The sequence below is a fragment of the Cryptomeria japonica genome, chromosome 2 (assembly GCF_030272615.1).
Source record: "Cryptomeria japonica chromosome 2, Sugi_1.0, whole genome shotgun sequence".
Classification (NCBI taxonomy): Eukaryota; Viridiplantae; Streptophyta; class Pinopsida; order Cupressales; family Cupressaceae; genus Cryptomeria; species Cryptomeria japonica.
In genome coordinates, this window is record NC_081406.1 from 162940694 (window position 1) to 163084872 (window position 144179).

A 144179-nucleotide genomic window follows, 5' to 3' on the forward strand; every position below is an offset into this window, starting at 1 on the left:
TTGAGAATCATAACTCTAACTGTACAACAATCCATTTATAATTATAATTCATATTCCAAAAATTACAAGTCCATAACACCATCATTGTAGTGGCATAGATCATAATGTCAAAATGCAATACAAGAATATTGCCACACAATCACCTTATTTATCACCTCAATATATCTAACCATCTATTTAGGGAAAGTATATATGAAATTAGGGTTATGTTAATCATATTCAAGGTGGAGCGTTCTAGAGAAATCTTGAATTCATGACCTAACCTAATCATTTCATTCTTATGTTAGTACATTTTATTTGTAGTAGTTGATGTTTCTACTACTATATTATTTATATTTGGAATCAAGACTCAACATTTATATACTAAACTCATCAAGAAAGTTTCATTATTTTCATATATTTTCCCATTGTTAGAGCATTGAACCCTAATGATTTTGGAAAGGTTGATATTTACTATATTCTTAGGGTTTAATTATTATTATTTTTTACTTTATAAAGGATTATGATGCTATTATTTTTGGAGAAATGCTCCCAAGATAGGATCATGAATGAAAATACTTTGATAGAAAGAGAGGGAGGACAGATTCACCAGTAAATGATGTATTGAGTTTAGATATATACAAATGTATAATGATTTTGTTAAATAGGGAAGATAATAGAGAATTGAGAACATAGGAAATGCCATGTATCCTAACAAGATGCAAGTCTATATAGAGTAGGTAATGTACAACTACCTAATGCAAGTATCTATCAATCTAGGAAATATGCAATACAAAAAATTAAAATAAAGTTGCCTCACTTTAATTATTAAAATAAAGATGCCTAAGTTGAACCCATAGCACAACTAAGGGAGAAAAAAGTAAAATGCAACATGATAGGATCATGCAATATGGATCTTGACAACTAGGACATGTTAAGTACCCATGCTTAATGCAAATGCAACTAATATCTTACAAATTAAGAAAATGAGAAAACCTCATGGGAAGAAACTCCTCTCCAAAAAAGATATATTCAAATAATGTAGCAATGAATGGAAGTCTCCACAATACCTCCCAAGAACAACACCCATCACAAAAATACAATACAATTTCACCCTTCCAATGAAGGGAAATATAAATACAACATTTCCCCCCCATAATGAAGTATCCTCAAAGCCACATAAGCATGTCAAAAACCAAAAGAATTGTCCATGCCAACAAAAATATGTCTTCCCTTAGGAAAAATAAAATCAAATGGTGCATGTAGAAGAAAATCCATATCCATGATGGCATGAAAAGGAAGAAGTCTCACCAATGAAATTTCTAAAGAAGAGTCAAGTGCCTCCAAGAGTGTCTCACCATGAATAAGAAGATCCTTAATCAAGGAAGAACCAATCGATGAAGGAGACTCGAGAACATCCTCCAAAGTGAAATCCATAAAAAGAAATGATACATCCTCAAGCATGTCCTCTAAATCTAAAGTAGAAGAATGAGTAGCCAAATCAGAAAGATATAAAATAAAACCATCCTAGAACCCCAAATTTGAAAGAACAATGAAATATTGTTGTGTCAAAGTACTGGAATTCATGTCAAAGATGACCTTTGACGTAGTAGGGAGATGGGGAAATCATGGGGAGATTTAAAAGCCCATTACTCCTCTCATTAGATGAGGGAGTCAACACAATATATGGATCATCATAATCAATGAAGTAGTCAAAGGTAAACAAACTGATGATGAATCCTACAAACTATAGGAATATCCCTACAGGATGATGATTGTGCACTGAATCTAGAGAAAAATTAACTATTTTTCCTTGCTATGTGATCTTGTATACTAATAATAGATTATGAGTAATGTCAAAAATCGGGAATCAAATGAACATTAAAAGAATAACTTGTTCCCAAAACACTATCACCAACACTAACATTATGAACAAACTGATTACTGGAAATCAGGAATCTCTCCTAAAGTGGTGCTTAAGGAGATCATCAAAGAGTCCATGCTCTCAAGAGAGGATTGCCAATGCAAACACTTCCACTGAAAAAGATTAAAGGATAGATTCAATAATAAATGATGTATTCGGATGATATATCTACAAATGTATAATGCCTTTACTTAAATAGGCAAGTGACTAAAGAATAGAGAGTATATGAAATTTCCATGTGTCTCAACAAGATCCAAGGTTAGCAAGAGTATGTAAAGTATAACTATAGGATAACTCATTCATCTATGAACCTAGAAAATAGGCAATATAAAATATTAAAATAATCATTGTAAATAGGTAAAACTGATTTACTCGAACAATTCTTACCTTGGATAACTAGAAATAAGGGTATCATGCTCTTTCCCTTCACCCTTGGTTTCCCTCTTTAAACCTTCTAGTTAAAAGTGTTAAGGTTTCTCCTATTAAGTTAAGGATTCCTTATTCAACCTAATGTTTTGGTACAAATTGAGCTATGAAGACCTTAGTAATACATTGGTTTGATTTCTTGAGATGGACCTTATTACCAATTATTTCTTACATACTTCATATGCTCCAATTTTAGTGTACATGGACCTTTGAAATATACTTCTTACTAAGATCTCCCTAAAGGTGGGTTCCATATCATGATGATAGATTTTGGACTATGCACTAATAAATTTGGACTAGATTTTCGACTGAGGTTTCTGACGGAGAAGGTATATTGTGGCCAAATTTGATTTTTTTTTTTTTAAATGCCCGTGTTCGTTGTAATTCTGATGGAAATTTCCCATTTGGTTTCGACGAAGAAGGCATTAGAAATGAGAATTTTCTTTTTTTCCAAAAAGTGCTTGAGTTTGTTGTAATGCCGATGACAAGGGCCATTACTTAAAAAAAGAAGAAGAGGGAAACTCATTTGTGCATTGCAATCCTGCATAGGCATCTGTGGCGAGTTCAACCCCCAAGAATATCAAACCCGCATCGAAGGCATTTGTGGCATTGCTTGCAATCCCACGCATGAGGTAGATTCGAATTGCCCTAGTTTTTAATTTCATGTTGCAAAAAAAATACATCTTTTTGTGGCATTGTATCAAACAATTCATGAGCCTTGTCCATGTTTCCACATTTTGCATTCATGTCAAGCAGGGCATTTGCAAGTACAACACCTAATGAAATTCCTCTATCCGTTATGCTTTGATGGATGTCCATACCCTGTTCCAAAGCTCCCATTTTTGTACAGGTAGGGAGGATGCTTGCAAAGGTTGTGGAATTTGGCTTTATGCCTTCCAATTTCATTTGCTTGAAAGTGTCTGAAGCCTTTTCGACAAATCCATTTTGTGCATATCTAGCAATCGTTGTAGTCCTCAAGACAACATTTCTTTCAGGCATTCTATCAAACAGTTCATGTGCCTTGTCTATGCTTCCACATTTTGCATACATGTCTACCAGGGTAGTTGCAACTACAACATCTGACAAAATTCCTCTATCCTTTATGCTTAGATGAAAGTCCATACCCTATTCCAAATCTCCCATTTTGGCACAGGTAGGGAGGATAGTAGCAATGGTCATGGAATTTGGCTTTACACCTGCCGATTGCATTTACTTGAAAGTTTCTGAAGCCTTCTCAACAAATCCATTTTGTGAATATCTGGTAATCATTGCAATCCAGAAAACCACATTTCTCTGAGGCAATCCATCAAAAAGTTCTCGTGCCTTGTCTATGCTTCCACATTTTGCATATATGCTAACAGAGCAGTTGCAACTACATCTGACAAAATTCCTCTATTTTTTATGCTTTGATGGATGTCCAAACCTTGTTCCAAAGCTCCCATTTTGGCACAGGCTGGGAGTATGTTGGCAAACACAACTAAAGAAATGCAATGATTAGCTCCAAAGACATCAAACCACTACTAACAAACTGAGAGTCTAAAATATGATAGGGAATAGTGTGAACTATCCTGAAATAAAATATTTTATTTTCAATTTCAACTAAAACATAATTACTCAGCCATTTAATGTTATTAATAAGTGTTTAATTTATGAAAGAGATAAATGGTTGGCCACAAGTACATGAGTTACTAAATGCACACAAATAAGTGAATTTTATATTCAAAACTATCTACAATGAATTCAATTCTTGTCCATTAGTCATTTATGTTTGCAATAAGCATCTTTCTTTGTTTTTCTTAATCTTTATTCATAGTTATGTGCATATTTCACATTCTATAATTAGGATATCAATTGCTATGGCTGAACACTAGCATGATGTTTGTGTTGTGGTATAGATTTGTGGAAACATCATTATGGGATTGTTATATTATAGAGATCATGAATCTAGATATCACATATTAGTTCTAGCTCTTCTTGGATTGAGTCTAAAGTTGGCATATAGTCATAAAGCCATTATTAGCAGATCTATCCATTTCTAGTAAAGACAATTGAGAAAGTCATTTTGATATTGAGAGTTTCTTATCTATTTACCTATTGATCATTATTAAGCCATAATATTTAGGTCTATTTATCTCTCTTGCAAAACCTCTGTAAGTGTCCTAGATTGTCCCTAATACTCACTCTTTAATGAAATAGTAGAGTTCTAAAGATTTGTTGCACAAGATGGTGTTGAACGTATCAACAAGGCTAGCATGGAAGGCATGTTCAAGCTTCCACTTGTACAACTTACAACAAATGATTTGTTGGTAGAAGAAATTCTTGAAATAGGGATACAATCGAAAGACAAGTAAGTACATACAAACCTCCTCATTTGAAAGTAAAATCTGTGTATAAAAAGAGTACATTGAATCCCAATCCATAAACACAATAGAGATATCGATGGAGACTTAATTGGATGTAGCATGTCGCACCAAAGTTGTTAGAGTATGCTAAGCTAGTACATAATGTTTCCTAAAGCCACATTAGTATTTTACCCAGATCATTATCTACCAAAACTAACTATAGTAATCCTTTTGAGGATTCATTTCATGGTGCTAGATCTTCATTTAGTTCCACTTCTTGTTGGAGAAAATAATAGTTATTTCTTGAGGTAGATGAATATCCCATCAACAAAGGACAAGACCCTTTCTAGAATATAACAAATTCTACTCCAACAAAAGATCATGGGGGTTTCACTAGAGATATTGAATAAGAGATAGACTTCTACTGCTGCATTAAAAGCATTGGCATGTTCTTCATTTATTGATGTAAACTCTCTGTGACGCCACCACAACCAACAAAGGTGTAAGAAGTTGTTTGTAATGCATGGATTTTTAGGATTGTCCTTTGAGAAAACAAAATTAAAGTATGGAAGTAGGATCTGCCAGCTCCTGAGGGAATCTTGATGAAAAATATTTGTAAAATATTTGGGCGAGCTTATATGCAAAAAATCATGCTTCTTGATGGGTTTATGTACAGAAATAAGCACGAATTAAGTGGTAAAGGGGCTTCTAGAAACAAGAGGGATAGAGAGGCAGTGGAAGTGAAAACTTCTGGTGTTGTGTCTGCTCCATCTCAGAATGGGAATGGCAAAGGTGCTATAAGAGGAGCTGAGAAGGGTGTTGGAAGAAGTGGGGGTGTTTACATTCCCCCATTTAAGCTGGCTCAAATGATGAAAGATGTGGAAGACAAGAGCAGTGTGGAATACCAGCGCATGATATGGGATGCCCTTCAGAAGAGTATCAATGGGTTAGTAAACAAGGTAAATGAATCTAACATCAAGAACATCATTCCAGAGTTGTTTGTAGAGAATCTCATTCGTGGGAGGGGTCTATTTTGTAGGTCTTGTATGAAATCCCAAATGGCATCCCCTGGATTTACATATGTTTTTGCTGCGTTGGTTGCTGTGGTAAATATAAAATTTCCTGAAGTTGGCAATCTGCTTTTGCGAATAATTATTTTGCAACTTAAGAGGGCATATAAATGCAATGACAAGCACATGTTGATAGCAGCAACCAAATTCATAGCTCATTTAGTGAATCAACAAGTTGCACATGAGATCATTGCCTTGGAACTTCTCACCCTTTTACTAGAGAACCCCACAGATGATAGTGTAGAGGTTGTTGTTGGGTTCGTGAAAGAATGCAGTTCTTTGTTGCAAGACCTTTCACCCAAAGGTCTCTATGGGATTTTTGAAAGATTTAGAGGTATTCTCCATGAGGGGGAAATTGACAAACGAGTACAGTTTTTAATTGAAGGCCTTTTGCAATTCGCAAGCTAAGTTCGAGGGTCATCCAACTATGCATCCAAATCAGTTAACACATGAAGTTTTCCTAGAAGATGAACTTGATCAAGAAGCTGGTTTGGATGTTTTCAAGCCAAATCCTGATTTCTTAGAGTGTGAGGCAACCTATGAAAAACTGAAGAAAGATATCCTTGGAGATACTTCTTCAGATGAAGAAGAAGGGGAGAATGATTCAGGTGATGATTCAGATGATGATGATGATGATGATGATGATGATGATGATGATGATGATGATGATGATGATGATGAAGAGGAAGGTGAGGAAGCACTGAGAATACAGGATGAGATAGAGACAAACTTGGTCAATTTAAGACGTACAATTTATTTGACAATCATGTCAATTGTTGATTTTGAGGAAACTAGTCATAAGCTACTAAAGATCAAGCTTGAACCTGGTCAAGAGAGAACATACCTTCGTTATTATGGTCATCTTGGGAAAAGATTTTGTATGATCAATAAAATTTATGAGGAATTTTTTGATAAGTGTTTTGTACAACAGTATTCTATGATACACAGACTAGAAACAAATAAACCGCATAATGTTACAAAGTTTTTTGCCCACTTACTTGGCACAGATGCTCTTCCATGGCATTGTCTTGCTTATATATGTGAGACAGAGGAAGATACTACTTCCTCTTCCCATATTTTTATAAAGATTCTCTTGCAGGAGCTGGTAGAGCAGCTTGGTATATTGTTTCTTAATAAAAGGTTGAACGATCCAACAATGCAGGAGTCTTTTGATTCAATTTCTCGGAAGGACAATCCCAAAAATTCATAGTTTGCTATCAATTTCTTTACTTCTATTGGTCTTGGTGGTATCATTGAGAGTTTATGTGAGTATTTGAAGAATATGCCAAGGCTTGTAATGCAACAGAAAAAGTCTATTCCTGAGTTAGATGAATCTACCTCTAATGACGATTCTTCTAGTTCATCAAGTTCGTCAGATTCTAATACATTAGACTCAAATTCTGAGAGTGAAACTGACAGTGAGAGCAGTAAGGAGTCACCAAGAAAGAAAAATAATTCAAAGCATGACAATGAGTATGAAAAAATAAGAAGAAAGAAAAGGGCGAGGGCATCTGACTTGGAGGATGGAAGTGATAGTGAAAAAATTAGAAGGAAAAAGAAAAGGAATTAAAAATCTTTCTAGTCAGTTATTCAAGGCTCTAGTAGACATCATTTTCCTGGACTGTGACAAACAAAAGAATCACTCCCAAGTGCTTTGGTTTTATAACAGATGATTATAAGATTCTACAATGTTGTCTTATGTATTTTAATAGCCACAGGTTTTAGAGTTCTGTACTTGACAGGTAATGGATAAACAGGGTTAGGAGGAGAAAATATTGAAGGCCAAGTGCAGATTGTGATAATACTAGATCAATGAATCCTATTATTTATTGAGTATTTCTTGTTTTCCATGTTGTGTGATGTACCATAAGAAAACTAGAAATCTAAATTCAATAAGATTCTTTGTTCAATGATGATAATTTCTATTTTCTTGCCTGTGAAGAAAGACCATGTCAGACAATATCAACGAACAACAAAATAAGGAGACAATTGCTAGATTGTGGTCTAACTTGAAAAGAAAAGGTGATGGAAAATGTTATTGTCCATGCAAAATTTGTAAAGGGTTAAAGAATAGAAGACTTCTAATCAAAACAACAAAGAAACATTGTAGGCTGCATGGTCACATTGAAGGTGGACATGATTATCATCCATTGGTAAGTTTTTCATTATATCGTTTTGACAATTTATATACATAATAAATCACATGATGATGAGATCATGATCATGGCTTAATTATGTTTATCAATTTTATATAGGTTGAGCACCCCGGAGCAAATGGTATGGATCAACACAACCCTGAGAATATGGTTTTCGAAGTGGACGAACATGGAGGTGTGAATATCGAAGCTGAAGATAATGATCCCATGGAAGATGACGATCATGAGCTAGAAGACACAATTGAAGATGATGGTACAAATACATTGATCCGTGACTCATTTAGTACTCACACAGCTAATCATGATGATGAAGATGACCTTGATGTTGTTCATGATGTCCCTCTACTTGAGAAGGCATCTGAGGCCCTTTATGAAGGCTCGCAGGTAACTCTTCTCTCCGCTATATTGTTGTTGGTGAACTTGAAGGTTATGATGGTTTATCCAACATAACAATGTCACGTATGTTAAGGTATGTCATATATGTCATAATAAACTGTGAATCATGTTGTACCATTAATATTCTTTATTATAACAAATTATATTTTTTTCTTGTAGATTGATAGGTGAGTTTTTGTTACCATCATCAAATATTCTACCTCGCTCATATCGAGAATTATCTACCGTTATGAAAGATATTGGAATGGAGTATCAAGCAATAGATGCTTATCCCAATGATCATATTATATATCACAAACAACATGAATTTCGAACTGAATGCCCTGAATGTCATATCAGTAGATATCGAACATATCAAATAACAAAAAGGGTTCCTCGCAAGGTTCTTCGCTATATTCCCATTATTCCACGTATGCAACGATTACTCAAGTGCACTAGCTTGGCACAATTTATGGATTACCATGCACGCAATAGAAGTTGAGATGACATTATTCGAATGTTTGTGGATAGTTCAGCATTTATGGACATAGAGGAAAAGTGGCCACACTTTAAAGAAGAACCTCGTAATCTCAGGCTTTCATTGGCAGTGGATGGTGTCAATCCATTTAGAGAGATGAGATCTATTTACTCAGTGTGGCCTGTTTTTGTTATCAACAATAACATTCCTCCATGGATGTCAATAAAGAGGGAGCACATAATGTTGGCAGTGATTGTTCTAGGCATTTTATCATTTAAATATAATCGTCTAAATTTAATTATAAATATTGCAGTAAAATGGTCAAAATAATTATGTAATGTTTTTGTTCATTCGATTAGGTAAGTACCAAGTTAAAGATATGAATGTATATATCGAGCCTCTTATCAACGAGTTGCTAGAGTTATGGAATGGTGTCACTATGTATGACATCTCTAGACCAATAGGACAAAGACAATTTCAATTTGATGCGATGCGCTAACACATTTTTGTGGTATGTTATAGTGTTTAAGTTGTGCATGAACATTATAATTCAAAAAATTATCATATTTAATCCAATTATACATTATCTTGTAGGTCTTCAAACAAAGGGAAAATTTGCATGTCCTGTTTATGGTCCAAAGATGAAATCTCGTTATTCAAAAAGTTTAGGAAAGTAGGTGTTTGGTGAGTATAGACACTTTCTCCACAAAAAGCATAAGTATCGAAATACTGAAAAACATCTTTTCAATGGGAAAGAAGAGAATACATCAAAGCCACGAAGAATGACACCTCACCTATGGAAGTTGGAATATAATAGAATTAATCATCAAGGTAATGCCATTCCATCTATTGGTTTGTCATAAAACATCTTTTCTATTTTGTTTTGTTTACTGATGATGTGATTGATGATCATGAAGGTCGTGAAGGCATAAATGACCACCTTCCTAAGGGACTAAAAAGTTATCCCCGACAATTTAGTAGGTTGCCCTACTATGAGAAGTTACAAATTGTTCATTTGTTTGATAGTATGCATATTGGAAAGAATATAACAGAGACAGTATGGAAAATATTGGATGGAAGGCATGACAAAGAAAAAATTGTCAAAATATGTAGTGACATTCAAGATTCCAATCATGCAATGATAAATGTCATTCAATCAAATAGCCATGGAGACCAGATTAATATAAGTGAGCTTCCTTGGTTATTAACAGACCAACAAAGCAATGCTATAAAAGAATTCATACGAAAAATTCGATTTCCCACAGGATTTGTTGCGATCATAAACAATCTCATATCAAAGAAAAGTGAATTTGGGCAGGGATGAAAACATATGATTGGCATACCTTCATTAAGATAATTCATGTTCTTGTGTTTTTAGTATGTATTTAAGTACTGCGCGTACGTGTACTTTTCATTATGTTACAAGAAAATGAAAAGATAATTTTATAATTGTTGCAGTACGTTCTACCTCTATCTCTCCTAGACGACTTCGACAATAATGTCAAGCATGTTATATATGATCTTGGAAAATACATGAGGTAAGTAGTGATATTTGTTTAGTTCATAGAATATATATTATATTTGCGATTTGTTTTACTTCTTATGTAATATATTTTTTTGCATCTTGAATACCTTGTAGGTGGTTGTCATGTAAAGAAATCCATAAAGATGATATAAAATATTGGAAGAGAAAAATTCCTCATTTAATGTGTGAAATGAAAAAGTGTCTACCTCCAGATTTTTTCAATGCACAAGAACACTACCTCATACACCAAGTTGAGGAGATTGAATTGTTGTGACCTATACACACTAGGTCACTGTGGAAGGTTGAGAGGCACTTGAAATTTTTGAAGGCTTTCGTTCGACAAAGAGCACATCCTAAGGGTTCTATGGTGGAGGGATATATGGTATACCAGACTATGGTGTACATTTCTGAATATCTTCCTAAGTTTGCAGCAAAGATCCACATGGATCGCATTTGGGATCCCAACACCATTAACAAATTCAAAGGGGAGTACTTGACGGGGAAAGGTAGATTGAGGAAAGTGAGAGGTAATTATAAGATGTTATTGTAGTTAATTAATTCTTAATCTTCAAAATAAATCGATTGTAAGATGTCTATTTATTTTTTGTACAGTTGGTTGAGAGTGGGATGCACTACATTTGTATATTGTAAACAATCTTGATTGGATGATGGTATGGATTGAACGTTGTCAACATTTTGGACGCACGTTAACATGGGAAGGTGTGGCTTCATTGGTTAAAGAAGCACATCGTAATGGAGATTCCAATGTTATGCAAAGGGAAGTTGATTTAGCATATGGTTTAAGAGATAAACAGGTACATATAAATTTATTAATCACTCATATGTTTATCAACTCACAATGCAATAAATTTTACATGTTTGACATATTGCAGGTCAAACACCACAATGCTATGTGCTGCAATGGTCATAAATTTTGCATAAAAAAGTTGGATGACATGAAGAAAACTTGTGATTCTGGCATCACTGTAGTCTTTGAGGTGACAAATATTTCATCGAGAAATGACATTCATCCTCAACAATCTCAAAATTGATACTAAGGCATTTTGGATGATATACTTGAGTGTGATGTTAATTCCTTCAAATTAGTTTTGTTCATTGTCAAATGGTACATGCTACAATTGAATAAAAATGATCCTAATAGAACTATTATTGAACATGATAATGGTTTTATAATGCTAAATATAAGGTCATTTGAACCAGTTGGGGATGAGCCCTATGTTCTTCCAAGCCAATGTGAGCAAGTATTTTACTTAGAGGTTCCACATAAACCGGGTTGGTCATTTGTTGTTAGACATGATCCAAGAGGAAGGCTGATAAAGTATAATGTGATGGAAGAAGAAGATACCAAAGAAGTAGAAGATGAAGTGGATGATGATCATGATCGATAGTTTCTCAATGACAATGAAGAAGAACAAGAAGAAGAAGAAGATGATGATGATGGTGATGGTTATGGTGACGATGATGGTGATGGTGATGGTGATGGTGATGGTGATGGTGATGGTGGTGATGGTGATGATGGTGATGATGGTGATGATGATGATGAAGACGTTGATGATGATGATGATGATGATGATGACGATGATGATGATGACGATGATGATGATGATGATGATGATGATGATGATGATGATGATGATGATGATGATGATGTTGGTGATGATGACCTTGATGTTCATGATGATGAAGAATGAAATGTATGAGGTATGCGATTAGTATATTATCTATTAAATATTGACTTCTTGATAGAATTTTTTTTACATAATTAATTCATTATGTTTTGAATTCTGATGCCATTACATAATTAATTCATGATGCACCTTTTAATATGGAGATGGAGATAGGGTGAGTGACTATTTATGTGACAATTTTTAAACTATGTTTATTTATGGAAATTGGATTGTTTATTAGCTATGTGATGGATGTTGATTTAAAATACATATGTGATGGATCACATGTTTATGATGATGCATGTGACATTTTTTGAACTTTGTGTTTACTAGCTATGTGATGGATGTTTCTTGTATGCATACTTGGTCAAGGACTGCATTATGATGCTATAGGGCTACAAACTAAGATTATTTATTGTATCGAGCTGCACATTTGACATGAGTTGCCCTATGACTGCTATTCCTCTTGAGGTTATAAGGTGTTGTTCTTGTCAAGTTTTGACAATGCTACAAGAATAACATGTTATTTATTGTTAAGGTTTGAAAAGACCTTTTATAAACTTATACCCTGCTCTTTTTCACTCAGTAGACTTGATTACTATCATTTTATTTGGTACTAGGTATGACTACCTACTGGCTTTACTATAGACTGCAATCTCTCTAGACTGTATTTTCTGAGTGTTGTTGTTCTATGCTTGACCATCTATTAGGAAAACATAGCTTGAAATGTCCAAAACAATTAATGAATGACTACACTATCACCAATCTATCTTGAAGATTTGACTACTCTTTAGATTATGATTATGACTATCATGATATTTCATGAGACTGCTCTATCCCCATATGAAACCCTTTGTTCCCACAAATCAATGCTTTGAAATTGACTACAAATTTATAGTGATCACTGTCTTTGTACAATAAGCTTGCTACTTTCTCAACTTTTGATATATTGGAGGCTCCTAGGATGGTTTCTATCGTATAGTCACAATACCTTGCTATAATTTGCAGCTATTCTATGTTTATTTGTTTTCCACTCTTAACTCATAGGTCAACCAAATATGGTTCATCTTGGAATAAATGCACATCGGTTCTAATCAGATTATAACCAGTCTCCATGGTTGCAAGACCTGAAGAAGGATTCTTATCATCAATTAAATGCATACTTTTGGGAATATACAAAGACAAAAAAATATATTAGAACCATATTTTTTGTTGAGTCATAATATGATGTGTTAATTTAGCTAAATAAGGGAACTAATGTTGTATTAGTTTTAATTCCATGATGATAGTTGAAGCTTGTTAGAGATAGGGGATTTGTAGCAGTTGGCTTGTTAGGTTATGTCACATTCCCATGAAGGTCCTTGTAAACTGTTAATGTCAGTAGACATGAGACTGTTATGTAATGAATTGGATAAGCTAAACCTTGAAGTTCTATAACCAATGAATCAACTAGCTCAAGTGTATGTTAATTATCTTATGATGGTCATTTATGACCGTTATTCTTAGTAGATATTAAGCAGTTCGCTAGATAGTTGGTTAGTAAACTAATGAGTTAGTTGGCTCAAGTGTATGCTATTTATCATATGATGGTCGTTAATAACCATTATTGTTAGTACATATTAATCAAATGGCTTGTTTAGATGGTTGGTAACTAGTGAGTTTGTTGAGTTCAAGAATTGGATGTACAAGTCGAGCAAGGGAGGTGAACACTAACAACGCATTGGTGCTTGCATTCTTAAAACCTTGGCCAAGACGGTGATGCTTTATCTAAGTGATTGTTAGATGACATGAACTACATACACCTACTAGTCAGATGGTCATAGTAGTTAGGGGTTACCTATAGTGTGTGACTGACTAGTTGCGTGTAGGTTTTGAACACCAAGATCAGATGGCCAGATGTAAAAGAGACCCAATCCTTAGAATGCACCCTCATGAAGGGTTGGGTCTCTTCCAATTGGAAGGAGCGTGGGAGATTGGTAAGTCTATGATTGAATGGAGAAGCCCTTGATGATGCTCTCCCAATTCCAAACTATGTCGAGTCTTGATACAAAAAGTTTCAGTTGGAAAGTTAAATGAATTGTAACCTCTGAACCTTTATCTCTTCCCTCAAAAATGAAACTTGCCATTTGAATTCCTTTCTCATATTGATTAGCTTAATAATATTTGTTTAATGTTTTTTATCGTTAAAAGATTACCTTCCTTTTAGATAAATTAGTTAGATTCTTATTATGTTGAAGAACATTTAGTTAGTTTTCTCCTTCAACTGAAGTAGTTATGTTTTATTTTGAAATGCTCAATTTTTTATCTTAATATAGATCACAATTTATTTTCTTTAAGTATAGAATTAATGGAATATTATATATGGTATTAGAGCAACCAAGTTTGACATTGAACCTTAGGCTTTCCACCTATAAACCAAACTATATACATATGCAGGCACACCATGGTTGAGATAATATGCAGGCACACTATATACAAAACTATATTCGCAAGTAAATCTTTTATTCAAATCCATAACATGAAACACAAAGTTTTAATGGAAGAACACAAGTAACCTTATCTCCTTTATATAATATCACAAGCAACTACCTACAGAAATATGCAGTAATCCATAACATATACACAAAGGAAAGACGACTAATTATATTATGTATGTTCGTAAAGTGGTACAATAGTAAGCCTGAGGCTATATTCTACTTCTTCTCTAATGATCCTTATTGTTAAAAAAGTTCCCTAATTTATATGAGGGTATACATTGTCACCAAGCATTGTGGCTTTTCAGCACATAACTATTAATTAGCACTTTTGTTAACAAACTAGAAGATAAACGAGTTCAACATTCCTATGTGTTCAATGTACTTATCATCTTTATACATTAGAACATCATTGCTTAGTGTCCTCATGTCACTTTCTGTCTAGAAATGATTGGATAGAATATAGTTAACATAAAGTGACAATTCTTTGTCCCGATCCAACTCTGCTATTGTTTGATTCTTCTCATCACTGAACTCTTGTTTCCACTATTCCAACGATACTAACTCACCATTACTGTAAAAAGAGGGCACCCTAGGGGTATTACCATCGTCCAACCTTTGAATCTCTTTCCTTAATTGATTTGCCAATTCATCATGGGACTTCAAGTAAGCCTTGGCTTCAATTTTCTCACTTGGATTCATCATACTGTTGTCATTCATCATGCCTTCCAACTGAGACCTAAGCCTTTCACGCTCTTTCAAAGCTTTGACTATTCCAGTGTATGTCTTCCAATAGATTTCTGCAACTTGCACCATACTTTTGAATCTATGCTCAACGACCTCGAGAACTAACTTATCCATCTTTTGTTGTTCCTTTTTTACTTACCGAGATGTCTTTTCGGCCCTGTTCCTCCAACACATAGCGTCTGTCAAGGCATCCATGGCATCTCTGTCAACACTGTATGTCATCCCTATTTGACTGGTACCTGTATCAATCTGAAGCAATCTTGCTTGCAGCCTCTGTTTTTCTTCATCGATTTTCTCATATAGGCTTTTGTATGTAGAATTTTCTCAGACTAGAAACTCTATCTGATCTTGGTTTAGTTTAGCGACATCCAAATTTAGTTTGGCAGTTGTTCTAGGGCCAGTCTTTCCAACCTGCTACACCATCAAATGTCCAAAAGCTTCTTTTGTATCAACCAATATAGGTCTTTTATCTTTGGGATAGATAGCCCACTATAGAAGAGCCTTCTGATCTGGATCATATCTTGATCCTCTAAAGAGTTTATCAATCTCTTTTGGCATCATTTTCTTACTTGGGTTCTGTTTCTTGAGGAATCCATCAAACAACAAGGTAGAGTTCATATCCCATCCAGAGTATAATAGCACACTAGCTTCCTTAAGCAACTGTCTTCCCTTCTCAGGTGTCATTTCTCTCATCACAAGATCCATCTCCTCTTGTAACTTTTGAAGCTGCTTCTCTTCTTCACTATTTCTCATGTTATTCCTAATTTGAGATCCTTTATGTTGATAGAGGAATGCGATGAACTCCTTGGAAGCAATGAAGTCACTATCAGAAATGAAATCCTCATGCTCTAGGAATCTGATGTCAGCCACTTCTTGGACATTTAGTTGTCCTGTTGCCAAGTCTATCGGTGTATCCTCTGTATAACTAGGGGGGTAATCCTCTCAAGGAGTGAATGGAACGATGTCAGATGTGGAAGTAGGAGACATATGAGCCAAAGGTTCTGTATTCCTAATAGTATCAATGTAATCCCTAAAAACATGAGGCGGGACTCCCTCAAGTATTTCCAATTCATGCTCCATAAGTTTGTTGGCCAACTCCAAGGTGTCTTCAATCTGTTGTAGCACGTTCTCATCCATTTTCCTTCTAAAAATCTTCCATTTATAAGCCTGGATTTCTTTCTCAAACTTTATTTGCTTCACTCTGGCCTCTTCTCTGCCAATGTTCTTAATGAGGTCATCCAGTAGGTAAGATTTATGCTCTCTAGCCTTCAGCTTTTGTGATGACCGGGCTATCCTTATGTATCCTTCAGGATCAAAATTGGGCCTTGGATCCCCCATAGCCATGCCATAATAATCCAATTTTGTCTACAGCAGGCCATAACTCTTTGAACTTTTCACAATAAAATCTGAAAATACTAACAACCCAAGTACAATTGATTGTTTCCCATGGCTTGTCAGATGTTCTGTACTCACTATTGACAGTTGCCTCACAATTTCCAAACAAGCCACTCTGTTAGGGACTGTAAGTGGTAGTAAGTATGGTCTCCCTTCAAACCTGTATACCCTAACTTGTGTGCAGTCTGAAAAACAATACCAATCTCCCCAATTGTGTTCAATTGAGGGATCTTTAGCGAAATCTTTTGGTCTTAGGAATCTTTGAACCTCTAGTGCAAGGGCATCATCGCATGGGCATCCCAACAGTCTATATAATGGCTTGACAAAGAAATCCTCAAAATGCCAATATTGATTATTCACATACCTTTGGTCCCATGAAGAAACCCATAGTTGCACTAGTTTTCTCATCCTAGCATTGTCATATGTCCTGACACATAACTCTTCTGGCCATAACCCTTCATCTTGGCCCACATACAATAGCATATGCATAAGTAAGGAATAATGCTTGAAATAAACATTGATGACATCCCCCTTTAACTTTTCTAACCCATGATTCAAAACCTCAACCAAATAAGCAGAAAAATCAAAGAAGCAGGGGTCCTTAGATTACAAATCGGCACAAATGACCATGGCTGCAATATCCATCAAAGGATGGGCTTTTATCCCTAGCACTTGGGAAACACAGTAATAGGTATACTTGAAATATGGATGGAAAGATTTGACATCATAGGGAGCTTTGTCATCCTAACCTAGTGGCACTAAGGACCCTGCATTCCTAGGTCTATGTATAGGGAGTCTCCACGTTTTGTAAATGTGCTCTAGGTTAAAATATTCACTTGTTAACTTCTTGAGGTCAATCAATTCTTCAAATCCCCAATCCAACTCAAACACGGTGTCAATAACCTCCTTTATGATTGCAAGAATTGGCTCAACCATGTTGTTATATATGGTCCTGGTTTTAGGGTCATAATTGTTTGCCAATGCCTTCATGAGCTCCACATTCATGAATACATTAGCCACAACTAACCTTCCTAAGTTCAATCGCCATAAATTGTTGATAGGTTGAGGGGAAACTCTTCTATTGTACCCATATATGAAAAATTCATACCCTCTCAATTATGTCCATATGTCTCCAAGATCCTCAAACCAGTCCTCCAGGCCTTCCTCATTAGCTCTAATCTTCTTGGACCTCAAACTGGATGATGGCCACTATTCAATCAGGTCATGGGCCAAAGAACACCCTTCCCTTTTCTGTCTTTTAGGTTTTTCTTCTACAGCGATAGGTTCTTTTCCCTTTCTGGTCTTATTAGTTTTAGATGATGATTCCATTTGAATTTTAAAAAAGAGGTCTATGTGAAAACAACTTACTTGGAATTACTGAGCTTTATCTATGAATTCACCCAATTCCTACTTTCAGTTCATTGCCTGTGAATTCCTTAATGCTATGTCCTTTGATGTTGATCCACTGCTTATGGCATATTTAATTAGTTAGTAATGGCAGTTTGGACAACAGTCAATCGAGCACATGTTTGAATTTAATGGCGATGTGACCTTCCCTGGGATTTGTTTCTGATTTTCACAGCAATCAATAATAATTTCGATGAGGATATGTCTTTCGATCATTTGTTTCTTTAGTCCATCGATCTCTTTGTTTCTATTGACAATACTTTTGTTTCGAATAATACTTCGATCAATTATTTTTTCCCTTCATCGAAATACTGTATTTGGTCAGTATGGTTGTCTCCTCATCAAAACATATCTGATATCCATCGGGTCTTATGTCGAAGAAACCTTGGGCTTCGGTGTCCTCCTTTTTTTTTTCCATCGAAATACTTCTTTCATCGATATCACTATGCCCCATCGATGAATGAGTATATTATCTCACCGAAGCTTTTCTTTATTTTCCCTTATCATTCTTTACCGATAAAGTTACATTGGCAAAACCACGCATATCAAGAACATGCCTTTTAACCTCCTCAAAACCTATATCCTCATTGATATCTTTTATCGATGTAGCTTCCTTTTCTCTGATCGATATTATTCTTTCGATGAAAATGCTCCTTTCAGTGGGTCCTTTTTATGTTGCACCGATAGTATTATTTCCTCGAGAACTTTTCCCATCAATGAAGACCCTCTCTGCTTTCTTTGATATCTTTTGTCAATGAAGTTATTATCTTCGGTGAGTCCTTTCTCGAATTCATCGATGTTTCCTTCCTTTGATGGTTCTTATGTCAAAGAAACCTTGGGCTTCGGTGTCCTCCTTTATTTTTCCATCGAAATACTTCTTTCATCGATATCGCTATGCCCCATCGATGAATGAGTCTACTATCTCACCGAAGCTTTTATTTATTTTCCCTTATTTTTCTTAATCGATAAAGTTACATCAGCAAAACCACGCATATCAAGAACATGCCTTTTAACCTCCTCAAAACCTATATCCTCATCGATATATTTTATCGATGTAGTTTCCTTTTATCTAATTGATATTATTCTTTCGATGAAAACACTCCTTTCGGTGGGTCCTTTTTATGTTGCACCGATAGTATTATTTCCTCGAGAACTTTTCTCGTCGATGAAGACCCTCTCTACTTTCTTCGATATCTTTTGTCGATGAAGTTATTATCTTCGGTGAGTCCTTTCTGGAATTCATCGATGTTTCCTTTCTTCGATGGCTCTTATGTCGAAGAAACCTTGGGCTTCGGTGTCCTCCTTTATTTTTCCATCAAAATACTTCTTTCATCGATATCACTATGCCTCGTCGATGAATGAGTCTATTATCTCACCGAAGCTTTTCTTTATTTTCTCTTATCGTTCTTCACCGATAAAGTTACATCGCAAAAACCACGCATATCAAGAACATGCCTTTTAACCTCCTTGAAACCTATATCCTCATCGATATCTTTTATCGATGTAGCTTCCTTTTGTCTGATCGATATTATTCTTTCAATGAAAATGCTCCTTTCGAAGGGTCCTTTTTATGTTGCACCGATAGTATTATTTCGTCGAGAACTTTTCCCATTGATGAAGACTCTCTCTGCTTTCTTCGATATCTTTTGTCGATGAAGTTATTATCTTCGGTGAGTCCTTTATGGAATTCATTGGTGTTTCCTTCCTTCGATGGCTCTTTTATATCGATGATAATAATTATCTTTAGTGATAATAATTATTTTTTTTTGATAAAAATTATCATCGGCGGAATTACGACGAATACCAAGCTTTCGACCGACGACTTCTTTGACCGTCAGCAGAGTCCATTGGATTGTTGAATATCTGATGGGCATAGCATCGTCGACCAAACCAACACTGAGTTTTCGACGGTGGATTTTGTCGGCACTCCAACAAAAATTCATCGCAAATCCGACAAACGACCATCGGAAATTAGCTTTGAATGTACTAGTGATGAATGGAGCCCTTTTCAATACATGTGTAATTTTATATGTTTCATTAAATAGCTTCTTATTATCCTAGTGGTTCTTGTCATCACTTGGTGCAGGAGCACTTAGGCCTCATTTTCATCACAGGTTTGATAGCAGTTTTGGTTTTTATTAGTTTTAAGTTGAAAAGTTGTCTAAGATGTTCTTCAAGTTGTTCTAGGTTGTTTGGATGAGTTTTGAACTCATTGTGTGGTCTTGGTTTCCTATTTTCATCTTTTTGCTCAAAGTTGCCAGTTTGGAGTTGGCTGGCAAAATGTTGTCAAAAGTGAGTTTTCAGTGTGTTTTTGTTGTGAAAAGTTCTTGGACATGTTTGGTGTTTGGTTTTTAGGTATGAATAGTGTTTTTAGTTGATTTGTAGTTTTTGAGATCAACCTTGCATCTTCTAGGCATCAAAACTTGTCATTTAGGCATCAAAATGTCAAATTTAAGTGCTCTTGGACATGTACCTATCTGTACAGGAGGCTAACCAACATGGAGAGGTATTTATTCTCCCATTTGAACTATTTTAAGGGTTGATCATTCGAAGTTATTAAGCATTTTGAGAATTTGCACTAAAAGTTCCTTGTTTTTCACTATGTTTTGACTCCAAGTGAGCAGCAGTCCATACACCTGTTGTGCTTGTCCATACTATTTTGGCATTTTCATGTTCTCTTATTCTTCCTAAAGCTTTTCACTTTGGTGGCATTGATTTTCATTGAGTTTTGAGTTTTGTGCAAAATTATTTAGTTTTGATAGTTTCATTACCTTGTCTAGGAAATTGGCAAGGATGCTTGACCAACTTGGCTTCTTGAGGCCCTAACTGCTCATGGCTTCCCAAGAACCAGTTGGTCAACTTGTAAGATATGTAAATACTTGTTTTTATTTAAAAAGTGCAGGTGTAAGGAGGTTTGTGGCCATGGAGCCCTAGGCAAGTGTGCCATTTGGCTAGGGTCTTTGAAAAAGTTTGATGCTTTCCTCTTCTATAGCAAATGCATTCTTCAGATAATCAAACCTGTTTTGATCCTTAAGGTTTATTGTAGAGATAAAGAGGCTTTTTAAGCAATAAAGAGGATGTTTGCATTTTTAGTTTGTGAAAATGATGTAAAAAACAGTGAGTCACTGTTTTGGGGTTGATTTCCATTCATTACTCACTCTCCACCATATGTTGGTGCTTGTAAAACCTTGTATCTCATGCTATTTGCTTGTAAACAAGAACAAGGTGTGGTTTTTGGTATTTTCCATGGGTTTGAGGTTGCCAAGATCAATTAATGATCCTTGAGGCACAATTGTAATGCCCAACTGGCTGTCACAGTCAACTAGGACTGATTTTTGCATTTTCATTGAAGTTATATATGTAATATTCCTCTTCAAAATGGTAGGTATGAAGGTCAACAAACAACTAAAGACAAAGAATTGTTAAAGAGCACCAATCAGACCTTTTGAAAAGAGTTTTGATAGTGAAAAGTGCAGGTCTAAAGTGGAAAAAAATAGTGAAAAGAGAAAAGTGCAGTGACAGTTAGTTGACACTAAATATTCCATTGCTTTGTAATTTGCCTAATGCCTTTTGTGTAGGGATAACATGATTCCTTTCTTGTCATAAATGATAGTCATGTTTACATGCTTTGAATTGTAATTGGTTCTCATGCAAAAGTTGTGTTTGTAGGAAGCAAGAATGAGAAGTTGTCAATGTTGCTCACTCCCTATGAGCATTTTTGTAAATTCTTGTTCTCTAACCCTTTGAAGGTGCAAAAATACTTCATTTTGGCCTAAATAGTACGAGACATGGTAGGACTGAAGTTTCATAGTTCCCTTTGAATATTTCTAGCATGCAAGTTGATTCTTGCCTCCAAAACCCTTCCAAACCCTCCTTTTTGCACCCATTTTTGGGACAGTCATAGAGAAGGCTTAAGGAACCCTAAAAGTTAGAAAATATTCAAGAACTCCCAAAACGGTATCCATATATGAGATTCTTTTAGTTTGGAAGTCCATCGTTGGAGCAGGGTGAGCACAAAACCCCAAAAGGAGGGTTAATTCCTTGTAGCCCATTTTAGGCCTCAAAATTGGTTTATTGTCAAATCGGGTACACAAATGGAGGATGTAAAGTCTAAAACCCATCAAGTCCAGTTGAAATAAGTCAATCTTGCATTTCTTTAACACTTTGGGTGAGGTAGACTCCAAAACTTAGGTTGTAGCACTTGTGAAGGACTTCTACACCCCAAACGTAGAAGACTAAAGTCACCCATTGGGAGAAAAACTTGACTTCAATTTGTAAACCAACAAAAGGAGACCTTGTGCAGTCAGAGAATAGGTCAGGGATAGAGAAAATGAATCCCAAATGAGAGATTAAGGTGTCAGACCACAAAGCCTAAAGCTATCATGTTGAAGCCCTTGAGCAACCAAGGAGAGTTAGACTTGGGGAGGTGGATCAAGGAGAGTTGCTAGGTTGTTTATAAACCTCTTGCACTCTGATTTTGATGACTACACCTTGAAACCAGAAAGGACCTATCACTTAGCAAGCATACAAACCTATTGGGCAACACCCTTGCATTACCTCTAGATTGCAAAAGGGAGTTCCTACCAAGTTACAGATGAGAAGAATAGGGCCTTGGAGGATTTTGGCTAAGTATGGTCCTAATGCTTATAAGGTTGATTTACCTACTGATATTTCCTTATCTCCTATCTTTAATGTTGTCAATTTGGTACTATTCAAGGGGTAGCCTCCAGAAGAGACTCAGAGAGCTTCAGACATTTCACATTCCCTTTTCGATCTATCTCTTCCCTCTTCTTCTTTTCCCATTCCTAAATAGGTACTTGATTCCAGAATCATCAAGAAGACTAGAAAGCATGACTGCTTTGAACATTTGATCAAGTGGAAAGATCAACCAGCTTCTGAAGCCACTTGGATACCTGAAAGTGACTTCCACAAGGCTGGTATTCCTCTCTCTTTTCTACCCAAAGGAGTCACATGACTTCTTTGTCACTGGGGGAGTATGGTGCAGGAGCACCTAGGCCTCGTTTTCATCATAGGTTTGATAGTAGTTTTTTTTTTTATTAGTTTTAAGTTGGAAAGTTGTCTAAGATGTTCTTCAAGTTGTTCTAGGTTGTTTGGATGAGTTTTGAACTCATTGTGTGGTCTTGGTTTCTTGTTTTCATCTTTTTGCTCAAAGTTGCCAGTTTGGAGTTGCCTGGCAAAATGTTGTCAAAAGTGAGTTTTCAGTGTGTTTTTGTTGTGAAAAGTTCTTAGACATGTTTGGTGTTTGGTTTTTAGGTGTGAATAGTGTTTTTAGTTGATTTGTAGTTTTTGAGATCAACATTGCATCTTCTAGGCATCAAAAGTTGTCATTTGGGCATCAAAATGTCAAATTTAAGTGCTCTTGGACATGTACCTATCTGTACAAGAGCCTAATCAACTTGGAGAGGAATTTATTCTCCTGTTTGAACTATTGTAAGGGTTGATCATTCAAAGTTACTAAGCATTTTGAGAATTTGCACTAAACGTTCCTTGTTTTTCACTATGTTTTGACTCCAAGTGAGCAGCAATCCATACACCTGTTGTGCTTGTCCATACTATTTTGACATTTTCATGTTCTCTTATGCTTCCTGAAGCTTTTCACTTTGGTGGCATTGATTTTCATTGAGTTTTGAGTTTTGTGCAAAATTATTGAGTTTTGACAGTTTCACTGCCTTGTCTAGGAAATTGGCAAGGATGCTTGACCAACTTGGCTTCTTGAGGCCCTAAATGCTCATGGCTTCCCAAGAACCGGTTGGTCAACTTGTAAGATATGTACATACTTGTTTTGATTTCAAAAGTGCAGGTGTAAGGAGGTTTGTGGCCATGGAGTCCTAGGCAAGTGTGCCATTTGGCTAGGGTCTTTGAAAAAGTTTGATGCTTTTCTCTTCTATAGCAAATGCATTCTTCAGATAATCAAACCTGTTTTGATCCTTAAGGTTGATTGTAGAGAAAAAGAGGCTTTTTAAGAAATAAAGAGGATGGTTGCATTTTCAGTTTGTGAAAATGATGTAAAAAACAATGAGTCACTGTTTTGGGGTTGATTTCCATTCATTGCTCACTCTCCACCATATGTTGGTGTTTGTAAAACCTTGTATCTCATGCTATTTTCTTGTAAACAAGAACAAGGTGTGGTTTTTTGTATTTTCCATGGGTTTGAGGTTGCCAAGATCAATTAATGATCCTTGAGGCACAATTGTAATGCCCAACTGGCTGTCACAGTCAACTAGGACTGATTTTTGCATTTTCATTGAAGTTATATATGTAATCTTCCTCTTCAAAATGGCAAGTATGAAGGTCAAAAAACAACTAAAGAAAAATCATTGTTAAAGAGCACCAATCCGACCTTTTGAAAAGAGTTTTGACAGTGAAAAGTGCAGGTCTAAAGTGGAAAAAAATAGTGAAAAGAGAAAAGTGCAGTGACAATTAGTTGACAGTGAATATTCCATTGCTTTGTAATTTGCCTAATGCCTTTTATGTAGGGCTAACATGATTCCTTTCTTGTCATTAATTATAGTCATGTTTACATGGTTTGAATTGTAATTGGTTCTCATGCAAAAGTTGTGTTTGTAGGAAGCAAGAATGAGAAGTTGTCAATGTTGCTCACTCCCTATGAGCATTTTTGTAAATTCTTGTTCTCTAACCCTTTGAAGGTGCAAAAATACTTCATTTTGGCCTAAATAGTATGAGACATGGTAGGAATAAATTTTCATGGTTCCCTTTCAATATTTCTAGCTTGCAAGTTGATTCTTGCCTCCAAAACCCTTCCAAACCCTCCTTTTTGCACCCATTTTTGGGATAGTCATACAGAAGGCTTAAGGGACCCTAAAACTTAGAAAATATTGAAGAAATCCGAAAAGGGTATCCATATATGAGATTCTTTTAGTTTGGAAGTCCATCGTTGGAGCAGGGTGAGCGCAGAACCCCAAAAGGATGGCTAATTCCTTGTAGCCCATTTTAGGCCTCAAAATTGGTTTATTGTCAAATCGGGTACACAAATGGAGGATGTAAAGTCTAAAACCCATCATGTCCAGTTGAAATAAGTCAATCTTGCATTCCTTTAACACTTTGGGTGAGATAGACTCCAAAACTTAGGTTGTAGCACTTGTGAAGGACTTCGACACCCCAAATGTAGAAGACTAAAGTCACGCATTGGGAGCAAAACTTGACTTCAATTTGTAAACCAACAAAATGAGACCTTGTACAGTCAGAGAATAGGTCAGGGATAGAGAAAATGAATCCCAAATGAGAGATTAAGGTGCCAGAGCACAAAGCCTAAAGCTATGGTGTTGAAGCCCTTGGGTAACCAAGGAGAGTTGCTAGGTTGTTTATAAACCTCTTGCACTTTGATTTTGATGACTACTCCTTGAAACCAGCAAGGACCTATCACTTAGCAAGCATACAAACCTATTGGGCAACACCCTTTCATTACCTCCCTATCATCACTCTTCTCCCACCTAATGAAAAGATGTTGACCACTGTCATCTCACTATTTTTCCTATTTATTTGGATGCTAGGTCAGTGTCCTTAAAAAATTTGACACCTCCTTCTCCTACTAGGTTGGCTATGTTGGTGGCTCAAGCCTCTATTCTTGCTGATATGGATTCTCATGTGGGTCATTATGTGAGCCTCTCAAGTTTTGGCCCGATCACGTCCTTAGTTCCTAACTCTCTGTCCATAGACTGTAGAGTTCCCTCTCCAAATTTAGTGGCATATCTAGATAATTCATCCACCACTTCTGGCAGTTCCTCTGACCCTTCTTTGTTGTCTTCTCCTAGGAAGGGTGTTTTTTGTTTTACTATAACTTGTTGCAAATAAAAGAGCTATTCTCTTATTGTTTAGAATATGCAGATTATCTCATTGGCCCTATTGGTGGGTCTCAACTTATATTTTGTAATAACCCACTCTACATAACCCAAGAATTTTTGACTATTTTATTTATTTATTTATTTACTTATTTAGTCATTTGTGTTTGATTCAATCACATACTTTGGGCATCTATCCAATTGGATTAGGCATTCATCCATCTAGGATGAGCATCTAACCATAGGGTTAGGCATATGTCCATACGGGACAGGAGGTTTCATCTATCCAATACGAGATAGGCATCTACCCAAATGGGCTAGGCATCTATCCAACCTGGGATAGGAGGTTCTCTGGCTAGAGACTTGGACTCATTGCGACCATCCGGGTCCTGAGACACTCACTAGGAACTACACTCGTATAATAGGAGTGCACCGAGGTCACCGTCCTTAGGAGAAAATAAAAAAAAACATAATGCAAGCTTGAATTCCACCTCAGAATTTGGCCTAAAGCCTCAAGAAGTCAAGCGAATCCATATGGGATTCCTTCTGAGTATACGTTGAATTAATTTTTTCTTAATTTCCCTTATCTTTGAATTAGGAGACTTCACAATCCATCTACTTTACCAAACCCTAAACCTCATCCCCGAACCCCTGAGTACTAGGGACAACTCCGTCCCTAGATTGCCTACATACCCATTTCAGCACAGGATCAAGGTGTAAAGTATGTAGTTCTTCTAATCTATGGTTTAATGTAAATAGTTTTGGTGGGTACACAACCCTTTCTAGGGTCAATATCCCAGACAGTTTCTCTGCGTTTGCTACCCACGATGGTAGCCTTATGCAAAGGCTCAAGGTGGCCTATTGTTTGTGACCTAAAACATCTAGGTCCTAACACACATCATAAGCGTCACCCTTGATCCAATTGTCAACTGTCAACAATTATTTGAGATTAAGCTAAGTTTGTTAAAGCATTTCACTCAATCAACCCTAAAGGGGTTTACTAAGGTTTAACTAGCAGATGTAAATTCATTCAAAGATTATCTTATTAGATTATTAATCCAAGGGGGATTACCCACCCCTTGTATTTTAACTTCCATGTGTCCCTTATTACTCCGCAATGATTTATAGGGGCGATGCCACAAACTTCGTTGATGCAACTTTATTAGGAATTAAGTGCAGTAGTTCAACGTGGTGGCTTTACTCGTAAGCATGACCCAGAGGCACCATAGATACCAAACGCTGCTAAGGTTTTGGTTTCAACTCCACTTATTTAGTTATCCAACTAGGAATGAACCATAAGTTCACGAAAGCTTGAATAAACATTTACTTAAGAATTATGAAACTATAACATGAAAAATAAATTATTGCTTGACATTGAAAATAAGATATAATCGAAAGGAACATTTGAAAAAAACAAAAAATAAAGAAATCAACTACCTTGGAGTAACATTCTCGTGAAAATAACTATGATAAAATTCTAATTCTTGAACTAAATACATGAAAATTCCAATTTCTTGAAAGCTAGGATACTTGTAGGAAATAGCTTACAAAATTATTTGAATTACTAACTGTTACACTTTTAATAAGCACTCAATACATGAAATATATTGAATTGCTTTCAAGAAGGTTACCAACCAATTTAGTGCCTACTTGCTTGAAGGGAAAAGATCTTGATAACCACATTACCCATGTTTGAAATACGAGGTTAGGAGAGAGACAGATTTCTTGCTAATTAACCAGTAAGAATAAGGCTCCTAATTAATACCAATTGATCTACCTTTAATCAATCGTTATGAATATCAATTATTTTTAACTAACCAATATGAACACGATTCTCAAATACTCCCAATCAATTCACTTTTAATTAACCAATGAAAATAATTCCAATCAATCGCTTTTAATTAACCAATATACAAAAAGTTCCTAAATAATTCCAATTAATCAATATACAAAAAGTTCCTAAATAATTCCAATTAACCAATATACAAAAAGTTCCTAAACAATTTTAGTTAACCAAAATACAAATAGTTCCTACATAATAATAATCTTTGTCTAGTTGCTCTTGAGCCAATGCCAAAACCTTCGCAAGATTATAAGGAGATAACTAACTAACCCTCCCACTTGAAGAAGTTTAACCCTTGGTTATTTAATAAATTTATCAATCCCAAATTCTTAGATGGGAGCTGAGGTTCGCTCCTAGATCTTCCTCAATTAAAATTGTTGTTTAATCTTCTAAGTGAGCATGGAAAGGGATTCTCAAAACCCATATTAAGGAAATAATCCAACAATAACAAATTATAACTCATTCATCCTTGAAGCTAAGTTTCATTAGACATTTACAACGAAAGACAAAAACCTGATTTTAGGTTCGTAAGCTAAGACAAGTCTCATGGTAGAATGATTTTAGATTTGATAATATAAATGTTATAACAACATAGATTATACCATGTAGATTGTATGAAGCTTTATTATGAGGTTCACCCCTACATTAAATGTAATTTCCCCCTTTGACTAATCTTATATTTTCTTAAGGTTAGAAAATAAATTTGACCATTATTAGGTTTGACTATACTAAATACTTTGTTTATTTTGCATCTTGGAATCTAGTAAAGAACAATCCAATATTCAACCTACTACTACTAAGAGATTTATATTGAAAATGAGAAGGACTATGGTAACTTCAATTATGCAACTTGCATGATAATCATAAATATGTATTTGGTATGATTACAATAAATATGTAACTTGCATGGAAACAATAATTAAGTGACTTCCATGATAGCAGTAAATATGTAACTTGCTCGATAATAATAATAATGTAACTTGCATGAAAGATTAACAATGTTCATTTAAATAATTTCCTTCAAATAAAGAATTGACTAAGGTGGTTGTGATTACTAAAAGAGGAGGTCCCTTTAGACAATCTAAATCAATATAAATTAATAATGGAATAAAAATACCAACCAAATAACCCAATTAAATCTAAAACTAATTAGATGAGTCTAAACTATAAATTTAGCTACAACTCAATTTACAAATTTAGTTCCCTTGTTTTTGCAAGATTGAAGGGTTCATTAATATTAATTCTTCCAATAATTGCCCCAATCATTTGATACGAAATTAATCCCCAAATTTATTCCCTTTTATAATCTAATTTTAATGGTGAAAGAAATACAACTTTTATATTAATAAAATTTTATCCATAAACTTTTCAATAATAAACTACCCCTCCTAGATCATATTTTATAATATAAATTTAAATTAATTCAATTAAAATTTCATATTAATAATCTTAATTTCCACTAATTAATACAAGTAAAGTTTACAAAAAAAGGTTGATTGCAATTTAACTAGTACAAATCAAAATTTAATAATTTTTTAAATAAAAACAAACTAAAATAATTTTTATATTATAAAGTTAATATAGATAAGTTTAACTTTAATAAATTGAAATTTTAATAACCGAATAGGGAAAGGGGAGTGGAGAAAGGAAACCTGCGGGCCCCCCACACCTATTTTTAATATAACTGATTTTTATTATCATTTTTATCTATATAAAGAGAAATATCCAGTGATCAAATCAATCTTTTTAATTGAATCTACCAGAGAAGGTTTTTTACATAGAATACAAATTTACAGAGGAGCTTTTTAATTGAATCTACTAGAGAGGGTTTTTTTAATAGAGAAAAAGAATTTACAAAGGAGAAATTTACATAGTATGCTATTTTTTTTTAAAGTAAAAAGGATAGAGTATCACAGGGATATAAGCACAATTTTCTCAGAGGTTATATATATATATATGTGTGAATTTGATTGAAACACAGGGTGATTTCATAGAGGAATAATTTATACAGGGTATGCTGAAAATAAATTTTCACAGGGATAAGTTATTTCTCAGATATAGAGTCTATTGAGATAAGGAGATAAGATATCATAGAGAAAAAATCTTCAGATAAGCACAATTTTCTCAGAGCTTATATACATATATATTTATTTTTATCTGAATTTGATTGCAACATAGGATGATTTCCTAGAGGAAGGTTTCACTGAGGAATAATTAATGCAGGGTATGCTAAAAATAATTTTTCATAGGGATAAGTTATTTCTCAAATAGAGAGTCTATTGAGATAAGGAGATAAGATATCACAGAGAGAAAATTCTTCAGGAGAGCGATCTGTACACTGCTTTTTTTTTTTGGATTTAATATAAAAAATAAATAAGAAATTTCTCAAGAGAATGCTAGATATGAATTAGTCATACTGAAATATTGTTTCACATGGAAAAAGATTCTAGAGAGAAACAAATTGAATTAATATGATTGGAATAAGGTTTCCACAGAGGAAGGATTTCTTACAACAATTGATAGTTTATACACTCATTGAAAATAAATAGTCAAATAGATATAAGACATAGAAATCACAGAGAAGGACCTCTCAAAAAAAAAGTTTGTACAATTTGTTTTTATGCAATTTTTTGAGGAAAAGAAGAAAAACTACTCATAGAGATAATCAAATACAAAGGTTTGAAATCAAGGGAGTAATAATTTTGAAAGAAAATATTTTTCTCGCAAATCTTTTTCTAAATTTTAAATTCAAGAAAAGCAAAAAGTAAAATATGATTTTTTTTTTCTTTTCTTTAAAATAGATTAATAAGATCTACATGTGCATTATTGAAAGAATCTTTTTTTTTTCAAGTGCATTTATCTATTTGATTTAATCTACCTATATAATTAAGAAATGATTTCTTGAAGAATATTATCATACAAATAAAAATTTAAGAGAGAATTAGTAGATATTTATATAAAATTTACACATGAAAGAATGCAAAGAGGGGAACCTGATTGATAGAGTTCTTTGTTGCTGAATTGTCTCCAATCCTTTAGCTAGTTTCTTCAACACTTATTGTAGCTTGATGATAATTTCTTCAAGAACAACTTAACAATTCTATAACGAAGTATGACTACAAAATCCTACTACTATTCAGAAGCACTTACAAAAAAATTAGAAAATACTTCATCACAACAAAAACCAATGAACTCCCCTTTTTCAAAAATCTAGAATTCAATAAGTAGGAAAAGAGAGTCATTTCCCACTACAAAAGAATTAAATAATTTTCAAATTCTTTCTCCCAAAATAATTCCATGCAAAATTAATTATTGACAAAGTGGGAGTTACATGCAAGAAATTTGAATTTGAAATTCTCTTCTAGAATCTTCTCATTTCCTCCTACAACATGTGCTAAATTAAAATAAGTAATTTATAAATTAATTTTATGCAATCTAAATAATTGTTGTCATTGGAGGGGTTACATTTGACCATGCATTCAAAATTTGAATTTGAATTTTCCTCCATTTTATCAAAAATGAATTTCGTACCTCCCTTGTGATAAAAAGGCCAGAAATAGAATTATTCTTGTCATAGAATAATTTGCAACTCCCCTGTCATATATTTGCTAAAAATAATATTTATTACTTAATATTTTGAATTTGAAAATTTATTTTCTAGAATCTTCTTATTTCTCCTACACCATGTGCTCAATTAGAATATTGAGGAAATAAATAATTTTCAAGTAAATTATGACCTCATGTGTGAGTCACCACTTATTACTCCTTTTTATTTAAAATTTTGATTTCTAACTCATAAAAGTAATATTAAGAATAATAATAATAATAATAATAATAATTATTATTATTATTATTATTAATATTATTATTATTATAATAATAATAATAATAATAATAATAATAATAATAATAATAATAATAATAATAATAATAATAATAATAATAATCGTATTATTAGCAATTTTTATCAAAGTCTAAAAAGAGGGTTATGACATCCTTCCCCGCTTAAATTGTGCATCTTCCCGATGTACTTTGTAGTACCCCTACTGTAATCGATCTCTAACCTTGGTTTAATCTTGATCAGTTTATCATAATATTATGTGATAGTCAGATGTTGATTTTACGCATAGCTATTGATGTGGTTTTCTCACTAGTTGTATGCAAGTTATTCAGTGTTCCTATTTCATGATATTAGTATCGGACTAATGCTCTCATTAAGTTATTATATATATATGCATGTATGATCTTTGGTTGCAGGAGATTTTAGGTACGAAGTCGCATGAGTGCGAGGTTTGTCGTCACCTGGTTTTGCAGGTTTGAGCATACCTTTTTAATCCTTAGAGTTGGATTAGGTGGTCGTAAGACCCTAGTCGACCTTAGTCGTGCTCTAGTGAGCATCGCCAGTTGTCGTCGGTATCCCCTTCTTGTTTGGGTTTGCGAGTCGTCTGTTTGGTTGACCTTCTCGTTTTGCGTGCTTGGTGTGCTTGGTTGAATCGATTATTTAGTCCTTAGTAATTATCTTGATTAAACATATGCGTTTGTGCATTGAAGATTAATGGATTAAATTGATTGGGAATTCGTTATGCGATTCCGTTGATATGAAATTGCTTATTTTAATTTGGGAGTAAATTCGATTAAATAACTGATCTTGAGTATTTAATGCATTTTATATATGCTGTTGAAAAAGAAAGTTTTATATTTTATCGCAATAGAGTTAATTGCATTCTGTTGGATTATTAAATCAGAAAGGTTAGATTGAATTGATTGAAGAAATCGATTCTCGATTTGTATAGTAAGTTAATTTGTTGTTATTATTAGAAAAGGATTAAATTTTGTGAATTATTTTGTAAATAAGAATTTTTATTCCAAAAATGGAATTTTTGGGTCAACTCTTCCATATAACCCAAATTTGGGGAAGATTGGGGAGGATGGACAAATTTGGAGAAGATTTTGGTTGGAAAGATTTTTGGGGGTTTTGGAGAAGAGACAGGTTGCTGAATCTGGCAGGTGGGCTCTCCTTCAGCAATTCCAGGATTGCGTGTTAAGGTAGGAATCTGAGCTGCCTTTCTCGTTGCCAAATCCAATCTTTGATTGTTTTCAGTTTTAATTTGGATTGTGGGTTTAAATCCATGTTTTAGCTGTGTTCTTCAAGGAAATGCATGGCTGTATCGTTATGTTAAAATGGATTATCTTGCCATGTCTGGTTTTCTCTTTGTTTAGTAAAAATAATTTATTTGAGGTGTGTTATTCCTCATGGTTGGTTGGGCGTTTGAAATCCCATCGTGTTTGGGTATGGCGTTTTTAGCCAAGTTCGAACTGGGTTTTAAGGAAAATAAAAACATTGATTTTTAATATCGAACTGTGTGTATTTCAAAAAAATAAAGAAAAGATTTTATTTTCGAACTGTGCATTTGAATGATATCGCTGTGTATTGTTTTTTTTTTTCAAGCCGTGCGTTGGGTTTTTAGTACCATCGGTGGGGGGGTTTGGAGGCGGGGAGCGGAGCTCCACCGCACCTCCTCCCCTCTCTCCCGCACGTCTCTCCCCCGCACGTTCCCCTTCGCTGGCGTTTTAGGCTCGGGCCGCGGTGGCCGCAGGGCGCCGCGGACCTGCGGGCACCGCAGGGCGCCGCCGCCTGGGCCGTGTTGAGCGGTGTTGCGCTAGGGTTAGGGCACGGCCCTTCCCAGCTCGCTCGCCCTAATGTTTTTAAAATGCTTTTTTTTTTAATGCATTTTTTTGTGCGTTTTCAAATATTGTAAATCGTGGTTTATAAATGGGTTTTCCTTTTAATGTATTTTGTTTTCCCATTCAAAAAAAAAACGGGGCTTATAATATGTTGAATATTATTGTAAAGTTAGTGTTAGTTAGTTCTTAATTTTGATTAAGGAGGCATTAAACTTGACAAATGTTAGTTGGTAGTGATTAACTTTATAATGGAGTTATAGGCTAATTGTTTTCAACTTCATTTTGTGATTTATGCCTTCTTTGTAATTAAGTTCTTCAAATGTGAATTTTCGCAATGGAACATTGTTGTTTATTTTCCTATTGATCTTGGATTAATGGATCTAGATCTTACCTGCTAGCTGATTAGGGAAGTTGGCTAATTGAGGTGGTATTGTTTAAAAACGAAATAGAATATTATGTTATTGGAAATGATTATCTCCATTTAGATTCTCTTTCTGCATTTTTATTTCCGTAACCCGTATAATGTATCTGGAAATTGAAAAGTAAGAATCTGTAGAGGTCGGTTTTAGACCAATATGTCAGTGATGTTTTAATTGGAGATTTAAACATCTTATTTTATTGATTAATGGTTATCTGAGTTTTATTAATATGAATTTTGTTTAAGAACTCATTATGGCTTATTATGTCTGTTCGATGCTTGAACCTTAGAGAGTTAGAAAACCAAGAACAAACTATTCCTAGATGAGGTAGATAACTGTAATCTGATATAGATCATGTAGAAAACCTGATCGACTGTTAATGTTTAGATCAATTTGAGGAACTATTGTATTTCTGATTATTGCCTTGCGAGTTTAATTTCTATATTCGCCTTTAATTATGAAATGGCATGGTTTTGCTTTGTTCAGTAGGACCCTGTTGTATGGATTGACTTGGGGTACCTGTTCCAGTCCTCGATTGCGAGTTGACTGTTGTATTGTGGTAGTGTCGTTTTGACCATATCCTCCTTGTGTGTGAGTCGAATGATGATTCGTGGTTAACCTTAGTTGCCAGGTCTCTAGTTAGAGTACCGTCAGTAAGTGATTACCCTTGAGTCGTGTTTGACCAGATGATTGTATCTCTCTTCTTGAACTCCGTTTGTCTGACCATGTGTATTCCTTGAGTCTGAGCTCATTGAGTATAGTCTAGTGTCGTATGGGAAAGTGGCTTTCGATTGGGGGCCGCGCCCAAAGTGGCTGCTGGATAACCCGTCGAAAGTGAGTCTAATAAGTGATAACCTAAGTAGATTAGAATATAATCTCTAAGTAAGATAATGTGCCTCACACATGGGACGAATGCTATCATAGATTTGGCATGCTGTGAGAAGGCCTGAAATGGCAAACCATCTTCCTTGTCTTCACGAGAGGATGTGTGGGTCCACACGGGGCTTGGATGGGCCGGAAGTTCGGATTAGGGTGCCAGGGTGACCCAGTGTATGGGGTCGGGACCTATGAAGACTTGCCATGGTATCCATACCAGGTTGTGTGATGACACTTGTCCCTACGTTCGCTAGTGTGTTGTCGTTTTGTCCTGTTAGGAGTACCTTTGTGAGTCGTCCTTTGTCTCTACCCTTGTGAGTGTCGGTTTCATGTTAGACCTTGGGTGGTGATGGCTCAGTTTTATGGATGCTCTCTTGGACTCTTGTATTAGCTTTGATTATGTTCAGCTGGATCCTGTTCTTTCTAAGGATCGTTTATGTATTAATGGACCGATGTGGTCGTTTGTATATTGTGTATATTTCGCCTTGATGGCTGGATTGTATTGGTGTAACCTCTTGTATTCTTAACCTTTATTATTTATCAAAGGGGTCTTGCAGTTGCGCAGACCCGGAGATGTAGCCCTTTAGGGGTGAACTCTGAGATCATTATGGTGTTATGTGGTGTATTCGCTTATGTTTCCTTTATTCAGCTTTATCATGCATGATTAACTTATGTTAGAATGGGTAAGTGGATAAATGGAATTAACTATAAATGCTTATATTCAGTTCTTTATTGAATGCCATGTTGATCGAATGCGTAAGTGTTTTAGATGAGATTATCGTAGATGCTAGTATGCAATCGTCTTTTAAAATACAATAAGTTGGTATATGAAAAGAATGTAACTTAGAGTAATGAATTATACCCAGTTGTTGTTAAGGAATTTAAATATGCTTGGAAAGATCTCTTATGTTATGATGAAATCCTAGTGTGTTAGAATGTTAGATGTATGGTTTGTAATTTTAAATGATAAGCTTGAATGAGAATTATGAATGGATCTTAATGGATGAATCTTTGTGTGATTTATATTTCTGTCCTTTGAAAGGAATTATCCTGATTATGAATTATCTCGTTATTAAGATATTCAGCTTTTGGATTAATTGTGTGAGTAAAGTGTATTGTGAAAATTTAAGTAATCTCGTTGGGAAACTCTTTTGGTGTTAGTTGATGTCTTCCGCTATGTAATTTGAATCTTTGATATCTTGTTGCATCTTATGTGTTGTAACTTAAAAATAAAAATAAAAAAATTTGCACTCTATTCTTGTAATTTTGGCTTAATCCCTTCGGGGTTTCCTGGCGGGGCATTACATTTGGTATCAGAGCCAGGTTGCAAACATTGGGATCTCTGGTGTCACGTGTGCCCTCTATTTGTGTGAGGTGTATCGACCTTATGTGTATGCTTGTCCTCCTTTTGCATATGAGTGATTGAGCAGACCTTAACTTGTTTGGAACGTGTGTGTTCACACCTTGTTTTCGCCTTCCTGATGTTGGTATTTGAGTGTTGTACTCTTTAGACTAATCCATTTGGGTTGGTCCGTGCTTGTCTTGAATCTGAAAGTGCGAATTGTGTTTGTTTAAAGATTTTGATCTAGCTTAGTGTTGTCCACTTGAAGGACTAATATGGAAATTATTAAATGCTTATTTTGTAGAAAATTAAATGATTATCACCATTTTTCTCTCTCTTTCTGGAAATTGAACTGATTAGGATATGTGTGATTATCTTTGATTTGAGTTTCTTGTTGCAAAAGAAAAAGTTGTGACTTCTTGAAGCCTTGTGTGAGCCTTATGCTGCTTATGTTTTTAAATTATTAAAAGGGCTATGGGTTTAAAAATTCATTTTGGGTGATGGGAGAAAACTGTATGTGCACGTTTAAAGGATTCTCCATGTGTATTTTGTAGGAGTAGCATGATTAAATTCTACCTTAGTAAGGTGCATTTTTATGCGAATAGATGAATTATGTGAAACTGCTTGGTTGTAGAGGAAGTATTAAAAAGAGCATGCTATTGTAGCTCCGAGAGAATATTAATGTGTTTTCCGAAAGATTGTCTTATGTGTCTCATTAAACCAAGTTGATTGAAGATTTATTTTAGCAAATGCTCCATTGAACTCGCTTTTGGGTATGTGGAATTACCTTGATGTGTTAGAAAGTGCGAATGGAAAAGATTGTTTGATGTGCATGCATAAATATGTTTTATTTGGGGTTAATAACTCTTTGCTTATCTTTGATCGTAATGTGATATTTTCTAATAGGTTGCAAATTATGACATGTGCCTATATTGTATTATTGTAAGTGAGTGTTCTTATGAGGTCTTGCATTATCAAAAAGATTGCCTCTCTTGATCTTTGTTTTGGTTTGGAAAACTAGAACCTCCTGTTGCAACCATAATTATTGGAAATGTTTTGTTAGGCTATTTGTCATCCTTCTTAACGGTAGTGAAATGAAAACCGTATAATTGTAATGATAGGCTTATAATGAGAAATTTTTTTTTGTGTAAGTGTGACCTTGAATGATCTTGTGTCATGTAAGAAATAGTTTGGCTATCAAACTCTCTTTCCCTTCTCTTTGCCTAATCATAAGAATTTTAGAAATGGTATTAAGAGTGCAGTGATTAAATAGAATGTTTATAAAACATGTGAAATTGTGTGTTTGCTTTTGGCTTCACAGGGATAGATGAAAGTCTTAAGCTTTAGAAATGAATTTGCTTAGCTAGTAATTTAATTATGAATGCTTAGTGAGATTCGACAAAGCTATAGGAATGATGTTAATTCCTTATGTAATTGTGAATTGTTAATAATTTCAGTACTTGAATCTAGAGTAAACGTGATTCAGTTATTTATATAGAAAGCATTATTGAAATCTTCCTTGTATAGATGTTACCATACTGAAAAGTACTCCCCGTATATGTGACTAAACCAGTGCTGGTGTAATTGTGTGTATTGTAAGAAACCAGTGCTTATTATATGTGCCCATGGATTGGTGAAGTAATCAACCATGGAGGGTATGTTGCTTATGAGTATGGGAAACCATGCTGTTTATATGCTGTTGCTTATTTGTTTCCCTGCTAAGTACCAAACCTCGGGTTGTGGATAACTCAGTATGTTAAGGGGTAGTATTCGAAGTAACCGTTCCTTGAATAGTATGGATTGGCGTACGAGTAATGTCGGCGCGAAGTGACCTTAGCTTCTCTACTTCGAAGGATGATATAGTTGTACTACTAAACTGTATCAAAGGTGTACTCAATACTTTCCCTTTTGATGAATCTATTTATAGGTTTATGTGTGCCAGCCTATTCCTATCCTTTATTTTGAGCATATAGATGGCAGTTTTTGAGCATATTGTTGGATTTTATTGGAGCATCTATTGCCTTGTCTTCATGAGAGGCGTGTTATTGTTCTTATATAATTTGCCAACTGACCAGTGTTGGTCGACTTGTGGGTAGACCTTAGCCATGTATACCTTTGGCTTACGGCGGGTATCCTTCTAGATACGTCGCTATGCGGAGTGTGACTAGCGCGTGCCTTATCCGCGGGGTACACTGCCATGCGGGATACGTCCATTGCATGTTTTGTCCGCTTGGAGTATTGCCATGCCGTGCTGAGACACGATGTGGGATGTAGTAGACATTTCCATGCGACCTACCGCTAGGTATTGGGTAGAGCCATGCCATGTGACGACGTGATGCAGGGTGATGTCGAGGTGCACACTACCATGCCATGCGGGTGTGTGACTTGGCCACACCACATGATGAGCTACTAGGATAGCTAGACGATTGTTCCTTCCTTCCTCGTTGGTGGCTAGCTATTAGTCACCCAGTGATGTTATGTGCAGTTGTGCTATTCTTTATATTTCTTTGGAGATCAGCAGTTTATTTTACTTTGATTTTGAAGGTTTAGCCACGATCTTGTGATCTTTTGCACTTTTGATTTGGTGTTGAGATTCTGGATTATTTTCTTGCCTTACTGTTGGAATTGAGGATTTATTATCTTTATTCTTCTGTACTTTGGTGGCTAAACCGGTTTATCATTATTGTTTTCGTATGCTGGTCTTGTGTTGCAATGTGAATTCCTCTCCAAGAATGTAGGAGATGGGCTTGGATGAGTGTATACGAGGAAGTAGACGCAAGGAACCTTGAGGATGGAGGTATGTGAGGCTGTGATGCAGCTAGTATCCACTACCTACCTATGTGTGGTGACTATCTCTTGGAGGCTAAACACCTTACACAACAAGGGATATTCACAAAGGTCTTGTATGGAAGGTAGCACCGCTATGGTGTGCCTAGCACCATCGAGCCTTTGAGTGAGATATTGGATTCTTATGATCATATTGTAGTTCTGAGATCAGGCATAGAGATGCTGATCGTGCATGTTATCTTTGACCGAGCATTAGACATGCTCACATGTGGCCTTTTCTATTATGCATTCCAGTTATGTGGATGGTTATTATTTGTATCATGGAGTAAATTGTGTTAACTTGTCACTATGTTATGGGACATAGTCTTTGGAAAGGTGTTCTTATGCCTGGCAAGTGTAATCAATTGAGTTATTTATGTTGCTCTTATTTATTGGAAGCTAATTTGGCTGTAGAAATTGATATTTTGAGCTAGTTCTATGTTATTAAATCTTATGATAAAGATGGATTGGTAAAGGAAATTGATCATTATGGCATGTTTTCCTGTCATTCTGGGTCGATGATTATGGTAATTGTTGTTTACCTCCTTGTAATGCTTTAATTTGGTGTAATGAAAGGAAGAAAATTCTTACTTCTCTGCTATGATTGTGGATAATTCCTAGAATATTTTAAGGAATGTATGGTTATAGATGTATCTTGCCAATGGATAATGGCGTTTGTAAAGGATTTTGCAATGATATTTCATTTATTTATGGAAAGATTTCTATGTGCAATTTGATCTTTGTTGAATGAGTTTCAGGGCAAATGCGTACGACATGTTCTCCATCTAGCCTTACGACTTCCAGGCGTAAGTCGGAACCTAGGGGGGGAGAATGTAGTACCCCTACCGTAATCGATCTCTAACCTTGGTTTAACCTTGATCAGTTTATCGTAATATTATGTGATAGTCAAATGTTGATTTTACGCATAGCTATTGATGTGGTTTTCTCACTAGTTGTATGCAAGTTATTCAGTGTTCCTATTTCGTGATATTAGTATCGGACTAATGCTCTCATTAAGTTATTATATATGTATGCATGTATGATCTTTGGTTGCAGGAGATTTCAGGTACGAAGTCGCATGAGTGCGAGGTTCGTCGTCACCTGGTTTTGCAGGTTTGAGCATACCTTTTTAATCCTTAGAGTTGGATTAGGTGGTCGTAAGACCCTAATCGACCTTAGTCGTGCTCTAGTGAGCATCGCCAGTCGTCGTCGGTATCCCCTGCTTGTTTGGGTTTGCAAGTCGTCTGTTTGGTTGACCTTCTCGTTTTGCGTGCTTGGTGTGCTTGGTTGAATCGATTATTTAGTCCTTAGTAATTATCTTGATTAAACATATGCGTTTGTGCATTGAAGATTAATGGATTAAATTGATTGGGAATTCGTTATGCGATTCCGTTGATATGAAATTGCTTATTTTAATTTGGGAGTAAATTCGATTAAATAACTGATCTTGAGTATTTAATGCATTTTATATATGCTGTTGAAAAAGAAAGTTTTATATTTTATCGCAATAGAGTTAATTGCATTCTATTGGATTATTAAATCAGAAAGGTTAGATTGAATTGATTGAAGAAATCGATTCTCGATTTGTATAGCTAGTTAATTTGTTGTTATTATTAGAAAAGGATTAAATTTTGTGAATTATTTTGTAAATAAGAATTTTTATTCCAAAAATGGAATTTTTGGGTCAACTCTTCCATATAACCCAAATTTGGGGAAGATTGGGGAGGATGGACAAATTTGGAGAAGATTTTGGTTGGAAAGATTTTTGGGGGTTTTGGAGAAGAGACAGGTTGCTGAATCTGGCAGGTGGGCTCTCCTTCAGCAATTCCAGGATTGCGTGTTAAGGTAGGAATCTGAGCTGCCTTTCTCGTTGCCAAATCCAATCTTTGATTGTTTTCAGTTTTAATTTGGATTGTGGGTTTAAATCCATGTTTTAGCTGTGTTCTTCAAGGAAATGCATGGTTGTATCGTTATGTTAAAATGGATTATCTTGCCATGTCTGGTTTTCTCTTTGTTTAATAAAAAAAATTTATTTGAGGTGTGTTATTCCTCATGGTTGGTTGGGCGTTTGAAATCCCATCGTGTTTGGGTATGGCGTTTTTAGCCAAGTTCGAACTGGGTTTTAAGGAAAATGAAAACATTGATTTTTAATATCGAACTGTGTGTATTTCAAAAAAATAAAGAAAAGATTTTATTTTCAAACTGTGCGTTTGAATGATATCGCTGTGTATTGTTTTTTTTTTTTCAAGACGTGCGTTGGGTTTTTAGTACCATCGGTGGGGGGTTTGGAGGCGGGGAGCGGAGCTCCACCGCACCTCCTCCCCTCTCTCCCGCACGTCTCTCCCCCGCACGTCCCCCTTTGCTGGCGTTTTAGGCTCGGGCCGCGGTGGCCGCAGGGCGCCGCGGACCTGCGGGCACCGCAGGGCGCCGCCACCTGGGCCGTGTTGAGCGGCGCTGCACTAGGGTTAGGGCACGACCCTTCCCAGCTCGCTCGCCCTAATGTTTTTAAAATGCATTTTTTTTTTAATGCGTTTTCAATGCATTTTTTTGTGCGTTTTCAAATGTTGTAAATCGCGGTTTATAAATGGGTTTTCCTTTTAATGTATTTTATTTTCCCATTCAAAAAAAAAGGGGGGCTTATAATATGTTGAATATTATTGTAAAGTTAGTGTTAGTTAGTTCTTAATTTTGATTAAGGAGGCATTAAACTTGACAAATGTTAGTTGGTAGTGATTAACTTTATAATGGAGTTATAGGCTAATTGTTTTCAACTTCATTTTGTGATTTACGCCTTCTTTCTAATTAAGTTCTTCAAATGTGAATTTTCGCAATGGAACATTGTTGTTTATTTTCCTATTGATCTTGGATTAATGGATCTAGATCTTACCTGCTAGCTGATTAGGGAAGTTGGCTAATTGAGGTGGTATTGTTTAAAAACGAAATAGAATATTATGTTATTGGAAATGATTATCTCCATTTAGATTCTCTTTCTGCATTTTTATTTCCGTAACCCGTATAATGTATCTGGAAATTGAAAAGTAAGAAACTGTAGAGGTCGGTTTTAGACCAATATGTCAGTGATGTTTTAATTGGAGATTTAAACATCTTATTTTATTGATTAATGGTTATCTGAGTTTTATTAATATGAATTTGGTTTAAGAACTCATTATGGCTTATTATGTCTGTTCGATGCTTGAACCTTATAGAGTTAGAAAACCAAGAACAAACTATTCCTAGATGAGGTAGATAACTGTAATCTGATATAGATCATGTAGAAAACCTGATCGACTGTTAATGTTTAGATCAATTTGAGGAAGTATTGTATTTCTGATTATTGCCTTGCGAGTTTAATTTCTGTATTTGCCTTTAATTATGAAATGGCATGTTTTTGCTTTGTTCAGTAGGACCCTGTTGTATGGATTGACTTGGGGTACTTGTTCCAGTCCTCGATTGCGAGTTGACGGTTGTATTGTGGTAGTGTCATTTTGACCATATCCTCCTTGTGTGTGAGTCGAATGATGATTCGTGGTTAACCTTAGTTGCTAGGTCTCTAGTTAGAGTACCGTCAGTAAGTGATTACCCTTGAGTCGTGTTTGACCAGATGATTGTATCTCTCTTCTTGAACTCCGTTCGTCTGACCATGTGTATTCCTTGAGTCTGAGCTCGTTGAGTATAGTCTAGTGTCGCATGGGAAAGTGGCTTTCGATTGGGGGCCGTGCCCAAAGTGGCTGCTGGATAACCCGTCGAAAGTGAGTCTAATAAGTGATAACCTAAGTAGATTAGAATATAATCTCTAAGTAAGATAATGTGCCTCACACATAGGACGAATGCTATCATAGATTCGGCATGCTGTGAGAAGGCCTGAAATGGCAAACCATCTTCCTTGTCTTCACGAGAGGATGTGTGGGTCCACACGGGGCTTGGATGGGCCGCAAGTTCGGATTAGGGTGCTAGGGTGACCCAATGTATGGGGCCGGGACCTATGAAGACTTGCCATGGTATCCATACCAGGTTGTGTGATGACACTTGTCCCTACGTTTGCTAGTGTGTTGTCATTTTGTCCTATTAGGAGTACCTTTGTGAGTCATCCTTTGTCTCTGCCCTTGTGAGTGTCGGTTTCATGTTAGACCTTGGGTGGTGATGGCTCAGTTTTATGGATGCTCTCTTGGACTCTTGTATTAGCTTTGATTATGTTCAGCTGGATCCTGTTCTTTCTAAGGATCGTTTATGTATTAATGGATCGATGTGGTCGTTTGTATATTGTGTATATTTCGCCTTGATGGCTGGATTGTATTGGTGTAACCTCTTGTATTCTTAACCTTTATTATTTATCAGAGGGGTCTTGCAGTTGCGCAGACCCGGAGATGTAGCCCTTTAGGGGTGAACTCCGAGATCATTATGGTGTTATGTGGTGTATTCGCTTATGTTTCCTTTATTCAGCTTTATCATGTATGATTAACTTATGTTAGAATGGGTAAGTGGATAAATGGAATTAACTATAAATGCTTATATTCAGTTCTTCATTCAATGCCATGTTGATCGAATGCGTAAGTGTTTTAGATGAGATTGTCGTAGATGCTAGTATGCAATCGTCTTTTAAAATACAATAAGTTGGTATATGAAAAGAATGTAACTTAGAGTAATGAATTATACCCAGTTGTTGTTAAGGAATTTAAATATGCTTGGAAAGATCTCTTATGTTATGATGAAATCCTAGTGTGTTAGAATGTTAGATGTATGGTTTGTAATTTTAAATGATAAGCTTGAATGAGAATTATGAATGGATCTTAATGGATGAATCTTTGTGTGATTTATATTTCTGTCCTTTGAAAGGAATTATCCTGATTATGAATTATCTCGTTATTAAGATATTCAGCTTTTGGATTAATTGTGTGAGTAAAGTGTATTGTGAAAATTTAAGTAATCTCGTTGGGAAACTCTTTTGGTGTTAGTTGATGTCTTCCGCTATGTAATTTGAATCTTTGATATCTTGTTGCATCTTATGTGTTGTAACTCAAAAATAAAAATAAAAAAATTTGCACTCTATTCTTGTAATTTTGGCTTAATCCCTTCGGGGTTTCTTGGCGGGACATTACATTTGGTATCAGAGCTAGGTTGCAAACATTGGGATCTCTGGTGTCGCGTGTGCCCTCTATTTGTGTGAGGTGTTTCGACCTTATGTGCATGCTTGTCCTCCTTTTGCATATGAGTGATTGAGCAGACCTTAACTTGTGTGGAACGTGTGTGTTCATACCTTGTTTTCGCCTTCCTGATGTTGGTATTTGAGTGTTGTACTCTTTAGACTAATCCATTTGGGTTGGTCCGTGCTTGTCTTGAATCTGAAAGTGCGAATTGTGTTTGTTTAAAGATTTTGATCTAGCTTAGTGTTGTCCACTTGAAGGACTAATATGGAAATTATTAAATGCTTATTTTGTAGAAAATTAAATGATTATCACCATTTTTCTCTCTCTTTCTGGAAATTGAACTGATTAGGATATGTGTGATTATCTTTGATTTGAGTTTCTTGTTGCAAGAGAAAAAGTTGTGACTTCTTGAACCCTTGTGTGAGCCTTATGCTGTTTATGTTTTTAAATTATTAAAAGGGCTATGGGTTTAAAAATTCATTTTGGGTGATGGGAGAAAACTGTATGTGCACGTTTAAAGGATTCTCCATGTGTATTTTGTAGGAGTAGCATGATTAAATTCTACCTTAGTAAGGTGCATTTTTATGCGAATAGATGAATTATGTGAAACTGCTTGGTTGTAGAGGAAGTATTAAAAGAGCATGCTATTGTAGCTCCGAGAGAATATTAATGTGTTTTCCGAAAGATTGTCTTATGTGTCTCATTAAACCAAGTTGATTGAAGATTTATTTTAGCAAATGCTCCATTGAACTTGCTTTTGGGTATGTGGAATTACCTTGATGTGTTAGAAAGTGCGAATGGAAAAGCTTGTTTGATGTGCATGCATAAATATGTTTTATTTGGGGTTAATAACTCTTTGCTTATCTTTGATCGTAATGTGATCTTTTCTAATAGGTTGCAAATTATGACATGTGCCTATATTGTATTATTGTAAGTGAGTGTTCTTATGAGGTCTTGCATTATCGAAAAGATTGCCTCTCTTGATCTCTGTTTTGGTTTGGAAAACTAGAACCTCCTGTTGCAACCATAATTATTGGAAATGTTTTGTTAGGCTATTTGTCATCCTTCTTAACGGTAGTGAAATGAAAACCGTATAATTGTAATGATAGGCTTATAATGAGAAAAAAAAATTTGTGTAAGTGTGACCTTGAATGATCTTGTGTCATGTAAGAAATAGTTTGGCTATCAAACTCTCTTTCCCTTCTCTTTGCCTAATCATAAGAATTTTAGAAATGGTATTAAGAGTGCAGTGATTAAATAGAATGTTTATAAAACATGTGAAATTGTGTGTTTGCTTTTGGCTTCACAGGGATAGATGAAAGTCTTAAGCTTTAGAAATGAATTTGCTTAGCTAGTAATTTAATTATGAATGCTTAGTGAGATTCGAGAAAGCTATAGGAATGATGTTAATTCCTTATGTAATTGTGAATTGTTAATAATTTCAGTACTTGAATCTAGAGTAAACGTCATTCAGTTATTTATATAGAAAGCATTATTGAAATCTTCCTTGTATAGATGTTACCGTACTGAAAAGTACTCCCCGTATATGTGACTAAACCAGTGCTGGTGTAATTGTGTGTATTGTAAGAAACCAGTGCTTATTATATGTGCCCATGGATTGGTGAAGTAATCAACCATGGAGGGTATGTTGCTTATGAGTATGGGAAACCATGCTGTTTATATGCTGTTGCTTATTTGTTTCCCTGCTGAGTACCAAACCTCAGGTTGTGGATAACTCAGTATGTTAAGGGGTAGTATTCAAAGTAATCATTCCTTGAATAGTATGGATTGGCATACGAGTAATGTCGGCGCGAAGCGACCTTAGCTTCTCTACATCGAAGGATGATATAGTTGTACTACTAAACTGTATCAAAGGTGTACTCAATACTTTCCCTTTTGATGAATCTATTTATAGGTTTATGTGTGCCAGCCTATTCCTATCCTTTATTTTGAGCATATAGATGGCAGTTTTTGAACATATTGTTGGATTCTATTGGAGCATCTGTTGCCTTGTCTTCATGAGAGGCGTGTTATTGTTCTTACATAAGTTGCCAACTGACCAGTGTTGGTAGACTTGTGGGTAGACCTTAGCCATGTATACCTCTGGCTTACGGCGGGTATCCTTCTAGATACGTCGCTATGCGGAGTGTGACCAGTGCGTGCCTTATCCGCGGGGTACACTGCCATGCGGGATACGTCCATTGCGTGTTTTGTCCGCTTGGAGTATTGCCATGCCGTGCTGAGACACGATGCTGGATGTAGTAGACATTTCCATGCGGCCTACCGCTAGGTATTGGGTAGAGCCATGCCACGTGACTACGTGATGCGGGGTGATGTCGAGGTGCACACTACCATGCCATGCGGGTGTGTGACTTGGCCACACCACATGATGAGCTACTAGGATAGCTAGATGATTGTTCCTTCCTTCCTCGTTGGTGGCTAGCTATTAGTCACGCAGTGATGTTATGTGCAGTTGTGCTATTCTTTATATTTCTTTGGAGATCAGCAGTTTATTTTACTTTGATTTTGAAGGTTTAGCCACGATCTTGTGATCTTTTGCACTTTTGATTTGGTGTTGAGATTCCGGATTATTTTCTTGCCTTACTGTTGGAATTGAGGATTTATTATCTTTATTCTTCTGTACTTTGGTGGCTAAACCGGTTTATCATTATTGTTTTCGTATGCTGGTCTTGTGTTGCAATGTGAATTCCTCTCCAAGAATGTAGGAGACGGGCTTGGATGAGTTTATACGAGGAAGTAGACGCAAGGAACCTTGAGGATGGAGGTATGTGAGGTTGTGATGCAGCTAGTATCCACTACCTACCTATGTGTGGTGACTATCTCTTGGAGGCTAAACACCTTACACAGCAAGGGATATTCACAAAGGTCTTGTATGGAAGGTAGCACCGCTATGGTGTGCCTAGCACCATCGAGCCTTTGAGTGAGATATTGGATTCTTATGATCATATTGTAGTTCTGAGATCAGGCATAGAGATGCTGATCGTGCATGTTATCTTTGACTGAGCATTAGACATGCTCACATGTGGCCTTTTCTGTTATGCATTCCAGTTATGTGGATGGTTATTATTTGTATCATGGAGTAAATTGTGTTAACTTGTCGCTATGTTATGGGACATAGTCTTTGGAAAGGTGTTCTTATGCCTAGCAAGTGTAATCAATTGAGTCATTTATGTTACTCTTATTTATTGGAAGCTAATTTGGCTGTAGAAATTGATATTTTGAGCTAGTTCTATGTTATTAAATCTTATGATAAAGATGGATTGGTAAAGGAAATTGATCATTATGGCATGTTTTCCTGTCATTCTGGGTCGATGATTATGGTAATTGTTGTTTACCTCCTTGTAATGCTTTAATTTGGTGTAATGAAAGGAAGAAAATTCTTACTTCTCTGCTATGATTGTGGATAATTCCTAGAATATTTTAAGGAATGTATGGTTATAGATGTATCTTGCCAATGGATAATGGTGTTTGTAAAGGATTTTGCAATGATATTTCATTTATTTATGGAAAGATTTCTATGTGCAATTTGATCTTTGTTGAATGAGTTTCAGGGCTGATGCGTACGACATGTTCTCCATCTAGCCTTACGACTTCCAGGAGTAAGTCAGAACCTAGGGGGGGAGAATGTAGTACCCCTACCGTAATCGATCTCTAACCTTGGTTTAATCTTGATCAGTTTATCGTAATATTATGTGATAGTCAGATGTTGATTTTATGCATGGCTATTGATGTGGTTTTCTCACTAGTTGTATGCAATTTATTCAGTGTTCCTATTTCATGATATTAGTATCGGACTAATGCTCTCATTAAGTTATTATATATGTATGCATGTATGATCTTTGGTTGCAGGAGATTTCAGGTACGAAGCGCATGAGTGCGAGGTTCGTCGTCACCTGGTTTTGCAGGTTTGAGCATACCTTTTTAATCCTTAGAGTTGGATTAGGTGGTCGTAAGACCCTAGTCGACCTTAGTCGTGCTCTAGTGAGCATCGCTAGTCGTCGTCGGTATCCCCTCCTTGTTTGGGTTTGCGAGTCGTCTGTTTGGTTGACCTTCTCATTTTGCGTGCTTGGTGTGCTTGGTTGAATCGATTATTTAGTCCTTAGTAATTATCTTGATTAAACATATGCGTTTGTGCATTGAAGATTAATGGATTAAATTGATTGGGAATTCGTTATGCGATTCCGTTGATATGAAATTGCTTATTTTAATTTGGGAGTAAATTCGATTAAATAACTGATCTTGAGTATTTAATGCATTTTATATATGCTGTTGAAAAAGAAAGTTTTATATTTTATCGCAATAGAGTTAATTGCATTCTGTTGGATTATTAAATCAGAAAGGTTAGATTGAATTGATTGAAGAAATCGATTCTCGATTTGTATAGCAAGTTAATTTGTTGTTATTATTAGAAAAGGATTAAATTTTGTGAATTATTTTGTAAATAAGAATTTTTATTCCAAAAATGGAATTTTTGGGTCAACTCTTCCATATAACCCAAATTTGGGGAAGATTGGGGAGGATGGACAAATTTGGAGAAGATTTTGGTTGGAAAGATTTTTGGGGGTTTTGGAGAAGAGATAGGTTGCTGAATCTGGCAGGTGGGCTCTCCTTCAGCCATTCCAGGATTGCGTGTTAAGGTAGGAATCTGAGCTGCCTTTCTCGTTGCCAAATCCAATCTTTGATTGTTTTCAGTTTTAATTTGGATTGTGGGTTTAAATCCATGTTTTAGCTGTGTTCTTCAAGGAAATGCATGGCTGTATCGTTATGTTAAAATGGATTATCTTGCCATGTCTGGTTTTCTCTTTGTTTAATAAAAATAATTTATTTGAGGTGTGTTATTCCTCATGGTTGGTTGGGCGTTTGAAATCCCATCGTGTTTGGGTATGGCATTTTTAGCCAAGTTCGAATTGGGTTTTAAGGAAAATGAAAACATTGATTTTTAATATCGAACTGTGTGTATTTCAAAAAAATAAAGAAAAGATTTTATTTTCGAACTGTGCGTTTGAATGATATCGCTGTGTATTGTTTTTTTTTTTTCAAGCCGTGCGTTGGGTTTTTAGTACCATCGGTGGGGGGTTTGGAGGCGGGGAGCGGAGCTCCACCGCACCTCCTCCCCTCTCTCCCACACGTCTCTCCCCCGCATGTCCTCCTTCGCTGGCGTTTTAGGCTCGGGCCGCGGGGCCATGGTGGCCGCAGGGCGCCGCGGACCTGCGGGCACCACAGGTTGCCGCCGCCTAGGCCGTGTTGAGCGGCGCTGCGCTAGGGTTAGGGCACGGCCCTTCCCAGCTCGCTCGCCCTAATGTTTTTAAAATGCATTTTTTTTTTAATGTGTTTTCAATGAGTTTTTTTGTGCATTTTCAAATGTTGTAAATCGTGGTTTATAAATGGGTTTTCCTTTTAATGTATTTTGTTTTCCCATTCAAAAAAAAAGGGGGGCTTATAATATGTTGAATATTATTGTAAAGTTAGTGTTAGTTAGTTCTTAATTTTGATTAAGGAGGCATTAAACTTGACAAATGTTAGTTGGTAGTGATTAACTTTATAATGGAGTTATAGGCTAATTGTTTTCAACTTCATTTTGTGATTTACGCCTTCTTTCTAATTAAGTTCTTCAAATGTGAATTTTCGCAATGGAACATTGTTGTTTATTTTCCTATTGATCTTGGATTAATGGATCTAGATCTTACCTGCTAGCTGATTAGGGAAGTTGGCTAATTGAGGTGGTATTGTTTAAAAACGAAATAGAATATTATGTTATTGGAAATGATTATCTCCATTTAGATTCTCTTTCTGCATTTTTATTTCCGTAACCCGTATAATGTATCTGGAAATTGAAAAGTAAGAAACTGTAGAGGTCGGTTTTAGACCAATATGTCAGTGATGTTTTAATTGGAGATTTAAACATCTTATTTTATTGATTAATGGTTATCAGAGTTTTATTAATATGAATTTGGTTTAAGAACTCATTATGGCTTATTATGTCTGTTCGATGCTTGAACCTTAGAGAGTTAGAAAACCAAGAACAAACTATTCCTAGATGAGGTAGATAACTGTAATCTGATATAGATCATGTAGAAAACCTGATCGACTGTTAATGTTTAGATCAATTTGAGGAAGTATTGTATTTCTGATTATTGCCTTGCGAGTTTAATTTCTGTATTCGCCTTTAATTATGAAATGGCATGTTTTTGCTTTGTTCAGTAGGACCCTGTTGTATGGATTGACTTGGGGTACCTGTTCCAGTCCTCGATTGCGAGTTGACTGTTGTATTGTGGTAGTGTCATTTTGACCATATCCTCCTTGTGTGTGAGTCGAATGATGATTCGTGGTTAACCTTAGTTGCTAGGTATCTAGTTAGAGTACCGTCAGTAAGTGATTACCCTTGAGTCATGTTTGACCAGATGATTGTATCTCTCTTCTTGAACTCCGTTCGTCTGACCATGCGTATTCCTTGAGTCTGAGCTCGTTGAGTATAGTCTAGTGTCGTATGGGAAATTGGCTTTCGATTGGGGGCCGCGCCCAAAGTGGCTGCTGGATAACCCGTCGAAAGTGAGTCTAATAAGTGATAACCTAAGTAGATTAGAATATAATCTCTAAGTAAGATAATGTGCCTCACACATGGGACGAATGCTATCATAGATTCGGCATGTTGTGAGAAGGCCTGAAATGGCAAACCATCTTCCTTGTCTTCACGAGAGGATGTGTGGGTCCACATTGGGCTTGGATAGGCCGCAAGTTCGGATTAGGGTACCAGGGTGACCCAGTGTATGGGGCCGGGACCTATGAAGACTTGCCATGGTATCCATACCAGGTTGTGTGATGACACTTGTCCCTACGTTCGCTAGTGTGTTGTCATTTTGTCCTGTTAGGAGTACCTTTGTGAGTCGTCCTTTGTCTCTGCCCTTGTGAGTGTCGGTTTCATGTTAGACCTTGGGTGGTGATGGCTCAGTTTTATGGATGCTCTCTTGGACTCTTGTATTAGCTTTGATTATGTTCAGCTGGATCCTGTTCTTTCTAAGGATCGTTTATGTATTAATGGACCGATGTGGTCGTTTGTATATTGTGTATATTTCGCCTTGATGGCTGGATTGTATTGGTGTAACCTCTTGTATTCTTAACCTTTATTATTTATCAGAGGGGTCTTGCAGTTGCGCAGACCCGGAGATGTAGCCCTTTAGGGGTGAACTCCGAGATCATTATGGTGTTATGTGGTGTATTCGCTTATGTTTCCTTTATTCAGCTTTATCATGTATGATTAACTTATGTTAGAATGGGTAAGTGGATAAATGGAATTAACTATAAATGCTTATATTCAGTTCTTTATTGAATGCCATGTTGATCGAATGCGTAAGTGTTTTAGATGAGATTATCGTAGATGCTAGTATGCAATCGTCTTTTAAAATACAATAAGTTGGTATATGAAAAGAATGTAACTTAGAGTAATGAATTATACCCAGTTGTTGTTAAGGAATTTAAATATGCTTGGAAAGATCTCTTATGTTATGATGAAATCCTAGTGTGTTAGAATGTTAGATGTATGGTTTGTAATTTTAAATGATAAGCTTGAATGAGAATTATGAACGGATCTTAATGGATGAATCTTTGTGTGATTTATATTTCTGTCCTTTGAAAGGAATTATCCTGATTATGAATTATCTCGTTATTAAGATATTCAGCTTTTGGAATAATTGTGTGAGTAAAGTGTATTGTGAAAATTTAAGTAATCTCATTGGGAAACTCTTTAGGTGTTAGTTGATGTCTTCCGCTATGTAATCTGAATCTTTGATATCTTGTTGCATCTTATGTGTTGTAACTTAAAAAATAAAATAAAAAAATTTGCACTCTATTCTTGTAATTTTGGCTTAATCCCTTCCGGGTTTCCTGGCGGGGCATTACATACTTATTTAAATAAAGCTTAAAAGAGTTTATTGTTTATAATAGGTCTATAAATAAAGTGAAAACATCTGTTGCCTCGTATTTGCGTCTTCCCATGTAACATTCCTTTCATCATATTGATTGCATTATACTTGCATGAATCAATCTCATTGTTCCACAACTGGTACTGACACTTCTCCAAGACTCTGAATGGCCCTATTGTTATGCCCCCTAATTGTTAGGAGGATTATTCTTTGCTTCATTGAACCTTGGTAGATAAGTTATCCTATTTTGTTTATCATTCCATCATAATTATTGTATCCATCACTTTGGTTTGATTAGGAGGTGGCCTCCTTTCAGATTATTAAACTTTTGATTCTTGTTGATGTTTGAGTTCCCTTGAATTCATGCTTCCTTTTGAATGAATGATTCTTGTTAAAATTATATCTTCTTGTTAGGGCTTGAATCTTCCTTTCTTATTTTAAATATTTCTCAAGTACTTCCTTCATGTCTTCGAGTCCATACACATCAACTTCAGCCCTTAAAAATGAACTTCTTGGTTTGACCCTCCTCATCTTTTGATACATAGGTAAATATTTTAATAACTTGGAAAACTTAATTCAATATTTTTGAACTATCAAGGCCCCTTGTAAAAGATTATGGAATTATATCTCCTTCTCAACGAATAATAATTGTGATAGCCACCTTTTATGAAATGGTGAATAAATTGATCACATGTTATTATATCCTTATTATACTTGTTTGTTCCCTATTATTACTCCTCCAACTAGCTGCTTCCCATTAAGTTCATAGGAATCCAAAATACACTTATTTCAAAGTATTTTTCCAATCTTCAGCCCGTTCACAAATTTTCTTTTCATCAAATTTAGGTTGGGTAATTTCATTCAAATCCTTAGATAGCTCCAACATATTATTTTCCCTCATATTATCCATCTCATTCCCTCAATTGTTGCCAAGTTCTCATTTTAGTCCTGCTTTTATTTTTAATTTCTTTTTTTCCTTGCACTAAGGTCCCGCATTGATTGTTTCATGGAGTTGATCTTATCCTTTCCTCAATTATTAATTGATTATAGCTCTATCTCCTATTTGATAGTTCCCTTGGTCTTGTTTATTGTTGGCTTCCCTTTGACTCCTAGTAGCATTGATATGCTTTGCTCTTCCATTTCCCTTACCATCTAAATTTGAATTCTTATTTAGTTCATGATTTAAGATATAATAATTTATCCCTACAACTTCCAACCACTTCCAAGATTCTCTTTAGATTGCATGAGTTGAAGTGAGCACAAGGCCTAGACTTTAACCTTCGCTCTGATACCACATGTAATAACCCAATTATTTTTTACTAATTTTTTAATTTATTTATTTACTTATTTAATCATTTGTGTTTGATTCAATCGCATACTCTGGGCATCTATCCAATTGGATTAGGCATTCATCCATCTGGGATGAGCATCTAACCATATTATTTAGGCATCTGTCCATACGAGACGAGAGGTTTCATCTATCCAATACAGGATAGCCATCTACCCAAATGGGGTAGGCATCTATCCAACTTGGGATAGGAGGTGCTCTGGCTAGAGACTTAGACTCATTGGGACCATCCAAGTCCTGAGTCACTCACTAAGAACTACACTCCTCTAATAGGAGTGCCCCAAGGTTGCCATCCTTAGGAGCAAATTAAGAAAACATAATGCAAGCTTGAATTTTGCCTTAAAATTTTGCCTAAAGCCTCAAGAAGTCAATTGAATCCATATGGGATTCCTTCCGATTATGCCTTGAATTACTTTTTCCTTAATTTCCCTTATCTTTCAATTAGGAGAGTTCACAATCCATTTGCTTTACCAAATCCTATACCCCATCCCTGAATAGCTGAGCACTAGGGACAACTTCATCCCTAGATTGCCTACATACCCGTTTCGACACTTGATCAAGGCATAAAGTATGTAGTTTTATTTTCTAATATATGGTTTAATGTAAACTATTTTGGTGGGTATGCAACCCTTTCTAGAGTCAATGTCCCAGACAGTTTCTGTACAGTTGCTACCCATGATGGTTCTTTAAGAAAAGGCTCAAGGTGGCATATTGCTTGTGGCCTAAAACATCTAGGTCCTAATGCCTATAATACGCATCACCCCTGACCCAATTGTCAATTGTCAACAATTATTCAAGAGTAACCCAAGTTTATAAAATCATTTCAGTCAATCAACCCTAAAGGGCTTTACAAAGGTTTAACTAGTGGATGTAAATTCATTCAAAGATTATCTTATTAGATTATCGATCCAAGGGAGATTACCTACCCCCTGTATTTTAACTTCCAATTTTCCCTTATTACTCCCCAACGATTTATAGGGATGATGTCACAGACATCATTGATGCAGCTTTATTAGGCGTTAAGTGTAGTAGTTCAACGCGATGACTTTACCCGTAAGCATGACCCAGAGGCACCATAGATAACAAACGTTGCTAAGGTTTTGGTTTCAACTCCACTTATTTAGTTATCCAACTAGGAATGAACCATAAGTTCACGAAAGCTTGAATAAACATTTACTTAACAATTACGAAACTATTACATGGAAAATAAATTATTGCTTGACATTGAAAATAAGATATAATCGAAAGCAACATTTGACAAGAACAAAAAAATAAATAAATCAACTACCTTGAAGTAACATTCTCGTGAAAATAACTATGATAAAATTCTAATTCTTGAACTAAATACATGAAAATTCCAATTTCTTCAAAGCTAGAGTACTTGCAGGAAATAGCTTACAAAATGATTTGAATTACTAACTGTTACACTTTTAATAAGCACTTAATACATGAAAGATATTGAATTTCTTGCAAGAAGGTTACCAGCCAATTTAGTGCCTACTTGCTTGAAGGGGAAAGATCTTTATAACCACATTACCCATGTTTGAAATATGAGGTTAGGAGAGAGACGGATTTATTGCTAATTAACCAGTAAGAATAAGACTCCTAATTAATACCAATCGATCTAACTTTAATCAACCGTTATCAATATCAATTTTTTTTAATTAACAAATATGAACACGATTCTCAAATAATACCAATCAATTCACTTTTAATTAACCAATGAAAATAATTCCAATCAATCCATTTTAATTAACCAATATACAAAAAGGTTCCTAAGTAATTCCAATTAATCAAAATACAAAACGTTCCTAAATAATTCCAATTGACCAATATACAAAAAGTTCCTAAATAATTCCAGTTAATCAAAATACAAAAAGTTCTGAAATAATTATAATCTTTGTCTAGTTGCTCTTGAGACAATGCCAAAACCTTCGCAAGATTATAAGGAGATAACTAACTAACCCTCCCACTTGAAGAAATTTAACCCTTGGTTATTTAACATCTTTATCAATCTCAAATTCTTAGATGGGAGCTAAGGTTCGCTCCTAGATCTTCCTCAATTAAAATTGTTGTTTAATCTTCTAAATGATCATGGAAAGGGATCCTCAAAACCCATATTAAGGAAAGAATCCAACAATAACAAATTATAACTCATTCATCTTCGAAGCTAACTTTCATTAGACATTTACAATGAAAGACGAAAACCTGATTTGAGGTTCGCAAGCTAAGACAAGTCTCATGGTAGAACGATTTCAGATTTGATAATATAAATATTATAACAACATAGATTATACCATGTATAGTGTATGAAGCTTTATTATGAGGTTCACCCCTACATTAAATGTAATTTCCCCCTTTTACTAATCTTATGTTTTCTTAAGGTTAGAAAATAAATTTGACCATTATTAGGTTTGACTATACTAAATACCTTGTTTATTTTGCATCTTGGAATCTAATAAAGAACAATCCAATATTCAACCTACTACTACTAAGATATTTATATTCAAAATGAGAAGGACTATGGTAACTTCACTTATGCAGCTTGCATGATAATCATAAATATGTATTTGGTATGATGACAATAAATATGTAACTTGCATGGAAACAATAATTAAGTGACTTGCATGATAGCGGTAAATATGTAACTTGCTCGATAATAATAATAATAATAATAATGTAACTTGCATGAAAGATTAACAATGTTCATTTGAATCATTTTCTTGAAATAAACAATTGACTATGGTGGCTATGATTACTTAAAGAGGAGGTCCCTTTAGACAATCTAAATCAATATAAATTAATAATGGAATAAAAATACCAACCAAATAACCCAATTAAATCTAAAACTAATTAGACGAGTCTAAACTATAAATTTAGCTACAACAAAATTTACGAATTTAGTTCCTTTGTTTTCGCAAAATTGAAGGGTTCATTAATATTAATTCTTCTATTTATTGCCCCAATCATTTGATATGAAATTAATCCCCAAATTTATTCCCTTTTATAATCTAATTTTAATGTTGAAAGAAATACAACTTTTATAATAATAAAATTTTATTCATAAACTTTTCAATAATAAACTACCCCTCATAGATCAAATTTTATAAAATAAACTTAAATTAATTCAATTTAAACTTCATATTAATAATCTTAATTTCCACTAATTAATACAAGTAAAGTTTAGAAAAAAAAGGTTGATTGCAATTTAACTAGTACAAATCAAAATTTAATAGTTTTTTAATTAAAAATAAAGGAAAACAAGTTTTATATTATAAAGTTAATATAAATAAGTTTAACTTTAACAAATTGAAATTTTAATAATCGAAAAGGGAAGGGGGAGTGGAGAAAGGAAACCCATAGGCCCCCTCACACCTATTTTTAATATAATTTATTTTTATTATCGTTTTTATTTATATAGAGAGAAATATCGAGTGATCAAATCAATCTTTTTATTTGAATCTACTGAAGAGGGTTTTTTACACAGAATACAAATTTATAGAGGAGCTTTTTAATTGAATCTACTAGAGAGGGTTTTTTTTACAAAGATAAAAATTTACAGAGGAGAAATTTACACAATATTCTATTTTTTTTTTCAATTAAAAAGGATAGAGTATCACATGGATATAAGCACAATTTTCTTAGAGGTTATATACATATATATATTTTTTTTATCTGAATTTGATTGCAACATGAGGTGATTTCATAGAGGAAGGTTTCATAGAGGAATAATTTATACAGGGTATGCTGAAAATAAATTTTCACAGGGATAAGTTATTTCTCAGATAGAGAGTCTATTGAGATAAGGAGATAAGATATCGCAAAGATAAAAATTCTTCAGATAAGCACAATTTTCTTAGAGCTTATATACATATATATTTATTTTTATCTGAGTTTGATTGCAACACATGGTGATTTCATAGAGGAAGGTTTCACAGAGGAATAATTTGTGCAGGGTATGCTGAAAATAATTTTTCACAGGGATAAGTTATTTCTCAGATAGAGAGTCTATTGAGATAAGTAGATAAGATATCACAAAGACAAAAATTCTTTAGGAGTGCAAATTGTACATTGCTTTTTTTTTGGATTTAATATAAAAAAAATACATAAGGAATTTCTCAAGAGAATGCTAGATATGAATTAATCATGCTGAAATATTGTTTCATAGGGAAAAAGATTCCAAAGAGAAACAAATTGAATTAATATGATTGGAATAAGGTTTCCACAGAGGGAGGATTTCTCACAAAAATTGATAGTTTATACACTCATCGAAAATAAACAATTAAATAGATCTAAGACATAGAAATGACAGAGAAGGACCTCTCAAAAAAAAAGTTTGTACAATATGTTTTTATGCAATTTTTTGACGAAAGAAGAAAAACTACTCTCAGAGATAATCAAATAAGAGGTTTGAAATCAAGGGAGTAATAAGTTTGAAAGAAAATATTTTTCTCACAAATCATTTTCTAAATTTTAAATTCAAGAAAAGCAAAAAGTAAAAATCTGATTTTTTTTTCTTTTCTTTAAAATAGATTAATAAGATCTACATGTACATTATTGAAAGAAGTTTTTTTTTTTCAAATGCATTTCTCTATTTGATTTAACTACCTATATAATTAAGAAATGATTTCTTGAAGAATATAATCATACAAATAAAAAATCTAAGAGAGAATTAGTAGATATTTATATAAAATTTACACATGAATGAATGCAAAGAGAGGAACCTAATTGACGGAGTTCTTTGTTGTTAAATTGTCTCCAATCCCTCAGCTAGTTTCTTCAATACTTTTTGTAGCTTGATGATAATTTCTTCAAGAACAACTTAACAATTCTATAACGAAGTATGACTACAAAATCCTACTACTATTCACAAGCACTTACGAAAATTTGAAAAAATACTTCATCGCAGCAAAAACCAAAGAACTCCCCTTTTTCAAGTTAAGTTGCCAAGGTGTTGATTTGTTGTTTTCCAAGTGGAAGCCTTGGAACTTTTGTGTATCCTTTTCGACTAGTGCATCTAGGGGTTTGGCCTTCCTTTGGATGGATATGTATATTGATTTGAAATTGGTTGGTTCTGCTCCCTTCTGGATGTTGGCCTTGGTTAGAAGTCATGTTTCGAATGTTAAACTCTGATTGTTCAATATTTATGGACCTTTGTCAATTGGGGGTAAGAAATCTCTTTGGGATTCCTTATCCCTCACCCTTTCCCCCCTACATGGCCAGTTTGTGGTTTTTGGAGGGGACTTCAATGCCATCTCCTCTGATGATGAGAAGTGTGGGGGGATACTGCCCAATAAGCATATTTTGGAGGATCTCTCTGCTTTCATTTTAAATAATGATCTGGGGGATTGTAAAACTTTGAATGGGTCGTTTACCTGGATAAATAGGAGGAAGGATTTCTCACAGATTGCTGAGAGACTTGACCGATTTCTAGTTTCTGACAATTGGATTTCCTCTAATGTGGATGTGGTGGCCTCGGTCTTGCCTTATGCTGGCTCAGATCATTTACCAATTGTGTTATCCATCTTCGATGACAGAGCCCCGGGCCAGTCTTCTTTTAAGTTTGAACCAATGTGGTTTCAGGATCCTTCCTTTTCTTTTCTCTTACAATCCTAGTGGTCTGTGGCCCCTTATGTTCAGGGTACTAGGATATTTCGGTTTGCTAAAGAAACTCTCTTATCTTAAACAAGAAATCAAGAAATGGAATGTTTTGCATTTCAAAAATATTTTTTCTAAAAAGATTAAGATTTAGGAAGAACTTGAAGCTCTTAATGCTAGGGTTATGAATTGTGGCATGGATTCTGCCACTTTTCAGAGGCATAATTCTTTGAATTCTCAACTAGAAGAGATCCTTTCGAGAGAATAAATCTATTGGCGTCAAAAAATCCAAAGATTTATGGTTAAGTGATGGTGATCAAAATACCAAATTCTTCCACACTTCAGCCAAAATGAAATGTCAATGTTGTAGGATCTCTTGTATTCAAAACTCTGATGGGGTTGTTCTCACTGAAGAATCAAAGATTATTATTGAGGGTGTCTAGTTTTTCAAGTCTTTGCTTTTAGAAGAACCATCTGTTTTTAATGATAATTTGGCTTCTTCCATTCCTAAGCTTATAATTGATAAGGATAATGTAATGCTCATGGCTCCTTTTTCCATCCAAGAAGTAAAAGATGTTGTCTTTTCAATGTCGCCTGATAAGGCTCCGAGTCCTTATGGTTTTACTGCTCCATTCTTTCAAGAATGTTGGTCTTTTCTTGGGGAGGATCTTCGTTTGGTTTTAGAAGAAGCTAGGTGCAATAGGACTATGTTAAGAGAGCTTAACTCAACTTTAATTGCTCTCATTCTGAAGTGTGAAAATCCTAATTCTTTTGTGGATTTTTGCCCAATTGCTTTATGCAACACCTTATACAAAATTATTACTAAGGCTATTTCCTTATGGCTTGCTAAGCTCATTCCTAGAATTATCTCGGGTGAATAGGGGGGTTTTGTCCCTGGTAGGGAGACGACAGAAGGGGCCATTGTGGCTCATGAGATTCTACATTCTATCTCTCAGTTGTCTATTCCGGCCATGATTCTCAAGTTGGATATGATGAAGGCCTATGACAGGGTAAGCTGGCAGGCAAACTTGAGTGTTCTTAAGAGATTTGGGTTTGGAATTAAATGGGTCAAATGGGTCCAGGCTTGTATTAGTATGGCTAGGTTCTCAATAATCTTGAATGGTTCTCCATGTGATTTTTTTGCCTCGTCTAGAGGACTTAGGCAAGGGGATCCATTGTCGCCCTTCTTGTTTATTATTCTGGTTGAAGCCTTTAGTAGAGCTATCTCATGTGCTAGGGAGAGTGGCTTGTGGAAGGGGATTTCCATCCCTCATATAACCATGAGTCATACTCATTGCTTATTTGCGGATGACACATTGTTGTTTGGCAAAGCTACCATGGGGGAAGCTCAGGTCATTAGTAGGATCATTTTGGATTATTCTTTGTTCTCTGGACAAAAGGTCAATCAAACTAAATCAAAAAATTTCTTCCTTAACGTTTCCCCTCTAGTGCAGTCCAGATTGTCTCACTTTTGGGGCTTCTCTATGGGTCACTTCCCTTGCAAGTACTTAGGGCTGCCTTTCTTCACTAGATCAGAAAAGCATAATTTTTGGGAACGGGTTTCGAGGGTTATTTCCTCCAGGATTCTTTCTTGGTCTCATAAGTGGCTAACTTTTTCTAGTAAAATTGTGCTTATTAGAGTTGTTTTAAATGCAGTTCCTATCTATTTGTTATCTATTTTGAAGGCTCCTAAAAAGTCTATGGTTTCCCTACGATCAATTGTAAGATATTTTTTATGGAATGATAATGTGAATAAGAAAAATAGGATCCCCTTGCTGGCTTGGGATAGGGTATGTACCCCTAGGGATAAAGGAGGTGCAGGGCTTAAGGACCTAGGTAAGTAGAATTTGGCTCTTGCTACTAAGTTGGTTTGGAAACTTTATAAGCAGCTTGCATCCAAATGGGCTTCTATTTTGTCTACGAAGTACCTGAATAACTGCTCTAGGGAGGCTATCTTTACTGCTTCTTCACTTCCTAAAGGGTCTGTGATTTGGAATTTCATGGTTGAATGCAGATCTATCATTTTTCTAGGATTGTCCTGGCTTATCCATAATGGTCGAAAGGCTAGGTTCTGGGATGAAGCATGGAATGGATTCCCTGTACTCTCTAGTCTTAGGGATTGGTTGCCCCTCATGTCCATCCTTAAAAATTCCTTGGGTATTTTTGTGGCTAATTATGTTTTTGTAGATTCCTCGGGCTCCCTGCCTGAGGCAAGATGGAAATCAATTGATTCTCTTCCATTGGATCAAGATGTTAAGTTTGTGTTTGTGGATGAGCTTAATAAATGTCCATTACTCTTCTCTGGGAAGGATGATGAGGTCATTTGGACTTATTTAAAATCAAGGGAATACTCGGTCAAAGAAGGATACAATTATTTGTCTTTAGAAGTTAGACAGGATGAATTTCCATTTAAGCTATTTTGGCACGATGCCTGTTTGCCCAAAGCAGGGGTGTTTGCTTGCTTGGTTGGCTGTTCAGGATAGAATTCTTACTGGCATGAGATTAGATAGGTTAGCTATTACTGTGGTTTTTCCTTGTGTCATGTGCGGTGGGTCCCTTGAATCAGTGGATCATCTCTTCCTTCATTGTCCCTTTGCTCAACATTGCTGGTATTGGCTTTTTAATAAGTTAAATTTGAGGTTTGCTCTTAGTCAAGACCTTAGATCTCGCTTCATGAGTTGGCCCCTGTTATATCCATCTTCATTTTATGCTTGTGTTTGGATAATTGCTCCTCCTGTTCTAATTTGGAAAATTTGGCTTGAGAGGAATAATAGGAGTTTTAAGAAACACCCTTCCCCTTTGCAAGATGTGCTCTTCTGTATAGAGAAATCAATTTTTGAAACTGTCCTGGGCTTCATTTATAAAGGTACTAGTCTGCACAATACTTTCACACCATGGGATAATTGGGTGACCAAACATTGGGTAGCCTTACACTCACTCCCTTTGAGTGGGGCAATTTCTCACCCACGTCCTTTAGTAAATAGAGCGGAGGTGGTCTGGTTGCCTCCTCCAACTTCAAAGTTTAAATTGAACTTTGATGGAGCATCTCATGGTAATCCTAGCAAATCTTCCATTGGTATTGTGGTCTCTGATGACAAGGTTGGTATCATAAAAGCTCAAAGCCAATGTATGGCCTATGGAACTAATAATGTGGTTGAACTCCATGCTCTCTCCATGGGTCTTGATCTGCTTCTTTAGTTACATTTTTTGGATTTTGTCATTGAGGGTGATTCTCAGGTTGTTTTTTACATGGTCACTAATCGCTCATCCCACTCTTGGCATTTAAAGTATTGGTTGGACAGGATTCTTGCTCAACTCAATTTTTTCAATTCCTTCACTATGGTACACTGTTATAGGGAAGCCAATAAGGTGGCAGAATTTTTGGCTAATAAAGCATTGGATGAGGATATCCAATGTTTGATTGAGGTGGATTTTAGCTCTCTACCTCCTCATCTGGTTTAAATTTTTTTAGGTCATTTACAAAGGCACGACTTTGTGCCTTGCCTGGTGATTATATTCAACCATGTAGCTTAGTGTGGTAGTGTTCATTTTTCCTCATCACTTCATTATGTCTGCATTATTGTGTGTAATATTAGGTTGGGTATGGGTTTCTTGCCTTTCTTGCATTTGGTTGGAACTTGTGGTGTGCAGGAATATTATATTCTCATGTTATACTCTTTGTTCTTTGTGTTTGTTTGTTTCTAACTCATTTGCAGTAGATCAACCTTGTACCTTGCCTAATGATTATATGAGGCATGCAGCAATGTGATGGTTTTCATTTCTTCATGATGTCTGCATTACTATGTAATCTTAGTATGGGCATGGGCTTTCTTTATTGCAAATTAGTTGGGATTTGTGGTGTGTGGGGGCAATCATATTCTGCACGTTTCAAAACTCCTCTGCGATTAGCATTATTATCATATGGTTTTTGCTTATTTAATTCATGATGACTGCATGGATTTTGGGTGTTGATCTCATGATGGTTGTACTCTATCCAGATGGCTTGCTCTTAGTTTTATTGTTTCATTTATCTTCTTCTCAAGTGGTGGCAGCTTTCTTTGACTTATCTCATTTCATATGGGGGATTTCGCTTGTGTGATATCTTGGTTGATTGCTTGGCATGCTTTTGATTTATGGTTATGAGCATTGTGTGGATATTGTCATTATTTTTTTGAAGGTGGTGGCCTGTGGTTGTATTTTTGCACGTATGTTAAAGGTTTGCTTGAGGTAATATTTATTGCTGCATCCTTCGGTGGTGGTGTTGTTCCCTCATAATGGCACTTCATCTCTTTATATTCTTTGGCTTTCTCTTGGCTTTGTATTATCTTTTTCATGGAGTCAGTGGGCTATCGCATTTTGATGCTGCATAAGCATTATGATTTCCAAGACTCTTATGCTTTTGATGATGAAAATCTTGGGCGTTGTTTCAAGTTTATTCGCTGGACTTCTCTCTAGCTTTTTGCAAGGTTTTGGGAAAGCAATGGCTGGTGGAAAGCTTAGGTTGTTCTCTTGTTGTTATTGCATCTTGTTTTCTCACTATTTGCATGGATGTATTGTTGGATTCTGCTATGGTCAGGGCACTTTTTGATGCATATTTCAATTCCCACTTCTACACTATTGATGGTTTGGATTATGCATTGTCTAATTAGCATTTTGAGTTTGGTAATTTTGAGTATGGTGGTTTCCTATCTCATTCTCAGTTATTATCTTCTGGTTGGCATGGGAAATTCTTTCAATTTTAAGAAATGGCTTGATATCTAACTTATATGATGATACTTTGTTTGCTATGGTAGCTCTATTAGACCATGTATCACCAGATTGTTTGGCTGTAGCTGTCAATTTATTTTCAAGAATTCACTTTCTCTTAGAATCAATGCAAGTCGTTCACTCTTCACCAACATCAATTTTTCCTCTCCAGATGGTGCCTCCTGCAGTTCTTGTTGATGTTGATACCCCTCCTTCTTCTCCTCCATTGGAAAGTACTAGCTCATGGTATTTGAATTCTTAAATGAAAGTTGTGATAAAGATACTTGGCTTTGTAGTATAGTAAATGAATCACAGAGTGAAAGATATAAGAAAGGTTTTGGCACATGGGATTGGTACAGGGCTTTAAAATATTTTGTCTTCTTCCATTACTAGCAGTTGCGGAGTTTACTTTTGAGAAATTTCTGATGGGTTTGGTAATTGCCGTATGGCCTCTATGTAAAACTGATCTTATATGCGTTGTGGCCACATTTTGTATGTGGCGGGTTGTATAAACTATTATGCTAGATATTATAGGTTTATTTTATGAGCTATGACCGGAGGTTTTCTTCCTAGTGTTCTTTCCTCCGATATGCTCTTTGAATCTTGTATAAAAAATCAAATATTAATAAAAATTTAGTGGAATATTCCACTTTTATAAAAATAAAAATAAAAAAAATAAAAATAAAAAAATAAAAAAATCTAGAATTCAAAAAGTATGAAAAGAGAGTCATTTCCCACTACAAAAGAATTAAACGATTTTCAGATTCTTTCTCCCAAAATAATTCCATGCAAAATTAATTATTGACAAAGTGGGAGTTACATGCAAGAAAATTGAATTTGAAATTCTCTTCTAGAATCTTCTCATTTCCTCCTACAACATGTGCTAAATTAAAATAAGTAATTTCTAAATTAAAATTATGCAAAAATAATTGTTATCATTGGAGGGGTTACATTTGACCATGCATTCAAAATTTGAATTTGAATTTTCCTCCATTTTATCAAAAATGAATTTCATAACTCCCTTGTCATAAAAAGGCCATGAATATAATTATTCTTGTCATAGAATAATTTGTAACTCTTCTGTCATATATTTTCTAAAAATAATATTTATTCCTTAATATTTTGAATTTGAAAATTTATTTTTTAGAATATTCTTTTTTCTCCTACACCATGTGCTCAATTAGAATATTGAGAAAATAAATAATTTCTAGGTAAATTATGACCTCACATGCAAGTCACCACTTATTACTCCTTTTTATTTAAAATTTTGATTTCTAACTCAAAAATGTAATATTAAGAATAATAATAATAATAATAATAATAATAATAATAATAATAGTATTATTAGCAAGTTTTATCGAAGTCTAAAAAGAGGGTTATGACATATTTTTAATAAGGGAGATTTTGTTGTGATGTATTTCTCTATGAACCATTTTGTTTTGTCCTAGTTGTGTTGAGATTAGTTTGTAATTCTCTTTGGATGTTTTCATTTTTTTTTGTTAATACTCCTAGCTTTGTTTACATCTTGGGTAGCTTTGTTGTTTCTATATTTTATCATCCTATTGTCTCAATGGTTTATTTTTTTATTTGTAACATGTTGGAGGCCCTCTCCACTTATTTCAATCCAAAACTAAAAAATTAAAAACCTAAAGTCAATGTTGAATTAAAATTTAAATGCAACCTATAAATTGATCAAAAAAATTCATTACTAAACTTCACATCAAGTTCCTATGAAGTTTCCCCCTATATCTTCATACTAGAAACTAGATCATTTTTCTTAACCTCACACTTTCATTTCCACATACTTTGAGGTCCCTAACTTTTACTTCCCCTCCCATGCATTATATCCTTCCTTCTACTTTTATTCATGTATAATTCAATGTTAAATATGATCCTCGATATCCTATTATTCCCTTGACCTCATAATATTTTAATTACATACTACTTAAATTTGACTTGTTTCTTAGTTTACCTATTAGCTTATGATTATGACACTCATGTCTCTTTCCATATTAGATCCTTAGATAGTAGTTCTTTTACATTTCCCTCTTAAATTATCTCTTAGTTATCCATCTTATAATTAGCCTACACTTTGAGCTATGGTTTTATCATAATATTAAAAAAATTGTTCAAATTTACTTCCTACCTTTAATTGTTATTTTTCTGATAGTTCCAAATTCTTCCTCTCTTGATATTCTAACTTGTACCTCCTATACAACATTTTCACCTTCTACTTTCTCTAATCTCATTGAAACATTTTTAGTTGTATCAAAACAGATAATAGATGATAGATCACACCACTATTAGCAAAAAATCACATAGAATACTAATTTGTTGCTCAAATGATCATTTTAAAACCATAGGATTCACTTTGACTCTAATTGGCATGTACAGGTGTATGTGTCTATAAGTGAAAATATAAAAAATGTAATTTTTGATGGGGAATAAATGGAATAGATCAAGGTTTTCTAAATGAATAAGAATGAATGAAGAGAGAAATAAACAATTAAGAGATAAAGAGAAATTAAATTCTAGAAACATTTAGTTAGGAACAATCCATTTAAATTTTTGATGACCAAGTTGAACACATGTTGATGAAGAAATACAAGAAGAAATTATTATAGATGAAAATGGTGTGAATGAAGAAGAAACTAATGATACATTTTTTTTAATTTGTTATGGAAGATATAGAGCAAATGAATGAAGATTCTTTTTTCAAGAACATTTCACCTAAATAAATGTTACCTAAATGTATAATATAATACTCTAAAATAATTTAGGATGAATTTTTTTAAAAAGATATCTAATTGGAAGAGTTAGAGTTACATATAAAGTTGTTTAGGAATAAAAAATATGACTCTTGTTTTGGAATTGCTAGAGGGGTTGGAATTGTTAGAGGGGTTGATAATATCATGTTTCACTATCGTTTCACCTATAATATCAGACCAAAAATTACTAGTATGTTATTAGTTTCCTGGGTTTGGAATAAGGATCCTAAATGGAGCACTTCTAGTTAGACTCCTCCATCAACTCATCCCTTGATTAAGGAACTTTAGTGGTAGGCCTTCTTTCATATGGGGTGGAGTTTATGGAATGAACACAATAGAATATTAAGAGACAGGAAATGCAACTACAATTCTTTATCCATCTCCATAATTAACAATGTCAAATAAAATATGGAATGCTTTATAAAGAACAAACACTCTCACTTGCCCTCTTCCTTGGATTGGTTAATTGTTGGAACTTGGTATAGAAATACAGTAAAATGGTCCCCCCTCCCCTTGATATTGGTTCATTGAAATTGAATTTTTCTACTCATGAAGAGGTAACCCAAGTTGGGCAGGTGTGGGTAGGGTCATAAGGTACTCAAGTGGTAAAATTATTCTATCTTATGTGGCTAACCTTGGAGTTAAAACCTCAATATTTGTAGAGGTGGTTGTTTTCTACCATGGAATTCTGATTGCAAAGGATAGAGAATTCAAAATAATCATTAGTGTATGGAATTCAAATAACACCATAATGATGTTTAAAAGTTAAGGAAGGCCAAATTAGAAATCAAGATACCTCATCTCCAAATTTCTTGATCTTCTCCCTATAATAAGCCATGTTAGAATTAATCATGCACAGTGGAAAGGTAATAAGTCGATGGACAAAATGACTAATCTTATCCCTTTTTCCAATCATATTAAAATATAGATGGATTTGCATGAAGTTAGTACTACTACATGTCACTGTCCTAGCTTACATAAGTCCTAATGATGTATAATAATCCCAAGATAACCTTTTTAATTATTAGTGTCATAGCCACCTTATCTACCAAACATTTATTTTTTTCACCAAGAAAGGAGCCAGCCAATTATAGCATCTTGTTAGTTGATGGCCTCACATAAATCATTAATTTTATATGCTAGAGTAGGGGAATCAAGCTTAAGGGTAGAGTCGCCAGGGATTAGGGAAGGGAGGAATGAAGGGGGCTTTCTCATTAGAATTAGTTTGAGATGATTCCGAACTTGTGGTCGAGGAAGAATCTGATTCCTTGGAAGCCCCTTCATCTTCCTCCTCAGAGTCCACTGAATCAATTTTCTTAGAAGGGAGAGTAGGGAATTGTTCTATTTGGGCACATGAAGAGGGTTGATCTAGGTAGGGATCTGTTTAATCTTGGAAAATAGTTAAATATAGCCAAGAAAAAGATCCACAAGATAGAAGCAGTGGCTGAGGTGGAGGCTCATGGTGATGGTTGGGATATGGAATAAAAATATGAGGGTTTGGATCGCAACTAATGACATGACAAAGAAACTTGAAAATTGGGTGTTCATGGAGGAGAAACTCAAAGATATAATTGGAAAGATCAAACTAAAGGATGAGAAGAAGGATATTGAAGAATTGAAGGAAAACCATGAAGCCCTAAAAAGTAAAGTTGAGGAGATGACTACCCTAAGCAAAGATATGGCAATGAAAAACTATGCCTCTCTGCATGCCATTCAAAAGGAGATTGAAAGGAGGAAGGCAAAGAGAAAGAGAACATCCTATAACTAAATTGGACCCCACCATCTCCATTGTTAATTTTATTCTACATTTTGTTGTTATGTGCCCTAAAAAAAGACTCCAACAAATAGTAAAGTTAAAGTGTTATGCCATGAATTGCAAGCTAATAGTACCCCCACTTAGTAGACCATTCCTTTGTGTCTTTGGTGGGTGGTTGGTTGTTTGGTTTTTTTCTATTTAGTTGTGTAGTGGTTCTATTATGGTTGTATACAAGTTTTTGTGTATTTTAGGTTTCGTCTTTTGTTGGGCATGCACACCTCATGCACCCTTGGTAGTTTCTTTTTAGCGGTTATGTTAAAGGTTTGAGCTTATCCCTCTTTAATAAATCAAAATAATTCTCTCTTGAATTCTTTACTACATCTCTCAATTTTTCAATATTTTGAATATATTTAGAGCCATTCCACATTCACATGGTAGAAGAGGAAATTTCACACTAGCATCATCGTTCATGTTAAAAAAATTACCTAACACACTACATCATGTTAAAAATTTTACCCAACACACTACATCATGTTAAAAGTTTACCAGGCACGCTATAGTTTAGAGGGGGAACTAGAAAAAAAAAAAAAAAAATCATTAACCATCATCCTTCCTTTTTTTATTTTATGCATACATTTCTTCTTTTTAAAGTATTATTGTTCAAAATGGCATAGAAAATTGTAATTATATATTTAAATACTCTTAAATTTAAATTAAAATAATCTTGTTAGAATTTTAAAGTTAATGGAGATGAGATCTTTCTTTACTAGAGTATCACCTATATCAATAAGATGATATGCAATACTACTAACTTTAGATAGATGCTCTGATCAATCCATTCATAAATTATCTAACTAATTTTTGAGAATGTGTTTCTTGGATCATTCTTGTGCTAAAAATTTATAGTGATTACATCCCAAGCCTTTGTTAGTATGGTTGTATTCTACACATTTTATATCAATGTACCACCATATAAAAGATTGTCAAATCCAGTTCTTGTCTATTAAATTATTTTGAAGATGAAAATCTATGGGATGTCTTGTTATTGCTACATTTATAATAGAGGTGAAGTCCATCAAAAGAAAATTGTTTTTAATGTGATAATGACACTCTCGATACTTGTCATCACCTTGATGGGAAGAGGCAAAGGAGAGACAAATAATAAAGAAACAAAGATGAAATGAAGAAAATAGAACAAACAAAAAATATTATAAATATTTTGAATCATATAAATCTCTAAATTCATATAACCCAAAATATAGAACTATAGACAACATTTAACTACAAAAATTTATAATTAAAGTTGCCACTCTTTCTTCTCCTCATAGAGATTGAAAATAGGCACCCCTATTGTGATGGCCCCTAATACTACATCAATAAAAATTCAATATATTCTTCTTTTCTTCAATCTCATACATTCACAAAAAGCTACCCCTGCTCACTATATAAGCCCATGAAAAAGAAAGGCAGAAAAAACATTAAATTACATTCAATACACATTTAAAGATGCATGGTATGAGGATCAAAATAATTAAATTTTGCAGTCTAAATTTCATTTCAATATGTCCTATCTACAACAAATAGTGATAAAGTTGAGGTGGAAATATTAAAAATTGAAATACATGAAATAATGGACATAATAGTTAACAACGAGAAAAGGAGGAGATTAATGTTGGTAGTTGTGATTAACTTCAACACTCCCCCTTAATAAAAATTATTGCTTATGGTACTTGAATTGTCTATTTGATGAATAAAACTTTCTTCTCAAAGTCCCTTGGTGAAATTTTCTACAAATTAATTTTCAAACCTGCAATGTTCCAACAATATTTCTCCATTGGAGATCAAATTCCTAATGAAATGATACCTTATGTCTATATAATTTCATTTTTAGAGTATCAAATTCTTTGACAATGTTAAAGATAAGCTATTGCCACAATATATCTTTGTTGCCTCTTGTTGTTCATGTTTCAATTATTTCAACATTCTTCTCATCCAAACGACTTGGCATGTTGTCCCTATAGTTGTTAGATACTCCACTTCAGTTGATGAAAGAGTAAAAATTGGTTATTTCTTTGAAGATCATGATACTACACCTAATCCAAAATGAAAAACATACCTAGCATAAACTTTCTATCATCTATACTTCCTACACAATCTCTATCAATGTATCCTATCAATTTGAAATTGATTGACCTTGAGTTGAGAATTCCATAGTTTCTTGTTCCACTAACATAGTTCAATATTATTTTCCCAACTTGCCAATGCAAAAATTTTGGAGACTCCATGAACCTTGAAATGAGATTAATGCAAACATTTTATCTAGCTTTATGACTTTTAAATACTTGAGAGCACCAATAAGTTTTTTTGATAAAGTTGAATTTACATTAGCTCATTTCTCATATTTGCTCAATTTCAAACCTGTCACAATTGGTGTTGGGGCTGATTTGCAATTCATCATGTTAAACCTCTTCAAGTTATAATTTGCATTCTTGGATTGTGAAATTAATATACCTTTATATTAGTGACTTCAATGCCAATAAAATACATCATTAAATGCAAATCAGTCATTTCAAATTCCTTTTTATAGCTAATTTGAACATGTCAATTGATTAATCACCCATGAATATCAAGTCATAAACATATAAACAAACAATTATGATCTCACCTTTCTCATTCATATTGGTATACAATGTAGGCCCATTGTTGCACCTATTGAAGCTATTTTGTGAAAGATAAGTACCAATTCTACTATACCATGCTCTTGGGGCATATTTAAGTCCATAGAGTGCCTTTTTGAGCTTGTAAACATTGTTTTCATGACTCAAAATGTCATACCAAAGTGGTTGTTCTACATAGATCTCTTCTTCTAAAAATCCATTAAACAAAGTTTATTTCACATCCATTTGATATACGGCCCACGTCTTTTGAGCTACTATGGCTAATATCAATATCCTCATGGCATATAAATGGGATATGGATGCAAATGTCTAAGCATTACATAGTCTACCCCAAGTTGTTGTGAATAAACTTTTGCTACAAGCCTTGATTTGTGTTTTTTGGCAGCACCATTTGCATCGAATTTTGTTTTGTTAAACAACTTCACTACTATGACTTCTTTTCATTTTGAAAGACTCACTAACTCCCATGTTTGATTCTTTTCTAAAAAATCTATTTATTCACCCAATTCATTTACCCATTTTTCTTATTTAGTAGCATGTTTGATATGAATGGGATCATCTACATGTGAATATAAAGAAAATAGAGAAGTCAAATCTACATTATTTTCACCTTCAATTTTCTCATAAACGCGTCTTAATTTTATTTATTTTTGTCTCCTCAATCTTGTTGGTGTGGAGTTTGCCATGTCACTTGAACTTATTGAACGTGGACTTGATGGTCCAACACTAAGGGTCCCAATTGAGGATGGTATTTGTTACATATTTGGTGGAGTATTTTTTTGAGTGTGTGGGGTTTTCCATACACTTGATGAAGGTTTCATTTGGTCACTTGGTTGACCTTGAATGGATGTGGAGGGAGTCACATTTGGAGGAATACCTACTTGTACAAAGTCTTCATTTTCTTCTTGTGGCATTTTGACTGCAATATTGATTGTTTTATTCAAAGTTCTATTATATGCTTCATCTTCTACAAATTGCACATCTCTATTGATTATTACCTTTTCCCTAATTAGATTGTGTAACTTGTAATCCTTTCATTCATTACTATATTTCAAAAATATACTTTTTTCTCTTTTTTTGTCTAACTTTCCTCTCAATTCATTTGGGAAATATGCATTTTCCATATATCCAAATATTCTCATGTGAGAAACTATATGTTTTCTTCCACTTCATACTTCTTCTGAAATCATGTTCTTTAGAGTGTTTGTTCGCCATCTATTAATAATATATAACTTATGCATGCTACAACTTCAACCCATTATTCATTTAACAAATATTTTTCTTTCAACATGTTTCTTGCCATTTCCATTATGGTTATATTTTTCCTTTCAGCTACACCATTTTGTTGAGGTGTGTACCTTGTTGTTAATTTCTTGTGAAATCCATGGTTCTTGTAAAATCTTGAGAAATCATTTGAAATATATTCATCCCTTCTATCATTTCTCAATTCTTTGATATAATGTCCACTTTTATTTTCAACAAGAGCATTGAATTGACGAAAGTAATAAAAAAATTCATTTTATGTCTTAGAAAATAGGCCCATGTTTTACTTGTATAGTCATATATGAACGCCAAGAAGTAGTAACTTCCACCAATTGATCGTGTTTGCAAGGGTCTACTAAAATTTGAATGCATAATCCCCAAAGGTACATTTGCCCTCAATGACTATTCTACTATAAATTATTCTCTATGTTGCTTTCCCAAGATGAATCCTTCACATAGTTTTTCTATAAGTGGCAAACCCTTTATCATGCCTTTTCTATGAAGTAGGTTTAAGCCTTAAAAGTTGAGATGCCTAAAATTTAGATGCCATAACCAATCTTCATCTTTTATTTATGCTTGAAAGATTGTTCATGTGACTGTTACAACTTTTTCTTCATGCACTTGTGGGTTCATTGAGGGGTGTTCTTGAGAAAACTTTACCATCAAATCTAGTTCTATCTTTAGGGGAAACATTCTATTGTTTGTCATTGGGACATTTACAATAAGCTAATTACATAGAAATTTATCTAGGATTGTGCATTCTCTATTTTTGAAAAAGACTATATACACCTTTTGAACAAATTGTCTAATGCTAATTAGATCATGTTTTAAACTTGGAACTAAATACACATCTGAAATATACTTTTTCTCTCCATTTTTGGCTAGAATATTGACACTTCCTTTGCCCATAACTTAAACTTTGTTATTGTTGTCCAATGTAACATCTAATTTTATATTTTAATCCAAACGAGAAAATATTTTTAAATTCTCAATTATGATTGTTGGAACCTAAGTCTAAAGCCATATATCTTTTTGACTTTCTTGTGCTACGTTGCAAGCTAAAAACATGCTATCTCGAATTTGGTTTTTTTTGGTAAAATTTACAATTTATTGTCTAGTTTTTTTCTACATTCATTTAAATAGTTCCCATATTTCTTGCAATAATGACTTTGAACTTTACATTTATCATACATGTGACCTTGAGATTGATTTTAAGCTATTGTTTGATGGTTGCGCCTTCCACTTGAGCTTGATGGACTACTTCCTCCACCTCTATATGAATTTCATCCTCTTACCTTTGAAATTTGATATTTTCCTACCTCTATCATGGTTGATTGAGACTCGTGTATTAAAAGCATGCTCTAAACCTGAATTTGTTAACCTACTCATCCTATGCTTGTGAGAAATAAGTGATGCATGTAGCTCATCAACTAAAAATTGTTTTACCATGTGATCTAATTCGTTTTACTAGTCCAATGATTTGAGTTAAAATTGAATCTACTAATTTAGACTCCTTCATGTAAGTTTTTTTCAAATTCGCTTCTTACCATTTGCAACTTAGTTGTTTCCACCTTTGTCATTCCTTGACAGGTTGTCTAAAAAAATTTGCGTGCTTTCTTGGACCTTGTTATTTCTACAATCCTTGAAAAAATAATCTCATGCACTCCTTGGAAGATAAAAATAAGAGTTTTTGAATCCTTCTATCTATTTTTCTTGAGAAAATCCTTCTCTACTTGATTTAGAGCATTGTATGTTGCTACATTTGTTGATTCTGAGTATCCATTTTCAACAAACTCCAATAAATCTTGTGAATAAAAAAATGTCTTCATACTGATTGCCTAATAATCATATTTTTTCCATTAAATTAAAAGCTTTGAGGATTTATCAAGCTTGAGCTTGAATCTGCCATGATTGACTATGTAGTGTCCCTCCTAGATTTACATTTTGATTTATGATTCGATAGACTTATCTAGACTTATGATAATATTTTGATAATGATTATGGCTATATTCCTATGCAATAGATATTTATGATACTATATGGACATATGATATATTGATGACTTTTGATGATCTATGTGATGGGTGACATGTTATGATTACTCGATGGATGATATTTCTTGATAGACATATGTATTCGAGATTCTTATGTGATTCATGTGATTTCATGATACATGATGATGATTTTATAAGATGTGTTTTTATTGGGTGACTATCTTCGTGAAAGGAACGATGCCTTATCACTCATTGCGAGCATGATAAGGTGTTGCGATTCTCTTTCACTTGCCTGCTACTATGATGTTGTATATATATATGCTTTGTTGTGTTTATCGGTGGATGTAGGATTGCAGGTACCAGACATCGACTCCACTTGGTCTCACATGTCTGAGCATGTCGTAATCCCAATGGCAATTGTTGGAGATGACTTGGTTTTCCCTTACCTACTCATGGTCTATTATGTTCACCTTGTCAGTCTTGTCAGGTATAAGTATTTTCTAATCTTGGGTCGGTATCTTGTTCTACCTATGTGTGGTTGGTCATGTGGCTGTGTATGATTTATTATGAATTGGACTAATTATCCTATGGTTGGATAATGTTTGCTTAATTAACAAATTAAAATTTATTAAATTAATTAATTAATGTTGTGTAATAAAGTTATAATTAATTAACTAATAGATATTTGATTTATTGTTATTGAATTTATTTATATTTGATTTATTAATTAATTGTTTTTGTTTGAATTTAATCGATTGTTATTTATTAATCTATCGGTTATTGCTTTATTTAATTATTTTTATCCTTTGGTTTTTTGATGATTGATTAATTTTTATTTATTTTAGATATTGTTATAAAGCTGATTTTATTATTATTAATAATAAAGGTATAATCCTATTTATTTTCTTACATTCTTAAAATAATAACAACATCATTATTATTGCTTTTTTTTTTGCTTTTTTTTTGACAAAAGTGGCAAGCCACATATAGATATATATTTAAATAAGAAACTAATTCAAGAGCTCAATAGGGAAAGAATCAGGAAGAAAACCCTATATCCTTGCTCGAATACAAAGGAGAAAGATAAAACAGAGCTATAAGGAACCCAGGGGCTGCAATCCTCAAAAAGGCCACAAATGAGAATAGTGGAAGAGGATAAACTAAGAGAAATCCTAGAATCGGCCCCAACAACTGGTTATCAATATTGCAAACCAACCATCTCTCGAGTCTAGAGTATTGCAAACCAACCATCACCAGTGTCCAGAGAGCATATTCTAGTATTTGTAAAGCACAGAAAGAAGAACGCAGTCAAATGAAATATTCCACAACTAAAATACCAGTACAAAATTATCACAACCACCAAAAATGAAGCTGGTAACCACAGAGACACTTTTACCAGTACAACAAAATCACCTAAACTGATACCACATACCAAAAGACTAACACATTCTACCAGTGGAGATGAGAAACCGAAACACTCATGAAACCGGATAGCAGATGGGACCTTTACCACTACATCACTGATACCAGATTCCAAAAAACTAACACCTACTACCAATGGAGGTGTGAAACCGGAATACCGACGATACCCAATAGCAGATTGGAGTACCGGATCACAGACAAAATAGTAAGCAAAAAACCAGTTATATTATTCGAGCATTAAATACCGGAATGCAAATGCAACTGGATATGGTATATCGGTAAGAACCAGTATGCAAAGTAATTTACTAGCTTACGGAAGCACTAAAAAAACCAGTTATATAGAGCTGAAATACAAAATGACTTCCATACTGGTACTGTAAAGACCCAATGAGTTGAACCGGAAGGTCCCAAACCTTGTAATCTCAACAAAAATCCATCACCGATATTGAGTGCAGTGAAGGCCGAAATCAGATCATCAATTGGTGAACCGTGGATTTCATTGATTTTATCAAAGGAGAGCCATGGAGGAGAAATATTGTTCACTTGCGTATAAACTTAATCACCCACTAGCATTATCGGAGGAATAACAGCTGACTTTGTTTGTTCGTGATCATGACCTAAAATTGTAAGGATGGCATGCATTTTAGAGAAAAATCTTCTTTTTAATTCTGGGTTTAAGCTTCTCCCAGCATTACGGGCAGCAATTTGGAAGGGTCTCACATTTTGCAAGGAAAGAGACCACTTGATACTATCAAATATTTTAGGATATTCGTCATGCAAGAGCACAAGCTGCCTGGAGAAAAGTCCACCCACACAAGCGGGAAATGTAAAAATAAAATAGATTTTAATTTTACCTACCCTCTTATTTGATTGGGTGAAATTGAAATTATTCGTAGGAAATATATTAAAAATTATACCTTGGAACTCTACAAGGTAGGTAGGAAATATTATATTTATGAATGTATTTGATTGGTCAAGAGTTTTTGCTGGATATGTTTTTATTTGGCTTCCTATAGTCGTTTTGGGGTTAGTAGTGGGAACTATTTTGGATTTTGGATTCGTGTTTTTTATTTGGATTAAAAATTTTGGAGTGGTTTTGGATTCAACATTTCTTCCTCTTTGATTCAAATCTTTTGGATTGTGATTTGGAGGTTGGTGGATTTTTAATTTTTACATTCTTGTTTATTGTGAATGCTTCCTTCCTTATGCAAAAGTTGCTCCAGCAAGAGGTTCTTTCCTTGCTGCTTGAGGATTGTTTATATGACTCTAGTGGGATGTTTTGTACCTCATTGTTGAGGATTTGTAGTATTTTATGATGTGTTTCATGTTATTTCTTTGGTACAATGCCTATGAGGTATCTGTGAAGGCCATATGCTTGTAATGGTTCATATGTATACTTTACATGCAGTATGTTTTTAGAGATGGTATATGATCTTGAAGAAATCTTTGTGAGGGTTCTTTCATTTTTTATGATTTCATGTTATGGTTTACCCTATGACTTGGCATATGATTAGGGGGAGTGGGCTTCCTTGTGATGACTGAGGTCACATGAGTTAGGTTGCTTGACACCTAGACTGCTAGGGCACAATGGGAGTTTTCCTCTTTGTAATTTAGTGACTTGTAATAATTTATTGGGTTTGGGTTTCACCTAATAAGATAATTCTATATTTTTGGGCTATATGAGATGGCAATCTAATCTCCCTTGTACCCACATACGTTGAGATGGCTCCACATGTCTATTAAGGGATTGTTTCCAGCCTTCTTTTGTGAGGGTAGCTTGTATGACTATTAGGAGTATGTATTGCTCTTCTTTGTGAGGATAGCATACATGTCTACTATGGGTGCATAATTACCTTCTTTGTGAGGCTAGCACATAGGAGCATGAATAGTAAAGATGGCCATATTCCCTTCTATATGAGGAAATCATGTGATGACACTTCACTCCTACATGTGACCATGTCCATATGCCATGATTTTATTGTACGACTCTTGAAGAGTCTATTGTTGATTTCATCCTTGTGAAGTTATTTGATCATTGTTATGTTGTTTGTTATGTGCAATGTTGAGTCCCATGGTTGTTAGGTGTCATCCTAGGTCATGAGTGAGTGTTGGAATCCCATGTCATCTCCTAGCATGAGGGGTGGTTCCTATTTGGTTCCACATGGTCGGGTGGTTTGATGCCTTCTCTCATTGGGATTTTCTTCATTGGAGTTGCGTGTGTGGATGTGGATTCTATTTCTCTTCATTATGTGAGAAGAATTGCAACTAATTCCATGTATTGTATTACTCATGTATTCATGACGGCATTTAATTAAGGAAAGGATCATGTACCTATAAAAGTGAATCTATGTAATGTGACATTGTAAGACTATAAATTGTATGTAATAAATATGATACACTTGGCAGTGACATGAGTTGTCCTATTGCATTTTTAAATAAATTTTATGTATGATTCTTAGGTGGAACATGTATTTGATTATATATCATGGATGTATGTTAATGTAATTGTATATGAAAGTACTCCTAATGTTATACTTAAGATTCCTAGATCTAAGGTAGCCTTAATGGAAGTAATGATTGTTTATGGAATTAGTAACATGATGTTAAGAAGGATATGAGTTAGCTTTATGATGATAGAATAGGTGAATTATATGGATTTAGAAACATTTGGTATTGGTGCTTAAAATGAACCTAAACTATAGGATGCTACTCTTAAGTAGTGATGTTAAGATACCCTAGGGGAAATATGATATGATATGTTATTCCGCTTGCGTAAATTATATTATGATGTGTTATGTAATGTGGTAATTAAGAATAAGATGCAATTTATAATGATCTATTTAGTAGATGATGTATATGATATGCATTAGATGGACATTATAGACATATGTGTTGTTTAGTAGATGTTCTTTAAATGAAAAATATCTCTATTTGTAGTTTGGTTAAGTGTATTTCTCTAGGGTATTTTGTTAGGCATCACATTTGGTATTAGATCCCATGTTCATACATTGGGTACTCTAGTTTCACATGAGCCCCTTGTGCATGTTGGGACTTATCATGGGGTAGCCCAACGGTTTATCCCTTCTTGTTATGTTATTTGCATTAGTTACTTTAGCATTAGCTTATGGTTCTTTTGCATCTTGCTTAGACGAGATGCCTACTAGAGGTAGAGGTCATGGATGTGGCTGTGGAGGTTGCATGGGTACTCATAGGAACCCTTGCCCTAATGTTTCTGAGGAGTCACACCACAAGGACCAACAACAAAAGCAACCTGGAGGTGATGCGTATCCACAGTCAGTCGTGGCATTGCAGAATCTTCTTAATCGATTAGGGCCATTTTAGGAGGGGAATAGTCAAGAGTCCCATCATTCTCATCATCAAGAGAAGGAGCATTCACATTCACCACCTAGGAGAGTGGAGATGGATCTATATGCTAGTGAAGCTAGCCACGTGAGAGATCTCTTATGAGCTCGACCTCCTACCTTCGATGGTCTTGGTAGTGACATGGACGCAGTGACATGGTTGTTAGATTTGAGTAGGTGTTTCGATATGTACCCATATAGCAATAGCACCAAGGAAAGATGTGCAATCATGCATCTTCATGATTTTGCATTGACATGGTGGCAGAGAGAGGAGCGTAAGCTACATATTGATATTGCTACTATTTCATGGGAGATGTTTTTGGAGCATTTTTGTGCTCATTTCCTATTGGAACACTGGAGGTAGAGGAAGGTTGATGAGTTTCATGACTTGAGGCAGCATGGTTTGTCAGTTGAGTAGTACAAGTGGATGTTATTTGAGCTTAAGCAGATGTCAGGATAGATGATGATGAGACAATGTTAATTCAGCACTTTGTGAGAGGTCTCAATGACCGCATCAGTGGTGAGGTTCGGATGCATGAGCCTAAGTCATTAGAGGTAGTTGTAGACAAGGCATGGTTGGCAAAGGAGAACCTGACTTTAGCCTCAAGAGGTGTTTTGGGTGTGCAGTCATTTAGTGCTCCAATTTTGGTTGTGAGGAGTGTTCCATTCTTCTTTTCGTAGTGATCCATGCTATCGAAAGAAGTATCCTCAAAATTAGAATTTTTCATGGGGTTTGAGATCTTAGAAGGATAGACACCATGGTAGGCAGTGTGATAAATGATCATCTCCTTCTCAGCCAGCTCATATTTTTTAGCAGTCCGGTAGAGGTAGTGTTCAGAAGTTCAGTACACCTCTAGAGACTCGGGGATTCACAAGAAGGAGTTGCTTCACTTGTGGGCAACCTGGTCATTATGCATCTCATTCTCCTCATAGATCTACATAGATGTTGGGACATAGACCAATATATTCTGAGCCTATAGTAGGCAACATAGGGAGATCCCGTCATGTGTTTGCGGCAGTTGATAACCATTTTGCCGAGCACCAGGCTATAGTTGTTGAGACTACATGTGAGATAGGTGGTATCTCTTGCTCTATGATATTTGATTCAATTGCTTCTGATTCTTTCATTTCTCCTTCAGTAGTAGAGCAATGCAGGATTTCTATGGCAAAGCAAGGTGATAGGTGGCATGTTGAGCTTGCTACGGGATCCAAGGTGGTAGTTGATTCCATGGTGCATGGTTGTGAGATGGATTTGTGAGTTTGCACCACCTTAGTAGATATTCGTGTCCTTTCTTTAGGATCTTATGGAGTTGTGCTTGGTATGGATTTTCTTGACTCTCATCAGGCTAGTATTGATTTTCATGGCAAGAGAGTGCAGTGTTTGGAAGATAGTAGGAGCACTGTGGAGATAGTAGGAGTTTAGAGACCTATTTCCCTTCACATGATTTCCGCTATGCAGCTGAAGCGATGTGTGTGGCGAGGATGTCAATTATTTTCTATTAGAGTGAATGAGTTAGATGAGGAAGGGAATCATGATGATATCCTTTGTCAGCATCCCATTCTTTAGGAGTTTATAGATGTCTTTCCTAGTGAGATTCTAGGTTTGCCACCGAGGTGTGACATGGATTTTCGGATAGACTTGGTTGCAAGTGAAGAGTCCATATTGAAGGCTCCTTATCGGATGACTACTCAGGAATTGAGTGAGTTGAGGTTGCATCTTGAGGATTTATCAACTAAGGGATTCATTCACCTCAATGTCTCACAATGGGGTGTGCCAGTATTGTTTGTGAAGCATAAGGATGGAATTCTTAGGCTATGCATTTATTATAGGTAGGTTAATAAGGTGACGGTGAAGAACCAATATCCCTTTCTCACAATTTATTATTTATTTGATTAGATTAAGGATGAAAAGGTCTTTTCCAAGATAGACCTTAAGTTAGGGTATCACCAGTTAAGAATTCATGAGGTAGATATTTAGGTGATCGTACGGATCTATGTCGTGCTTTAGGCTAACAATGCCTATTCTAGCCAGAAGGGTTCTGGTCAGAAGCATTCTGGCCAGAATGCTTCTGGCTGAACCGATTTGGCCCCATTCGGTAGCCACATTGCACTCTCGTGGCAAGGGCTTTCTAGCCAGAACCGTTCCGGCTGGAAAGCCCTTGCCCTATATAAGAGTCAAAATCGACCCAAGCCACTCATTTTGCATTAAGTGGCTTGGAGTTAAGCAAGAGGGTGCAAAAAATCACAGAGATCCGGCAAGAAGGGTTTTAGTGGTAAGTACCTTTTATTTATTTATTTTAACATATTAATTTATATTATTGTTTTTTAAAATATTTTTTAATAGAAAATTAGGTTTTTTTAAGTTTTTAATTTTATTTTTTTTTTGTATATATTCTATCATATTAATTTAGAATATTAGAAAATAAATACACACATACATATGTAAATACATACATAAACATACACATACTTACATATGTACACATACATACATACACCTACATACACATACATACAAACCTACATACAAACATACACAAACATACATACCTACCTAAATACATACATACATACATATAAAATAATTATATGTACACCTTAGGACATACATATACATAAAAATACATACACATACATACCTATGTCTACATACATACATACAAATATGAAATAATTATATGTACACCTTAGGACATACAGATACATAAAAAAACATACACATACATACCTATGTCTACATACATACATACACACATACATGTACATACACATACATAAATACATACGTGCATACATACATAAATACGCATAAAATAATTATAAATGCCTTAGGACATACATACACATCAGGACATGCTATCAGGGGTCGTGTGTGGTCCTGAGGGGTCACACACATGTGAACATGTGTGTGACCCCTCAAGACCACACATGACCATTGATAGAATGTCATGAGGTGTATGTATGTATGTATGTGTATTTATACATCCTAAGGAGTATATTATTATTTTATATGATCCCTTAGGACAACTAAAGGCCCCTTTCTACACATGTGCACCCCTTAGGACCTATTATGACCACATAAGATGAAATGGTGTCGCAAGGGGTCATATGTGGTCATAAGGGGTCACACATGTGTTAGTACACATGCGTGACCCCTTAGGACCACTTAAGGCCCGTTGCGACACATGTGCACCCCTTAGGACCTATTAGGACCACAAAAGACCAAATGTTGTTGCAAGGGGTCTTATGTGGTCCTAACGGGTCACGCATGTGTTCTAACACATGCATGAACCCTTAGGACCACTTAATGCCCCTTGCAACCCATGTGCACCCCTTAGGACCTATTAGGACCACACAAGACCAAATGGTGTTGCAAGGGGTCATATGTGGTCCTAAGGGGTCATGCACGTGTTACAACACATGCGTGACCCCTTAGGACCTATTATGACCACAAAAGACTAAATGGTATCGCAAGGGGTCACATGTGGTCCTAAGGGGTCATGCATGTGTTAGAACACATGCGTGACCCCTTACAACCACTTAAGGCCCCTTGTGACACATGTGCGCCCCTTAGGACCTATTAGGACCACATAAGACCAAATGGTGTCGCAAGGGGTCATATGTGGTCCTAAGAGGTCACGCATATGTTCTAACACATGCGTGACCCCTTAGGACCACTTAAGGCCCCTTGTGACACATGTGCACCCCTTAGGCCCTATTAGGACCACATAAGACCAAATGGTGTTGCAAGGGGTCTTATGTGGTCCTAAGGGTGTTAGGATTAATTATAGTCCCAAAGATACTAAGAGGGGGGGGTGAATAAGTATCTAACCACTTTACAAAATATTTAACCTTATTAAGTATTTTGCATTCCAAAACAGTGTACCGATAAATAAGAATTAATGCAGTAAATAGGAATAATAAAGAGAGCATAGAAGACACACCATAACACAAGATGTTTAACGAGGAAACCCAATGTGTGAAAAACCTCAGTGGGATTTTTTGACCCACAATATTCACTCATTGGCCAATGAATAAATATTACTTACAATGAGGGGCCTGCACATGCAAAAAGGCCAACTGCCTAGAGCTCACTACTCAATCTACAAAATAGAAGTCTCACTGACTTACAAAATGGATTATGAAAACCCAATACAATGTAGTGCTTCAAATCAGAATCAACTGTGTCAGTTTCAATACCGGTTTAAGCTCATACTATAACCATAATCCTTTTACAAAATCTGCCTTTATTATTCGCTCTTTCTTATCTCATCTCCTATTCCATCCTCTATATCATCCTATATAAAAATGATTTACAAGATCTCATACATATATGAGTCTATTACAATATGCCATGTCGGCTCTACAAAAAGATTTATAATTAAATATAATAAACAAAGTTTATTCCTGTCAGCTGGGGTGTCAGAATGCATTGTTACCGCTGTCGGTGAAGTGTCTGTCAGTGTCGGTGCCTACCGGTTGGTTTACCAGATGAATGTCGGGTGGTTGCCTGAAGGTTGCCAGTAGGTTTCTGGTAGGTTACCATCAATGACAACACCATTATTTCTCACTAGAGTGTAGAATTCCAACAATTTGCCCCTTTGGCATTGATGGCAACACTCATCAGAGAAATCCAAAAACTGTTTCGAAAAATGAAGTCCAAAAATTTACCAAAAATATGTGCTCCCCCTGAGCAGATGATCTCCTCTGAATAGCCATTTTTCTCTGTCCACCACTCCCCCTTTGACATCAATGACAAAGGTTGTCAAAAAAAACTATCAAACGAGTGCAAAATTTCACCTTAAGGTTTGTAACCAGTTGGTTACAATCTGAAATATATCAGCCAAAACCAAATTTAAACTCTGCATGAATTTGTTGTTGTCATTCATGGTTTCCTCAGTTCATTGGATTGTGCTAGTGAGATGATGCATATGCTCCTTCGGTGATCTTTCTCCTTGAATTAATGCCTTAGAAATCTCATTTCTCAGAGAGATAAGGTTATCCAGTTTAGGACTAAGTTTATACTTCATCTCTCTAGCATTTGCCTTGATCCTTGCTTTTTCCTTCTCAAATTTCTCCAACTTTTCCTCAAATCCTCCTATTTCTTGCTCAATAACTAATATAGGTTCGGGTGAACGAATGATGTTATCAGCTATATCATCAATTTCATTCTGTACTCTGCTTATTTCCATTTCAATGTACTGGGTCAATAGATGTGGCTTGCATGTTTCTCTATACAGTTCCTTATACTACAAAATTATTGTATTCAGTGCCAGTAGAAGTGTGTTAATATGCTCAGTGCACTTCTTTATTGTCTCCTCAAACAATTTTTCTTTTTACTTTTCCATTTTCTCTTTGAATGTATCCTCATTTACCTTATCCACTATTATTACATTTCCAACAATAAATTTAGACAATGTGTCTAACTGTCCTAAAGAATCCTTTACATTATCTACATTGCATTTGGGTGCAATCATCTTAAGAATAGGTATGTTATCATCAATTGCCTTGTAGGCCAATGCATTACAATCGATTATCTTCTTAATTGAGTCCAAAAGTACCTTTGTCACATTAGTGGGTCTAAATTTTGATGTCTAGCCAACTGCTTTTATTATTTCAATGTTTCCAATGTTAGTAACCAATTTCCTTGTATCAACCTTTAGAAAAAAGGGGTCACGCATGTGTTAGAACACATGCATGACCCCTTAGGACCACTTAAGGCCCCTTGCGACACATGTGCACCCCTTAGGACCTATTAAGACCACAAAAGACCAAATATTGTCACAAGGGGTCACACAAGTGTTCTAACACATGTGTGACCCCTTACGACACATGCATGACCCCTCAGGACCACTTAAGGCACCTTGTGACACATGTACACCCCTTAGGAGCTATTAGGACCACATAAGACCAAATGATGTTGCAAGGGGTCATATGTGGTCCTTAGGGGTTAGCATGTGTTAGAACACATGTGTGACCCCTTAGGACCACTTAAGGCCCCTTGCAACACATGTGCACCCCTTAGGACCACATAAGACCAAATGGTGTCACAAGGGGTATTATGTGGTCCTAAGGGATCATGCATGTGTTAGAACACATGCATGACCCCTTAGGACCACTTAAGGCCCCTTGTGACACATGTGCACTGCTTAGGACCTATTAGGACCACATAAGACCAAATGGTGTTGCAAGGGGTCATATGTGGTCCTAATCGATCACACATCCGTTCTAACACATGCGTGACCCCTTAGGACCACTTAAGGCCCCTTATGACACACGTGCACCCCTTTGAACCTATTAGGACCACATAAGACCAAATGGTGTCGCAAGGGGTCATATATGGTCCTAAGGGGTCCTGCATGTGTTAGAACACATGTGTGACCCCTTAGGACTACTTAAGGTCCCTTGCAACACATGTGCACCCCTTAGGACATATTATGACTGCAAAAGACCAAATGGTGTTGCAAGGGGTCATATGTAGTCCTAAGGGGTCATGCATGTGTTAGAACACATGCGTGACCCCTTAGAACCACTTAAGGCCCCTTGCAACACATATTAGGACCACATAAGACCAAATTATGTCGCAAGGGGTCATATATGGTCCTCAGTGGTCACGCATCTATTCTAACACATGTGTGAACCCTTAGGACCACTTAAGGCCCATTGCGACACATATGCATCCCTTAGGCCCTATTAGGACCACATAAGACCAAATGGTATCACAAAGGGTCTTATGTCATCCTAAGGGGTCACGAATGTGTTAGAACACATGCATGACACCTTAGGACAACTTAAGGCCCCTTGCGACACATGTGCACCCCTTAGGACCTATTAGGACCACTAAAGATCAAATGTTGTCACAAGGGGTCTTCAGTAGCCCTAAGGGGTCACGCATGTGTTCTAACACATGCATGACCCCTTAGGACCACTTAAGGTCCCTTCAATACATGTGCACTTGTTAGGACCTATTAGGACCACATAAGACCAAATAGTGTCGCAAGGAGTCCTATGTGGTCCTAAGGGGTCACACATGTGTTAGAACACATGTGTGACACCTTAGGACTACTTAAGGCCCCTTGCAACAAATGTGCATCCTTTAGGATCTATTAGCACCACATAAGACCAAATGGTGTCGTAAGGGGTCATATGTGGTCCTTAGGGGACACACATGTGTTAGAACACATGCGTCACCCCTTAGGACCACTTAAGGCCCCTTGCGACACATGTGCACCCCTAAGGACCTATTATGACCACAAAAGACCAAATGGTGTCGCAAGGGGTCTTATTTGGTCCTAAGGGGTCACACATGTGTTAGAACACATGCGTGACCCCTTAGGACCACTTAAGGCCCCTTGCGACACATGTGCACCCCTTAGGACCAAATGGTGTTGCCAGGCATCATATGTGGTCCCAAGCGGTCACACATTTCTTCTAACTCATGTGTGACCCCTTAGGACAAATTAAGGTCCATTGTGGAACATGTGAACCCCTTAGGACCTACTAGGACCACAAAAGACCAAATTTTGTCGCAAGGGGTATTAAGTGGTAATAAGGGGTCACACATATGTTCTAATACATGTGTGACACCTTAGGCCCACTACAGGCCACTTGTGACACATGTGCACCCCTTAGGACCTTTTAGGACCACATCAGACCAAATGGTGTCGCAAGGGGTCTTATGTGGTCCTAAAGGGTCACACATGTGTTAGAACACATGCATGACCCCTTAGGAAAACTTAAGGCCCCTTGCGACACATGTGGAACCCATAGGACCTATTAGGACCACAAAAGACCAAATGTTGTTGCAAGGGGTCTTATGTGGTCCTAAGGTGCCACCCATATGTTCTAACACATTCATGACCCCTTAGGACCACTTAACGCCCCTTGCAACACATTTGCACCCCTTAGGACCATTTATGAGCGCATAAGATGAAATGGTGTTGCAAGGGGTCATATGTGGTCCTAAGGGGTCACGCATGTGTTCTAACACATGCATGACCCCTTAGGACCATTTAAGGCCACTTGTAACACATGTGCACCCCTTAGGACCTATTAGGACCACATAAGACCAAATGGTGTTGCACGGGGTCATATGTGGTCCTAAGGGGTCACACATGTGTTAGAACACATGTGTGATGCCTTAGGACCACTAAAGGCCCCTTGCGACACATGTGCACCCCTTTGGACATATTACCACCACATAAGACCAAATGGTTTCGCAAGGGGTCATATGTGGTCCTAAGGGGTCACGTATGTGTTAGAACACATGTGTGACGCCTTAGGAACACTAAAGGCCCCTTACGACACATGTGCACCCCTTTGGACCTATTACCACCACATAAGACCAAATGGTTTCGCAAGGGGTCATATGTGGTCCTAAGGGGCCACGTATGAGTTAGAACACATGTGTGACCCCTTAGGACCACTTAAGGCGCCTTGCGACACATGTGCAACCCTTAGGACCTATTAGGACCACATCAAACCAAATGGTGTCGCAAGGGGTCTTATGTGGTCCTAAGGGGTCACGCATATGTTAGAACACATGCGTGACCCCTTAGGAACACTAAAGGCCCCTTGTGACACATGTGCAACCCTTAGGACCTACTAGGACCACAAAAGACCAAATATTGTCGCAAGGGGTCTTATGTGGTCCTAAGGTGCCACCCATATGTTCTAACACATTTGTGACCCCTTAGGGCCACTTAAGGCCCATTGCGACACATGTGCACCCCTTAGGACCTATTACGACCACATAAGATGGAATGGTGTCACAAGGGGTCATATGTGGTCCTAAGGGGTCACACATGTGTTCTAACACATGCATGACCCCTTAGGACCACTTAAGGCCACTTGCAACACATGTGCACCCCTTAGGACCTATTAGGACCACATAAGACCAAATGGTGTCACAAGGGGTCATATGGGGTCCTAAGGGGTCATGCATGTGTTAGAACAAATGCATGACCCCTTAGGACCACTTAAGGCCCCTTGTGACACATGTGCACCCCTATGGACCTATTACAACCACATAAGACCAAATGGTGCGACAAGGGGTCATATGTGGTCCTAAGGGGTTACACATGTGTTAGAACACATGTGTGACCCGTTAGGACCACTTAAGGCCCCTTGCGACACATGTGCACCCCTTAGGACCTATTAGGACCACTTCAGACCAAATGGTGTTGCAAGGGGTCTTATATGGTCCTAAGGGGTCACGCATGTGTTAGAACACATGCGTGACCCCATAGGAACACTTAAGGCCCCTTGCGACACATGTGTAACCCTTAGGACCTATTAGGACCACAAAAGACCAAATTTTGTCGCAAGGGGTCTTATGTGGTCCTAAGGTGCCACCCATATGTTCTAACACATTCGTGATCCGTTAGGGCCACTTAAGGCCCCTTTGCGACACATGTGCACCCCTTAGGACCTATTACGACCACATAAGATGCAATGGTGTTGCAAGGTGTCATATGTGGTCCTAAAGGGTCACACATGTGTTCTAACACATGCGTGACCCCTTAGGACCACTTAAGGCCACTTGCGACACATCTGCACCCCTTAGGACCTATTAGGACCACATAAGACCAAATGGTGTCACAAGGGATCATATGTGGTCCTAAGGGGTCACGAATGTGTTAGAACACATGCATGACCCCTTAGGACCACTTAAGGCCCCTTGTGACACATGTGCACCCCTTTGGACCTATTACCACCACATAAGACCAAATGGTGTCACAATGGGTCATATGTGGTCCTAAGGGGTCACACATGTGTGACCCCTTAGGACCACTTAAGGCCCCTTGCGACACATGTGCACCCTGTAGGACCTATTAGGACCACTTCAAACCAAATGGTGTCGTAAGGGGTCATATGTGGTCGTAAGGGGTTACACATGTGTTGGAACACATGTGTGACCCCTTAGGACCACTTAAGGCCCCTTGCGACACATGTGCACCCCTTAGGATCTATTAGGACCACATAAGACCAATTATTGTCGCAAGGGGTCTTAAGTGGTCCTACTTAAGGTGCCTTGCGACACATGTGCACCCATTAGGACTTATTAGGACCACATAAGACCAGTTAAATTATCGTCGGTTCTTAACAAAATTAATGTAATTAGTGAAATGTATAAATAATTTTGCATTCTTAAACTTAACATGTGTAAATTTCATCCATTTAGATCATTTGACTTGAAGTCCAATTTTTATAATTTAGAAAATGAAAAAATAAGGCTCAAGAAATTTGGGAGCATTGATAAAAAGTATGAAATTAAGTATACTTCAATTAGATACATTTGACTATATGCAATATACATATGAACATGATTTAATAACATTAATTGCTTGAAATCACTTAGCTAATATATAGAGAATTTGAGTCAAGTATTAGGAAATAAAATATTAATATAATTCAATACTAAATAGTGTTGGATATATGGCAAAGTAATGGTTATCGTTGTATCACAGTGACTAAAGAATATGGTAAATCTAAAAAATATTTAATTTCCAAAAAAACATCTAATATTGTAAATTAAGCATGATTGAAGAAATAATTTCAAATGACATACTTGGAAAGGGTAGACGCCTTTTGAAAAAAAATTAAAATCTTCGCCCCTTTATAATCTTCCTACTCGCTCCAAAATGCCACTTTATTTGAAAAAAAAAGGATTTTTTGCAAAAATAACTCTTATTATTTTCGCACTTGATTGATTTGGTTTTTTTAATGGAAAAAACAATTCTTTTTATATGTGGCTCAAGCGAATGGTTGCTTGTAGGACCGATCGGGTCGGCCCTCACAGTTCCGGCCAGAATGTGGGGAACGTTTACAGCCGGAATGACTTATGTGGAATGCCAAGTGGTAGCCACATCAACAAAAATGATGATTTTCTCAAACTTGTCACTTCTGCAGCAAAATTCAATAGGTAAATTAAACTTATTAAAAAGATTTTTAGAGATTGAAGTCACGATTATACTCATATAATTTTTTTAATGGTCTAATTACATTTAATATATAAAAAATTAAAAATACCACAACTAGGTATTGTTTTATTCGATATGGTTCTGCTTTGAAAATATATATATATATCAAATCACTTCAAAAAAAATTTGAAAAAAATATGGTTCACTAGAAGAGAGAGTCTTCTCCAAAAGGGTATTTTTAGTTTTTGGATTATCATAAATTGAATAGACAAATTGTGGTGGGAGACAGAAACTGTCAAATTCTGGTGTATTCGACTTCCAAATGCTATTACAAAGAAAATATAATAAATCAATGTAGCGTCCTAAAATTGCGACACTTGCAATTTCGACTGCATTTCGGTCTTCACGATGGCGACGCAACATGCAACCTGAATGGAGACCCTGAAACTTGCTCACGACACTGAAAACTGCATTTTTCAAGCACCCTGGCCTGAACCTCCTTGCACCCTGATGTCCCGGGAGGTGGGACCAGAGCGCCCAGCACCTTGGTCCCTTAGGACCAGGGCGCCCAGCGCCCTGGTCCCTGGGTCCTATTTTGGGCCCGGTCTCCTAAGGGGCTTGGGTCTTTTTGTTTGCAAATTGGAAATTAACTTTCCTGGTCGGCCTAAGGTCAGGAAAATCAGTCTCTCAGCCCTAATTGACAAGTATATAAATGACATTTTCCCCTTTCATTCGATATGATGGAAAAGGCGTGGAAACTATACTCAAACATTCAAGCATTCAAGCATTCAAGCATTCAAGCAATTGATCATTTCAAGTCTCCATTCAAGGCTAAGTGTTGCATTCAAGTCAAGGATTCAACCATTGAAGAGGAGATCATATACTACATGCTACAACATACAACATACAACATCTAAACCTTCGCACATAAGGATACCAACATCCTTAGAACAAGGTATTAGTACTTGTTTTACAGTCATTTACATTTACAGCTCTTGCTCATTTCTTGGTTAATTCCAAAACCGGGGTTTGACCTAAAGGCAAACCCCTAATCCCTAACCCCCCAATCGTCTTCGCTTTTCTGTGTGTAGGTTGCAGGTACGCGGCTGAAATTGAAGATCTGGAATCCTTGTGCAGAGACGAACAGATCCCCCTTCGTTTCGCGGATTTTTAGGAGGACCGTGGCGCCGGGCGCCATCGTCCTGACAACTTTTGTTCAAATTTGCAGGACAGCACCGTATCGACATTCTACTGCTAATTCCAGGTTCGCAGCTTCATCCTATAACCCGAACTCAGTTTATAAGCGAATCTTTATGACTTTCTATGCATGCTTAGCTTAATTTCCTTAACAACATTCTTTACAAAAGAGGGTAGCCTTGCTTTCCTAACCCTTGAAATTCATTTAGCATCCAATCTTGCATTGCGTGGGATTGGATCTTACGAGTTTCAACCCCTCTTTTGAATGTAAAGTCTCTCCCCTAAGTGAAAAACCATCGAATCCTAGCGAACCTCCCTTCTCTCTCCTCGGAGTCGGAAGAGGGGAGAACAACTAGGGTTCGATCGTGATTTTTCCGCTTTACATTTTGGTGAACCTGACGTGAACATCCTTTCTGATTTTTCATGCTTGGATCTGAAAAAATTGATTACATTTCCATGTTTGATCTTTTGCAAAATTTTAGAGGTGATTGCATAAAAACCCTAAATTTTCTTTTTGGTAATTGAACTTGCGAAATGTCTAAACGTTAATGCCTGTTTCAGATCTGCCTTTCTATTACAAATTTTCAATTCATATTTGTGCTTTAATTCTGAAAATTAAGTGGTTAAATGTCAAAACCCTAATTTTTGAAACCCTCTTAATTCAACCTTTGTCCGACAATTTGACCAATCAAAACATCTCCAAATCAGCTGTAACTATGGATTCCGCAATAAAATCACAATATCTTTCATCCCTGAAAATTTGGAAAAAAGTTGCGAGGACCGTGTTGCACTCCGAGCGCCATCGTCCCCGACATTTTTTCCAAAATTTCGGGAGCGAGATCTTGCTGTATTTTCTTGCTAAAATCCAGAATTTTGGCTGATTTTGTCAATTATAACACTTTCAAAATTACAGTCAAAGTTGGTCTTCCGATTGCTTGGTCTAAGGCTTCTAATCATTCAAAAGTCATTGAAATTAAAATTTTGTGTCAAAATTGCGTTTTTATTATCATAAACCTGAAAATTGTGTTTGCAGTCATTCGAAATTTCAGTGCTTTATTCAAATTCTTGCATTTTGTGACTTTTGAAATTAAGTGCTTAATTACAACAACTTCGATTTCCGCTTTCAAAATTGAATTTTGCGTGAAATTGAGTCAATTTTTGAATTTCAAAATTTGCATTGCTTTTGACATTCCCTCTAAAATCATAAAATTCAAAATTTTAGTTTCCCTCTCTTTTTCAAAATTCAAATTTTGCATTTTTCGACAATCTTGATAGGGTTCAATTTTGAGATTACAACTTTAATTTGGCCTATCTACAGATCGTAAAATCACTCAATTTTTTCAGATTAGCTCTAAAATCATCATACCTTTCATCCCTGCAAATTTCGAAAAAAGTTGCAAGGACCGTGTTGCACTCCGGGCGCCACGGTCCTGGGCATTTTTTCTGAAATTTTGGGAGACTGTTGTGATTGCATTTAACAGCTTAAATCCATAAAATTGGTTGATCTTACTGAAAATTGCTACCTCTAAATTCAAAATTTTCTCTCCTTCTCTAGTGCATGAGTTTTACAACAATACACCCTACTTACACTATTCCCGTTAGACGAAGCCGTAGAATTAAGTCTTTCCGAGGTTTAACTACTGAGGAGATGGAACCTAATTTGAATAGCCTTTTTAACGAGGACATGGGTAATTCCTCTAATCCTCCTAATGATGAAGAAGCTCTCCATGAGGTTTCTGTAGAACAACTTTCAAAATTGGATAACCAATTTGACGATTTTCGACAATGGATGTCTCAAGAATACCCTGATAGTCAAGCTCTTCCTTTAATTGAGGGTCTAAAACGTATGCTTCAAAGTGATAAGAATGGAATTGATATTTTGCATGGTATTTCACACATTGTGAATTCGAACGTGATGCCTATGAAGAGTTGTGCTGAAACCTTAGGTTATACACAACCTCCTACACAAGACAATCATTCTATTCCTTTGACGACTCCTATTGCTAGTATACCTACCTTTACATCAAACATCATGGCTACCTCTATACAAGACATTCCTCCTGTGATCACCAGTCATGGTGGCAATCCCTCTTCTTCAATTAACCCTATTCCTTCATTCAATCTGACTTCTTCATTCATTCCTCCAATGAGTGTGCCTATTATATCATCACAAATGAACATGATGCAAGGGGGCAATTCATTTAACCATTCCATCCCTCCTTGTAGTGTTCCTCTTGTACAATCATCTCCTATGACTAATTATCATAGAGTCCCACCACCTTACTCTTTACCTTCTTTCAATAACATAACACCTCCATCTCAATCTAACACATCCAATATGAACTCTTCGACTGAAGCGACCATTAACAATCTAGCACAAACTGTCTCTTCTTTACAGCAACAAATTGCCTCTATGAATCAATCTAAGTTTAGTGTGCCCACATTTGATGTTGCAAGCCCACTTTCTCTTGACATTGTCCGAGCTATTCCTCCTAAACATGTTGAAATCCCGCATTTGGAACTTTATAATGGTAAAGGAGATCCTCTAACACATGTTAAGACTTTTCAAACAATTTGTACCGATTTTGCTTATGACCAAAGGTTGCTTGCAAAACTATTTACTAGAACATTAAGAGACAAAGCCCTACAATGGTATTGCTCGTTGCCTTCTTATTCTATTACTTCTTTCGAACAACTTGCAAATGCTTTCATTCAACAATTTCAAAACAATATAAGTCCTAAAGTGACTTTGATTGATTTAATGCATTGTAAACAAGGTGCTAAAGAAAAAGTGACTGATTTCATTGGTAGATATAAGCATTTGTATGCTCAAATTTCTTTTCCAATGCCTGACAATGATATTCAAAGAATCTTTATTTCTAATTTACAAAAAGATATTCGAGACAAACTTCTGTTTTCTGAGTTTACTTCTTTCCAACAGTTGTGCGCCACTCTTCACAATTATCAACTGACTGTGAGTCAAATGGAACAATCACATCCTATGGCTCCGAGTGATAAGGGTGATAGCAGTCAACAACCATTTGGGAAGTTTAAACCGAACAGAGATTCCATCAAATTCAATGAAAACATCATCAACAACAATGTGAATTCAGCATCAGGTGTGCCTCCTATTTCTAAATTTTTCAAAAAAGAAAGAAAGTATACTCCTTTGAATGAATCATTGCATAGTATTATGAATAAGTTATTGGAACAAAATGTGCTTACTCTTCCTCCTATAAGACAAATTGATCCTGCAAAGATTACTTCACCTTATTTTGATAACAAAGCCTTTTGTCAATTTCATCATCAGCCTGGGCATGATACTGAAAAATGTTTTTCTTTAAAGGGTAAAATTCAAGATTTGATTGATAATAATACTATCTCTGTTTCTAGAGTGAATGATAAAGGCAACACATCTGTAGCTCCTCCTAATCAAAATCTTCAGATTTTCATTGATCCATTGCCTTCTCATACCTCTAATGCGATTGAGACTAATGATTCCTCTCTCTCATCTGATGGTCTTGTGTCTATGACTCCGAATGTGATTAACTTTGTAGAGCAGCAAGAAATCCCTGAAGAACCTTCCATCACATTTGATTCTAGCGAAACCATTAGGGCACCTGATGGTCCTTTATACATAGTTGCAAAAGTCAAGAATACACCTTGCCGTGGAGTGCTTATTGATCCTTCGTGCATGGTTAATGTTATTACTGAAGAATTTCTTTTTACTTTGCAATTGAATCAAGTGATCTATGACAAAACAGATGTGATTGTGAAATTATTTGATGCATTTTCTTCTCCTGCAATTGGTTCTATTACATTGCCTATTGAGGTCCATAACAAATCTCTTGATGTGAACTTTGCTATTATTCCATCTTCCGAACAATTTCGTGTGAAGCTTGGCTATCCTTGGCTATCTTCCATGAAAGCTATTGCTTCTCCTATTCATAAGTGTTTGAAATTTCCCCATAATGGTGAAGTTGTGACTGTCAATCATAGTCTCTTTAAACCAGCTGAAAGAACCTCTAGTGTTCCTCTTGATTACTTTTGGCCTAAACAATTCCAATCTCTTCCTCCGCGAAGTGATCATCTTTTCAAATCTTATCAAAAGTGGAAAACAGATATGATCCTATCTCTAAGTGAACCTAGAACACCTAAACTTGACATTCCTATCATTCTTGAGAAGGAAGTTCTTCCTTTGAAAGATAAAACTAATGTCTTTCCTCAAGAAGATTCCCAACCCATCCCTATGGATGTGACTATGTCTATACCTAATAAACTTCCTAAGAGTAGACCTATACCTCCTCCTCATGATGGACTTGGTCTTCTCCCTAAACCAAAAATTCCTCCTTTGTATGGAGCAGTTCCTCCTCCTTCTTTTTATAGAGAGAAGAGACCTTCTTCTTCTCCTATTATCCAGCCTAAGAGACCACAACCTAAACACCCAAGTGCTAAGGATGAGAACATTCCTCCTCCTCAGTCTTCGCAACTTCCTACTAAGACTAGACGAAATCGTTCTGCACGTGAACGCCAGCGAAAGCGTCGTCTTAGAGCTCAAACTTTGCAATCTCCAAAAACACCTTCAACAAGCATTATTCCATTTTCTCCTCAGTCGGACATTGAGCCTAAATCTCCTAAATATAAGATGCATGATGGTCTTGATCCTATGCGAGTTAAAGATCCTATTTTTATAAATCTTGATGATGATATAGATGAAAATGTTACTCCTCTTGCTTCTGATAGTGAATATGAACTTGTTGATGTTGATAACCATTTATCTAACAAATTTTCTAAAGCACTTATCCTAGCTCCTAGACAAGAACAATGTGGCTCAGAACATGAACATAGCCCTTGTTTGGATCTTCTGATAGCTCCATCTGCTGTGTTGGATGTTCCTCCTCTAGCGTGTTCCCTGCCTTCCCGAAACATTGATCAGCAAGATCGGTAGATGACATGCTAGACTAGTTACATTAGCATAGCAGATTCTCTCCCCCTCTCTTTTGTTACTTCTTCTATATGTTATTCTCATTCTTCTATTTGTTGTCCTTGGTGTTGTCTACTTGAGGATGATGCAAAGCATTGAGATCTCTTGATCTCTCTCATGTTGACTCAAAAGACACATGTGTTCCCTTCTTCTAGGTGACCTTCCTTGATTGGGGAATGAAGAACAATTATGCATACATACATATGATATATATACATGAATTATCATACAGCATACTGACCCCGAGGAAAGTGAAGTCACCTTGTGCTTTATGTTTTGTGTCTATTATCCTTGGGTTTATCTCACACTTGGGGCTAAATCCTTGCGATAACGTGCTCCTTTCCTTTCTCATTTCTTATATGTATCACTACGTTAAAACAATCACCCCCGGTGAGGTGTGTGCGATCGTTTTAACGTAGGGGGGCATACATCCCGTTCATATCTTTTCAAGATACTTGAAAATTTCTTGGTAAATTTAACCTTGCCTTGAAAATTTTTGATATCTTTCTTGCATGACTCATAGTGAGGGAACCTTACTACTGATAGTCATGGTTCTTCCTCGTGATCTTCCCTTTTACTTTGTCAATCAAATTCGTAAGATCCTTAGTCCACTGGGGGCTCGGTGTATCTTGCCTCCTTGACGTGGTGAAAGTCTTTCAATGTTGTTTCCTTGTACTTTACCGGAAGTATGAGCATACATACTCCCACTAAAGTGGGGGCTAAATGTAGCGTCCTAAAATTGTGACACTTGCAATTTCGACTGCATTTCGGTCTTCACGATGGCGACGCAACATGCAACCTGAATGGAGACCCTGAAACTTGCTCACGACACTGAAAACTGCATTTTTCAAGCACCCTGGCCTGAACCTCCTTGCACCCTGATGTCCCGGGAGGTGGGACCAGAGCTCGGGTCTTTTTGTTTGCAAATTGGAAATTAACTTTCCTGGTCGGCCTAAGGTCGGGAAAATCAGTCTCTCAGCCCTAATTGACAAGTATATAAATGACATTTTCCCCTTTCATTCGATATGATGGAAAAGGCGTGGAAACTATACTCAAACATTCAAGCATTCAAGCATTCAAGCATTCAAGCAATTGATCATTTCAAGTCTCCATTCAAGGCTAAGTGTTGCATTCAAGTCAAGGATTCAACCATTGAAGAGGAGATCATATACTACATGCTACAACATACAACATACAACATCTAAACCTTCGCACATAAGGATACCAACATCCTTAGAACAAGGTATTAGTACTTGTTTTACAGTCATTTACATTTACAGCTCTTGCTCATTTCTTGGTTAATTCCAAAACCGGGGTTTGACCTAAAGGCAAACCCCTAATCCCTAACCCCCCAATCGTCTTCGCTTTTCTGTGTGTAGGTTGCAGGTACGCGGCTGAAATTGAAGATCTAGAATCCTTGTGCAGAGACGAACAGATCCCCCTTCGTTTCGCGGATTTTTCGGAGGACCGTGGCGCCGGGCGCCATCGTCCTGACAACTTTTGCTCAAATTTGCAGGACAGCACCGTATCGACATTCTACTGCTAATTCCAGGTCCGCAGCTTCATCCTATAACCCGAACTCAGTTTATAAGCGAATCTTTATGACTTTCTATGCATGCTTAGCTTAATTTCCTTAACAACATTCTTTACAAAAGAGGGTAGCCTTGCTTTCCTAACCCTTGAAATTCATTTAGCATCCAATCTTGCATTGCGTGGGATTGGATCTTACGAGTTTCAACCCCTCTTTTGAATGTAAAGTCTCTCCCCTAAGTGAAAAACCATCGAATCCTAGCGAACCTCCCTTCTCTCTCCTCGGAGTCGGAAGAGGGGAGAACAACTAGGGTTCGATCGCGATTTTTCCGCTTTACAATCAATTTTTTTAATTTATTTTTCATGCACTATATAAATATGTGATCTATAACTGATATCAAAATGAGAAAAAAAAGAGTTGATTTACATTTACTTTTGAGGTGGGAACCAAACCCCCTGTTTTCAGTGTTTTTTAGCAATAAAAAAATGGACTTTAAAGCTAAAAGAACATATAAATTATTGACAAAAGAATTTCAAAAAATAGTAGACTTAAACTTCAATAAATTTTATACATTTCATCAGTTTACATCATATTTAATTTCAAAATCCAAATGACACTTTTATGGCGACAACATTGAACAGTTATTGTTGTGTTAGCCTTTTCCTTTGTAAAAGTGTGACACAAGTTTGTACTTTTACCCATTCATCATCCATCTTTTCACACTAGATATGGTCACTATGAGTTCATAGTGGTACCTTTTGGTCTCACTAACACTCTATCATTTTTTATGAGTTTGATGAACAGGGTTTTTAGGACACATCTCGATAGATTTGTGCTTGTATTCTTGGATGACATATTGATTTTCTCGAGGTCAGTAGAGGAGCATGAACAACATATGAGACATGTGTTATAGTGTTTGCGAGATAATCATGTGTACGCCAATGTGGCAAAGTGTGATTTCATCCTGTCAGAGGTGGGATATCTCGGACATGTCATTTCAGGAGAGGGCATTGTAGTGGATCCTTCTAAGATCCATGCTATTATGGACTGGCCAACACCCACTAATGTAGGAGAGGTCTGGAATTTAATGGGTCTAGCAGCATATCATCATAGATTTGTGTAGGATTTTTTGAGGATTTCTCATCCCATCACTTCTCTTCAGAGCTAAGGGAAGAAATTTGTATGGTCAAATCAGTGTTAGAAATTTTAGGATTCTTAAAGAGCATCTGACTAGTGCACCTATTCTTACAATACTAGATCCTATAGGTGATTTTTTGGTGTGCACAAATGCATCCTTGGAGGGTCTCAGAGTGGTCCTTATGTAAGATGGCATAGTGATATTATATGAGTCACACAAACTTAAATATCATGAGTTCAATTACCCTACTCATGATTTAGAGCTTACAATTGTGATTCATTCTTTGGTTCGTTGGAGGCACTTTCTCCTTGGGCATCAATTCGAGCTACACAATGATCACCATAGCTTGTAGTACATTTTCACATAGTTGAATTTGACTACTAGGCAGCAGTGCTAGATAGAGTTCTTATATGAGTATGATTTTGAGGTGAAGTACATCCAGGGTAAGGAGAATGTGGTAGCAGATGCCTCAAGTTGTAGGAGGCATGAGGTTTTAGTGGTGTCTCTTAGTGTTCATTTGAGGAGCAAGATTCTTAGTGCTCTTCCTTCAGATAGTTGGTATCTGGAGGCCAATGCAGAGATTGCATCAGGGAGATGTTTGGATGGCATATATTGATGATATGATGAATGAATAAGGATCCAGTCAACTACTCAGAGGGGGGGGTGAATCAGTAGATAGAAAAATTTATACACTTTCACCAAACTCAAAATAAACCTCTCAAGACAGACACTAAATTGACTGGTTTCAACAAAGAACTTAAAATGCAATAATACAGACAAGATAAACCGGTTGACTGTTATAATAGATTAACAGTAAAACAACTTGAAACTTACAAAACCTTTTATCTTGACCATCCAAATACTTTACTGACATGAGTTAAAACATATTTCAGTTTGTTGTCGGTTGTCATAACATATCAAAGTGGATTTAGTAGTTAAGCAATTCAACAATAACATAACCATAAAAGCATTCACCACTTGGCACAATATTTTTGACATGGAAACCCAAATGGGAAAAACCACACTAGGGATGAATACCCACAAGTATTTTGAACTCTTCTGAAGTTCACCCTATTAGAAGCCTAACCTATTAAAACTTTACAAAAAGTCCTCTTAAGAATAGATACTGTTAGGGACCACCCGGTTAAGAGATTGCCTATATTGCCCTATTAAAAGAAATAACCTGTTAGGAGTAAGCTCGGTAGAGGGTTTAGAATCCAAGCTAATGGATCACCTGGTTAGAGGATTTGAATAAAAAATCTTGTTACAGCTTACCCGGTTAGGGGATTTAACTATTGTAATTGTTAGAAAACAACAGGGGTTTGTTGATCTATTTGAATAGCACTACACTTGCTTGTTCATATCCTTTTCATTCTCCTATCTGCCATTACACATACTGCAGATAAATTATCAAGTTCAGTAACCACTCTCTCACTCTCAACTACAAGTTTGCCAATACTCAAACAAACCAACTCATCGACCTTATCAACAAATTATCAGGTTTGTAACACATCACAAACCGAAAAATCTCATAAAGATTACAAACAAATCGGTTCAAGTATGACTGTTTGATTTCATAGAAAATAACATAGAAATCAATGCACATCACTCAAGATATCCTTGACCGCTCCTTGATCACCGCTTCATCGAACTCTACAACTCATCACATAGTTTGCATTACATGCAATGAACTTTCTCATTCCCAAGACAAAAATCATTGTCTCTATGCACCAAGAAACATTTAAAACATTCTTCATTCAACATGCATATGTGTCATGATCTTTGTTGTTCACCATTTGATCATAGTCTGCTTCAACTCCATTAGTTAGGGTTTGGACTTCTTCAACAGGTAGAGTTACCGGTTCAACACTCCATAACATAAGTAATACCAATTTCCAATACAAACTATCCTACCGGTTGCATTACCCTTTGCTATCTCTTCTTACCATCTCTTCTTACCGGTTCAAGATAACATTAACAAAAACATTACATCATAACATCATAACTTGACATCAATCATAACATCATAACTTGACATCAATCATAACCAATTAATTGACATCAATGACAACATAACATATCATTAATGCAATCTTCAAGCAAATGCCTACAATCTCCCTCTTTGGCATTGATGGCAATATAAATACCAAAACCCTTGATTGTGATGATGTGTATAGGAATCCTGGTTTACATTTTACCACAATCATACAATACTCCTCATAGTCTTATAGTTCTTCCCCTTTGACAGCAATGTTAAAGTGAAAGTAAAACATGCAATGTCAAACTTCATTGTTTAGCATCATCAACCTGCAACTTGATGCTCCCCCTATGGAATAGCTTCCACTCTACACCAATCCAGTTATAAAATTTTGCAAGTAGCTTCGAGACTGATATATTTATACATCATCCTCATTTGACCTCATGAAGGGGTACAACCCCTAGTTGACCTCTAAGATACTCAAAAGTAGACTTAGGCAAAGGTTTAGTAAATATATCTGCAAGTTGTTCCTTGGTAGAAACATGCTCCAATATCACATCTTTACTCTGCACTTTTTCTCTCAAGAGTGATACTTCAATTCAATATGATTGGTCCTAGCATGCATCACCGCATTCTTTAAGATATTTATGGCACTGGTGTTGTCGCATAAGATCTTTACCAGTTTAGAAAACTTCATCTTGAATCCCTCCCAAATGTGTTTCATCCAGATAGCCTGGGTACAGTTCATATAAGTTGCAACATACTTAGCTTCAACAGTAGACTAAGATATGCAACTCTGCTTCTTGCTACTCCAAGATACAAGCCTTCCTCCAAAAAAGAAAGCTCCACCGGTTATGCTTTTTCTATCATCAACATTGTTTGCCCAATCTAATTTTGTATACACCTTCAAATCAAAGTTACCTGCATATGGATACCATAAACCATAGTCAATAGTACCTTTCAAATATCTGAATATTCTCTTGGTTGCTATCAGGTGTGTTTCTTTCAGATTCGTCTGAAATCTTGCAACTAGACCAATTGCATGAGCTATATCCGGTCTACTATGAACAACATAGTGCAACTTCCCTATCATTGACCTGTAGTCATTTTCATCAATAGATTTGGCTTCATCTTCCTTAGACAGTTTACAACCTGTAACCATTGGTGTCCCAACTGGTTTACAGTCACTCATACCAAATGTCTTTAACACCTCTTTCACATAATTAGATTGTGTAATAAAAATACCACTCTTCATCTGCTGAATTTGCAAGCCTATGAAATTTTTTATCTCCCACAAGAGACATTTCAAACTCATTTTTCATTTCATTTGCAAAGTCATTGCTCATGTCATCATTTCCTCCAAATATGATATCATCTACAAACAGTTCACTCACTAGTATCTTATCTCCTACATATTTGAGATAAATGTTGTTGTCTTTACTGGTTTGAAAACCTATCTTCATCAAGTGTGAATGTAGCCTCTCATACCATGCTCTCGGTTCTTTCTTTAAACCATATAGTAATTTGTACAGTTTACAAACCATATCTTTATCATCAATGAAAGGACAACCATCTCACTGCTCAATGTATACTTCTTCTTCAAGTATTCCATTTACAAATTTTGACTTCGCATCCATCTAATATACTTTGAATCCCTTATGTGCTGCAAAAGTAAGTAAAGTCCTGACACCTTCAAGTCTAGCAATTGGTGTAAAAGTATCATCATAATCTTCTCCTTCTTCCTATGCATAACCTTTGCGAACCAATCTATCCTTATTTTGGGCTACTACTCCATCTTCATTTAGTTTGTTCCTGAATACCCATTTAGTACCTATCACATTCTTATTTACCAGTTTGGGTACTAGGGTCCATGTGTTGTTCTTCTCAATTTGATCAAGCTCCTCCTCCATAGCTTTGATCCAATGATCATCTCCAAATTCTTCCTTAGCAGTTCTAGGGTGGAAATCATACAAGAATTCTCTCTAATTTTTCTTCTGGTTAGCACTCCAACATCTTTATCTCCAATAATCTGGTAAGGATTATGATTAAGTCTCACATACCTCAGAATAAAACGATCATTATCTTCAAGTTCTTCTTCATTATCATCATCAGATTCTGATTCTACCTCTTCCGACTGAACTGGCACAACAACATTCTCTTTACCAGTTTCAGGTTTCACCGGTTCTAGCTCCAAAAAGATAATGCAAGGATCTTCTTCCTTTTTCTCCTTACTAGTTTCCCTTGAGACTTTAGGATTCTCATCCACTCAAACATCAACACTTTCAATGATTCTCTGAGTTTGGTTGTTGTAACATTTATAGGCCTTACTCTTGGCGAAGTAACCAAGAAATATACCTTCATCACTCGTAGCCTCAAATTTGCTGACATAGTCACCTCTCTTAATAAAACATTTACTACCAAATATCTTAAAATAATTGACATTAGGTGATCTACCATACCATTATTCATAAGGAGTCTTGTCCTTACCTCTTTTTACCAATATCTAGTTCATAGTGTAGACAACTATACTGATAGCTTCTCTCCATAAATTATTTGCTACACCTCCTTGAATCAACATTGTTCTAGAAACTTCAACAACTAACCTGTTGTTCCTCTCTACAATACCCAACTATTGTGGTGTCCTCGATGTAGAAAGCTGCCTTTTGATGCCATTTTCTTCACAATACCTAGTGAATTCCTCATAAGTAAATTCACCGCCTTGATCTGTCCTGAAACACTTTATCTTCATACCACTTTCCTTGTCCGCTATGACCTTGAATGCCTTGAAATTACCAAGATCTTCTGAATTATCTTTTAGAAATGTGACCCACATCATCCTTGAATAATCATCAGTGAAGATCATAAAATATTTATCACCTTGAATAGTTTTAGTCCTTATGGGTCCACAAAGATCTATATGAACCAGATCTAACAAGTGTTCTTTTGAAAGAGACTTGCTCTTGTAAGTTGAGGTTGTCATCTTTCCTAACTGACATTCCTTACACAAAACATTAACTGATTTGTCCAACTGAGGTAATCCTCTCACTGACTTGGACTTACTCACTTTGACAATGTTATCAAAGTTTATATGACAAAATCTCCTATGTCAAAGCCAACTATCATCTATCTTAGCAATTAAAAAGTTGTTGACTTTAGGATTCAGGTGAAACAGGTTACCTTTAGTCTTCTTTCTGGTTGCAATTAGTTCACCTTTTCTACAAAAGATTTTGCACATACCATCCTTAAACTCCAATGGATAACCTTTGTCATTGAGTTGTGCAACACTCAAAAGGTTGTTCTTTAATCCTTCAACCCAATAGACATCATTTACACTACTCTTTCTAGGAAGAGAAATAGTTCCCTTATCTTTTACCATGCAGGGTGAGTCGTTACCGAATCTCACAACTCCTCCATCAAATTCCTTCAAGGAAAGAAATTTTCTCCAGTCACCGATCATGTGGTGTGAAACCACTATCATTGATCCAATCATCAAAACTATCCATGCAAGAAACTAATGCCTTATGATCAGATGTCTCCTTTCTGATGGCAACAAAGACAATATCTTCATTAACATCACCCTCATATTCCTCATCAATGATACCACCATCAACTGCAATAAGACAATCTCTTTTGCCTTTGCCTTTATACTTCTTGAACTTCTCACACTTATGCTCATAATCACCATTAGGAAAATTAGTTGCAATGTGTCCAATCTTGTTACAAGAAAATCATTTCAAAGGTAGTTTGCCTCTATACTTACTGGTACTTCTTGTCAACCACTTAGCCAACAATGCTTCAAGCTCAACTAGACTATTTTCATCATCAACATATTTGTTGGATCTAGATTCAAAATTGTGACTGACATCTCTACTTTTCCTCATAGATGGGTTAGAAATAGAAGCTCTAAATGCAGAATCAGATTTCTGAGAACTACCATCTTAACCATTTGATTTAAAAGCAGTAAGCTTACCAATGATGGAATCCAGAGTTACCTTAGTTTTATCAATTGATTTTAGCTCCTGAATGGCTGCAACTCAGATAGCGTAGACTGGTAGCAGGGTTCTCAACACCTTACTAATCACTATGGCATCTTCAACTTTACCACCAACACTCTTGATCTCACTGACTATCTCTTTTATCCTCTGACCATACTGTTGGATATTTTTACCTTCAGCCATCTGCATGCCATCAAATTTTCCTCTTAGACTTTCTTCTGTGACAATCTTCACATACTCATCACCGTTGTAGATTTCTTCAAGTTTCTTCCATACCTCATAAGTAGTCTCTAGACCATGGACATCAACATATTATTCATTAGACAAAGAACTGATAATAGCCTCTAGTGCTTGATTGTTTTCTTTTTGCTCTTTATTTTGATCATCAGTCATAGTCCCACTAGGTGCAACATATTGAGTAACAACATGTTCCCAGTATTGACTTCCAAGGCTTCTGATCTAAATTTTAATTCTATCACTCCATATCTTGTAGTTCTCTCTGTTAAACTTCGGACCTTACTTCTTCATCATGATCTACAAGATCTTTACCTCAAGTTGTAAGGCTTAGACCTTAGAGGACTTGAAAAGCTTTGATACCAATTGATGGTATGATGAAAGAATAGGGATCTAGTCAACTACTGAGAAGAGGGGGTGACTCAATAGATAGAAAAATTTATACTCTTTCAACAAACTCAGATCAACCTCTCAAGATAGACACTAAGCTGACTGGTTTCAACATAGAACTTCAAATGCAATAATACAGACAAGATAAACTGGTTGACTGTTATAACAGATTAATAGTAAAACAACTTGAAACTTACAAAACCTTTTATCTTGACCATCCAAATACTTTACTGACATAAGCTAAAACATATTTCAGTTTTTTGATGGTTATCATAACATATCAAAGTGGATTTAGCAGTTAAGCAATTCAACAATAAACATAACCACAAAAGCATTCACCACTTGACACAATATTTTTGACGTGGAAACCTAAATGGTAAAAACCATGCTAGGGATGAATACCTACAAGTATTCTGAACTCTTCTGAAGTTCACCCTACTAGGAGCCTAACCTATTAAATTTACAAAATGTCCTGTTAAGAACAGATCTTGTTAGGAACCACCCAGTTAAGGGATTGACTATAATGCCCTATTAAAAGTAATACCTTGTTAGGAGTAACCTTAGTAGAGGGTTTAGAATCCAAGATAATGGATCACCTGGTTACAGGATTTGAATAAAGAAGCTTGTTAGAGCTTACCCAGTTAGGGGATTTAACTATTGTAATTGTTAGAAAACAACAGGGGTTTGCTGATCTGTTTGAATAGCACTACACTTGATTTTTGAGATCCTTTTCATGCTCCTATCTGCCATTACACATACCACGAATACATTATAAACTTCGGAAAGAACTCTCTCACTCTCAACTACAAGTTTGCCAATACTCAAGAAAAACAACTCATCGACCTTATAAAAAAATCATCAAGTCGGTAACACATCACAAACCTAAACATCTCATAGAGATTACAAACAAATCAGTTCAAGTATGACCATTGGATTACATAGAAAATAACATAGAAATCAATACACATCATTCAAGATATCCTTGATCACTCCTTGATCACTACTTCATCGAACTCTATAACTCATCACGTGGTTTGCATTACATACAATGAACTTGCTCATTCCCAAGGCAAAAACCATTTTCTCTACATGCCAAGAAACATTTAAAATATTCTTCAACAACATGCATACGTGTCATGATACTTTTTGTTCAGCATTTGATCATAATCTACTTCAACTCTATCACTTAGGGTTTGGACTTCTTCTACAAGTAGGGTTACTGGTTCAACACTCCATAACATAAGTATATCAGTTTCCAATATAAACTCTCCTACTAGTTTCATTACCCTTTGCTAGCTCTTCTTACTAGCTCTTCTTGTCGATTCAAGACAATATTAACAACATCATTACAACATCATAACATCATAACTTGACATCAGTCATAACATAATAACTTGACATCAATCATAACTGGTTAATTGACATCAATGACAACATAACATATCATTAATACAATCTTCAAGAAAATGCCAACAATTATGTTGGTTATTCCTTAGAGTTAGATGGTCTTTTTTCAACATTTCAGATGCATATATGTTCTATTTTCAGATGGTCTTCGAGCCTTGAACTTATCCGAGGCCCATTGTGCACCTTGCTCAGCACATCTAGGTGTCAAGAAGATGCATGCAGATTTGTGATAGTCGTATCATTGGATAGGTATGAGGAGAGACATAGCTGATTATGTGGCATATTTCCTAGAGTGTCAGCGCGTGAAGGAAGAGCACCAACATCCAGTAAGTTTGTTGTAGTTGAACCTGGTTCCAAGGTGGAAATGGGATATTATATCCATAGATTTCATTTTTGGTTTTCTTATGTCTTCGCGTTGGCATGATGCTATTATGGTCACCATTGATAGGTTGACCAAGGTGGCACATTTCTTACAGATCAGATCATCCTACATAGTAGTGTCAGTGTCTCATATCTTCATGGAGAAGATTGTGAGGTTGCATGGTATTCCTCAACGGATCATTTCAGATCATGATCTAGTGTTCACCTCAGCATTGTGGATGGCTCTTCAGCATGATTTGGGAGCACAACTGAACTTTAGTTCAACATATCATCCAGAGATAGATGGTCAGACAAAGAGAATGAATCAGGTGTTGGAGTATATGTTGAGGATGTACGTCATGGATCGACAGTCTATATGCGAGGAGAACATTCATTTAGTAGAGTTTGCCTATAATAATGGGTATCATAGTTCAATTGGCATGTCTCCTTTCCAGGGATTATATGATAGGCCTTGTCGTACACCCTTGAGTTGGGATAGATTGGAGGATAGAGTACTACTTGGTTCAGAGATGTTGTAGGACATGGAGTATCAAGTGATGCATATCAGAGAGCATTTTACAGCAGCACAAGATAGACAAAAGAAATATGCAGATGCTCACCATGTGGATAGACAATTTGCAATTGGGGATAAGGTGTTTTTGAGAGTGCATCTGCAAAAGAGTCTGATTCGTTATGGAAAAGGCTCTAAGTTGGCACGTTTATTTGTAGGACCTTTTGGGATTTTGGAGCAGATTGGTCCTATAGCATATCATCTTGCCTTGCTGCCCAGCTTGTCCTATATTTCATTTGTCTGTTTTGAGGCTCTATCATCCTGTTATATCGCATGTTTTGGATTAGCATTCATTGTAGGTTGAGGATGGACAACTTTCTCTGGAGCCTGTGTGCATTCTTCATCATCGATGACAGACCCTGAGGGGTCGACGCATGGAGAAGGTAAGGGTCCAATGGGACCCAAGTGATGATTCTTCAGCGACATGGAAGGATCCAACATGGATGAGAGAGTTGTACTCCTATTTGTTCTCAAGCTTCCAGGAGTAAGCCTAGGCAAAGGTGGGGAGGATGTAGTGTCCCTCCTAGATTTAAATTTTGATTCATGATTCGATAGACTTCTGCAGACTTATGGTGATATTTTGATGATGATTATGGCTTTATTCTTATGCAGTAGACATTTATGATGCTATATGGACATATGATATATTGATGACTTTTGATGATCTATGTAATGGGTGACATGTTATGATTACTTGATGGATAATATTTCTTGATAGGCATATGTATTCAAGATTCTTATGTGATTCATATGATTTCATGATATATGATGATGATTTTACTAGATGTGTTTGTATTGGGTGACTGTCTTCATGAAGGAACGATGCCTTATCACTCATTGCGAGCATGATAAGGTGTTGTGATTCTCTTTCACTTGCCTTCTACTATGATGTTATATATATATGCTATGTTGTGTTTATCGGTGGGTGTAGGATTGCAGGTACCATACATCAACTCCACCTGGTCTCATACGTTTGAGCATGTCCTAATCCCAATGGCAGTTGTTGGAGATGACTTGGTTTTCCCTCACCTACTCATGGTCTATTATGTTCACCTTGTCATTCTTGTCAGGTATAAGTGTTGTCCAGTCTTGGGTCGGTATCTAGTTCTACCTATGTGTGGTGGGTCATGTGGGTGTGTATGATTTAGTATGGATTGGATTAATTATCCTATGGTTGGATAATGTTTATTTAATTAACAAATTAATGTTTATTAAATTAATTAATTAATGTTGTGTAATAAAGATAATTAATTAATACATATTTGATTTATTATTATTGAATTAATTTATATTTGATTTATTAAATAATTGTTTTTGTTTGAATTTAATTGATTGTTATTTATTGATCTATCGGTTACTGCTTCATTTAATTATTTTTTATCCTTTGGTGTATTAATGATTGATTAATTTTTATTTATTTAAGATATTGTTATAAAGTTGATTTTATTATTAATAATAATAAAGGTATAAGCCTATTTCTTTTCTTACACTCCTAAAATAATAATAATATCATTATTATTGCTTTTACTATGTAGGGAAATCTAAAAAATAAAATAGATTTTTTTTTTCACCTACCCTCTTATTTGATTGGGTGAAATTGAAATTGTTGGTAGGAAATATATTAGATATTCTAGCTTGGAACTGTACAAGGTAGGTAGGAAATATTATTTTTTGAATTTATTTGACTGATCATTAGTTTTTACTGAAGACCTTTTTATTTGGCTTCCTGTAGTTGTTTGGGGGTTACTAGCAAGAACTATTTTGGATTTTGGTTTCATGTTTTTGATTTGGATTGAAGATTTTGGAGTGGTTTTGGATTCAGCATTTCTTCCTCTTCGATTCAACTCTTTTCGATTACGATTTGGAGGTCGGTTGATTTTTTATTTTTACATTCTTATTTACACTGAATGCTTCCTTCCTGTCAAAATCTGTTTGTCGTATGTGAAACTCAAAGATTGTTTGGGGATTAGTTTATTTTGGTTTTATAAGGGAATGGTTAGATTTGTAGGGAAAGATAGATTCTCTTTTGTGAATCATTATTGTGAACCTTCTGTGTGAAATTCTTCTCAGTATGTTTTTCGGAAATGTTAAACTATTAAAATGTAAAATGGATTTCATGCATTTGAATGTTATTGTTATCGTATTTTTTAAGAGATTTTCATGGTGGTTTTCAATATCTATTTGTGTATTGTTCTCTTGTGCACTCCTAGTTGAGATAGGAGTTGTTTTATCTAATTTGAATGTGTTGGTTGCATTATAAGACCTCCTAAAGCTCATAGTGAAGTGGCCATGTCATGTTTAGGTATTTTTAATCTTTTTGTTGGAGCATTGGAAGGTTTGGAAATGTTTTGGTTCAGTTCTTTTGGCTTATGCAGAGATTAGGTGCTCTCCTTTGCTCTTTGAATCTAAAATGTAGTTTTAGCCAAAAACCTTACCCACTGAGTTGCAAACTCTTTCCTAAGAGTTGCATTTTATGATTAATCCATGTGTACACCCCTTCTAATGCTTATGCAACCTCTTGGTCATGCCCTTGGGGTAATTTTTTCCTTCTGAGTCGATCTGGGTAGTTACTTTATCCTTAGGAACCCTCAAACTTTTGATTTTGCATACTTTACTAGAAATGCCACCAAACCAACCAAAAATGCCACCATACTAACCAAGAATTCCACCATATCTACTGGGAACACTTCTATGCATACCAAAAATGCCATTACTGAGACCCAGAGAGCTCACAAATTGACTAGGAGAGCTAACCTACAGACTGAGAGAGCTAACCTATGGACCCAAAACGATGACCAATGGACTAGAAATGTTATGCAATGAACCATAAACACTATAATAGGTACAAAAAATGCTACCCTAAAAACCAAGAACACCGCTGTGCATACCAAGAGAGCTAAATTGGTCCAAAATGCCCAGAAAGGTCAATTTTGGTGTTGTAAAGCCCTAGTTTGGATTGTGTGATGTTTTCATAGGCATGTGAAGTTTGTGTTGAGTAATTTTAATTGGTTCATGATATTATATGACATTTCATGATGTTTTTTTTGTTTCGGTATGTGGGATCATGCGCTACTATTAAGGAGTTTCCTTATGCAAAAGTTGCTCCAGTAAGAGGTTCTTGCCTTGCTGTTTGAGGATTGTTTCTATGACTCCAGTGGGATGTTTTGTACATCGTTGTTGAGTATTTGCAGTAGTTTATGATGTGCTTATGTTTCATGTTATTTCATTGGGACTATGCCTATGAGGTATTTGTGAAGGTTGTATGCTTGTAATGGTTCATATGTATTCTTTATATGCACTATGTGTTCAGTGATGTTATATGATCTTGAAGACCTCTTTGTGAGTATTCTTTCATGTATTGTGATGTCATGTTATGTGTTACCCTATGGCTTGGCATATTATTAGGGTGAGTTGGCTTCCTTGTGATGACTGGGGTCACGTGAGTTAGGTTGCTTGACACCTAGACCGCCAGGGCACAATGAGAGTTTTCTTATTTGTAATTCAATGATAACTAGTAATAATTGATTGGGTTTGAGTTTCACCTAATAAGATAATTCTATATGGTTGGACCATATGAGATGGAAAGATAATCTCCCCTGTACTCACATAGATTTATATGGCTACACATATTTGTTAAGGCACTGTTTTCACCCTTATTTTGTGAGGGTAGCTTGTATGACTATTGGGTAAAAGTACAAAGCTGTGTCACACTTTTATAAATGAAATGGTCAATGTTGATTCAAATTTTAAAGTAAATCAATAGAAATTGAAATATATGTTTTGAATTTTGAAATGATGTAAACTAATAAAATTTATATTTTTTTGTCTATTTTTTATGTTTGTAATTATAACAAAATTTTAAAAAATTATTTGAATGTAGTTTTTTATAAAGTAAACACTATAATTTAGTTGTTGATAAAATGTTGAAATTGAAGTTACACAAGCCACCACACTTTAATTAATAAATTTTACTTTTTTTTCATCAATTTTTTTATGTATATTGATAACTTGAAAGTTTAGTGCATGGATATAGTTTTTACTAACTTTTATAAATATATATTTTTCAATAAATTTGAAAGTTGTGTTTGCTGAAATATAACTCTTTCCAATTTCCACTAACTTTTTTCTTAATTATTTATCCAAATTAGAAAAGAATTATATCATCTTGCATAGATTCCTTTCTTTATTGCATCATATTTTTTTCAAAATTTTTAAATAAATTTTAATATTTTTCCTTGACAAGATAATCAACCTTATATTTTAGTACCGATGACCTACTTTCAATAAAAATAAAATATAAAATATAAAAACTAATTAGAATATTAAAAGATATATATTTTGGAAAAATCACTTATAGATCTATAAAAGGGCATTTTGACATTTCAAAAAAATAAATTATTTATAAGAGTAGGAGTTGTTGAAACATCGATTGTTTTTTTGGCAATTAGACCCAAAGTGGTATAAAATATACATTTAGTAGACACTTCCAATTGGAAAAGTTGTGGTCCATATATAACTTAGTAGCTATAATGATTCTATATAGACCATATGTTTGACTAAAATTAATACTTAGTTAGAATTACTTAAATTCACTTGTGTTGATAAGTTAGCCTGAAACATGGCACAGTTTTGTGCTTTTACCCTATTAGGAGTATGATTTGCTCTTCTTTGTGAGGATAGCATACATGTCTACTATGGGTGCATAATTACCTTCTTTGTGAGGCTAGCAAGTAGAAGTGTGACTAGTAAGGATGGCCATATTCCCTTCTATATGAGGATAGCGTGTGATGACACTTCATTCCTACATGTGACCATGTCCATATGCCATGATTTTATTGTATGCCTCTGGAAGAGTCTATTGTTGATTTTAGCCTTGTGAAGTTATGTGATCATTGTTGTGTTGAGTTAGTTATGTGCAATGTTGATTGCCATAGGTGTCATCCTAGGTCATGAGTCAGTGTTGGAACTCCATGTCATCTCCTAGCATGGGGGGTGGCTCCTATTTGGTTCCACATGGTCGGATGGTTTGATGTCTTCTCTCATTGGGTTTTTCTTCATTGGAGTTGCATGTGTGGATGTGGATTCTATTTCTCTTCATTATGTGAGAAGACTTGTAGCTAGTTCCATGTATTGTATTACTCATGTATTCATGATGGCATTGTATTAAGGAAAGGATCATGTACCTTGTAAAAGTGAATCTATGTAATGTGACATTGTAAGACTAGAAATTGTATGTAATAAATATGATACTCTTGGAAGTGACATGAGTTGTCCTATTGTATGTTTAAATAAGGTTGATGTATGATTCTTAGATGGAACATGTATTTGATTAGATATCATGGATGTATGTTAATGTAATTGTATATGAAAGTAATCCTAATGTTATGCTTAAGATTCCTAGACCTAAGGTAGCCTTAATGGAAATAATGATTGTTTATGGAATTAGTAACATGATGTTAGGAAGGATATGAGTTAGATTTATGATGATAGAATGGATGCATTATATGGATTTAGAGACATATGGTATTGGTGCTTAAAATGAACCTAGACTATAGGATGCTACTCTTAAGTAGTGATATTGAGATACCCTAGAGGAAAGATGATATGATATGTTATTCCACTTGCGTAAATTGTGTTATGATGTGTTGTGTAATGTGGTAATTAAAAATAAGATGCAATTTGTAATGATGCATTTAGTAGATGATGTATATGATATGCATTAGATGGATGTTATAGACATATGTGTTGTTTAGTAGATGTGTTTTAAATTTTTTTATCTCTATTTATCATTAGATTTAATGGTATTTCTCTAAGGTATTTTGGCGGGTATTACAAACTATGAATAACTTTTCTAGCTACTTAAAAAGCTTTCTCGAAGACTTCACTCAATGACTTTCATCTGTGATACCATTGTTGGGAAGACGCAATGAGAAACAAAGAATAAAGAGAAACATGAAACAGGTAAAAATGTAACAAACTAAAAATATTATATTTTATATCACACAAAACTCTGAATTCGCATAACCAAAATACAGAATTGAAAACAATATTTGACTGCACATATTTATAAACAGAGCTACTTCTTTTTCTTCTCCTCCATAGAGATTGAAAATAGACACCCCTATTGTGATTCATCAATCTCATACACTCACAAAAAAATACCCCTGCTCACCGTATTTGCCTAGCAAAAAGGAAGGCAAAAAAAACACTAAATTACATTCAATATGCATTTAAAGCTTCAACGCATGAGGATCAAAATTAGTATATTTTGCAGTCCAAATTTCATTTCTATCTGTCGTGTCTGCAGCAAATGGAAATATTGAAAATTTAAATAAATGAAATCATGGACATAGACAGTTGACCACAAGAGAAACAGAATAGATACGGAGGGGAATAATGTTGGTAGCTGTGATTAACTCCAACACACTTGTCATCTAAATAAAGATTTAATTTAATACAATTTGTCATTTGCAATGATATCTACAGTTATATAATCTTTTGATCTTCCTTTGAAGATATCATTGTAACTTAACTTTGATACCCATGATTAAAATTGAAGAGCCTGAGTAGATTTGTTCCATTGTAAAATTTATGGATTCAAATATTTTAATTAGATATTATATGTAAAAAGATAATTAAATATGAAAATGTTTTGAGATGTGCGATTAAATTATATTTTAATTTTTACCAGTCCAGGCTATTGATGATATCTTTCTCCTAGCTGTATGATTGAACATAATTAGACATAATATCAACATAATAATGTTAGATCTAAACTGACATGTAAATAAGTAACAAGATTTATGCACGAGAAAGGATCTACGTTGGCTTAACTCAGTTAGCCAACTCGAAAGATGGCATGCCTGTTTGGCAACTTGTCCTCATACTTCTGCAAATCTCTACACGGCAGCACCATACGTGCATTCATAAATGTTGGTGTATTGCAGTATAAATGGTGTGATTATGTAAGAAGTTGATCAAGTGAGTTAACATATATCTTTAATGGAGATTCATTCTATGGAATGTTTTCTTTCCATCCATTCCCCTCAACTGATGAACTGACGGTAAGCCTTTTTTCTGAGTTTTTTGTTCAATTGCGTTTTATTATTTTTGAATATAGTGTAATATAAAAAATATCAATGGATTATGATTAATGAGTGAGCAATTTTACCTTCCTCTCCCCTAACCTTATCTGTGCTCAATTCCTTTATTGGATTACTTCGTCCTTTATCTTTACAAGTTGTTACCTTCTGGTTTAATTTTGTGGGTATGTAAGTAGTTGTGTGGATTTTTATTTATAGGTGCGTATTTAAATTACTAGGATCACTTTGTAATTGTTTATTAGGTTATTTGCAGTAACATCATTTTGTCACTTTACTTTGGCTTTTGCTATCTAAGATGCTTATAATATTAATATATGTCAACTAATAATATTTCATCTTTTTCATCATTCTCAATAATGCATCTATCACAATACTTTCCTTCCCTTTCTTATTTAAAATCTCAAAGTCATATAGCTTAACATCTTCGTGACCCATTTTCGTTCATCTTCAAAAGATAATATTTGATCAAAAAAATATCCTACAATATCATGAAATTTCTTAACTTTGAAGTCTCTCTCCCTTAGATATGGCCTGCATTATTGAATTATAACATTAAAAATAGCTAGTATTTCCTTCTTATAAATGGATTTGGGTTGATTCTTACCCTTTATTTGATGACTCTCAAAAGTAATTTCCAACTCTCCTACATGATAACTACTCCTATACCATCACATGAATCATCATCTTCCATAATAAAATCCTTGGTCAAATATAGAGTAGTACACATAGCATCATTGAATCACTTTATTGTTGTATTAGCTAAGTAACTCCACTAGAAGTAATCCTCCTTAAATAGAATTATGAGGGTTACTTCTATATGACCATAGTTTCTCATGAATCTTAAATAGCATCTAGTCAATCCAAGGAAAACCTTCAATATTTGAATAGATTTTGGAATAGGTCATTATATTAAAGCCTTAATTTTTTTATGATCAACCTTTACTCATTTATTTGAAGTTGTGTCCCAATCACTCCACCTCTTTGAGACTAAAATCATACATAGGAAGCATTTAGATAGATGTGGTGATCTTTAACAGATTGTAATCCTTAATCTATGCATGTACTAAATATTCATCCAATATCCTGTTATAAATCAATACATCATGAAAGGACATTAATACAAACTTCCTCAAAAAATTCTTTAAAATGGAGTTCATCAAACTTTGAAATGTAAATAAAGTACATTAGTAGGATGAAATGGCATCATAAAAAACACATATTAATCCTCATGAGTCCTAAATGTTTTCTTGAGAATATTCTCTTCAATAGCATGACCTAAGATATATCTTTAGAAAAAAAGCCCCATTCAAGTCTCATAGTAAATTTTCAATGCTTGGAATAAGAATTTTATCTTTGATGGTGTACATGTTGAGAATTTTGTAGCTTGATCACATACACCTTGAATTTGATCCTTCTTATACACCATCACTATGTGCATGAAGTGAGCACTCTAGCTATGCTTGACAATAGCTTCCTTTAACATCTTATGAACAATACTTTTTTATCATAGATTTATATATGTACTAGTACCTATAAGGCTTATATTGGGTGGTTGGTTCATTAGCATTAGTTGTATGGAATTATCACAATCCATCTTAGAAGGTATTCCTTTAGGCATATCTCAAAAACCAGTAAGTGATGATCGATAATCGCTTGTAGATTTAAATGGATGGGAGCACTTAATCAATAGGCTTCTAATAAATTTTTATTTTTCATGAATCTGTTAGCTCCTTTCTTAAGGAACTTTTGTATTTAATGAGAACTTCCAAATAAGTACCAATTCATTTTTTAATATGAGTACTCATTTTAAAGTTGGTACTCATTCCAAAAATGTTTGCAAACATAACCGTGTTTTCATTTGGTTTTAGGCTTAGAAAAGGCATGGTAATCCAACCCTTAGCCTTCGTCCTAAAAGTAAGACCGTGTTAAAAGCAAGAGAAAGAAATGATTTTAGCAATATGGCTAGTTCAATTTCTTTTTTAGAATTTTCTTCTGAAATTGAAACCCATTATATATGAATCTTTTCTTTTTCATTAATTTCAAGGAAAATATTCCATAAACTTGAAATGTTAGTTTCTCATATTTTTTAAAAACTATTCAATTTTTTAAGTTTATTTTAAGAGTATATATACACCACTAATATATACAAATTTTTAACATAAAGAAAAATAAATAAATGACTCCTCTAGCTCAATTATGCTTTCCAAACGTGAGGGGTTTTAAGAAATAGTAATAAAAACCAATAATTTGTTTTTAAAAAATAGATTTTTAGAAAAAATATTAAAAATATTTACATCAATCTTAAGTCTAATACACATATTTTTTGAAAAGTAATTAGAAAAATACTTCCTTTTTGGGTCAAATTGTGCTTATTAGACACATGCATGGTATGGTCTTAAAAACACGACCTTTTAAAAAGTAACTTTTGTACAAGCCTATACAAAACTAATTTGTAACTTTTGGGTAGTAGAATAAAATACATATTTGAAACTAGACTGAAAATTCTATGTTTTATATTATTTGAATTTTTCTTGAAATATATGTTTACGTGCTTCAAATTTTTAGTCTAACTATGACAAACTTTGACTTTTTGGAAAAACACTTCAACATTTTGGTCAAGAAATGGACCCAACTTCCACTAACCCTCTATCAAGAACACAATTCACAATTTGATAATAAAATAAGTCTCAAAACCTCCCATGTATAGCTTATGTATTCCTAAAATATTGCATAGACCAACTTAAATAATAACATATAAGTTTTAGATTTTTCTAAATAACTAACTAATGATAGTGCACATCTAAGAGTTGAAGTATCCATAAATTGACTACTCATAACCATATGCATACTCTAAGATTAAGAGTGTAGCAAAAGGCCATAACCCCAAATGAAAAGCCTATATACTATTTATCTAAGAATGTAAGGATAGTCATATGAATATTGAAATATAGAAACATTTGCCATACATGGAGAAGATAAACTGAGAGTAAACTAGTATTGCATGTGACCAAAACACTCATCCATGATAGACAAATTATGAGGGAATTTGATAAATAGGTCTAGTGAAATAGCATAGCCAAATCCCACTGTTCTAAGATACCATTAATTGAGAACCATAATAATTAAAATGTGTGGATAAAAATATTTAAAATAAAGAGAAAACTAATGGGGAAAATATTTATTTGGGTTAATGCACAAGAATGTTAATTTGTGGATTTATGTGAATTTGATGCTACATTAGATATTCTTGACATGAATATAATGAGTTTTTTCTCACAAATAAGGGATAACTAGTAGAAAAATGTCAGGCCCAAATTTTCGGGAAAATATTATTGCAAGATTTTATTTTTTTCCCATTTTACCTACTAACAACTCTTTGGGCATCCTATGAAATTTTTTAGGGCAAGAATATATCACAAAATGTGATCTTAGATATTTAAATTATCAAACCCTTAATTAATTAATATGATTCTAAAAGAGGTTAGTTGACTTTATAAACATTCAAATTTAAATCTTCTTCCCTTCATCAAAGTTTTTCTGTCTCCTTCTAGTTCCCTAATTTAGTTATAGCCCTTCTATTTTGTCAAATACTAAAAGTATAAAAAATGAGAGGATATAATCAACTTCATATTATGAATCAGTATGGCTCATTCAAATTAAAATATTCTATTTAGGGGTAGGTTTTTAGTCAAATGTTTAAATTTATAAATTACATATGTAGTCTTAGCCCTCTATTGGATAACTAGATCATCTTCAAATTCCATTTATCATATCTATCTTTATGACCCTCTTAGACATAAATTTATTATGCATTGTATTGTGAAACCACTTAAGATATCTTAATAGATTGTGATGGACATGATCCAACCCATTTTATTCTACCTAATGATTATTATCATAATATTGATATTATCGATATTAAGTTATGGGAATCCATTACTCGACATTAACTATATATCTTAGATTCAAATATGCTTTACTTTTTTCCTTTACATATAAGTAATCTAGTCCATATCAACTTCCTTGTTCCTTTAAATGACTGTTAGTTGTTTACAAATCTTTCAATCATCTCTTATTATCCTAGGTTCTAGGGTTAATTAGTATAGTCCAATACATTAAATTACTAACCTTACCATGATTTCTTGATCATTTAAATTAATGACAAATTCTATTGAGCATTCCATATTTGTTGTCTCGCGTTCCTATAGGCATTTGTTAAGTCCTCCTTGTACCAAATTTATTAAGTTTAAACCTTTGGAGAACTTATTTGAAACCTTCATGAAGTAAATCCCTTCTTACCTAAAAGAGAACTTCTTACATTATTTTTCTATCAAGTTCCCTTGCAATGATTTTCCATACATATAGCTATAATTTTAATAAGAGGAGGGAATTAATTGGATTATCATATACAAGTGCATCTCTCAAATAATTTGTGACATGAGAAAATTTGACCACCGTACTCATCTTGTGAGGAGTGGACATATAGTATGATACAAGGGATATACATATTTTAATTATGATTTAAATTTATTACTGGAGTAGTATGTACATTCACTGATCACTTATAGAATATTTTAATTATTAATTAAAATGAAATTTATTAAATTAGTACTAAGCATCAAATGAAAAGATTATCCATATAGATAATCCCTTTTTCTTTGCATGATCTCAACACAATTTTCTTCCCCTTCCAATTTCATTTAATTCATATGATTAATGCATAATTCTTATATGTTACACCCAATTACAATTGTATTCAAATTCATGAGGTTCACTTGTTCTATTCTCTGCCTTTCTTGTGATTGTGGTAGACTAAACATGAAATAATTCTCATTATAAATTGGAATTGCATTAGCATGTAATGTAAACTGGGTTTCTCTCATTTATTTCTTTTGATGAAGAATACCATGCAGGGAATGCACCCTTGATCCACCCATGATCAAATAATCTTACATAGAAGATTGGAGGAATAATATACTTTCTTTAATGTAGTTACATCACAACAACCTTGGTTATAATATACAATGCAAGGACGATCTTACCGGAGTTTGTGTAACATTAAATAGTGAGAGATTTTATTTCATATGGAATGTATGAGTTAGAAAGTATACCTAACCCTCATATGTATGTTACTTTCAATGAAAATTGTATGCCACCAAGGATTCAACCATAATTTTGTGCATAAATTATTAAGATTTTTTTAGATACACCCATATTGTGTCTTGAAACAGGGTCCAGTTCTTCAAAGTAGTCGGGGATATATGTTGCAACTGGAAAGCATAATTGAAAATGTACCTTATAAAATTCACCTCCAAGGATTTCCCAAGAAATGTAGACCCAATATTTTCAATCATTTGTTGTGATTTATTTTGAGGCAACGTGTGACATGGGTACATGTCTAATACCACAACATATTATTGAATTTCCTTCAGTTATAATCAATGGTTTGAGAGGAATATTGGAAAGGCATTTCCAAACTTATTAACGACCTATTTATCATTTACTGCTTACTGATTTCTACAAGGAGCTTACTGGCATTCAGGAAAGTCAGGTTTCTGGAGGAATGTCTTTGAGTGAAGCCTTGTTAATTTATGACAATTGGTTGGAGGAGAGAGGAGTTAAAAATACCAAATTTTTCATTGTGACCTGGTTTAACGAGTATTTTGAGATAGTTGCATTTAACTGTGGACGCATTGTCAACTCAGGCAACTCATGTTATGTGTAATCTCCCTTTTCAACACAAAATACTCACTTGTTCATTCATAGTGCATTGATGCATTATCAATGATCCATTTATTCTTTCTGCGGCTACCAAAGTAGGTCACCTATGGTTATGTTATTATATTTGTATTTCTTATATGTTTCATTCAAATTTTCTCGATCATCCTCAGGAAAATGTGCTAGTCTCATGGAACAAATCCATAGGATGAGTTTAAAAAAGAATGAGGCATGACATAGCCATACTCTTATACTATATTACCCTCAATTTTTAATATGTTTTTTAAATTCTCTTTTGTAGCTCTGAGATGATCTAAAATTTTCAGAGGTGCTAGAGTAGAATATTGGTTTCCACTACAATGGTCTTGATAGATAGAACAACTGGGTGAGTTATAATACACAAGAACTTAATGGACATCAGTACTATTGGCCATGTGGGATCATGCTACTAAGTCTTGCACCATGGTGGTTTAAAAAGAATTGTAGTGCCGAAAGTTTTCTGAAAATGTTCTTGAGTGAATACCAATTTAATAAAATTATTTCTTATTAAGCTCACAAAAGGCATAGCTCCATTTTAATAGTGCATGTGAAAAAATGCCTTGTTCAAATTTGAAGCAAAATTCTATATGGATAAGTGTATTGCCACATTCTATAATAGGGTTTCACAAAGATTTATAAATATTATTTATTTATTAATATAAAAAATAATTCTCTAAAATTATGAACATATTTAAGGTGACTAGATCTTTATTCAACACAAAAAAATCTTGTACTTTTGTGCATACATTTATGGGAAAATATGCATAAAGCTATATTTGTTTTATGTTATATATAATTATAATAATTATATTCAAATGAAATTTCTACTCCTATTTTTTTTTATGAATATATCGATATGCTTCCCCATAAATATTTTATATCTATATGAAATTTGTATGTATAGACATCAATAAGTGTGCTTGCTCCATATTCAAGTGCCCCAGACATAAACATTAAAATCATTCCTAGCATAAAATTACTATGCAGGTACATTATTAACTTTATCTATCATGGGTATAAACATATATCTGTCTCTATATGTTGAAAATATGTAGCCAAAATTTCTAGATTTATACTTTTATTGCACTTCAAATAAACTTGATTTTATGTTTATATTATCATGTGCTTATAGTATCTGTGTATAAAAATATATATTGTTTGAATAATAATATATAAGGTATTTTACACCGTAATTACTCAAGTATTAAATTATTGTATTTATTTCAAGCTGGAAGGATTGGCTAGTCTAATTATTGTAATTTGAACAAACATGTTCTTTCCTTATTACCAAGTAAGAGTTGATTTCTTTACTTAGCTCAAAATATTACAATTAATGTCCTTTTAATGAAAAACCTCAACAATCAATAACTCCTATATCCCATACAAATATCAAGCCTAATAAATATAACTTGTTTACATGCTATTGGAGGAAAATTGTTCGCCTATCTAAATAAGCTTGAAACTCTTACAATGTTTCTTTTTCCATGATAAAAGGGATACAACCTTTTCCTTTCTATGATTTTTTTTACAACAAACCTTCAAGGGAAATAAAACAATCCATATTTTAACCATGGAATATCAAACTATTCATACTATTTTCCACCCAAATTCAAATAAAAACATCTTATTAGGAACATCTTTCTCTCCATCCTACCATGTAATGTTATCATCAAGCCATAGGTGAATCATAACATACACCCAAGCAAGGAAAACCACCTTTATTACCATGTTTCTCAATAAAATCACAATGCTCAAAATGTAACACTTTCATCCCTTTCAAATGACCCCAATATCTTAACCCAGCATAAATTTTCTTTTCCAGCATAAGGACATAGGATAAAGAATCTTTTCCAAACCAACTAAACATGTAAGGGAATATAAAACTAGTATCTCCATAAGCTATGCATTTTGATCACCATCTCCATATACAAGAACTATGTCCTTTTCCCAACTATTTCTCATCTCCTCTCAAGACTTAACAAGATTTTCTCCAAAAGGATAAGTGGATAACATCCAACTCCTCGTTCACAAATAAAGATAAACAAGGAGTTGCAACATGAAATCCTTGGATGGGAAGGTGTGGAGTGTACTCAAATCCATTAATGAGTGTATTTTCCTCATTAAAGATGGGGACAAGCATTTAGACACCCCCTTAATATTTTTGCTCCCACCATCATCTCAAAACCATCACTCTTAGTTACGAGGAATTTTGAGATGCTAAGTTTTGTCACAAGGGCATATAAATAAATTCCCATGTGGTTGCTACCTAAAAGGTATAGACCCTAATGATCTATTTTTTCACTCTAACCAAGGGAATTAACCAAAAAACTCTCTTTGAAAATCCCATCTAGGTGTCCATCCAAAATTTAAACTTATCTACGGGTTCGCAAACCCTAACCCCACTTACACCTCACAAGACTCAATTAAATTCCCTCATAAACAAAAGAAAATTAGCCGTTACAAATAAAACCTCACAACCTTAGTCTCCCAACACATTAACTCTATTTATTTATAAGCCCAAAACTAATCAAATTTATATCCTCATGAAGAAGTGTTTTCAACTCTCTCAATTTTTTTCCCTTCTCATATCAACATCATTATTTTCCTACATATTAGCAACATGACCATAAGTAGCAATACTATATCACATTAATTACAAGTGGAGTATGCTAAATCAAACTATACAACAATCAATTTATAATTTTAATTTGTACTACAAAAATTACAATTGCATAACACCTTCATGGTAGTGACAATAAATCATAAATGTCAAAATGGAATACAATAATATTGTCATACAATCACCTTATTTATAACCCACAATACATATAATCATTTATTTAAGGAATTTATTTAACAAATTAGGGTTGTTTTAACCATATGCAAGGTGGGGCCTTACAAATAAATCTTTAAATTCATCACCTAACCTCATCATGTCAACCTTACATTAGTGTGTTTTCTTTGTAGTAGTTAATGTTTCTACTACTACGTCATTTGTATTTGAAATCAAGCCTCGAGAAATATCTTAAACTCATAAACAAAGTTACATAATTTCTAGATATTCTCCCACTCTTGGAGCACTGAAATCCAATGGTTTTTGGCAAGGTTGCTATTTACCCAATTCTTAGGATTTCATCATTATTTTTTTTGACCATATAATGGATTGTGATGATATTCTTGTTGGAGAATGTTTCCAAGCTAGGATCATGAATAAAAACACTTCCACACAAAGAGAGAGAGGGTAGATTCACCAAGAAATGATGTATTGAGTTGAGATATCTACAAATGTACAATGTCTTTTCCTAAATAGGGAAGATTCTAGAGAATGGAAAGTAAGGGAAATGCCATGTGTCTCAATAGGATGCTAGGATAAGTATAGTAGGTAAAGTACAACTACCTAATGTAAGTATCTATGAACCTAGGATATATAAAATATAAAATATTAAAATAAAGATGCCTAAGTTGAACATAAGCACCATAAATAGGTAAAACCTATTTACTCCAACAATTCCCCTTAGGTGCAAATTAGGGAGAACAATGCAAAATACAACATGATATGATGATGCAATATGTATTTCAACAAATAGGCCATGATAGGTACCCATGCACAATGGAAATACAACTAATCTCTTAAAAATAAAGAAAAGGATAAACCTCACGGGACAAAACTCATCTATAAAAAGGAGATATGGAAATCATGTAGTGATTAATGGAGGTCTTCACAATGACAACATCCATCACAAAAGTACAATGATACAACCACCCTTCCAATGAAGGGAAAGATAAAAAAAAATTGCCCCCATAATGAAGTATCCTCAAAATCATTGAAGCATGTTAAAAACCAAAAGACATGTTTGTGCTAAGAAGCAATACATCTCCCCTTGGGAAGATGAAAATATAATGGGGCATGTAGAAAAAACTCCATATCCATGATGGAATGAGAAGGATGAAGTCTCACCAATGAGAGCTCTAAAGAAGAGTCAAATGCCTCCAAGAGTGTATCACCATGACCAGGAAGATCTTCAATCAAGGAAGAACCAATAGATGAAGGATACTCAAGAACATCCTCCAAAGTGAAATCTATAAAAAGAAGTGGTACATCCTTGTTGGTGTAATTTATTTCTCATATAATTACTCTTTACTTAAGCTGACTTAGGATAATGTATATATAGTAATTTGCATATGAGACACATTAGGAATTGCATATCTAGGGATATGGTTTTAGGAGAAATTCCACCTTTGGTGGGTGTTCCACCTTTAGTGGAATTATCTACTATTTCTCCTACCTACCCTTGTATCTCATTGAGCCACATGTCATGATTGTGTGGTCTCTCATTCCGTATAGCCCTGGCTTTATAAGAAGGCTCTTTTACATTTTATACATAAATCTAGTTCTTGATCCAGTTAGGCATTTTGCATCTTGCTACGAATATAGTTTATTCTTGTCTATTTTATTCTCTCTTGCTCTTGTGCTATTCATTGGCCTCTAGATCATGGGTTTCTATAGACAAATTCTCCCAATGTATTAGAGTCTATAGGGTGCCATGGATAGTCATTTCAAAAAAAATTGACGCAATTGGAGTTTTGTATTTTGGAGCATTTTATTGTAGGTTAATATTGGAGCTTGTTGGGTCAAATCTAAGGTCACGATTGGATTGAGGAGGTTTGACAAAGTCAAAGTTACCATTTTTCCATTAAAATTTGGCAACAAAGGCCAAATATAGAGTCATATGAAGGTGGAGGTTGTTTAGGTGTCCTAGGAGAGATCTTCAATTTTTGAGCACTTTGACCAAAATCTAGAATTGCTATCGCGCTCAAAAGGCCCAAAAATGTCGCAATCGCCTGCTCATTCGTCAAAATCAGATCTTGTCGCCTTGAGGTGAAACATTTTACCCTCCCCTATCGTACAGACCTCACTATTACATGTCTAATTTTTTAAATATTTAATTTTCTATTTGATAATTTTTTAAGAATTTTTTTTTAAAAATAATATAAAAAGTTATTTTAAACCAAGAGGGGAGGGGGGAATTTTCTTTACAAAAACATTTGAAAGTGTTTTTGGGCACCATATGGTACTTCCTATGAAGACTGGATAGTGGTATCATAGGGCACCACCTGCACAAGCCTCTACGTAGTGGTACCACCTATGGAGGGGTGCATGCAGAACCCTTTTTTTTAATAAAGTTTTTAAAGTTTTTAATAAATAATTGTGTGGGGGAAAAAGTGACACTAAGCAAACATGCCCTAATCTCACTTTCAATCACACACTTGTGGAATACGAAAGAGCCTAGAGGTATCACACAATTGCCTACTTCTTTTTGTGGAAGAGAGAGCCACGGGCTACCTATTAGGATTTCTATTCCTTTGTTGCAAATGATAGATAGAATGATGCAAGTTCAATCCCTAACCCCAAAGTGCAAGTATGAACTAATAACAAGTTTGCAGAATTGAACTTAAACAATGGAAAGCTATAAACACAAGGACAAGACAAGAATGTAAATGCGTACCCGGTGTTAAAATATGAATGAAAATGTTCGGGACGGGGGCACGGGTGCCACTGTCCTGATTCTGCCCCTGAAACTGCTCCTAAAACTGCTGTTTTGCAACCTGAAAAGCTGTCAAAAATGCTGAAACTTGCTGTCTGACAGAAGGACCAGGGCACCCAGCGCCCCTGTCCCAGGGACCAGGGCGCCCAGCACCCCTGTCCTGGTAGGACCAGGGTGCCCCACGCCCCTGTCCTAGCTTTCTGGGCTAGAATTTGGTGTGAAGTTCAGTCTCCGTCTGCTTCCATCGGATCTACAACTTGCGGCGTCGTCCGAATCCCGAAACCTGCACTTATATCTGAAAAGGTGTTTTGGGCGGCTATATAGGGTTTTGCCTTAGTCAAACCCCTGCTTTGGTGATTTCCACCTCCATGAATAGCCAAGTTGTATTGTAAAAGTAGTGTGTATGCAGACCTTGTGTGTGTGCAAGATCCTAAAATGCAAGTAAGCAAACTAGAGCAACCTAGAAAGTAAACCCTAATTGCTTGTAAATGATAATGTAAGTGCTCCAAATCAAGATGCAAAGTGATCTAAAGCATGAATACAAATGATATAATGAGGCTTATGCAAAGACATGAAAACAACATGAAATCATACCCAACCCCAAGGGAGGGGTACAAGCCAATCTTCAGTCGGTGATCCCTTATTGTTCTTCAATGCCTTCAAAGCCCTAAATGGATGAATGAAATTGATAGATGCTTGATGGATGGATGTTGAATGTTGTTGAAGTCTTCAAAGATCTGCTCTTTCGCTACATAGAAGGCCCTTGAAACCAAAAAATCTCTATCCTTTCAAATGAAGAAAGAGAGCTCTTATATATGAAACCCTAGGTCTTAATTTCAACTTTTGGCCAACCTAGAGATTGAATATCCCGCCAATTTCTTGGGGTTAAGCTTTATTTTATGATTGGATCATGCTCCTAAAATTTTGGGAAAAATGTTCGGGACCATGTGCACTCCGGGCGCCATGGTCTCGGCAACTTTTCACCAAATTTTCAGGGTCGTCAGATATGATGATTTTAGAGCGAATTCCGAAGTTACAGCTGATTTCGAGATGTTTTGACCCCCAAAATCAAGCCCCCAAGTTCAAAATAGGACCTAATTAGGGTTTTTGATTAAATGATGTATTGGAGGAATAAAATGAAAGGGGCCCACTTTAATGAAAAGGGCCCAACTTTATGATATGGAAGATGATGAAATAGGACCTTGGACCTAATTAATTTAATTAATTAAGTGCTAAAGGGGAAATGCAATGCAAAATGCAAAATATGCCAAGGCGGGTGCTAAACTAGGTGTGAAATTGTACCACCCTAGCAAGTGCGTACAATTTATGACGCTACATTTAGCCCCCACTTTAGCGGTCATATGAACACTACGTGCATATGCAAGCTAAAGTACAGAAAAGTAAACATTATTTGAAAAAGGATATATCCATAAGTTGTCGGACGAAGCCCCCAGCGGTATCTACAGTACACAGTTAGGAACCACAACCTACAAAACCACATGTTAGATCACAAAATCACCTAATGCTTACTAAGGAAGGTGATGAAAATTCGAGGGTAGCTATATGCCCCCCCTATTTCGGCTTGCTAATTTTAGTGAGTTGAAACAGGGTATCATGTTTACCACTTCAAATTGTTAAAGAATATTGATGACAAATGCTCACAAGAAGATTTGATATGAGATCAAAAACTAATGGAGAATCATTTGGTAAGAAAGAGGACTAAATCTCAATTCCAACACAACAAAGAGTGTGAGGATTTGAGAGTTCTCTAACACAAGATGAAGGATGTAAATGGAAACAAAATGCAAAGAGAAGAAAAGAAAGGAAAAAAAGCATGAATACACACATTGGTGATCCATGAGAAGAATAGTGAGAGAGAAAACATGGACTTCTCGCCCCTAGATCTTGTCTAGGTGATCCATGGGAAAAGGACATGGAAAACTAGCCCCTAGAGTCTGTCTAGGTGATCCATGTAAGGGAGGAGAGTGAGAAAGTCTAGCCTTATGCCGCTAGTTCCACTCAACCTCGTGCATGTGTGTGTAAGGGAGGTTAGAAGCACCTCATAGGAGTCTATGCCCGAGTATGCTATAACCTGTATATGTATAATACAAAAGCGTGACATCTCTCTCTAAGAGTCTGTGCTCTGGTTCCGAGAATAATCACCTTGCATAAAATAAAAATGGAGACATCTCGCTCTAAGAGTCTATGCTCTAGTTCCGAGAATGACCCATTGCTCAAAAAGTGTAATTTTTACGTCATAAGAAAAGTAGAACAAGGATACCTACCTTCATCAAAAAAGAAGATACCCCAAAAATGCAACAATGTCATAGATCCAAGCAAGAGAGTTTTGCACTCTTTAAGCAAGGATAAGATAGTTGAAAAGGGATATCTTGTAGTATGTGTAAAGGAGATCCTTAGAGGGGAAGAGATCTTTGTACAAAAGACACCTATCCCTGAGAGGAATTGTCTTAGACAAATATAACATTTTCTATAATAAGACAAAGAAGAGAATAAGAATGCAATACTTCCTTCTTTTGCAAGGTGAAAGTGATTCTTAATGAAGGATGATGCTCTTTTTAACCCAATTGGGAGAGTGAATTCATTATGGATGTATTTTACCAAGTGCAAAAGAGGTTGTAGTTGAGGACTTACACCTCTTGTAAGAGAGAATCCTTGAACAAACAACCACAAATGCATACAAGGAATAACATTCAGTAATAAAGTTCACACCATCCATGAAATAGGAAAAAGTGGATCCTTAGATAAAAATAAGAAAAGATCATTGCCTCCCAAGGATAAGGTCAATGAGAAGGACTTACAAAATCTTCTAGGGAGAAATTTAGACATAAGCAAAATGTACTACATACTCACATGAGTTCATGCAAGCAAGACATTAGTGTATGTAAAATGCTCCTCACAAGAAGTGGGTAGGATAAGAAAGAGAATACACATCTTCTCTCATATCTAGGAAAAGAGGATTCTAAAGAAAAGATGATCAATATTTCCACACTATTACCCCATAGGAACAAGAGATAACATAGAAAAATTAGGCTGTTATGTTGCTTCAAAAATATGATTGCACTTGAAATTGTACCATCATGAATGACAATGAGCCCCCAGTAAATGAGCTACCAATGTCACATAATGATGAGAAACATAATAGCCATTAATGTTATTGAAAGACATGATAGATTGAATGAGGTATTTGAATATGACATGCTGAATGCTGAACTATAAGTGAGATCAAAAACATGTATAAAATGATAAAAATTGAAGAAGGAAAGTTACGAGAAATCTTATAAGAGAGATGAGTGTAATTTATTAGAGCCTTATCCTTGGAGGAAAGGACTTTATGATGAATACGAGATAAAGATTCATAAGTGGATTTAGAAATTTGAGGGGATTCATAAAGAGATTTGTTCATCGCCAAGATTTCCTTATGAGGGGAATGAGAGTTGATAGAAGTAGAAGATGATTTAGTTGAAGTGAGATCATCATCACTACTAAATATAGCATTCACATTGAGAGATGGTCTTTTAGATGCTTTGGTGGGCTTAGAAAGATTATATCCAAGTCCAAATGAATATTCATGCATGTTATGTTCTAAAGGAACTTTAATTCCTTGTTCATTTGCGCCACAACCATTTCCACTATAGCCACTCTTAGCCAAAATATGAAAACCACGACCATAACGATTAGCCATTTCAGAAAGAAAAGGTGGTTTTTTATAAGACAAAGAATCAAATTCTTCAGAATTAGAGGTGTGAGGAGAAGAAGTTTGAGAAGCGGCCACAAAATTATTGCTCATAGGTTCAGGTAAGACTGATTGATCTCTAGTTTCTTCCTTCTTTTTAACTTTAAGCTCTCTAGGAGGAACCCTATACTCACCTACAAAGGTGGGATTGAAATCAAGAGATCCCCAATTGTCTTCTGCGAGAACCTTCTTAGGATCAAAAGCCTTTTCATGTGTATATTCAAGTTGAGGAGAATCTTCTTTAGGAACTTCATACTCATCCAAAGAATTTTGATTATCAGAGGGTCATGATTCATCCATAGGTATCTTGTTTAACGAGTCATCACTAGAAGAGGAAGGCTTAAAAGAACTCCCTTTGGAAGTAGATGTTTGCAAACAAGCTTGAAAATTAGTATCACCTATCAAGGTATATGTCTTATTGTTATAAATAAATTTAACTTGTCTATGCAATGTAGAGGGGACAACTTGCATACTGTGAATCCAAGGTCTCCCTAATAACAAGTTGTATGTTAGATTTCCCGACATAACATGAATAGGAGTAGGCAAAGTAACAGGTCCCACTGTGATGGGTAAGGTGATAATACCTAATGAAGACTTAGCCACATTATCAAAGCCTCGAATGGGATGAGAGTCAGGCTCAATAAGGGATGTATCCACATTCATCTTATGCAATAGATTAATGCTACACACATTAAGGCCAGAACCATTATCTACTAGTGTTCGTCTTATAGCAGTGTCATTTATGATAACCACAAGCATCAAGGGATCATATTGATGTTGAATTTCACTAGTAGGCAACTCATCTTGAGTAAACACAATTTGAGCTTTAGGATTCATCACAGAGTTAACCAAAGACACTATATTACTAGATGTATTAGGTGGAGGAACATTCAAATCTTTCAAGGCATCTTGTAACATTCCATGATGAGCGGAAGAAGTTTGGATCAAATCCCAAAGGGATATCTTAGTAGGGGTAGCTTTAAGTTGTTCTATAAGATCATAGTCCTTACTAAGCCTTTGTGAAATACGAGGAACTTGAGGAAGAATAGGTTGGGAAGGAGGAAGTGAAGTTGGGATAACTAGAGGAGGATTAGGTTGCCTATTATTTCTTGTGTTATAGGTATGAGCAACCGCATGATAACTCTCTCTAGTCAGTTCCTTAGCATACTCATAAGGGCTCTTAGTAGAATAACCTCCTTGCACAGTAATAATAGGTTTCTTAGGAGTGCAAAAAGAATCATTAGCATAACCACCTTGAACCACTAAGATAGGCTTATTTAAAGGTTGAGAATTTTGAGAAGGACAAGCACCTTGGACAGTGAAGAGAGGTTTGTTAGGTGTTTCATTCACATGTATCAAATTGATTGAGGATGGTTTAGAGGAATGAACAAAAGTGTTGGAAGAATTATTGATAGTCTTCTCTTGCACTAAAATCTTATCATGGATTAAATCAATTTTAGGAGAGAGACAAGGGGTAGGCATTGATGTTCTAGTAGGCAGAGTAATACTAGGAAAGGTCATATCATCCTCTATCATCAAAGGATCTACATGGGGAATAAACTCTCTAGGAGAAGGATCAACATTACTCTCTAAAGTCTCACTTTTGAGATGGAGATCTTTGAAAGAGATGTTAACCATCTTGTTTTGAACTAGGGTTTCCTTATGAGTAGAACCAAGTTGAGGAGAGGGAGATGCTTTATTTTTAGAGGGAGAATGATTGAGATTCAAGGAAGGTGAGAAACTATCAAGAGAGTTTTCAATCTTGATTTCATCCCCTTTGGCTAGGGTTCTCTCACAGGGTAAAGAATAATCTACACCTTCTTCTAATGGTTCATCCCAAATAGTGAAGTGGTTGAAAGGAATGCTTGAAGTATTGTCAATTTTGGGAGAGGAGATAACATTGTTTATTAATTCCTCATCCTTAGGAGGGAGAGCATCAATAAATGTGTTAAACTCATCCTCTTTCCTCAAAATATATTCAATATGATCTTTAGGAGAGAGAGAATTAAGGAAATTGCTTATTATTTCATCTTCTTTCTCTAAGGGATGCTTATGGGTAAGACAAACTTTAGGAGAAGGGTAAGCATTTATCATTAATTCATCATCTCTAGTGGGAATTTTGTTGAAAAAGGAAATGCCATCACTAGGAAATGTAGGGATAATGTCATCTTCTTGCACAAAAGGATCCTCATGAAGGGAGTGTTTTTTAGGAGGAACATGAACATATTTCTCCAAAGATTCATGCTTAGGAAGGAGATCTTTGAAAGAAGTGTTCATAACCTCTTGTTGCACTAACATGCCCCCATTGGAAGGAGCCACTTTAGGAGAAAATAAGTCAATGTCCATCAATACCTTTTCACTTAGAGAGGCATCATGTAGGGAAGGTGAAGTAACATTAAGAAAGGTTTTTATGATATCATTCTCTTCCTCTAGGATAGCTAAATAGGAAGGGCACATTTTAGGAGAATTGTCAAGATCGCTCTTAAAGTCTTCATCCTTAGAGCATGGGAGAGTCTCAAAGGGATTGGTAGCAACTCTTTTAGGCACTAAAATTTTGTTATAGATGGGGGGAGGTTCTTTAGCAGAAGGAAAAATTGAAACAAGGGAAGCTAACCCATTATCACATCTATGAAATGAATGCATCATGACAACAATTTGACTCTTTCAAATGATAACACATGCAAAATAGAAGGAAATGTTTAATTTAACCAATACAAGCACTTAGAATGTAGATTTAGAAAATGAAATTTATGATTCAAATGAGTTTCTAAATCAAATTGATCCCAATTAAGCTATCCACAAGTTCAACTTTGAATTGAAAAATTAGGGTTTTAGCAAAAATTTCCTCTAAATTTTTTAATCTTGCAAGAAGTTAAAACTTGTAAATAAAAATTTGATTTTGAAATAGCATAAACACTCAAATTTGAAAACATAAATCAGAATTAGAGAAGATTGGAATTCACATCGGGTTCACCAAAATGTGTGGGGGAAAAAGTGACACTAAGCAAACATGCCCTAATCTCACTTTCAATCACACTTGTGGAATACGAAAGAGCCTAGAGGTATCACACAATTGCCTACTTCTTTTTCTGGAAGAGAGAGCCATGGGCTACCTATTAGGATTTCTATTCCTTTGTTGCAAATGATAGATAGAATGATGCAAGTTCAATCCCTAACCCCAAAGTGCAAGTATGAACTAATAACAAGATTGCAAAATTGAACTTAAACAATGGAAAGTTGTAAACACAAGGACAAGACAAGAATGTAAATGTGTACCCGGTGTTAAAATATGAATGAAAATGTTCGGGACGGGGGCGCGGGCGCCACTGTCTTAATTCTGCCCCTGAAACTGCTCCTAAAACTGCTGTTTTGCAACCTGAAAAGCTATCAAAAATGCTGAAATTTGTTATCTAACAGAAGGACCAGGGCACCCAGCGCCCCTGTCCCAGGGACCAGGGTGCCCAGCGCCCCTGTCCCAGGGACCAGGGTGCCCAGCGCCCCTGTCCCAGGGACCAGGGTGCCCAGCGCCCCTGTCCTGGCAAGACCAGGGTGCCCCACGCCCCTGTCCTAGCTTTCTGGGCTGGAATTTGGTGTGAAGTTCAGTCTCCGTCTGCTTCCGTCGGATCTACAACTTGCGGCGTCGTCTGAATCCCGAAACCTGCACTTATATCTGAAAAGGTGTTTTGGGCGGCTATATAGGGTTTTGCCTTAGTCAAACCCCCACTTTGGTGATTTCCACCTCCACAAATAGCCAAGTTGTATTGTAAAAGTAGTGTGTATGCAGGCCTTGCGTGTGTGCAAGATCCTAAAATGCAAGTAAGCAAACTAGAGCAACCTAGAAAGTAAACCCTAATTGCTTGTAAATGATAATGTAAGTGCTCCAAATCAAGATGCAAAGTGATCTAAAGTATGAATACAAATGATATAATGAGGCTTATGCAAATACATGAAAACAACATGAAATCATACCCAACCCCAAGGGAGGGGTACAAGCCAATCTTCAGTCAGTGATCCCTTATTGTTCTTCAATGCCTTCAAAGCCCTAAATGGATGAATGAAATTGATAGATGCTTGATGGATGGATGTTGAATGTTGTTGAAGTCTTCAAAGATCTGCTCTTCCGCTGCATAGAAGGCCCTTGAAACCAAAAAATCTCTATCCTTTCAAATGAAGAAAGAGAGCTCTTATATATGAAACCCTAGGTCTTAATTTCAACTTTTGGCCCACCTAGAGATTGAATATCTTGCCAATTTCTTGGGGTTAAGCTTTATTTTATGATTGGATCGTGCTCCTAAAATTTTGGGAAAAATGTCCGGGACCATGTGCACTCCGGGCGCCATGGTCCTGGCAACTTTTCACCAAATTTTCAGGGCCGTCAGATATGATGATTTTAGAGCGAATCCCGAAGTTACAGCTGATTTCGAGATGTTTTGACCCCCGAAATCAAGCCCCCAAGTTCAAAATAGGACCTAATTAGGGTTTTTGATTAAATGATGTATTGGAGGAATAAAAATGAAAGGGGCCCACTTTAATGAAAAGGGCCCAACTTTATGATATGGGAGATGATGAAATAGGACCTTAGACCTAATTAATTTAATTAATTAAGTGCTAAAGGGGAAATGCAATGCAAAATGCAAAATGCGCCAAGGCGGGTGCTAAACTAGGTGTGAAATTGTACCACCCTAGCAAGTGCATACAATTTACGATGCTACAATAATTAAAAATTTAAAGTTTTTAATAAAAAGTTTTTTACGTTTTTTTTTAATTATTGTTTTTAAATAAAAAAATTAAATTTTATTGTTTAAAAATAAACAAAAAATAGTTGTTTTTTTGTTAATTATATTTTTTAATAAAGTTTTTACTGAAAAATTAAAAAAGTGTGTATTCCTTTTATGTATTTGTAATAATTGTTTTTGAGAAAACAAAAACAAATCAATTTTTAATAAAGTGTTTTCGTCATGGGTTTTTAATAAGATTTTTTAAGTCTTTAAAAAATAATATTTTTCATAAATAAGCAAAATTAGAAACAATTTTTTTCTTGTCCACCTATCATACCTTTATTACAATGTTCTCCAACTGGAAACCAAGGGGTCCTCCTACATTTTTCTTGGCAATATTCCAATCAGAGGCACCTTCATCTGCATTCTTTTACAAGGCATCTTTTGTAATGCTCGCCAAAATACCCTAGAGAAATATAGCTAACTAACATGCCAGTAGAGATTTTTTTTTTTTTAAAACATCTACTTATGCAACATATACAACATATTACTCATTATGCAAATATCCAATCATCTACTAAATACACATCTAATCCATCAACATAAACAAATGAACATGATACGTTAGCAGAAATATAATCAACTCAACATAACACTTTCCCTAGGGTATCTCAATGCCATTACTTAAAAATTACACTAAACATCATAATATTTAACATAATCTAATACAATAATTTGTTTTTGGCCTCAATGAGCAGGAATGAGCAAGCAAGCTGCAAAGGGCAAGCTAGGGTTTCATCGGTCGAAGACCCTGGAGATGGTGATGAGGATGGCGATGTAGGTAGTGGGGAAGAGGATACCCCATTTTTTGTTCATGCCTCCTGTCGTTGGTTGTGCAGGCTTGATTTTTCCCTAGGATTGTGTGTGGATGCAGGTTCGTATGTTGGGAGTGGCTCGTTTAGCAGCTGGAGTTCTCGTTTGGGGACACTCATCCCCCCGTGTGCTGATCCTTCTTTTTTTGGTTGTCTAAGCCTTTTGTGTTCTTTGTGACAAGATGCGGATGTTGCTCTACTTCATGAGGTTGGGGGTGCATTTCTGGTCTATGTTGGGAGTGGAGGGGTTGTCTTGGCTGCCCCTCTGGTGTTCATTTGGGGCATTTTATTTCTGCCTTCCCTTTTCCTGCTATCCTGGTGTGGAGGAAAGGTTTGGGATCCGGGTCTTGCATCGAGGGCCTGGTTCTTATCTGAGTTTGGTTTATGCAAAGGGGTGGGATGGTGGGGTGTTGTTCTCTGTCAGGACCCAGTGGTCTCTTTTGTGGTGGTTTTCCTAGGTGATCTTGTCATGTCTTCTAATGGATTCTTCCCTTTCGAGGTCTTTGTCCATATTGGGCTATGGATGTTTGTGTCAATGATGGATGACTATTTTCTACATGACTTTGTGGTTGTTCAAGGGTTTGTTTTATTTCTTGTTTTCTCTCTCTCTATTTTCTCTCTTATGGGTCATGTGTTGAGGTTTCTATTGAGGTGATCCCAACTCCTATTGAGGTGGATTCAAGTCTCGCTTTTCTTCCCGAGAGAAGATGCATGGAGTTTTCTCAAATGGTTGTCTTCCTTCAGTGATTGATCTGGTCTCTTTTTTTCATGGTTATGGGATCCATTCTAGAACCCAAAGATTTGGTTTTAGGGAGCCTTCGAAAACCCTATGGGGTGGATTTCTTTGGTTTTGAGTTATTTATGATAGCCCTTGGTTTCTTGTTTTAGCAGAAGGTTAAGGGAGCCTTTTCAAAACCCTTATTTTCCATGGTTTTGGGAACTAATTTTTTTTGCGCTTGGTTGGTTTATCTTGGTTCCCCTTTTGATGAGGGTTTTTTTATCCCTATCTTTCCTGGCTCCACGACTCATTTTATTATGCTTTTATGTCTGCATCTTGGGGTTTCTCTTGTTAGTCCTATTGAAGTGTACCTATCTTCTATGGAGGTGGAGATGGAGGTGGTTGGAGGAGATCTTTCTCCTATTGAGGGGGAGTTGGATGTTGTTGGTTACGCCTGGAAACCTATTTCTATTGGTGAAGGTATTGGATGTTGTGTTAAGACACTGTCAGGTTGTGGGAACCTCCTAAAACCCTCTCTCAAGGTTAAGGGAGCCTAGAAAAACCCTTGGCTTTTTTCTTTGGATAGGCTAGATGCTGGCAATTTTCAAGGGCCCAGTTTGGCTAGTTTGTGATTTTGGTTAGGCTCGGGTTTTGTTGTTGGTGAGCTGGAAATTTTGTTATAGGTTAAGGGATCCTGGGAAAACCTTGATGTTTGGATGGGGGCACCAGATAAACTCTTGTTTTCTATTTCTCAGATGTATAAGGTGGTTTAGATTTGATGTTGTTATCAACCTACTTTGTATTATCTTTTTTTTTGTGTCTGGTTGGTAGTTGTTTTATTTTGGCTGCTCTATTTTGTAGCCTCTAGTGCCACGAGAGTTGTAATGTTTATTCCTTTTTGGATGATTGTGGATTTGTTGTTGGCTATCTCTGTTGTATCTATCTCCAATGTCCCTTTGTAGGTTTTGGATCCATGAAATATCTGAGGGTTTCAGCTCCCTTGAAAACCTATTGTACAGGGTTTCTAGTCCCCTCAAAACCTGTTTATCCTAATCAAAAACATTTAGCATAATCTATTCTACTCAAGCCTAACTTCTAATCATTTAATTCTTAACCCATGAAGAATAGTCTTTTACTTCTACATCATGAATGTAACCTAACAAATCCTATTAATCCATTTTAGTTTCATTTTAAAGCACCAATCCCATGTATTCCTAATCCCTTTTATTTACCATTAATTCATCATAAGTCATACTACCTATAGCACGCTTATTTCTTTTCTTTTCTAGAATGACCATGCATACATTATATTACCAATACATATTCTTAACCAAGAGGTAAGCACAACTAATAGGTTTTCAACTTTCTCAATTAAGTAAACATAATTCAATTCATGCAATAGAACCAAATGACATCCTTATTTAGTTATAATTCCAATTCCTTATTCCATTCAATTCATATCCAAGCTACATAAGAAACCCAACAATGATTACAACCATAAGTTCTAACACATGATAGAGTTAAAATTAGATCTTATTACATCAAATACATAGTTTAAACAATAATTACATGTTTCTTTTAATTTAATAATTAAAAATGCTATAAGAATCATGATACATAAATTTTCTACAAGAATCCAATCCATGCTCAAGCATCCAAGAAAGAACATCCCAATGGAAGAAGGTATCAAACCACTCAACCATGCGGAACCAAAGGAACCACCCCCCATGCTAGGAGATGACACAAAGTCCCACTCACACTCTAGACCTAGGCTGACACCGATAAACCAAAGATACTATGACAACACAAGTATCCACAACACCAAGTAACATAAAACCAATAAGAAAAATCACAATCACAAGGCTAATCACAAGATATAGAAACTCCTAGAGGCATGAAACATTCAAGGCATAAGGAACAAGGACACATGTATAGAAAGAGTGTCATGACATGCTATCCTCACACATAAGGGAATAATACCACACCCTAATAGACATGCCTCTGCATGCAATCCTCACATAGAAGGGATAATACCAAAACCCCGATAGACATGTGGATCCATATCAACATATGAGAGAATAAATGGAGGTTGACTTACCATCTCCATGGTCTTCCTAAGCTTATCTCGAGTCTCCACTCAAGTGCCATGAGGTGGGGTACCAAAACCAAATTCATTATCTTTTTTAGGAGACTCCTGTAATACCCTAAAAGTGGTCATATAAACCATGGGCCCCTAATCTCGACTACATCACCAAGGTCCTAACCAAAGATAAATTAAATCAATCATGAGCACATTATTAATTAATTCTCAATCATCAATGTCACATGGCAAATAAATCACTCAATATTAAGTAAATAACATATAATTAATTAATTAATAATTCCAAATAAATTATTTTAATAAATTGTCCAATTTATTCAATTAAACATCTTAGCATATTTAATTAATAAATAAATTTTCCATTAAATCGTCAAAAATGGAATTAATTTGGAAAAAAAGAATTAATTTGGAAAAAGAATTAAAATTGAGAAAAGAAATCAAAATAGAATTAAATTGTAAAAATCTTAGAAAAGCAATTAAATTAATTGAATCAATTAAATATCAAAATTGAATATCAAAATATAAAATATGAAATAAATCAATTTTTCTGATTTTATCTTAAAACTAGTTCAATTTCCTTTAAAGCTGAGAAAAGTAGCCAATCACATCAATTCACCTGGATTGTGCTTCCTCTTGGAGAATCTTTGTCTCTCATTGTTGATTGATCTTGAGCATTGATCTCTCTTTGGATTTTCTATAAATTCAGGCTATCATCTCTCATAAAAAAAAAACCTAGAGATTATTGTTATTATGATATTTTTGGTCTAGGCTTATTGAGATTTTGTGCATTGAGATATTGCATATTAGTTATTGTATATTTAATGTTCATTCATATTTCTTAAAATCATGTTAGATTAATCATGCATATCTAGCTTAATATTGCATCCATTTAGCTCAATTTCATAATCATATAGATTAATTCCTTTCTTTAGGTATCATCTAATCACTGGTGTTGCATATAGAAATCTGAGAGAAAAACTAAACTCACATCTACTAGAAGGCAATAGGTCACTTTGTAATGGTTTATTATTCATTGTTGATTATTGATTTACTAACCATGCCTCTAATGACTTAATTGAAGTGTTGTGTATTCAGATACAAATATAGATAAAAATCCACTTTTCACACACACATTTTTGGTGCCCACCGTGGGGCATGAGAATTCAATTTTTAGCCTTGCAAAATCCTTATTTTATTTTTAGGTTTTCATTCGTATAGCCTTTGTAGAAGGTCATATGAGTTTTTATGCATTACAAGACGAGTTCTAATATTTATCGTTCGGCTCTATGGGAACCATCGTACGAGTTTCTACTTTGTCATCTTCTTTTTGGGTTTACTCATTTGGCTCAGTGAGAATACTCGTTCTGCTCTGTGAACTTTGTCGTACAAATTTTTTATTTGCTCGTTCTATAAACAGTATCCTTTTAGGGATTTCTTGAGTTGGGTTTGAGTTTCACTAACACTAACCCTGAATTGTCTTCTTTCCGCCTGAGATTTTCAACACATAACTCATTTTCTATAGAATGCGTATCGAAGAATTTATTAAATCAAACTCACGCATGTCAAAGAATTGAAAAACAACATGACTACTGATGCATTGGTTTTGCAGGTTGCCTAAGGAGAATCGATCAAATATCTTGTATTCTTCAATTTATTTTTAGGCATTTAAATTGCTATTTGGTTAATGAACAAATATGTCTTTTGTGTTTGAAGAAAAATCTAAGAGGTAGGAAAGTATGCTCTTGTGTGCACAGACAATCAAAAATCCAAACCCGTGAATCTTTTTCTAAGTTTGAGATTTGTGTACCTTTTAGTGGGCCCGTCACAGTGGGAAAAATTAATCACCTTGTGAGAATGACCCAAGTGAGTACAGCTAAACCCAAGCATTCCAAATCACTATAATAAATAGGCCTTTCGGGATTAAAGTGTCAGGGGATGAGATTATTTGAGTTTTCTCTTTTGAGATCTCTCATATTGGGCATTTTCTAGGGCCTCGCGGTCTCAATCACGCTTGTGTGACTACAACTTGTTTCGGTACCTTGTTAGGATATAGGCCTCAATCGCGCTTATGTGACTTCAAGGAGTAATTTCGAACGGAAATCTTTACTAAGAACTTTAAAATAGTAGCTACCCAATTCACCTCCGAAATGGGGTTAATCTTTGTGCAAGAGAGATAGTAACTCTCCCAAGATAATTGCCATTTTGTGCCCCCATTAGCATTTGGAGTTGGCTAATATGGCATTGAGAATCCATTGCGTGAGACTCAGTGGCCATATTTTGACTAGCTATTGGCTGTGTACTTGAGTCTACAAGCAAAGGTTTTCTCTCCCAGACAATTTCCTTAGAATTAGCATGATGTGTTTGATGTCACTCTGGATCTCACGTGTTTGCTATTTTTTTTGTCCGAAGCTGAAAATTGAAATCTAAAAAACTCAAAAAACTCAAAAACACCAAAAAAGAATCGAAATCAGTGGTCAAAAAGCTTAGTCTCCTTGTCAAAAATTTGTCTCTGAGCATAATTGATGTACGAGCTTCCTAATTCATCATACGATTTGACTACATTGTCGTCTGAGTCTTCTAGTTTGTCGTTCTGGCTTATTTAAACTATTTTTCTAGTCTTTGAAAATTGTTGTCTAAGCTTATAAACTCTTTCGTACAAGTCATTCTCCTTTATGACAAGTCGTCGTTTGGTAAGCATTAAAATGTCATGCGAGTTTGAACAAAAACTCATACGAGAAACTATCTTTGTCATCTGGGACTCACTAAACTGTCGTTTGGGTTGTCATATTTGGTCATACGACCCTCTGATTCTGTCAGTCTAGAAGTCTAGCTTTTTCATCCTTTTGAGATTTGTCATACTTGCCTAATTAGTCTAAAGTGAGCGTAAATCTAGTCATTGTAATTTTAAGCATAAACAACCTTGATAGTGTACCCCAGTCGTTGTGTTGCATGACTTTTTTGATTATCTCCTAGCTAGTTCAATAAATCACCTATCAACTTAATCAACCTAGGTTTCTTAGATCATGTCTTATATAGGATAGATCATTCTTGGAACCATACTAGGTCTTAGTCACCTCTCTCAATCACTTCATTAAATGCATAACTAGCTTTGATTTAATCTTGACATCTGCACCATATCTGACTCTCGGTCATGTCAGTTGTAAATGTCGGTTCAAACTAGAAACTCTTCTAAAAATTCTGACGAAAGTAAGAAGCCCATGGCTACCTTGGCCCAACAAATTCAAGATCTCAAGAGAGAAATGTATGACATTCAAGCCCAACAAAAAGATTCAATGACTCTTCTTGAGATAAAATATCATGATATCAAGAACACCAAACTTCAAGAAATGTTAAAACAATTATATATGGTAGAACAAAAGATAATTGAAAATCAAAAGCTAAATCTCATACAAGATCAAAAAAAATCTACACCAAGACAAAATGACATCTATCCCCTAGATAGACAGTTTACACCTTTGAGGCAATCTATTGATTCAACTTTGGAAGAGCTTCTTGACTACAATCTTATCATATTGCCTAATAAGACCACATGGGGATGTGAAATTTTGAGTAATTACTGTGCATATCATAGACATAACAAACATAGGACTTCAATGTGTATGAAATTAAAACATAAAATTAAAGACCTCCTTGATGATGGTGTTATTGAAATTGAAGATCATTAAAATTCACCTAAGGAGAAACAAGATGTCATTATCAAGAATGATAAAAATGATGAACCTCTGTCTCGAAATGGCCCACATGTAGCCTCCATCTCTTCTATGATGCCTCCATATCCTAAGGATTTTCAAAAAAATCCATACCATATCCCTCAAATAATGAATTTAATGAGGAGACTTCTCATGTTGACCCTCAAGGGCTATCTCAAGGGCCATCCCATCCAATGGTTGATAAAGATCCTATCTCACTAGCATGCCCTGATGATCCCCTTATACCTTTCCATTTCTTCCAACATGATCCCCTTCCATCTCAAGAGTGAAGTATCCTTCCAAATCTCATTCCTAATCCACTTCCTAAGCAAGACCATGATGCCTCTTCCACTTTTTTAAATGATCCTACTCAAAATGAAGAATCAAATACCCTTCCTACTATATCCAATGGTTCTCTTCCATGTCAAGATCAAATTATCCCTTCATATTCTTTTCCTAATCCTCCATGTTCACCTCAAGGATCCGTCATGCCTACAAAGCCCTCTCATGATCCTATCATCCCCTACATTTGACCTTATAATGGACTCGTGTCTTCTTCCCAAAACAAAGGGTATCCTACAACTCCAAATATTTATAAACGAAAAGGGGTAGACCTTCACAAGAAAGAACCTCTTCATATTAAAGAAAATATTAAGGGTCATGGCCTCAGTGACATTCCTCAAAATATTGGTATCCATACTAAACCAAAATCCAGATACACGCCTTCCCCTTCATCTTTTCCATCCATTTTAGGACCCTATATCCCTCCATTCCTTATGCAAGATTAACAAAGGCATACATCTTTGTGCACCTTCCATCCATCTAAAAGGATAGAGAGGCTCACTGAGCAAAAGAAGGAAAAATCAAAAGTTTTAAGGATTCCTAAGGCACTTATCAAAGCAATGCATTTCAACAAACTACAAAAGAATGAAAAATCAAAAACCATGTGGATCCCTAAGAAGTTCCTCGAAGCACAATAATATAAAGAAAAATTTAAATCAACATCCATAATTATTATTTCTCCATCCAAACCTTCCAAAGCTATTCCTCCATCACCTCCTTCATCCATTATGGATCCTTATGTCCCAAAATCCCTGGTTGTTTGTCTATCCAAATCTCAAAATATGGGATCCACTTTTCCTCCATCACACCACACCTCAAGATATGATCCCACCAGATTTCCATTCGCTCATGCACCAAACTTTATATATCTAATCCATTATCCAACACCTCTTTTTCATCCTTCCATCCCTCTTATCCAATCCTTTGCATAAGCTTTTACCCTAGTTTCACCGCAAAATACGAAAAAACTAAGGAAATCAACATTGGAGATGCTGAACATGTACAGTTAGCTCAGTCCTTCTATATCCTATTGGAAAAGACATATTTATTTGACTCCTCAAACAAATCCCAATGAACTACTTACATAGAAACTCCCAGACCCTATGAACAACATGCACCTTAAACAATATTATATCTAAGGGTTGGGTTAGTTTCGGTTTTTCTTTTTGCATTTCATATCATTTTATTCAAAGCACTGCATCACATATAGTTTCTTTTTCAAAATGCATCACATTCGCAAAATTTATTGATTTGCATATAGCAGCATTAATGAAACAAGGTAACTATCCAAGCTTATCATTTGTTTGCATTCAAAAGAAACAAGGGTCATCTCCTTTCTTAGATATTTGGACATGAAGTCTTTGAGATCCTAAGGTCATTCATTTTCAACATTACTCTATGATGACGCTTTACTTATGGTTGGGTTCTGATTTCACTATTTGAAACTTGTTAATCCAAAATCTATCAATTTCTATATCTCAAACATGTTAACATAATCTCTAATTCATTCTAGACACCTAGCTGATCATATGACTAGTGAAAAATCTAAAATTCTACTTCAACACCACTGTAATTCTCACACCCAAGTAGGTTTCATTACTTACAAGTCAAGGCAAGAAGAAAATGAAAAACGAAAAAGTTCTATGCCAAATATTCATCTTGAGGCAAAAGAGTAATGATATATAACTGCAATATCACGCATACAAGTGTGACAAAAAAAAACTTGACTACGGGAACATACGAGTAACTCCATCAGGGCTATGGACGCCTCCTGGCAATGAAGCAATATTTGAGAAATTACAGTCTATAACCTCGTCGGAGCTCTAAAATCTTGCTAACACTCAGGCTCTATTTGGGATGCTTTTGAAGTTAGATTAATCCATGTAGCAAGTCATATAGGATGCTAAGGATCTTTAGTGAACACAAGAGTAGGCATTAACTCATTTGCACTCACATGGGCAAAAGAAGATCAAATTTTCAAGAATCAATTGGGAAGATTTTCTCATCTCTATTTGTAAATCCTAGTCACTAAGTG